The sequence below is a fragment of the Ruditapes philippinarum genome, unplaced genomic scaffold, assembly GCF_026571515.1.
Source record: "Ruditapes philippinarum isolate M1 unplaced genomic scaffold, ASM2657151v2 ctg3490_1_1_1_1, whole genome shotgun sequence".
In the NCBI taxonomy this organism is placed as follows: Eukaryota; Metazoa; Mollusca; class Bivalvia; order Venerida; family Veneridae; genus Ruditapes; species Ruditapes philippinarum.
In genome coordinates, this window is record NW_026853212.1 from 1,969 (window position 1) to 146,147 (window position 144,179).

Below are 144,179 nucleotides of genomic sequence, written 5' to 3' on the forward strand. Positions count from 1 at the left end.
TATTTATGTCGTGATATGCCAATGCACGACGATAACCGATAAATATAGATATCAAAGTTTTTTTTTAATCTTTTGTTACACAACTATATATCTACTTTACTTTATTATTATTCTTTTTTTTTTTAAATGTACATGTTTCATAGATATACATGACATATATTTACTTACTGTTTCATAATCAGTTAAATCCGCTCCCAAATCACAGTTTGTCAAGTTTAAGTTTAATAGGTCTCTATCGGGGATAAAATGTTCACTTATCTAGAACAGCGAAGATAAAAGTGAAATCAATTTCATTTAAAATTAAAGAACTTCTCTGTCCATTCATATTTTCAACGTTGCTTCCTTATCTACCGTATTGAATTGCAATGTAACATTGGTCACGTTGTTCCCTTGGCATGATGGGAAAATTGTCGCTTAAATAAGTCGTCTGCTTCTTTCCTTTTTAAATTTTATCCAGTCCCTTAAAATAAGAAGAAAAAAATACATAATAGTGATTGTTAATTAATTTTGTAGTTGAGGTACTCGCCGTCTGGGATGGTATCAAGCAATTTGTAAAAAAAATATTGTGATTGGTCACAAAAGTTAACAAAATTTTACACTGGTACTTTATATTAATATATTTTTATTAGGACACAATAAGACATAAATTAGATCAGAGATCTGTACTGTTTAAATAACTTATCAGTCATAAAAGAATTGCATTGTGGTCAACCTTTAAAGTGAACTCATTCCAAACTTCGGCAACAGCTAGGTTTTTCTACTTAAGTAAGGGATACCAAATGCGCCTGGTTGTCAAATTTATATATACAATGTATGCCATAATAAAAGCAAAGTAGTTTTATTCACTTTAGGCTCACTGTGATTCTACAATAAATTTATCACCATGTTTGTTAAAAGATATAGTATTTGACCTGACCTATTAAGAATGAAAAGATAAAATGTGTGAAAGGTTTGAAGATAACGCAGTGACACCCCGTATTACCGGCGCCAGTAATGACAGAATGAAAGCAGTGACACCCCGTATTACCGGCGTCAGTGATGACAGAATGTTGCAGTGACAACAATCTATACCTAACTGATCCTTAAGCTAGGTGGTAAATTTTGGTATATTGACAATCCCTAAATTAGGACATTTTCATTTACTATAGGTTTACTGCCTAGACTACACGTTGAGATACTGTGTTATTTTGTAACAAAACTATCTCATTGTGTTGTTTTGTAACAAAACTGTCTCATTGTATTATTTTATAACAAAATTATCCCAGAATCTAGCTTTGGAAAGTTTTTGTATAGGCTTTCAGAAAACGCATTTATAATATTTTACTGATTTTGATATCTGGTGATTAAGTTTTACCTGCTTTAGCAAACAGGCGTGATATTTAAACTGGTAAGGAAGCTGCCTACATGTATCTCAAATTATCTTTTGTCTCTGAAAAAGATATGAGGTCAAAAAAGAAGGAAAAACAAGTAATGCTATCTTTACAGTAATTTTATTTTGCAATGGATTTTTTTTTCCTGTGTGTTTGTAAAATACATGTTAGCAATAAATAAATTGCAATGAATAAATAACACAGTAACTAAAATTGTTCATAGATTGATAAACCGAACCCTTCATGTAGCAAGCAAGTATGATGTATCAAACACTATAAGAGGCCAAAATAAAGTAATATCCAAGTTCTACTAGAAAACTAATACACCGGTAATAAATTGGATAAATAAGTTGAAAAAACATTTTTATCTTTGAAAATTATTTCATTTGTTATTTGTGTGTTTGGTTTGGTTTTACAGCGCACCATCACAATTAATAATTTTAATTACAATTTGACATTGCACCTTAGATAAAATACAGGTTTAGTTTTTTTGACAAGCAATAATAACTCAATATGCGACCAAAAAGAAAAAGTGACCAAAAAACAAAAGTAACCGTTTAAAATAAACCAAATGGGAAAATCCTTTATTTTTGGCCTTAAATTTTTAATTTAAAGCTTTTTTATACATAGAAGAAACGCCAAAAAAATTTTTTCATGGTGTCCCTGTACAATTTTATTATGATATTTACTAAAACTGTTCGTAAGGAAAAATACCCCGACCATTCTTTTTGCTTAAAAGTATGAAAAAAGGGGGTTTTCTCTTGAAAAAAGGTAACTGGAAAAAGTTATGGTACCTTTTCCCCCTTACGAAAAATCATAAAAAGAAAAAAGGGTTTTTGAAGTTTCAAACCATTCCCTTCAGTAGTTTTGGAAATACCAACTTGCACGCAAAAAAGTAAATCAAAGTGTGACAGCGACGCCGACGCCTGGGTAAGTACAATAGCTCTCCTTATTCTTTGAATAGTCAAGTTAAAAACAAAACAAAGCCATGACTCTGTGAAGGAAGGTGACATAGTGACTGTCCACCTTTATAAGTGCTGAAATATCTTATTGCCAGAACAAACTGACACTTTAGTAGTGCCATCATTATTATGTACCCTATAGCTTGTCCAGGCATTCATTTCTATTTATATACATATGATATGATATGATAGATATATAAGGGTTTAAAGATATCTCTTGAAATGTGTTCACAGAATTCAATTTAACAGCAACTTTATTTTGTTTCCATAATTCTATGGCAGATTCTTGACAGAGTTGTAAGAAAAACATCTCTGTTATCTAACAAACGTGGATATTATACATAAACAGAATTAATAATATCTGTCATATGTTGCGGTTCGGACCGGAATATCCGTCCCGAGGGGACCCGCCCATTGGGCGGTAACGAGGCTTGCCGAGTTACCGCCCATGGGCGGGTTCCCGAGGGACGGATATTCCGATCCGAACCGCAAACATATGAAAGATATTTTTTCTTGCATATTCTGCCATATATTATTTCATATTTAAAATGGTTTACCTCAATATGATATATGTTCATGGAAATTAAAGTCATTTCATCCATAACTATTTTCTTACATTAGCGTATGAACTTACAACTTAAATAACAACGGAGAAATGACGTCATCCTAAGACATATTTCCCTTCTAAAACGACGTCATTTTAACGCGGTTCATTCATAAATGGCGCTAAAATGACGTTGTTGTTTGGCACGCGACTCATCTGGCACCCCCCATGCCAGATGAAATTTCCGGCATGGGTAAAACTCACGGAAACGCCAGTCTGCTATGCAAGAAAAATTGTTCTTGCATAGCAGACTGGCGTTTCCGTGAGTTTTACCCATGCCGGAAATTTCATCTGGCATGGGGGGTGCCAGATGAGTCGCGTGCCAAACAACAACGTCATTTTAGCGCGCTTTATGAATGAACCGCGTTAAAATGACGTCGTTTTAGAAAGAAAATATGTGCTAAGGATGACATCATTTCGCCGTTGTTATTGAAGTTGTAAGTTCATACGCTATTGTAAGAAAATAGTTATGGATGAAATGACTTTAATTTCCATGAACATATATCATATTGAGGTAAATTATTTCAAATATGAAATAATATGGCAGAATATGCAAGAAAAAATATCTGACATATGTTTTCGGTTCGGATCGGAATATCCGTCCCGAGGGGACCCGCCCATTGGGCGGTAACGAGGCTATTCTGCTATTTCAAGTAAGATTTTCCCCCATTTAGTGCAGGCACAATTGTCTCTAAAGATAATATTCAAATTAATTACTTTCCTTAAATTATTTTGGGATTTTTCTTGTTCAAAATTCAAACAATAATTGTGTTAACTACAAACATAAGATATAAAGCTTTATACACTTTAAATAAATAATACATACAGATTTGAATACAATTTGTATGAAATCCTTGTCTTTTATTTGAAGAGAGATTTAATGTAGTTAGATAGCACTAAACATGCTGTTCTTAAATAATGTGTAACAAATAATAGATAAACACTGAATTTTTTTCCAAAATTGTATAAATCACCTTATTTAATGGATATATCCTGGATACAATTTTAATGGGAAAAAATTCAAAACTTGTTCCATAACAAAAAATTGAACAGCTATAGTCAATAACATTGTAATAAACAATCAAATGATGATTTCACTAACGTGCCATTAAATAATTACACAATATGCATCCATCAATCTTTAAATTTACATATTCAAATAAGTTAATTGTTTTCATTTTCATGAAACAAACAAAAATAACTTTATACTATTTTCACTATGTAACACTTTAGAATGTACATGTATAACATTTGTCTACCATCATAGATTTTTAACTACCATATTAAATTTTAGACTATGATAAATAAGGCTTATTATAAAATGCAGGCCATTATGTCGTCTGTTGAATGCCATATTAGTTTTACAACGTTTTTATTATTATACTGCATGTTTGTAACGTCGCTTTTCATTGGATAATTATGATGTTTATATAAAGTATTTACCTGACTGCTGTGCTGACAATTTATGAAGTAATTTCTTCCTTTTCTCAACTAAAGTACAATTGCTGTATAATAAATTCATTTTAAATATTCTTGACCAGATATATGGCTATATATAAACTGTTGCTTGCATTATAACCCTTCCTTAGTGGTTTTAGTAATATGTGCAAACAACCATACATTTACGACCATATAACCTGCCGTATATAAACGGTTCTTTGCAGTATAACCCTCCCTTAGTGGCTCAGGGTTATATGTGCAAACAATCATTTATATAAGGCCATATAACCTGTCAAAATCTTTATCACAACAAATAGTGTTTCTACAGACTCAATTGGATAACTACGGTACATGTATTGTGTTTCCATATATAGTGTTTCCGTACAGTTTACATTGCATAGACATTGCACAAGATATGTTTGGAAAATGTTAATGCTAAAATAATGCCCTCCAGAAGCACTTTTGTGATGTCATTACAAAATATATCTCCTGATTCAAGTACACAAAAAAGGAGTTTATTCATAGGTAAAATTTGGACACTTATAAATGTTGAAAAACACAATTGTAGGAATTTTTTTATACCTTTATAGAGACAGTGAAAAAGACTTTTAAGGAATATATAGCAATAATCTTCGGAACATTGTAACTTCCAAAAAACTCTTAAAATCTATACTTTCTAAAAAATCATACAGTATTTTTTTTTTAGAAAATGCCTTAACACCCTGAAAATATACTATCTATCTTCCAAAAACAAGCACAGAATTTTTTTATAATGCATAATGACAAGAAAAACATAACTGTGTACATGTACATGGCCACAAAGTGTCAAAAATCAAACATAAAGACAATGCCATTGTATCTGAGTATATCTATCAATATATGAAAGGCATCAATGCAAGAACGGTTTAGTTATAATAAATTTTACAAACTTGATATGATATAATAGTACAAACACACTGAAAAACAGTGTATAGATCTAACACTGTAACATGTCTATCGTAAATCAATGTACAGATCTAATACAGTAACCTGTCTATTGTAAATCAATATATAACATGTCTATTGTAAATCAATGTATAGATCTAATACAGTAATATGTCTATTGTAAATCAATGTATAGATCTAACATGGTTATATGTCTATTGTAAAACAATGTACAGATCTAATACAGTAATATGTCTATTGTAAATCAATGTATAGATCTAACATGGTTATATGTCTATTGTAAAACAATGTACAGATCTAATACAGTAATATGTCTATTGTAAATCAATGTACAGATCTAATACATTAATATGTCTATTGTAAATCAATGTATAGATCTAATACGGTAATATGTCTATTGTAAATCAATGTACAGATCTAATACATTAATATGTCTATTGTAAATCAATGTACAGATCTAATACATTAATATATCTATTGTAAATCAATGTACAGATCTAATACAGTAATATATCTATTGTAAATCAATGTACAGATCTAATACATTAATATGTCTATTGTAAATCAATGTACAGATCTAATACATTAATATGTCTATTGTAAATCAATGTATAGATCTAATACGGTAACATATCAATCTATAGATCTAATACGGTAACATGTCTATTGTAAATCAATGTACAGATCTAAAACAGTAACATGTCTATTGTAAATCAATGTATAGATCTAACATGGTAACAGATCTATTGTAAATCAATGTACAAATCTAATACAGTCATATGTTTATTGTAAACCAATGTACAGATCCCTATGCTTTTATTTTTTATGCAAGATTTACAAACTTATCACACAAATCCACAAAGTGACAAATGAGACTGTGCAAGGGAGAGAACTGAATATATTATGGATTCCCTCCCATGTGAGTTCCTTAACCTGCCGGATTTGAAAATGACTGGCATTTGTCACCAATATGAAGCCAGGCCAGACTACTGTTAGAAACTAAAATTTTATATTTTGATATTGACCTCCCTTAAATTGTGATTGGACTGGTCCAAATTCAAAGCTGGGCAAATCCATTTTACAAATTCAGGAGGTTAAGGGTAAAAGATGTAAAATTCAAACAATAATCTCTTTATCTTAAAGGCACATCATGCCTCAGAAGGTAATAAATTTATACTTTTTATAAGAAAGGGCAAATTTTATAATGTTTAGATAATAGTTTTAGAGAATTTCAGATGCTTGTAACATGAAGAAAGTAACAGTAAAAGGGAAGTTATTTGTCATAAAAGTAGAAAAATGTAAGCAAAGTACAAAATGTAGTATTTTGACTTCTATACAAAATACTAGTTCACTATAACAGTTGTACGTATTGCAAAAAGGCAATGGAAGAAAAAGATGGTTCAGGTAGTTGGCCAATGAGTAACATTTTGGAATGGCACCATAAAAGTAAAGCAACATTTAAAAAGCTTTTAAGGAATAAAAATAGAAGCATTTCTGAGGCATAATGGGCCTTTAAAGCTGTACAAAATATTCCTTATGGAATACTATACTGTCAACATTACAAAACAATGCTATGCTAATGTACATACACTAATGCATGTAAATATTATTACAATTCAACACGTAGGCTCCAGATATTAATAAAGTGAAAGACTTAAAACATCATAATTATTATGATGTTTGTAAAAAAGAAAACACCATATGCCGTCAAATTGTTGGAAATAAAACAGTAACAAACATTTTATAAAAACAACAACAAAACAAACAAACAAAAAAACAACAAGGCAAATAAGTCTAAAAAAATCTTAAAAATAAGATTTGATTTCTACTAGATGGACGATTAAGCTTTCAAAAATGATTTCTCATTCTTTCAAACTTCAAACTTTTGAATAGTTTCACACATGAGAATAATAACAGTTTTTTTTATATATATTTATCTGAGGCAACAGATGTGCCAACAAAAACAACCAATTTGGCCAAGGGACATCTTAATCTACAGGCTGAAAAATACAGAAGATTTTTACAGCATTTTAACCGATGATGTGGATCGCCAATCTGTTAATATTAACCATAATGAATATAATAATTACTAGTATATCAAAAGAACAGCATTCAATTATTCATTAATATTTGATTATTCAATTATTCACAAATATTTGATTATTCAATTATTCATGAATATTTGATTATTCAATTATATATGAATATTTGATTATTCAATTATTCATGAATATTTGATTATTCAATTATATATGAATATTTGATTATTCAATTATTCATGAATATTTGATTAACATTGTGAGATAAAAATATAAGATATAAATATTTGCAAAGTCATTGATACCATATCCTATCAATCTGGCCAATATCCCTTCCCTGATGCCTGACCCCCACGCCATCATACCTGACAGTCACCCTTCATGCCTGACCCTAACCCCCAATGCCTTACCCCAAGCCCCCATGCCTGACATCAACACCTATCTCTACACCCTAATCAATGCATCACTTATTTTGATTTTGTCATTATGACCAAATTTAAATTTCAGTTATAAAAATTAAATAAAATAACAAAACTGATATATATAAAAAAGTTTATTTAGCAAAACCAAAAAGTTTAACCTTCAGAGATTTCAATCATTATATTCATTCAACATATACATGTGTAGTTATTTAGCTCTTGTTTAGAATATTAATACGTAACTATTGAAATTTCACTGACATTTAATACAAGTTAAAAAAGCTACGGTGACTTTTTATCAGTATTTTCAAATAGATATTTATTGTATAAAGTACTGACACAAAAATAAGTAACCAATCATGTTAACTTGGTTTATCTGCCCATACTGTAACCCGATTATTTATCAAATAACAAATATATTTATCACACTTTTAGTGAAAGTAAACAGTTGCCATTTTAAAATTTATCTGTCATGTGACCATAAGAAAGGTCACATGTTCACTAAAAATAGAGTAACATCTCTAGGTGTATGTCATGTTCTCAAATATGAGAAAAAATGAAAAATCCTCAAAAAATCATATGTCAGTCAATATAATATATATTTCCTAAAGTAGGGACATTGATTTACTGTATAGTAAACATATGATTATAGTTATACATGTATAAATGTATATAAATAATAAATATAATCTTCATGAAAAATAAAATTTCGAGATGAAAAATATGTTTTACAGTAATAAACAGGGACTATTACTACAACCCATACACCTATTGCAGTATTACATAAAGAAAGCTTTAAAAAAACAGGAAATAACAACTATGTGCCCATCAAAAGAAATTCAAGGTATCTAACTCCTGTTAAACTATTGGCCAATAATGTTCCAAGAGTTAACTGCCTTTAAAATAGAAAAAAAGAAGTTTGAGTCACTGATTACATAAACTTTAAGATATCTGGATACTAGTAAATGACTTAAAACTCTAGATATCATAATTCAGTAATTATCATAACAAGATATGTGTCTTTTGTATAATTAGTGAGTGTATAAATTGCAGGTGTATAGTATACTTCTTGTACTGCCATAATACTTGTTATAATTAAAAAAAAAAAACTTAATATATAATCTATCTTGGTATACTTAAATAACAAGAGCTGTCCGTAAAACAGTGCCATTGACTATTCTCAGTGCTTGATAGTAATAAAAGTAGAAGTAAATGATAGTAGTAAAAAGTTACCCAGAGTAATAGGCACTGTGTTCATCATTTTAGAAAATCACAACAAACAAGTGTGTGAAGTTTCAAGCCATTCCCTTATGTAGTTTTGGAGATTGCAACTTGTATGCAAAAAACTCAACCAAAATCTGGCTCAGACGCCTGGGTAAGCACAATAACTCTCCATGTTCTTTGAATAGTCAAGCTTTAAATTGTTGCAACACAAAGTTTTATTTTTGCAATATCTCAATTCTAAAAGTAGACTGATATAAATATATCAGTAAATATTACATATTCTTAATATACATGTATCTTCATAAACTGATTAAACAAAATCATTTGAATATTATTTTAGCATATATTATGACACATGCATTGTACTAGCAAGTACAAAAAGAGTAAATCATAAATCATATTTAACTTACTACACAGTGTAAGCATTCAATATTTCAATTACTACATTGTCTAGACATATAACCCTTAACCTGCTGAATTTCTAAAATGGACTTGCCTTATTGTGTGTTTTTGAGACTGTTCATTATCAATTTTAGGGATATCACAATGAAAATTTTAAAGTTTTTTTAAAGGTTAGGTGTCGATGGAATTTCTACACTTAGACTTGTCGTTGCGTCTATTTCTAGAACTGTTCATTATCAATTTTAGACGTCCCATCAACACAGTATAGGTCAGAAAGTGAGTTTCCTGCTTTACTGGTGGAGGTAGACACCAGGTGCCCCTCTGTGCATTATTTTTATGGCACAAACAGGGACCTAAGTAGTGAGTATAACCATCTTCAACAAGCTTGGTCAGGAAGAGTCCCTGTCAGGATTCGAATCCACAGTGGTGAGGTGTTTGTGATTTGAACTCAAATTTAAAGGGAGTGAACCAACAGTATAGAGCTTGGTCAGACTGCATGGATGCGCAGGCTGGCCTGGCTCTATACTGGTGGCAAAGGCTCATTATCAGTTTTTGGATCCAGCAGGCTGAGGGATAATGTACTAGTATTAATTTTTTCTCTAATAGCACTGTCTACTTATACTATAGTTCAAATTGATACACTATCTAGGCACTACTTGAACACAATCACCAGATCTTGGGTAAAGTCATCTTCATAAAGCCTGGTTCTTTACGACATTCCCAGTACCTGTTGTCATACGAGTAATAGTCTTTTCCTTTAATCTTCTCTTTCCTTAAAACATAACATAAGAAGTAGATAAATTTATCACATAAACTACAATATAATTTGATAGTGATAATACCAAATTTGGCTATATTTACTGTTACCAGACTGTACAAATCTCAAAAATTTTATCCCTCTAACCAACTAACCATGTGCACACATTACTTTTTGATTTCATGTATTTACACATATACCTATAAGTTTCTTACAGTCATTTATAATTGGCCAAATAAAACTCGATGGATTTTGTTTTGTTTGGTTTTACCGTGCACCAAAACAATCTAGGTATGAAATAGGAAAGATGACTTTGGCTAACCTTGAGTGTTACAAACTTGAAGTAATACAATAGATCAAAACCACCTCACCTACTGGAGCTAAGAGATGCATAAACTCCAGAATTTGGCTCTTATAATCAAGCAGGGATAAATGGTGGCTGAAATTCTGATGCCTAAATCCTTAAAGGCAACCCCTCAGCCACAAGGGGGGAACCTAGACATATTTTTCCATATTTTACACTTTGTATTGCTCTAGTGCAAATACTGAAATAATATTCTTAGTCCTTACCACGCACATCAAACTTACAAGCAAACTCATGAAAAGACAGGATCATACGTACTTGAACCATACAGGTTTGCATTCTTCCTTAGCCGCCTCCCTTTTCTTTCGACGGTCTCTCTGTAGGGTCTCCACCCTTGACTTTTCAAGCTCCGCCTCATTTATCTTGCCTTCTTCCAACAATCTCTGGTCCTGGTCTAAATCTCGAATCTGTCGGCGCGAGCATCGAAGCTTCATCCGGTAAAACCTCGTTCAGCTCCATTGCGAACCGTGAAAAACCATAGTACACTTCATAATCTTCTGGCATAGTACCTGTTCATTAATGGAATGTTTAAAATTAGAGTTAGCCCTTTTCAAAACAAAAGCTGGTGGAAATACAGGGTGCATGACTATTCTTAGTGTTTGATGGTAAAACAAAAGCCTGGATAATGTAGAATTTTCTAAATTTAAAAAGAGCTACAATTCTGTTGAAGTCCATGTCAGAGTTATGGGTCCTACATAATGACCTCCTATTATGCTCTCAAATAAGTGTGTGAAGCTTCAAACCATTCCCTTCAGGAGTTTTAGACATACCAACTTGCACAGATGAACTTAACAAAAGAGAGACTCGGATGCCTGAGTGAGTATAATGATTGGGCTAATGATACAGAGTCTTATATTGTTTGTAAAGTAGAAAAAACTATTAATGTAGTGCAAGGTTTTAATTATTAGACGCCTTTCTTGAATATAATTATTTTTTCAATATTAGGCACATTTTCACTTTAAATGTAAGGCTAATATGAAGTTCACCACAGCATTATGAATATAAAACAAGGCCGTTATGCAAAATGTACGGCCTTTATGAGAAATCTCTGCTATTATGAGATTGGAGAATTTTGATTGGCTCTCCAGCTCGACCATTATGACTCTGCTTTTAAAAAGTCGCCATTTTGAATTACTGCAAGAATCAAGAATCTCATTTGCAATACCTTACAACAACCGAATTTCATATAAGTAATTTTTTGTTCACCAAGAACTTAACAGTCTTCAGCCCAATAACAAGGCCATTATGAAAACACTTAATTATTAACATTATATTAATATGTTCGGTATAATAAAATAAATATCACATCACTGTGGGTGACGGAACAAAATGTTCCCCCTCCACAATATAAAATCAACCTTGGCTGACCCCCTCTCCTTGGTTGACATCACTTGTCTCGGGTAAACAATTTCATTGTATCACCTCCAGTAGGTTGTAATCAAACAATTTAATACATATAGACTCCAGCAATACTCCTAGAAAACAATTTGTTACAACATGCAGTAACTACATGTATAGCAATTAAATCACGTCTTAATTAACTGCTTACCTGGCCTCCATATACACCTGGCTGAGGGGGCGTGGCCACAATACAGGGCCTCATTCCATTTACCAAACAAATTATGGACCACTTTTCCTTCTGGGTTGAGAATGGTTCCATAAACCTCGTGCCTCTTGTCCGACTGGTAGTAGTGACTTGCCTGTAAAACAATATACAAACATCATATGAGCCGCGTCATGACAAAACCAACATAATGGGTTTGCGACCAGCATGGATCCAGACCAGCCTGCGCATCCGCGCAGTCTGATCAGGATCCATGCTGTTCGCTAAAAACCCTATAAAAAGTAGAGAAACTGATAGCGAACAGCATGGATCCTGATCAGACTGCGCGGATGCCCAAGCTGGTCTGGATCCATGCTGGTCGCAAACCCATTATGTTGGTTTTGTCATGACGTGGCTCATATATTTTTGAAAGCAATAATACAGTCAAAACTGTGAACAAAGGCCACCAAAGGGAGAGACAAAACATGGTCTTTATAGACAATAGGTCTTTATTTACAAGTTACTTTATTCCATTTTATTAATAAGGGTTATCAAAAAAATGGCCTTTATTTACAGGGTTATATCTATTCAGAGGTAGTCTTATAACAGAGATTTGACTGTATTTTGTTAAGAAATTTCCTGAAAAAGTTATCAGTTCCAGATTCAAAGCTGTGCAAATCCATTAAATCAATTCAGAGGGTTTATCAAATTTACATTACTTACCTTAGTGAATGTCAGCTTACAGACTATATTCCCATTTGTGATGGTCATTTCACCAAACTGGTCGACCCATCTTTGACCTCCGAGTATATTATGGACACAAGTGGTCACTTTATTCCAGCGATAATGGTCTTTGAACCTTAACAGGGATAAAATATTTTCAACATTAAAAATCATTATATACGAACATTATTTGTTGAACTACTCTATACTTTAAAGGAACTCCACTGATCTCCAAAAGCCTAAAAACTTAAAATTTGAGGTTTTTACATAGATCACCTGGGGCACTTAAGACAGAAATTTACGTAGAAGACAATTAAAAAAATATACTTAGAAATGAATTGAAAATTGTATTTTTTGAGCAATTATTAGCCAGATTTGAGTGAAAAAATATTGCAATGCTTTTCAATTAAGGTCAGTTTTCACAATTAAAATGATTATTTTGGAAAAACAGAGTAAGAGAATGATCTGGAGTTTTGCACAAAAAAAGTTTTTTGCCTAGACGAAAATCAAATGGAACATTAATCTCGAAAAATTATTTCCAGTCCTATCATGTCAAAATACCCCTTAAAGACTCCATAACCTTTTTTTGCAATGATTGGTTGGGTCTGAGAGGTAGCTATTATGCTAGTAGGCCTGAGGTACTATGTGCTAAGTTATACATGTATTGCATTTACTATAACTGTACAAAATGAAAATACACTGCATAAGAAACTACATTTCAGGTAGAATTCACTGAAAACTTAAAGCAGTCACCTTGTATAATGCATGATTTAACAGATGATCTAACATGATTGTCTTTTCATACTGAATGTATTAAATTAGTTCAAATATGAGACTAAATGAGCCACGTCACGACAAAACCAACATAATGGGTTTGCGACCAACGTGGATCCAGACCAGCCTGCGCATCAGTGCAGTCTGATCAGGATCCATGCTGTTTGCTTACAAATCATATAACATATAGAGAAACTGATAGCAAACAGCATGGATCCTGATCAGACTGAACGGATGCGCAGGCTGATCTGGATCCATGCTGGTCGCAAACCCATTATGCTGGTTTTGTCATGGCACGGCTCAAATATTTTTCCTAGAGTACATTGATATGTGCCATATATCACAACATGTGATATCAAAATAGCTGACATCAGCACGAGGTTTATGGAAACCATTCTCAACCCAGTAAAAAAAAATTCATTTACGTAAGGCATAATTTAAATGTATAGAGCTTACTTTGGCAAGAGAACATTAACAACTCCAAGAGGTTGTATTTCCATAGACTTCCCCCAAAACTTTGTCTTTATTTGTACATCTGAAATAAAACAAAATCAAGTATCACATTCACTTACAGCATCCCTTGCCTCCAATACAAGTCTGGTGAAAATTTTCTCAAGAAACTTTTGATTCTTACATGTGACATGAGACTGGACAAATGGAACTTCTGTGACTCAATTAAAAGCCAAAGAAATATCTCTGGTCTTCTTTCATCATTATATATTTAATACATATATATAAATAATTTTTTTGTCTAATCTTGGCATTCTTTCAACCTGATTGGCTATTGCTGATAACTTCTCTGCAGATGAACTTCTCTGCAGATGAACTACTACTAATCCTACATAATTTCTTAAAGGGACTCCACTGAGGTTTCAAAGCCTAAAAACATAACATTTGAATTTCTTACATTAATGAGCTGGGACACTTTAAACAGAAATATATGCAAAGATAGTTAAGAAATATAGTTTGAAATAAATTGAAAAACGTATCTTTATGCTTTTCTTAGCCCGATTTGAGTGAAAAGTTTTTAAACGCTTTTCATTCTGGGTCATTTTTTACGATTTTAATAATTTTTCTGGAAAAACGAATTGCACGAAATATCTGAAATTTTGCACCTAGATTAGTGGTCTAAACCTTTATCAATGGTACATTTATCTGGAAACGTTATTTTCAGTCCCATCATGTCAAAAAACCTCAGTGGAGTCCCTTTAATCAGCAGTAAGAGACAATATGACCATTAAACTTGTATATCTAAGATGTATTGGCACAGAGAAATTTTGACAGAGAAGGTGTGACTTACCACCTATAAAAAAGTTTGAGAGGACCTAACCAAGTTGATAAGTTAAGTGCTACCCTTAAAGTTACCCGGAAATTCAATTTGTTGTTTCCCTTATAAACCTCTTATAATTTAGTTGCAAAAAGTATAAGATATCTATTGTCATAAAAAACAGAACAAAACAAAGTTTTACCTTGCCATAATTTGAAATGTTTGGAATCACAGTAGCATGCTGATATGGGTGGATGATGGCTCACCTGTTTGTACAAAACAAAACAAAATTACAAAAATATATATTTTAGTAGTTTTGCAGAAATATTAGACATATACATTATGTCAGTCTCCCAACTTTTTATTGTACAGTCGAAACTGTCTTAAGCAGCCAGCCAAGGGATGCAGTCATTTTGGCTGCTTAAGACAGGTGGCTGCTGAATGGAGGATCCAGTTTTTATCCAAATAAATTATTCATTTCTTTGTAAAATAAATCTGATTTAAGTATAAATAAACCAGTCTGATTCATCATCATCATCATCATCATCATCAGTTTTTAACCATTTACAAACGTTTGCTTTTAATGGTTTAACATGTACACAATCCTTCCAACATATAAAGCTTTACATGAATGTAACACAGATAAACAAATGCACTCACAATTTATTATGTCAATAATTGAAACTATTTATCCCATAAAAATATCTTCCTGCACAATAATTTAAAATGCGTAATATTGTTTTCACAAAAAAAGTATGACAGTTTCTTTTTCTAACTTTTGATCAATAGAATATTGTGTACACGTCATCTAAGTGTCGGCACTTCCTTTGATGTTTCGGATTGAAACACCAGGGCTACAGGTTTGTAAACATCAAAGTTTCCTTTGAAGAGATCGCTTGTTACCTCTTAGAGGTCATCTGGTGTGTTAACTTAATGGCTGTGATTTAACAGTGACCTCATTATATTCATGCAATTTTATTTTCACACATGGAGCAAGTGTTTTTATGAATTTATTACTGAGGAATTTAGACAATCGGTGATGTAATTCATTTTCATTTCTTTGGTAAGTACCATGTACGCACAAAATTTATCTGAATCGGGATAAACTGAAATTTCTTTCTGACATTGACAATGCATTTTTTTCTTCTTTCTTTTTTTCTTAAAATCGGTAAATTGAAAAATAAAAAACTAGCATACAGTAACTCAAACGAACGAATTGCAAGTGCGTTTAGACGTTCCAAACGTTTGTAATTACGACACGGATGAGCAATTATGCAAACTTCTTGAAATGTTGTGGTTTGTGTTAATATCTAGCACCTGACAAGTAACTTTTGTTAATCCGTGACACGTGTCATCTTTGAAAATAAATGACAGAAGATTGCCTGGCCGTTTCACCTGGCTGACCGCAGAAGATTGCCTGGCCGTTTCACCTGGCTGACCGTTTAAGATGACCGACTTTAAGATTCGGGAAGCATTTTAGGTGACCGTTGACCCCGCGGACAGCAGGTGACCGTTGAACAGATGTATAAAATAGAGTGGTTTTCGTCGGGAGCGTCACAAAATGGCCGTTAAGGTCAGGTGACCGCCGATAAGAGGTGACCGTTAGTACAGTTTCAACTGTATATAACTTCATTGGGTACTAACCAATATAAACATATTCAAATAATTCCACCTCCAAGTTTCTGCAAATAACTGTAAGCCATGACATGTGTGGGATACCTTACCACCCTAAATATCATAAATGTACTTGTCCACCTTTCAATCTAGACTAAACCATTTATCATGAATAGGGAAAATTTCAAAATAAGTACTGACTGATTAGAGAACAGTACAGACCATGATCAATAGGCAAGGATGTCCCAGCTGATCTTGGTCTGCACTGGGCACATGGTTATATTCAATTGCCATCAGAAGTTTCAAGTGCACTCACATGTAATAAAGAGCCTTAAACAGACCTTGCTGTCAACTTCCCATGTTACATTTTTATCTAGTGTAACTAACACCTTATACTTTATTATATTATTAACAGAACAACCAATTTATATAACAATCCTTTGAGTTAAGAAACACACAATCTGGAAATATTTATGTCTAGTTGTAAACCAAATTCAAATCATACATGTATGACACATTGTTGTGTAAATTAATCTTTAGTGACCATTTTTAACATACGAAAGTATAACAAGATGGATGAACATTTATGTTTTAACAATTCCTGAAAACCCCTGTATTTACCAATATTTTATTTACAAGTTTCAGTTGAAAAGATTGTCAATGAACATATGATAATAATAATTCTTTTTTGGTTGGGTTTAACATCTCACAAACACAATAGAGTATAAGTCATATGGAGACTTTCCAGCCTTACTGGTGGAGGAAGACCTCCGGTGCCCCTTTGTGCATTATTTCAGGCACGAAAAGGCACCTGAGTAGAACCATCTACTTTCCGTTTCCTAACTGGATAGCTTCCTCACATGAAATAATCCAAAGTCCCTGGCAGGATTCAAACCTACAGCGGTAAGGGGCAAGTGGTTTCAACTCAACGATCCTAACCAAACAGCCCCGGACATATGATCATGCTATGTACTTGCACATTCTGTATCCTTAGAAAACAGTCTCAAAGAATTTAACAATAATGATAATGTAATTGATTAAAACACTGATAACCTTACCTGCTCTGCAACAAACCTCCATCCCCTGTCTTCTCGTACATTTTCGTATGTTTCACCAAGTAGAGGGTTAAATGGTTTGTGACCCACTCTGTAACAGGAGCTTGCATAGCTGCTCACAGCAAATGCTGCTATATAAATCTGAAAATCAAGATAACATAAATATATAGACTTTCTCAATCATACAATAGATCAGATAAATTTGTTTACTTTTTGTCACTTTTAGTACTTTATCACATTAAACCTGATAGATTTGCATAATGAATTTGTCAGGATTTAATTTAATTTTGGAACAGACCAATCAAAGTTTGTTTGTTTGTTTGATTGGGTTTTACGTCACATCAACAGTATAGGTCATTTGGTGATGTTCCTGCTTAACTGGTGGGGGAAGACCTCAGGTGACCTTCCGTGCATTATTTCAGGCAAGAACGGGCACCCAAGTAGAACCACCAACATCCATAAGCTAGCTGGATAGCTTCCTCACATGAAAGAATCCAAAGTCCCTGTCGGGATTCAAACCCACAACGGTGAGGGGCAAGTGGTTTGAAGTCAATGACCTTAACCACTCAGCCATGGACGCCCTGACCAATCAAAGCTTAAGGATTTCAACAAGAGTTGTCTGTAAGACAGTACACTCTACTATTGTCAGTGCTAGACACTAAGACAGTAATAAAAGGGGCATAACTCTGTAAAAAGGTAACTCAGAGTTATAGGACCTGTGCGCATCATGTTAGATAATCACAAAGAGGAAAATTTTACAGGGTGTGCTTTTGTGCAGTGGGCTTTTTTCCATTACCTGTGGAGTGACCTCATAAATAAAAGTTCAAATCCTTTTAATATGAAATGCAATAATAACTCTATTGGAACACTGAATATTTATCAAGTGTAAAATTTCATTTCATTTCCTTCTGTAACAATAACAATCACAAATTAAACAGATATCAATTACAGAATTTCCTGACTCCTGCAAATTAATGAGAAAATTTGTTTTTTAAATGAAAAATATCTTATTAGCTATAACGATGAAATTGCATATTCACAAGGCTTATATAAATCATCTAATTTTTCATATATAATACTAGTATTACAAAAGTCAATTACAATGTAATATCTTCCGCAATATAAAAATGTATCCAATCAACAGCTTCCGCTTTATAAAATTAATCTCCCTAGGTAGAATTCAAAATAATGTCTAGCATCTACACATATCGTTATTATAATATTACCTTTTAAAATATTGTGATCATCTTTTAAGATTACATTTTTTGAAGAAATTTACAAACTTTTTATTTTTCTATCTAAATCTTTTCTCTTTGTTTGAGTTTCAAGTGCTACTGAACATATAGTTATATTTATTTGGTCACCATAGGTAACATGGAGCACTGACATCTGAGTAGACATAAACTAAATGTGAAGCTTGTACAAACCATTCTTTCATAGGGATCATTGTACTCTGTGGCTTTATCTATCAGGTCACTGTATTCCAACTCCTCACACAGGCGCTGAAATATATACAAACAAGAAACATTAATTCCTATGAAGATGTTCTCAGTTCTTACATTTCCTAAACTTTATATTTGTTAATTAGCCAAGGAAATTTGTATGATCATAGGGGAACACTTAACACTCTTTCTACAAAGAAAGCTAAACACATAGATCTTACATTCTTTCCTACACAGAAAGCTAAGTACACAAACCTTACACTCTTTATACACATTAAGCTAAATACACAAACCTTACACTCTTCATAAACAGTAAGCTAAATACACAAACCTTACACTCTTCATAAACAGTAAGCTAAATACACAAACCTTACACTCTTTATACACATTAAGCTAAATACACAAACCTTACACTCTTCATAAACAGTAAGCTAGATACACAAACCTTACACTCTTCATAAACAATTAGCTTAATACACAAACCTAACACTCTTCATAAACAGTAAGCTAAATACACAAACCTTACACTCTTCATAAACAGTAAGCTAAATACACAAACCTTACACTCTTCATAAACAGTAAGCTAAATACACAAACCTTACACTCTTCATACACAGTAAGCTAAATACACAAACCTTACACTCTTCATAAACAGTAAGCTAAATACACAAACCTTACACTCTTCATACACAGTAAGCTAAATACACAAACCTTACACTCTTCATAAACAGTAAGCTAAATACACACACTTTACACTCTTCATACACAGTAAGCTAAATACACAAACATTATACTCTTTCTACACAGTAAGCCAAACACACATACCTGACACACTTTCTGCACATTAAGCTAAAAACACAAATCCTACACTCTTTCTGCACAATAAGCTGCACACATCAATCTTACACTATTCCTACATAGTAAGCTCAACACACAAACCTTACAACTATTTAACACACAGGCCTTACACTCCTTCTACACAGTAAGCTCAACACACAGACCTTGCACTCTTTATACACAGTAAGCTCAACACACAGACCTTGCACTCTTTATACACAGTAAGCTCAACACACAGACCTTGTACTCATTATACACAGTAAGCTCAACACACAGACCTAACACTCTTTCTGCACAGTAAGCTCAACACACAGACCTTACACTCTTTATACACAGTAAGCTCAACACACAGACCTTGCACTCTTTATACACAGTAAGCTCAACACACAGACCTTGTACTCTTTATACACAGTAAGCTCAACACACAGACCTAACACTCTTTCTGCACAGTAAGCTCAACACACAGACCTTACACTCTTTATACACAGTAAGCTCGACACACAGACCTTGCACTCTTTATACACAGTAAGCTCAACACACAGACCTTGCACTCTTTATACACAGTAAGCTCAACACACAGACCTTACACTCTTTCTTAAAAGTAAACAAAACATACATCTTTTACACTGGGTATTCATTTGGTAAGCACACTTCAACAAATAAAGACTCCATACCTGTAGCATACTTAAAGGTTCATTCAATGTAACAGGCATTGATATTTTGGTCAGATCTTTGCCAATATTCCTGAACAACAAATTCCACAATGACACATCCCCCTTGTCTGGTTTCGGAACTGGAAGTTTAGATCTACGACCAGTCTGAAACTTTGTCAGAATATTGTCTTCTGATGCTGAAAATAAATCATAACATATCAAAATTTTAAAAAAAACTTTAAATTCAAAGCTTGAAAGTTACATATGTTGCTTAGATGATAATTATATCTAAGATAATTATTGCCGAAAGAACTTTTAGATATACTTTAAATATACAATCAATTATGTGGCATAAGCTTATTAACAAACAGTTTGCAGGATTTTACCACTTTCTTTTTTATGCAAAATAACCAATATCCCCTCCATTGCTTTTATCTACTTATGGGCTTTAAAAATTGTGATTGCCAGGTCCCTGATGTGGAGATGTAAACCTTCTTCTGGTAAATCAAATCACTTACATGTATTTTATAGCATTAGCCAACACTGTTCTATAAATGAGCTGCGCCATCTCAAAACCAACGTAATGCGTTTGCGACCAGCATGGATCCAGACTAGCCTGCACATCTGTGCAGTCTGATCAGGATCCATGCTGTTTGCTTACCAACTCTATTACAAGTAGAGAAACTGATAGCGGACAGCATGGATCCTGATCAGACTGCGCGGATGCGCAGGCTGGTCTCGATCCATGCTGGTCGCAAACACATTATGTTGGTTTTGTCATGGCGCGGCTCAAATTGCAACAGCTTATGACTGAAGCTTGAAGCACCATTTCAGTGGGTTTGAAAATTAACACAGATTCTTTACACACTGAATATCATCAAGGTAGAAGCTTTCAGTAATCTTTGTCAACTATTTCAAAGCCTACTTTATCCAAAATGTGACAAATCATCTATCCGAGTAAGTCATAATGAAGTTTATGTTGAAATGTAATGTAAATCTTATAAGGAAATGACTAAAGCAATTACCACTATGTGCCATACTGACTTCTGTATCATTGTCATCACTAATGTCACTTGATATCTCTTCATCAGACCTCTGTTATTATAAAAAACACATCTTTGTTATAAATATTATGAATAAAATGTTGTGCTTTTCTTAACATAAACATGCTTAACCCGTCACTTGCTGGAACTGGGAGTTACTGGCCTTTGATACCAGAATAGAGCCAGCCCAGCCTGTACACCTATGCATACTGGCGTATGAAATTTTGTTATTTTTGTATATTTTTGTGATATTATTATCTTTTTTTTTTGTTTGAGGTTGTTTCAAGGGGTGATTGGTTCAATCTTCAGGCGAAGTAAAGTTTCTTCTTTGTGACAAAGGTAAAGACCTATCAGAGAACCCTGACTGCTGTGTGAAATCTATAAACAGGGGCCTTCAATTTCCAGCACTTCTCTAGATAAATTCATTTTAAGACACCAGACAACACATTTATACCAAATCATGTCTCAGAATACAATATTTATCATGTAAGTCTCACCTCTGATGAAGAATCACTAAGAGATTCTGCATTGTTCTCCTCCACTGCATCATAATATTCTGACATGGAACAACTTTCCGCAGAAAATGACTGCGTCAACTGTGGAACCTAAAATAGATTAAAACCCTTTAAATCATTATTAATCATCATATTGGGTTTTACATCACACCGACACATTATTAGGTCTTATGGCGACGTTCCAGCTTTATTGGTGGAGGAAGACCTCAGGTGCCCTTCCGTGCATTATTTCAGGCATGAACGGGCACCTGAGTAGAACCACCAATGTTCCGTAAGCTAGCTGGATAGCTTCCTCACATGAAAGTACCCGACGTCCCTATCAGCATTCTGAACCCACAGTGGTGAGGGGCAAGTGGTTTGGAGACAACTACCTTAACCACTCGGCCACCGACCCCCATAAACTTAAATGTCTGACTACACTGACAACAAATAAACCATTCACCCCACCCCCCCCCCAAAAGAAAGAAACTCTTTAATTATACATACGCTGTGTTCTATGGGGCTGGGTGGGGGGCTTGACAGATGTAAATCTGACAGTGACGATTCCCCGTGTATCTTTGCTAAACGTGCCTTTAATAATTTGTTCTGTTGACAAACCTAGGAAAAAAAACAACAAAATAATCATGTAATTTGAAAAAAGAAACAACATATATTAATAACTCAATTTTCTTAATGCTGGTGAAATTTATTATTACTAGTAATATAAATGAGCCGCGTCACGACAAAACCAACATAATGGGTTTGCGACCAGCATGGTTCCAGATCAGCCTGAGCATCTACTCAGTCTGGTCAGGATCAATGCTTTTGGCTATCAGTTTCACTACTTGTTATAGGGTTAGTTAGCGAACAGCATGGATCCTGATCAGAGTGCGTGGATGCGCAGGCTGGTCTTGATCCATGCTGGTCGCAAACCCATTATGTTGGTTTTGTCGTGACACCGCTCAAATTGTTAAAGGGACTGAAGTTTGTTTGACATGAGAAGACTTGAAATACATTTTCATGATTAGTTTACCATTGATGTTTGTCTGGACCAATTACAACTGATAATATAATGTAAGAGTCACATTTCAAGAAGTAAATGAACAAGCAAATTAGCTATTTGTTTGTAACCATGGCATTGAATTAAGTTGATATGATGATATTCAGAGAAAAGTTTATCATCGTTAATTAGTTATTGATCTCTGCAGATAATGATGAAACTAAAACTTTGCCGTTAAAACACTGCTCTGTCAATCTTTGTTCCAATCCTATATCAAAATTGAGCCGTGTCATGACAAAACCAACATAGTGCGTTTGCGACCAGCACGGATCCAGACCAGTCTCCGCATCCGGGCAGTCTGATCAGGATCCATGCTGTTTGCCTACCAACTCTATTACAAGTAGAGAAACTGATAGCAAACAGCAAGGATCCTGATCAGACTGCGCAGATGCGCAGGCTTAAGTCTGGATCCATGATGGTCGCAAACACACTATGTTGGTTTTGTCATGACACGGTTCAAATGCTTTCAGAGATATTTTTTGTTTTATTTCAAACAATAATTTTGTAAACTACAGTTTGCTGATATATAGATTTATATACTTTAATGAAGATATGTAGTAAGTGGTTCTACCTTACCACAATACATGGCCTAAAAATTAAATTGATAGCCTCATAACCAAGGAATTGTGCTATTAAGTTACTTGGGTCATGACCTTGTTTTTCGAGATTTTCAGCAAAGTGACAACAGAGTAATATAAATAAGCTCTAAGCTCTTAATTATCAAGTTAAAGGCCCACTATGCCCCAAAAATGCTTTTTATTTCTCAAACCATTTTTATTTTTTGTATCCTGTTAAGTATCAAAACAAGAGGGCCATGAGGGCCCTATTAGATATTAGAAGATGTTTCATGATAAATATCTAAGCTCTAGCTCTTTGGGGTTTATATAAGAATATTTTTTAAGTTTTTACTATATACATATAGGAAAACCAATGACCCCCCACCCACCCTGGAGGGGGCCAATTTTGACTGCAGGGCTTTTATTTAAACAAACATGGTAGACACCTATTAGAAGATATTTACATGCTTAGTATCTGAACTCTTGCTTTTTTGGTTTCTTTAAAAGAAGATTTTTAAGTTTTTACAATACACATATAAGGAAAATCAATGACCCCTGGGGCGGGGCCAATTTGAACAAACTTGGAAGATGAAATTAGAAGATGTTTCACGCTAAATATCTTAGCTCTAGCTCTTTGGGGATTTTAAAAGAAGATTTTTCAAGTATTTACTTTATACATATAGGGAAAAACAATGAGCCCCTGGGGCGGGGCCAATTTTTAACCCAGGGCTTTTATTTGAACAAACTTGGTAGACACCCACTAGAGGATGTTTCATGCTTTATATCTAAGCTCTAGCTATTTGGGGTTTTTAAAAGAAGATTTTTAAGTTTTTTCATCAGTGTCATATATCATATATCTCACTCCTTCTATAAACTACATACAGTTTCATCTTAAATATGATATGTATTAATGTGAAAACCTTTAGCAGTATTCTTACTATGCTGGACTTGCCATCCCTTGAATTTGTAACTGTGATTTGGGTGTTTTTAAAAATATTTTAGTATTTATGTATCAGTAACACTACCATTGCAAATAGAGGACATTAATATACACTCGAATGGAAACTTTTTCCAGACTTAAAAAAAATAAACTTTCAACTTTTGGAGAGATACATTCAGGAAATTTATCTGAAACAAGTTTATATACATTTATTTTCCCTATGATGACGAGTAACAAGGAAATGTTATAAAAATCTTATTCAAGTTATTTAAGTTCTCATTTACCAGTAAATATAATCCTACAATTTGAATATATATCTGTTTCAAAAAGTTTTCCAGGAATTTAAAGTGTATTAAATTATATATCTGTTGTAAATATTTTTCAAGATTATTGTTAATTTTTCTAAATTATTTCTACGAAATACTGTTAAATACAACATTCAAAGTAAGTTTAAAACTTTATTTTAAATACTTAATTTCTCATTTATACAGAATGAATTAAGTAAGAAAGTAGTTCAGGCAATATTTTAGAAAGTGTTTTTAATTTGTGTGTCTCCCTTTTATCAATCTTAAAAAAGAAAATATTTTTCAAAGGAATTATGTATTTTATTAAAAAGAAATATACATAATTATGTTTTACATTTTAATGCATTTTTCACAATATACTGTGGTGTTATATAAATCTAAATTTCCACATATCAGGTCATATGAAAAGAAATATTTCCTCTTCATTAAATTTAAGAAATTTATATCCAAAAGTCAATGTTTTAAACTTTATTTTATATACACAATTTGTCATTTGTATTAAATGAATTAGTTGAATATTTGAATAAGTGTTTAATTTTAGTGTCTCTCTTATATTGAAATTCTGAAAACAAATATTCACAATGACATAACCAAGAAGAAAAAATACCACAACCAAATAGAGAAAAATATGCAATATTTTTGACCAATTGATATCGACACTAACTTACTTATTTTATGTTTCATAATGTCCAGATTCAGACTTTCCTGTTCTAAACAGTTCTAGGACATAAAGGACAAATAAGTAACAAGTAGAAGTTTGTGATTAAATTAATTTGACTGCTGACTGAAACATTTTTCTTCTGTACTAATATATTACAGAATGTTTCAAGAACTTGACTACAGAGAATACTTATCATTAATGTTATCAGAGGTTTTACATGACATCGGTGTCAATGAAAGAACAGTGATGAGAAGGAGAAGAGGAACAATGCTGAGAGAGACTATGAGTAAAATCAGGTGTAGTTTAACTGGTCTAAATGTAACTCACTATTATCTAGGGAGTCAAAGTGAAGGTACAACTACTATAGGACTTGAGTCAGACCTTGATATACTAGTCAGTGATCATAATGGCAATATAATACAAGACTGGTCAGAGTGGGAACATGGCAAGTTAAACTACCTCATGATACAGGATGAGTACACTACACCCGGGTATTGTTTCTTACAGCTACTAAGACGTGAAGAACCTCTACCTGCAACTGTATCTCCTTGTAAACATTATATTACTGATAGAAGAGGAAGAATATTGTATAAAAACACAATGATAACTGATTGTCTTCAGGGTGCTCTGCAGCAGCATGGACCATCTATTGCTGAAAAAGGACAACCTGGAGAATGTGATACAGACTTTGTGTTTTCTTTACATTGTAAATCATGGCCTCAATCAGCATCAGGTTGGTTAGATAGACAGGGTATTGGCAGATGGCCAACACAAGAGATAAGAAGATATGCAGCCAGTACTGGTTGCTTTGTTGTTTCAACTGGAAGTAAGGTCAGTGAATATCCTGAGTTAGAATGGAGAATATCTACAACATTGGCAGAAAGGTTTCTTATGTTCAATCTAAATATAACACAAATAAGGTGCTATGTACTATTGAAAATGATTCTTAAGTCCTTCCTTAATCCTAAAGATGAAATCAACATATCAAGTTTCATGTGCAAAACAGTTCTATTACAGTGTATAGATAACACAGAGTCAGGAATATGGACAGATAACAATTTATATACATGTTTAACATACTGCTTATTGGAATTACACAGTTGTGTACAAAATGACTGTTGTTCACATTTCATTATACCAGAAAACAATTTGATGGCAGGACAATTTACAGCTGAGACAAAATATGAACTTTCAAAAAATATTTGTGATTTTATACAGAATGATAGACAACCTTTACTTAGTATTGATATTGATGATCTTGGTTATAGACTTCAAGTTAAACTGAACAGGGTACCACATGGAGTTTACTATTTTCCTTCTCCTCTTGAAATATATGGACAAGTTATGACATTAGGATATATAAACATTGCAAAAGTCATAAGTGCACAGCATAAGCTTATTTTAAAACATTTACACAATAAAAACTTTAGAACAATAAAGCAGTCTGTAGGGAAAGTAATGACCTTCAGTGATAATGGTAATAGATTAGAACATGCTGCATTCAAGCTTCTAGCACCTTTTCTTTTTACCACATATGGATCTATCCTAGCATCATCAAGCATTGGTGAAAATAATCAAGTGTCACCTCAAGCATTGGTTTGGTTATCAGCTTGTTTAAACTCAGATATCTCATCTAGCAGACTTAAATTGGCTTCAGTGTTCTACAGTACAGGAGATATGGAGAAAGCTGAACTAATTCTGAGACACACTGAACAACTATATTATTCTTATCCTGTATCACCTTACTGTAGCTGCTTGAGAAAACATCCACGGGCATTATCAGCAGAACTCAGGAGGGTATGTGGTGAACAAAGTGAGGACTGTATCAAACATATTACAGCATTTTGTGTCAGATTTATACACGGAGAGATCAACTGTGTTCCTCATGAACTACAATATGAAATGTTCAGATCTACACAAGATGACATGATACACAGACATGAAATTAAAGACTGTTGGATGGACTGGGCTGTAGTTGATTCTCTACCTTTCTTGTACTTCCTACAATACAAGATCTATCGTCATCTACAAAGACATCAAGATCAGAAACAAGCACTTTCTAAACTTATAAGAACCATAGAAACAGATAAAAACCTCAAACATAGAGAAACAGCTCTAAACATTTTAGGACAATGTATGGAACAAGAAAACAGACCCCAACAAGCATTAAAATGCTACATGATTTCTCTTCAACATAGGGCAAGAAACAATGCAGCAAACTACCATATATGTAAGCTCCTTTCCGGCTTAATGGTAAGCCAATAAAATTGGATCAAAAAAGGAAGTATGAAGACTTGAGTTTTCAATGATATGATTATCAAACTGATGCAAATGTCAAAATATAGGCCTGCCATTACAATTTTTATCACATGAGCCACGCCATGACAAAACCAACATAAAGGGTTTGCGACCAGTATGGATCCAGACCAGCCTGCGCATCCGCGCAGTCTGATCAGGATCCATGCTCTTCACTATCAGTTTCTCTACTTGTAATAGAGTTGGTAAGCTAACAGCATGGATCCTGATCAGACTGCGCGGATCCATGCTGGTCGCAAACGCACTATGTTGGTTCTGTCATTGCGTGGCTCATATCATTTTGAAATACCATTAAAGATGATAAATTGAAAGAATGATTCCAACTTCATTGACTTTGAATATGTGACTTTACATTTGAGACTTAAAAGCTTCAAGTGAAGGAGACAATATTGCTTATGAAAATAATTTTAAATCTTATTTTATAAGATGAAGTTTTTTCTAATCTATTTTTATACAGTAGTCAAAACAGTTATAGCTAGTCTTCTATTGTTGGCAATATTTATATTGTTGGCAGTTTTTATTAAAAGTATTGTTTTATACATGTACCTTGTATATAAGCCTTATTCTTATTTTATATATGTACCCTGTATACATCTGTAATATAGTCTAGTGCTTATTTTATACATGTACCCTGTATATAAAATGAGCCTGTTTAATGCAGTCATCAGCCACTATTGTCTCAGGTCAATAAGAATAATGTAAAGTCGAATGCAGAATGTACAAAACAATACAAGAGGGCTAAAATGGCCCTATATCACTCAACTGGTTTCTAGAAACAAGAGGGCCATGATGGCCCTAGATCATTCCCCTGACCCATCAACCACATCCAAGCAATGTCTTAGACAAGCATCCTGACCAAGTTTCATGATAATTGAGTCAAAATGTGACCTCTAGTGTGTTAAAAAGGTTTTTCCATATTTGGGCAGTGTGACCTCGCTTTTGACCCCAGGTGACCCATATTCAAATTTGACCTAGAAATCATCAAAACAAACTTGCAGACCAATTTCCAGGATATCTGGATAACACAAGATTTTCTTTTTTTTTACTCCTGTGACCTAGTTTTTTATCAGAGATACCCATATTCGAACTCCTCCAAGCAATAAACGCTTAGACAAGCATCCTGACCAAGTTTGATGAGAATTGAGTCAAAATGTTACCATTAGAGTAGACTAACAAGGTTTTTCCATCTTTGGGCAGTGTGACATAGTTTATGACCCAAGGTGATCCATAATCAAACTTGACCTAGAAATCATCAAAACGACGTTCCTGATCAATTTACAGGATATATGGATCAAAACTGCAGCCACTAGAGTGTTAAGAAGCTTTTTCTTTTTTTAGCTCCTGTGACCTAGTTTTTGACCAGAGATGACCCATCTTCGAACTTGACCTAGAAATCATCAAAACAACCTTCCTGACAAATTTCCAGAATATTTGGATCAAAACTGCAGTCACTAGTGTTAACAACCTTTTTCTATTTTAAGCTCCTGTGACCTAGTTCTTGACTGGAGATGACCAATCTTTGAACTTGACCTGTATTTTATTGACACAAACATTCTGGCAAAGTTTGATGATGATCCAATCAAAACTGTGACTGCTAGAGTGTTAACAACCCAATTGTTGACGACGAACGACGCACAGACAGAGGCTGGACATAGCCCCATCACTATATCTCACCTTGACCACTTCGTGGTCAGGTGAGCTAAAAACCTACTCATTGGCCAATAACCTGAAACATAATTTTCATGTGTTGTTTTTAAGCTTAGCACAGTTATAGTGAATTAGTATTTTGTACGGAAGTAAAAATACTGCTTTGTTTACATTTTGCCAATTTTTTGACAAACAATTTCACATTTAGTACTTTGTCTACTTTCTGCAGGTGACAAGTATCTATTTGTTTCTAAAGCATAATGTGTATTTAAAACAACATTATGTGTCATCCTAATTTTCTCTGTCCTGTATAGTTTAACAAGCAAATTCTTTGCATTTATATCCCCTGCCGAGTACTGGTTATTACTAATACAACAACTGAAGACATAAGGCTTTGTTTATATATTTATCATGGCGTAAACAGTAATATTCTTTGTTCATGATAAACATTCAGGGCAATAACAGAGCCATAACTCTGTGTTCAATAGTAATATCTGGATATGCCAATGGCATGTAAATTGCCTTTTTGTATGGATGGTTCCCATAAAGTTTTGTTGAAATCAATACAGCAGTTGCAAAGAAATAGCAATATTGCTATATATGCATACTATATAACAAATCAAGGGCCATTAACTCTGTAATGAAGGGTCTGGTCTGAACTAGGAAACAAATTATGCACATCTCCTTTTTGTATTAATGGTTCCCATAAAGTTTAATTGAATTCCAGCCAGTGTAGTTGCACACAAGTAGTGCAAAAACATTTATTGCTCTATATGCATACTGCATAACTAATCAAGGGTCATAACTCTGAGTTAAAGTGTCTGACCGGAATAAGCCGACGATATGAACATCTCCTCTTTATATATTGATGACTCCCATGAAGTTTTGTTGAATTCCAGCCAATAGTTGCAGAGAAGTAGCGCAGAATGATTATTGCTCTATATGCATACTGCATAATTAATCAAGGGCCATAACTCTGAGTTAGTGTCTGACCAGAACAAGGCAACAATATGCGCATCTCCTTTTGGAATTGATGTTCCCATAAAGTTTCGTTGAATTCCAGCCAGTAGTTGTAGAGAACTAGCACTAAAACGAAATTTGGATGGACTGACACCACCAAAACAATGTCCCCTTTAAGGTTCCATCGGCGGGATATAATAAAAGCAAGATATAAAAGGGACATCATCTTTCAAAAATTTCTTTTGGATTATCTGCCCTTTGGAATGGCGTCCTTTTATGACATGGATACAAAGTTTGAAGTGAATAGCTTTTATTATATATAGTTTCTGAGAACATGGACCTTAAAACAAAAGGTAAACCAAAGTGGATGTCAATGCCAACAAGAGGCTCATGACAATAGCTCCACCTTTTTACTTCGAAAAGTGGAGTTAAAACATTTAGATGAATAAAGGAATTGAACTATTTTTCATCTTTTCAAATTAAAGAAAATATATTTTTGTTTGTTTGTTTCATTTTACGGCTTTTCCCAACAGTATTTCAGTCATATAGGCGGGTAGTTTCCTAACCATCGTTCTTGGAGAGTTACAACAGTACTAGACTACTTTCCTTGGCGCTAAACTACCAAAGCATCTCCCTGGAAACGAACCCACGCCAGAGAGGTAAGTGGATTAGAAGTCATTGACTCTAACCCCTCGACCACGGAGGCGGTAAAGAAAATATATTATGATATACATGTATTATGACTTATTAGATGCAAGTTGAAAACGTAACTGTAGATGCTAAATTGTTTTTACAGTATTACCCTTTCATACAAATTTTACAATTAAAATGAGCGTATAAAAACAATGTGAAATGCTTTTTGTTGAAAAATGCACTTCTTTGAAAGATTTAAAATATCAGTGTTTATACCTCTGCCAGTGTCTGTTTTAATGAAGTTACTGCTGCACCAGAATGGGAAGACCCCAGTGCCGAGCCTGTTGCCACGGGAGTGTTGTCCATATCAACTGTCTGCTTCAGACGGTCACGCTCAGTTGCCATGGAGTGTAATAACATTCGTAATGTGTCATGCACTGGAAATAAATACATGTGAATATCTAAAGTTCTTGTAAAACTTGGCATTTAGATTTTAAATCCACGCTATTTAAAAATCAAATATTTCCACAATTTTTTTTATCACTGATTTCCTGCCAGGTCATTGCAGCTTACTAAAGTTGGTTATGGAATTACTTTAAAGGAGAAAAGTATTGTATCAACAAGTAGTTGTGAGATATTCTTACAAACATTTTTAAGTTCATAACTGATAGATGCCAATGCATCACAAAAGATCTCACCATGGCGGGTATTCAATCTCACTACATCCCACTTACAAGTGACAGTTAAACAGCATTCTAGACCTCTGAGCCAAAGAATCCATCCCCTGACAAAAATGTCAGAGGTTGTACTTATAGAAATGAAGGTAGATGTGCACTCAACCGTAACACCCCCACACCCCGCCTCTTGCAAAAGTCATCATTTATGATGACAGACAGACTTATTTTCAAGTCTGAAACCATTTCTGTTATAAATCAGAAAACCATTTTGGTTTTCAAATGAATTCAAGGAGCCAGATTTCTTTGACGATCACCTATCCTAAAATCATTTTTTGAATGTAACAAAAAGCTGTAAATGCCAAATGCATTAGAAAACATCGCGCTGTGGCTGGGATTTGAACTTAAAACATCCCGCTAATAATACTAGCAAATGTAATAATGCTCTAGCCTATTGAGCTAGAGGATTGATTCCTTGATGCAGTTGTACTCATAGTTATGAAGGTAGGTGTGCCCTGGAATTATATACATGTAACTTTTGTAAAGGGGCACTTTAGGACCATGCCAGTTGAAGTTCAGGAAACAATTTGCAAAAAATTAACTTGAAACAATTTTCTTACTCTGCTCTGCTTTGGACATAAAACTGTCTCGTAATTTGATCTCTTCAATTCTTGCAGCGTGCTGTGGTGACAACTGCATCGGGGCACTAGATGGGCGTGGACGATCTTCTACATGGAGGTTCGGGTTCGATGCGCTGGAGCGTAACTGATCCTTGGCGATCTTAAAACTTGGAGGTGTCGTACAGATTTGAGGGGTCGCTGGCTGAGAACTTATCTGAAACCGTGAACAAATAAAAATCTGATAATCAAATGTCTTCTATAACATATTTGAGCCGCGTCATGACAAAACCAACATAATGGGTTTGCGACCAGCATGGATCCAGACCAGCCAGCGCATCCGTTCAGTCTGATCAGGATCCATGCTGTCCGCTATCAGTTTCACTACTTGTTATAGGGTTTGTAAGCGAACAGCATGGATCCTGATCAGACTGCGCGGATGCAAACGCATTATGTTGGTTTTGTCGTGACGCGGCTCATATCAATTTTAATTTTGGCGGTCTAATATCTGGTTTTCATAGTAGAACAAAACACACACAAAGTTTTTCTTTTTATTTGGCATATTTATCTGGTCTTAGACTATTTTTTTCTTCAATATATTGAATATACATGTATAATATAAATAAAGCAAAAGCAAAGTACCTGTATATATAATATACTATAATATAGTTGATACATAATTATAATATAATTATGTATAGTGATGAATATATTTAAGCAGCACTAAGCCAATTCTGTTTTATAATTGTTTTTTCTATGCTTTATAATGCTTAAATGTAGTTATTAGCCTAAATTTTACACTTTATCAATTTAATAGCTAGATCTTGAAGACAGCTTGACACATATTTGAACTACTGTAGTGTCAGCCTTATTATTGTTTATAATCTAACTGGTACTGGCGTCATTAAGTAACACCATCAGAAACTAATAACAAAACGCAAAAACTACCATTAAAATGAATATACACCATATATGTGTGTTAAATATACACCATATGTTCCAGGAGCAAGAAATATATACAAGATTTTTTTTGGATAGCAGAAAATTCTTAAACCCTTCACCTGATTAAAACAAAAGGAATCAAGCCTTTGCCACCAGTATAGAGCCAGGCCAACCTGCACATCCTTGCAGTCTGACCAGGACCTGAACTGCTGGCTGATTAATCTTGATATCCCTAAAACTGATAATGGACAGTTCCAAAAATTAAAGTTGGACAAGTCCATTTGAGAAATAAAGCTGGTTTTAGGTTAAGAAATGTGTGATCATTGCTACTCTATTGTACAATCTATGATAATCAATAGACAAAATAAATACATGTAATAATTAAAAACAAAAAAATACTTAAACAATAATAAGGATATGACTATCTATAAGTATAAGGCTTCTAGATCTAAGAGGAGAAGATTGTGAGTCTAGTTTTGTGTTGTATGTAGACACAGGAAATATTCACTATAGAAATGAAAGTGGATGAAAAACATATATATCTAATGAAAATTCATAGACAGAGAACATAAAGATATAAAAACAAAATCAATCAATGTATTTAGATAGAAAATGTAAAGCTGTAAAACAAATTAGTTTATAGAAAGAAAATGTTATGCTGTAACAAAATAATAAGTTTTTAGAAAGAAAATGTAGAGCTATAAAATAAAAAAGTAAATTGAAAGAAAATATAAAGCTGTAAAATAAGTTGATAGAAAGAAAATGTAAAGAAAACAAATAAGTTTAAGCTGCAAAACAAGTAAGTATAAAGAAAGAAAATGTAAAGCTGAAAAACAAGTAATTTAATGGACAGAAAATAAAAAGCTGTAAAATAAGAAAGTTAATAGAAAGGAAATGTAGAGCTGTAAATCAAGTTATTTAATGGAAAGAAAATGAAAGGCTGTAAAATAAATTAATAACAAGTTAATAGAAATAAGGAAAATACTGAAAAGACAAACAAGTTTCAAAACAAAATGTAAAGCTGTAAAACCTTAAAAAAGAAAATATAGAGCTGTAAAACAAATTAGTTTCAAGAAAGAAAAATGTAAAGAATGGTGTAAATGAAACACCATGATGGCCCTGAAATCGCTCGCCTGTATATAGGCCCCTGGCCCAAGGTCAATTTTAAACCACTGGAGCTTTTAATTGAACAAACTTGGTAGACACTCATTAGAAGATGTTTTATGATAAATATCTAAGCTCTAGCTCTTTAGGGTTTTTTAAAGAAGATTTTTAAGTTTTTACTATATACATATAGGGAAAAACAATGACCCCCCCCCACCTGGGATGGACCAATTTTGACCAAAGGGCTTTTATTTGAACAAACTTGGTAGACACTCACTAGAAGATATTTCATGCTTAGTATCTCAACTCCAGCTCTTTGGGTTTTTTATAAGAATTTTTTTAAAGTTTTTACTATACACATATAAGGAAAATCAATGACCCCTGGGGTGGGGCCAATTTTAACCAAAGGGCCCTTATTTGATCAAACTTGGTAGACACCCATAAGAAGATGCTTCATGCTAAATATCTAAGCTCTAGCTCTTTGGGGTTTTTAAAAGAAGATTTTTAAAGTTTTTACTATATACATAAAGGGAAAAACAATGACCCCCTGGAGCAGGGCCAATTTTACCCCAGGGCTTTTATTTGAAAAAATTTGGTAGACACTCACTAGAAGATGTTTCATGATTTGTATCTAAGCTCTAGCTATTTTGGTTTTTAAAAAATGTTTTTTTAAGTTTTTCCCCACCCCCTGGGGTGGGGCCAATTTTTACCCAAGGGCTTTTATTTGAACAAACTTGGTAGACACTGACTAGATGATGTTCCATGTCAAATATTTAAGCTCTAGCTTTTTCGGTTTTCTAAAAGAAGATATTTTAAGTTTTTTCTTTTGGTTGCCATGTCAACCAGAGTTCTGCTTGGAATTAAATTCTTTGAACAGTTTTTAAAGTTGACTACCAAAGGAACATTCCTGTGAAGTTTGGATGAAATTGGCTTAGGGGTTTATGAGGAGATGTTGTTACAAGTAAAAGTTTACGGATGGATGCCGGACGAAAAGCCATCACAAAAGTTGACAGGTGAGCTAAAAAGTTTATAGAAGGAAAATGAAATGTAAAGCTTAAACAATTGCAGAATGAGAATTTAAAGCTTTAAAACAAAAACAAAATTGTCAAATAGAAAATAAATAAATGAACATAGAAATAAGTTATACTAGACACCTCTAATGTGTAACAGATATTGTATGTTTGATAAATGAAACACAAAACTACCAATCTACAAATCTACAAATGATAGGTATTTGATATTATACCAAGAAACTACTCTTTTTTTATAAGTCTTTGAACATCAGTATTTATTTTCACTTACCTGTTTCATTCAAGCTGTATTTTCCTAGCATATTTATTTATTACAACTGCTAACTATATTTTGCATATTTTTTTTTAAATTTCTAAATTGGAATGATATAAAAAATTTACTCCAAGCCTATGAGCAGTTTTCTCATTTTTGATAAAAAAAAACAAACTTACACCCCTGTTGAATGATCATGAAGAAAGTAACAATCAGCTACAATTTGTCTTTTTGAATGCTGGCAATTTAAATGTCTTGTCTATCCTAGTAGTAAACAGCCATGCCAGTCTGCACGACAATGCACTTTGAGCCTTAAATTTATTGTTTTGACAATGAAATCCTTCCTATAAGCAACAGACAATTTCAATCCTACATATTCAGCAGGAAAGCATTTACCTGTTTTTGAGATATTTCTTTGCAAGACTATACCCTTCATTTAAATGTGCTTCTTTGCAAGAATTTAACTGATCTTTAAAAATATTTCTTTGCAAACATTAACCTGTTCTTTATGGTAATTCTTTGCAAGCATTTACCTGTCCTTTATGGTGTTCTTTGCAAGCATTTACCTGTCACAAGTTTCTTTTCAAGCATTTACTGATTCTTTATGGTGTTTCTTTTCAAGCATTTACAGATTCTTTATGGTGTTCCTTTGCAAGCATTTACCAATTCTTTATGGTGTTTCTTTTCAAGCATTTGCCCATTCTTTATGGTGTTTCTTTGCAAGCATTTACCTGTCACAAGTTTCTTTGCAAGCATTTACCCATTCTTTATGGTGTTTCTTTTCAAGCATTTACTGATTCTTTATGAAGTTTCTTTGCAAGCATTTAAATCCATTTTATGGTGTTTTTTTGCATGCATTTACCTGTCACAAGTTTCTTCATTCTTTAATAATGTTTCTTTGCAAGCATTAACCCATTCTTTATGGGGTTTCTTTGCAAGCATTTACCTGTTCTTTATGGTGTTTATTTGCAAGCATTTACTCATTATTTATGGTGTTTCTTTTCAAGCATTTACTGATTCTTTATGGTGTTTCTTTGCAAGCATTAATCCATCCTTTATGGTGTTTCTTTGCAAGCATTAACCTGTTCTTTATGGTGTTTCTATGCAAGCATTTACCCATTCTTTATGGTGTTTCTTTGCAAGCATTTACCTGTTCTTTATGGTGTTTCTTTGCAAGCATTTACCTGTTCTTTATGTTGTTTCTTTGCAAGTATTTACCAATTCTTTATGGTGTTATTTTGCAAGCATTTCCCTCTTTTTTACATGTCGTGTGATTCAAACATTTACCTGTTCTTTATGGTGTTCTTTGCAAGTTTTTTACCTGTAATGATGTTTCTTTTGTTTCTTTGAAAGTGTGTATTTATTTTTTATGGTGTTTCTGTTAAACTGTTTACCTTTTTCTTTCAAGTAAATCTGATCACAGTCCTGTATTCCATACTCATATTTACTTTATCGTTTTATTTTTAGACTTATCTTTGATATCTAACATTCAACTGCTTTTGAGTCAGATATACTTTAAGACCTGCACTCAGACCCCACATTTACCTGTTTATTACCACTAGCAATGGTTTCAGATTCCTGCAGACTGGCATTCCTTTTATGATCTCTCCTCTTCATCACTCTACCTCCAAAACTCCGGTTTTTCTTTTTGTCATTTGTATCGCTATCATTGAGCTAGAAACATTCAGAACAGGAGAAATATCACAACAAATGTCAAAGGTCATAACACAAAATTTGAAAACCAGTCCAAAATCTAACATTGGCATTATGACCAATTGCTTTCCAAGGATATAGATAGGGTTTAAATAATTATCATATTTTTTCGCATGCATTTAGATGAAGATACATATGATAGTTTTAAACCCATTCAAATATGTAAATTTTTACTTAAATAAATCTAGACCAGTCCAATCACAAAATAAATTTGATTGGCTGCTATTTTTGGTAAATTTTGAATCAACCAATGGTAAAGCACATAAAACTAGACCAGTCAAAATACAAATGTAAAATTTAATATTATTGGCTGCTATTTTTAGAAGTGTGTTTTTCTAGACTGGTTTTAAAACTCTGATCATAAAACCTGAGAGCCTCATGGTAGTAACAAAGATGAACATTTGTTAAAATCAACATCTCAAATGTAAACAAACATGAATAAAAACCACTCCTAAAAGTCAAGGGTATGAGAACATCAAAAAACAAAAATTACGGTCCCAAAAAAATAAATTATGGTTCAAAAAGATTTATTTTGGTTTAAAAAGAGAAGCTTCAGAGCATGCATGCATTAAGTTTTCAAACTTTGACAATGATTAACTAACAATGTTGAGTTTTTGTTGGTGTTTTTTTTTCCAGGAAAACTGACAATTCAAGTATCATCTCTTTAAGACTTTATATAGTATTCACACTCCAAAGAAATGTTGAAATTTTGAAAAGCAAGAAATGATGAAAGGATTGTGCCTTGAATACATTATGCCCTGATTTAATATCATTAATTTAAGTCCATTTCAAATTAGACAAAAAAAAATATCACAATTTAAGTAGGGCATTAGCCAAAATTTTTAAATTTTAAATATTTTAAATTTGTTTAGAAATCAGAATATAATTTAATGTGTACATTACCAGGCACAGTAAAATTTAGTTTAAAGAATTATGGTTTATTCACTTGAATACTTGCTTCTTTCAAGGTCATTACAATCTATTTGAATAACTGTTTTCATTATTTTCTTCAGAACAGTTCAATTAACAAAAAAACTTTGTAACTATCAATACCACCAGAAGAAATTTCTAATTCTAACTTGGCAATATTTAACTAGCATTTCTATATAAGCATGCAATAATACACAAGCCATGTAACTGGGTTAAGGTTTATTACTAGACTATTATTCATTCATAGCTGAGAATATTCTTGCTGAAGATATTTATATATTTACAGCTGAAGATTAAAAAAGCTGAAGATATTTCTGCTGGAATATCTGATATTTAGAGTTGAGGATATTCATAGCTGATGATATTCTAGCAGGAATATCTGATATATGAGCTTGAACATCTGATATTCATAGCTGGGCTATCTGATATTCATAGCTGGGATATCATATTCTGATATTCATAACTGCAGATAATCTGATATTCATAACTGCAGATCTGATATTCACAGCTCTAAATACTGCAGATATCTGTGTATTTTCTAGCTGATGGCATTTTAACTGAACTTGTCTATGATATATGATAATGAAGATAATGCAGCGTAATTAGTTGTTGTACATTTAAATATACTAAATTCCAGCACCATGTGCATAAACGTATTGTAACTGTAATGAAATGTATGATTATTTTGTTCTTGTTCATAGTTATTTTTCACAATAATCTGACCACAAGGCAATAAACAACAATTAGTCAATTAATGTATTTAATAAGATTTATTGAAAGTTTGGTGTAATGGACAATTTAAAATCAAAGGCAAAGACAATTTTAAGATACTACTGCATGAAATTCTTAAAGAAAAATAAAATGACAAGAATTATAAAAATTTCTATTTCAAAGACCTTTTACTTTCATGGCCAGTTAATCTCACTTAATTCTCAGCCTATGTCAATTTATACATAATTATTCAAGTTTTCCTAAACAAGAGGGCCATGATGGCCCTGAAGTCGCTCACCTGTATATAGACCCCCAGAGCGGGGCCAGTTTTGACCCCAGTGCTTTTATTTGAACAAACTTGGTAGACACCCATTAGAAGACGTTTCATGCTTAGTATCTAAACTCTAGCTATTTGGGTTTTTTCAAAGAAGATTTTTAAAGTTTTTGCTTTACACATATAAGGAAAATCAATGAACCCCCGGGCGGGGCAAATTTTGACCCCAGGGCTCTTATTTGAACAAACTTGGTAGACATCCATTAGAAGATGTTTCATGCTACATATCTTAGCTCTAGCTCTTTGGGTTCTTTAAAAGAAGATTTTTAAAGTTTTTTCTATATGCATATAGGGAAAATCAATGACCCCCTGGGGCGGGGCCAATTTTGACCCCAGGGCTTTTATTTGAACAAACTTGATAGTCACTCACTAGAAGATGTTTCATGCCAAATATCTAAGCTCTACCTCTCTGGTTTTTTTTAAAGAAGATATTTTAAGTTTATTCTATCGGTTGCCATGGCAACCAGTTCTGCATGGAATTAAATTCCTTGAACAATTTTTAAAGGTGACCACCAAAGGAACATTCCTGTGAAGTTTGGATGAAATTGGCTTAGTGGTTTATGAGGAGATTCATTTAAAGTTAAACTTTACGGCTGGACGGACGACGGATGGACACCGGACGAAAAGCGATCACAAAAGCTCACCCTGTCACTTTGTGACAGGTGAGCTAAAAACGCATCAACATTCCTTTACTGACAGAACTCTCACATTACAGAAACAATAAAAAACATATCTTCGAACTTTTCACTCAAAGTAAAAACAACTGGCTGAAACCATGTGTTCTCAAATCACATATGTACTACTTACATCAAATACTGCGTTTTCTGTATTGAAGGGTAACTCCCTGATTTCCTCCATGTCTTTATGTAGCTCGTACAACAAACTCTGTGCCTGGGCAAGTGCTGGAAATGTTAACATTAGTATAATTATAGCAATAAAGGCATATGTACGAAAGACCTGTGGAGACATTTCAACTTTGTGAATCCCGATTTCATCTTCATGATTTCACACTTTTAACTTCATGAATTTACATTTTCAACATATGGAATTCACAAATTCACAATCTCAGCTTCATGAATTCATGACTTCAACTTCATGAATTCGCAATTTCAACTTCATGAATTCACAATTTCAACTTCATGAATTCACAATTTCAACTACATGAATTCACAAAAAAAAAAAATTCAATTACACGATCTCAGCATCAGGAATTCACCGTTGCAACTTCATGAATGCACGATTTCAACTACACAATTTGAAATTAACAAATTCAAGATTTCAACTTCATGATTTAACGATTTCAACTTTATGAAATTGTGAATTAATGAAGTTGAAATCATGAATTTGTAAAGTTAAAATTATGAATTCATGAAGATGAAATTGGGAATTCATGAATTTGAAATGTCCCAACTTTAACAAGTTACTTCCAACACTTGAAAGCGATTTATATAAGTTGCGAGAACTTCTTTCACAATCACAAATGAGCGAAATTTTGTTAACACCAGAAACAATTCATACCTTTATTGCAATGTTCAAATCCCTGTGTGTCCAACAACCAGGTCGCTACCCGGTCTTGACCTTTCAAGCTAGGGTGTCGTGAAAGCTCTCTATGTAACGAACTATCACGAGCTTTCTCAGCGAGGCTCATATCTGTAACAATTAGAACAGTTTGCTTAAAATTTTCTTGCCATTTTTAAAGTTTAACATTTAACTCAGGTACAAAGAATTTCAATTATCAAATAAATCTTTTTATCACATAAACTATGCTGCAGGAGTGTAATAAAGCCATTTTATAAGAACAGTATTACACTAGTGTAATAACACATTGATTTGACATCAAATACAATATATACAAACATAGTAAAACATGCTAATGTTAGCATTACACTATAGGCGCGCTAATGAAAAATTATTCGTTTTAACTGTTAACCATTTTTATTTTGAATTTGTGATAAAAAGAATATTACAATCCTGAAGCTTTAACATTATAAATATTGAAAACGTTGAGTAATATTGAAGCAATATTATGCTCACCACAGGCTCGCATAATGTAAATTTTATTCAAATTATTCAAAAAATTTAGTATTAAACCTACACTCATTCAATATATATATAGTATTAAAATCATCTGAAGAATTTTAATAAAAAAGGTTGGACATACTTGCAGTCAAGGTGGATAAATTTTCCATAGCTTGCATAGGTGCAGAGATTTCAGTAAGTTTCGGAGATTCTTTCGTACCATACGCGATTTCATGTTGCCTGTATAAACGATGGTTCCGTAACCGTGTCAACCAATCCTCAAACACTTGCCTCTTTATCTGTTAAAAACACAACAACATTGTTGACTGTTAATTTTAAGAAATAGAATATATATTATAAATCTTATACAATATCTAAATTTTCATCAAAAGCAAATGCCAGTATCTGTACTTAAACAGAATAATGCTATATCAAATGAAATATTATTATGCAATTTATGTTGTTTCCATAATGTCACAATTGATTCTCTATTCACAAAAAAAGATATAACATAAATTGCCTGTTATTTAATACACATGAATATTGTACGTAAACAGAACAAAATGTTCAGGACCAGAATATTATGTTTGCTGTTATTTTAAGTCAGGCTCTATTCGCTTAGGAATGACTAATGTGGAATGTGCACAATTAACTCAAAAGGAAATATTTATTTCAAAAGGGATTTTGGATGTAATAATTTTGTAAACTACATGTAGCCAATATTATGAGATTACTACACATTGTTGAGTCCAATACTGAATTCTATTTCACAGCTGTCAAACCTATATTGGACTAGGCAATAGCCAAGTCCGATATAAATTATGCAGCTGTGTACGAGGCCAATAGAATCAATATTGTTCCAGCAATGTATAATGACCTCTTCAGTTCACATTTTTTGACATTTTGACTGAACTTTGTTACTTCAAGTACAATGGAATTGAACTAAATTTCGGACCATGAAAATGGAAATGAGGCTAGATGGAGTACCATTTGTATTTGATAGAGATATTTTAGACTCTGAAAATGAAAACGAGGCTATATGGGGGTGTGATATGCCTTTGATATGGATTCTTTGGACTCTGTAAATTGAAACGAGGCTAAACTGATACAATAAATCCTAATAGGATGTTTTTTTTCAATGGAACATCATGTGGTCCAAACGCTGAAAGTTCAGTGCTTATATTTCATAAGGTGTAAAATACATTGCTTTATACATTTTAAGGTGGATATAAATCATCATAACGAAATATAAATGCATATTTGTTTGTTTGTTTGTTTATTACGCCTTTTCCCAACAGTATTTCAGTCATACAGGCGGGTAGTTTCCTAACCATCGTTCCTGGAGAGTTACACCAGTACTAGAGTACCTTCCTCCGTGCTAAACTACCAAAGCAACTCTCGGGGATCGAACTCAAGCCAGAGAGGTAACTTGATTAGAAGTCATCGACTCTAACCCCTCGACCACGGAGGCGGTATAAATTCATATAACTGTACCTTTATATGATAGACAAGTTCCTCGGCATCAATATCGATTCTGTGTCTGTAACGTTTGAAGGCTAGCACAGAGAGTCCTATATCTATCACACCATGGTATTTCCCCTTCTGAATCTGAAATACAAGAAAACAACTGAAGAGGTTAATATCTAGAAAAGGGGTGATTACTCCGAAACAATGAAAACAGATAATAACATAACAATTAAAAGATACATCATGCTCAAATTTGATATTTGGATAGGATAATTGCTATACAGTCTTTTTTTTAAATATAAAATAAACATGTTTTGAGCACACACAAAGAAGATATGTTGCATTTGTTAAGTATAATATAACTATTGGTAAATTCAGTATTTATACTTTTTTGTCATTAAAGAAACTGGCAGTTTTTGTATCTCTGTACAAAATTGCTGTTTATATTAATCTATAAATATTTTTATGATAGTTGTCTTCCATTTGATGTAGGTTTGGACCAATAACTTGTTAGCAAATTTTAAGATCATTTCTCCCCCCCCCCCTTTTTTTTTCCAGAATAATCATTTTTATTTTGTAGACTGACTAAAAAATGGAAAATGTTGCAACTAAAATTAGGCTGATAATGGCACACAAAAAAAAATAATATTCAATTGAATTCTGAGTAAATTTCATCACCATTCTTTGTAGATTTTTTTTCCATTTTTAGTGTTTCACTCTATCTATGTCAAATTTCAAATTTCTATATTTTTAGGATTTTAAACTCATTGGAGTTCCTTTAAAGCCAAGCAGCACATGAATAAATTCCTGATAAAGTAAAATGAGCCGCGTCATGACAAAACCAACATAATGGGTTTGCGACCAGCATGGATCCAGACCAGCCTGCGCATCCGCGCAGTCTGATCAGGATCCATGCTGTTCGATTACATACTCTATAACAGATAGAACAAGCAAATTCGTTGAATTTATATCCCCCGCCGAGTACTGGTTATTATTAACACAACAACTGAAGACATAAGGCTATGCAACAGACCAGAACCATTTGATCAACTTTGGCAGGGGACCACCCTAGGATCATTCCTGTAAAGTTTGGTTGCTGTGCAGTCATTTGTTTCTGAGGAGATGTTGTTTAAAGAAATTGCTGACGACGCATGACGACGGACGGTGGGGGATCACAATAGCTCATCTAGATGTAAAAACATCTTAATCTCCAGACTTCATTATTCATAATTTAGTGATGTTGATCATTATTCCTGTAAAGTTGGTTGATTCTAACTCAAGCACTCAAGGATCAAATAACAACATAATGAAACAGTTTTTACTAAGTCAAGGGAAATAACTCTACAAATACTGGATAAATCCACAAGCGAAACCCCAGGAACAAACTAAATATGCTGAGCAACTTTCCAATAAGGTTAAATGACTCTATGTCAAATCCTTTTTGAGTTACATGCGACACATGTTGAAAATTGCAAACATTTTCTAAGTCAAGGGCAATAACTCTAAAAATACTAAATAAATCCAGACGAAAATACCCAGGTGCACAACTACACATGCTGATCAACATTCCTGTAAAGTATCATGACTTTAGGTCAAATACTTTTTGAGTTACATGTGACACAAGTTGAAAATTGCAAAATTTTACTAAGTCAAGGGCAATAACTCTAAAAATAGTAAAAATATCCGGACGAAAATACCCAGGTGCACAACTACACATACTGATCAACATTCCTGTAAAGTTTCATGACTCTAGGTCAAACACTTTTTGAGTTACATGCGACACAAGTTGAAAATTACAAAATTTTACTAAGTCAAGGGCAATAACTCTAAAAATGCTAAAAATATCCAGATGAAAATACCCAGGTACACAACTACACATACTGATCAACATTCCTGTAAAGTTTCATGACTCTAGGTCAAATACTTTTGAGTTACATGCGACACAAGTTGAAAATTACAAAATTTTACTAAGTCAAGGGCAATAACTCTAAAAATACTAAAAATATCCAGAAGAAAATACCCAGGTGCACAACTTCACATGCTGATGAACATTCCCATAAAGTTTCGTTGAATTCCAGCCATTAGTTGCAGAGAACTACTCCGGAAACGAAATTCGGACGTTTTACTAAGTCAAGGGCAATAACTCTAAAAATACTAAAAATATCCAGACGAAAATACCCAGGTGCACAACTTCACATGCTCATCAACATTCCCATAAAGTTTCGTTGAATTCCAGCCATTAGTTGCAGAGAACTACTCCGGAAACGAAATTCGGACGGACGGATGGACGGACGGACGGAAGGACGGACGGACAACGCCAAAACTATATCCCCCTCCCGATTCCATCGGCGGGGGATAAAAACTGATAGCGAACATCATGGATTCTGATCAGACTGCATGGATGCGCAGGCTGGTCTGGATCCATGCTGGTCGCAAACGCATTACGTTGGTTTTGTCATGACAGGGCTCAAATAATTCCAGGAAGACATTGTAAATGCTGAGTCAGCAGTGTGAAGTGTCCTTTGTTGAAATCGACAAACAGATACTGTTACCTGTAATGTTGTGAACATGGCCAAAAGAGTAAAACTAAACAATTTTAAATTGCCATGACATCACTTATTATTGGAAACACTTTTCCCTTGATGTAAACTGAACTTTTGGCACATTCATTTTACAAACTGACATCTATAGAACTTTGGTAAAACAATATTCTCAGTAACTTACATATATCAGGGAAACATGTTTATTTAGAATATATAACAATGCCTGATAATAACTTTGTCCAAAGTCATATAATTATATTTGCTTCTTTGGTTATTGTATTTTTGTCAGAGAAGAAAATTTATGTGTCACTTGATAATTAACCATTTAACAAGCACTGTATTCAGATACAAGAATAAACAGTTTTTACATATACTTACGTCACTGGGTGATTTCCCATAGTACAATATTCCCTTCTCCAACATGAAATATCTCTGAAATACATAAAATATAGTACAAATGTAAAAAACGTTTCCATGGTAATTATTTCAAGATCCTTTTGATGTAACTAGTAGAGGTTAAAGTAAATTCATAGGTTTGTTTTTATAATTTTCTTATGTTTTATATTTCTCATTATAAGTGTAGCACATTTTTCTTAATGTTATATATTATGAAGTTATTAACCCTTTCACTGCCATAGGGACCGCTTAAGCCGACCCTATTATTTTCGGCGTATTTGCCATATGGACGGCTTTAGCCATTTGTATAATAATAATAGTAATAATAATAAATTAATAATAATAATAATAAAAATAATAATAAATATAAAGAAAATTATACCATAGACAATAATTATTATAATACTAACAGATTTGGAAACATATATAATTATTATAATACTAATAACAAATAATAATAATTATATTAATTAATAATATAGTAATTTCTTAGAAAACCCTCTGGAAAATAGGTGAACAAAAAAACAATAACCCTCTGGCAGCGAAAGGGTTAATATAATTGTTAAGTACAATACTGAATTCGATTGGATGAGTAAACAGCTGTCAAAACTAAATTGGACGAGGCGCTAGCCAGATCTGATATAGGTTTTGCAGCTGTGTAAGAGTCCAATAGAATAGTATTGTTGTCTACCAAGTTTAATGACATTTTTATTTTCATACCACCATTTTATGACATTTTGACAGAACTTTCTTACTTCATTAACAACAAGGATTTGATATGGATTTTGGACTCTCAAAAAATGAAAACGAGCTAGATTAAGAGCTTTATGGATTTAATATGAACGTTTTAGACACTTGAAATGAAAACGAAGCTGATGGGGTGTGATATGGATTTGATATGAAAATTTTGGACTCTGAAAATGAAAATGAGGCTAAATTGATAAGATTGGATCCAATAATGATTTTAACTGAATATCACATGGTGGAAATGGTGAAAGTGCATTGGTTTTATCTTATTTGGTATGAAATAAATGTTTATATATCTATTTATCATCATTATCTTCAATGAGTTAAATAGGATCTTTGTCATACCACCTGATTTTACCATTTTTCTAACAACATTATAATCATGGGTGTAACATGGCGATTTGAATAATTATACAAATCCTTAAAGGCACATTATGTATCAAAATACATCAATATTTACTTCTTTTAACCAAGAGCTGTTGGCAGGACAGCATGCCTAACTCATAATTCTCAGGGTTTGACAGTAAGAATTTTCTAAGTTCAATAAAAAAAGGCCATAATTCTGTCAAAATCTATGTTAGAGTCATGGACCTTGGATAGAGACCTAATATTCTCACAAGTGTGTGGAGTTTCAACCAAGTTCTTCAGTACTTTTAGAGGTACCAACTTGCATGCAAAAACTGAAACAATTTGTGACAGTCACATGGCAACACCGACACCTAGTGAGTACAAAAGCTCTCCCTATTCTTTGAATAGTCAAGCTAAAATCGCAGAAAGTGGTAGAAAAGAGCCGCATCTTGACATTGTCAAGGTTTTACTGCATATTTTTTTCACAAAGCAGACTGTAATATTCTTTGACGTTTTTATAGTCTCATGTTTTGAGGATATTAATTAAATTTCTCATCAAGAAAGAATCATATTTCACTCTTGAGAAAGGTATTATGGTATTGATTGTTCCGTTTTTTCTTTAAAACATCGCATGTTGTCTTTGAGCTTATTTGTCACGTTATATATAATTAACAAAAAAATATCTTATCTTCCTTAAAGAATAAATAATATATAATTATAATGATACTGGTATTACTACGGCTCAGAAAAGTATAGGTAAAATAAATGAAAGTATTTATTGTATAATTATAAATGAAATATTGAGTAATGTTGATGAAATGAAATGCGTAGTTTGATTTTTTTCATCTTTTCACTGTAAAAATTTATTTTTACATTGCAGTGAAACAAATTTTTCATATTTGCACTTGTTTCTTGCCGGACTACTTTTTTTCTAAATTCAGCCAATACACAAAATTGAAAGGGAACAGAAAAATCAAGTTTTTTTCTATTAATACAGGATTCAGTTTCATCTTGTGGTATGAAAATTATCATATTTCACTCATGACTACTGCCACTCGTAGAACTAAACAGTGTATTTATAGAAAAACCTTGAAATCCTGGAAGACAAATACAAAATGTAGAGTTAAATTTTCAAAGGGAAGTAGCTTTGCAATTTCCTTGCACTCACTAACCTTATGCCAGCCCTTCATTGGCCACCTTTTCCTCTTTGATAGATAGCCTTCAAATTTCTCTGGGACTTTCTCAAACCTTTGTCCATCTCTCAATCCTTCCACAATCTCCCAGTCATTTCTCTGCGACCTTTGTGACCTCGATTTACGACCTTTTATACGACCTTTGCCAGGGGTCAACTTGTTTGTTTGTGCAGAGGAACTGTCAGTGCCACGGTTGCCATTGGTAACAACTCCCACAGCAGAAGAGTTGTCTTCACTTTCGCCATCCTGTCGAAAAGTATATAAAATAGTGAACCTTTGTTTTTAATTAATACAAAGTTTATTAAATTCTACATACTATAACTTAACAGTGTCAATGACCATTATTATAGTCAATCTTTTTTAAATAGATAGCCAATTCAACTCAACTCGACAACAAAAAAGAACATAATGTCACTTCAAGCATTAATTTGATGATGATCCTAATTATTAATCCATATGATCCCCTACTCCTAATTATTATGATCCCGAATTATTTATTTACTAATCAGTATCTAGAGAGGGTGTGTTTCATTAAATTCTATATACTATAGCTTCAGTCGTGCATAACAGAAATATGTATTTATATTACTGTTATATATCATACATATCATATATGATGATAAGTATATTCCCATAGTCCTTGGCAGAAGTGGAAAACAATTGTTTCTACAATTTCTACATCAAATCTTGAAAAAGGGCACCACTTTGACTGAGTGGCTTTGGCTGCTGATTAAAACACTCTCACAGCTTTTGGTTCAACTCCTGCCAGAGCTTTTGGTTTATTTAAAGTAAGAAAACAATCCAGCATTAGCTTAAAGATCATTGATTTTACTACGGTGTCTGCTTATGAAGGAACATATGCAAGAAGGGACAACTAAGTTATTCCTCTTCAATTACATCAAAGAAACAATTTAGTTTTTAAACTGTAAAATGTTTTAATCGAAACTAAAAATTTTTTTTTAATGCACAAAATGCAGTAAAAAATTTAATAACAATTTCCAAAAAAATCCAGGTAATATTTTTCTTTTTTAATTCTGAAACCCGGGTTAAAAATCTTCTTAACCCTTTAAAACGTAATATTTTAACGCCTTTTAACGCCTTTTCAGACCCCCCCCTTTATTTTTGTTAAAATGGTAAAAAAAATGCCATTTGGCCCCCAAAACTTTTTTTGTTTTGAAAAAAGTTGTTTAAAAAAGTATTCTTTTTGGCGGGCCCCCCCCAAAAATACATCGGGGGTTGCCAAAAATTATGCCCCCCCTTTCTGTTTGGGGGGGTTTTTAACAGCCCCCTAGGGGGGCGGAGCCCCTATCCCAAGAAAATTTTGGATTGGGGCAAAATACCCAGATTAAAATTCATAAGGTAACGTGAAAAGAAAAAGCATTTGATCTATCTCAATATGAGAAGTTGCAGATTTTAAAATCAATTTTATTGGAAAAATAACCAAAAAATTTTAGTGATTTTGGCAATTTTGAGATTTCCCCTCGGGCCAGGGTAAAAAAATTTAACCTGAATTTTTTGAAAAAGGGGCAAGGGTTTTATTCCCTTTGTCCAAGTTTATTATTAAACAGTTTTTTTAAAGTTTAAAAAGAAATTTTTTTAACAAACTTTTCAATAAAAGTTTTTTTTTTTTTTTTTACACAAATCTCATGAAAAATTTAATCATAAATTAAAATTTGATTTTACCTTTAAATCCCCTTAAACCAATTATGATATAATGAACAACATATTATCAAGTATTAAAAATTTGTTTGTTTTATTTTAATGTCTAAATTTACCACTTAAACATATCAAAAACATTTATAAAATCATTATGTTAACATGAGATATCAATTTACCAGTTAAGTATAACACTTAACATACTGTACAACAAGTGCACTAATTGTGTTCATTAGTAAAAAATGGACCTCTACTTTTTTTTTCAAAAAAAAAAAAGTCGAGCTAATAATCCACATGATTCACAGAAAATTCTATAAATAATTAAATATTCTTGTGAAAGTATCTTTATCGTTCACTTCATATTAAAATAAGTGGGGCAGTCTTTTTTTTTTATATCTTTAAAGCAGTTGTTATATTTTATGATAAACATTCTTCATTATGAATTATTGGTCATCGACCCTTATTATAGTCAATCTTTTTAAATACATACACATGTCGCCGACTTGACAACAAAAAATAGCATAATGTCACTTTAAGTATTTATAAGATGATGATCCCTAATTACTAATTATTATGATCCCTTATTCCTTAAATTATCATTTATTATCATCCTGAACTAATGCCCCATTATAACATATGGCAGCTTGACTCTTGTTTAGACTTAGATAACAGTTTTCATGCAAAAGTCTAATTAAAAAATATTAAGAAATATACTCAGAAATACATGTAAATTGAAAATCTGAGTGGATATTATCAGAAATGTATAATAAACAGTTATTTTGTCTAGACCTACATAGAATGAAACATTAATCTTGAAAAAAAAAATCCAGTCCCAGAGTCCTGTCATGTCAAAAAACCTCATTAAAAAGTAAAAATAGAAACTGTTGCTAAGTGATTTAGCTTGTTTAAAACAATTACAATCCGAAAAATTTGTTTAAAATCAGTGTCAAGATATACAACTTGTTGACACCATTACTCTGTAAGTTATGGGGTAAAAATGTGGTTCAAATAATTATAGTTCAACTTCAATCATATTTTCAATTAAACAAAACCTGCAAAAACATTTCATGAATTTTAAATCTGTTATTATACATTTCCTTTCAAAAACTCTTTGTTTTCTTTAAAGGCACATTATGCCTCAGAAATGTTATCATTTTTTTCTCTCAAAAACTTATTTTTTTTTTTTTATCTTGTTACAGTTTCCAAAAGATAAATTATTTTTGCTTCTGTTGCTATGTAATTATAGTGAATTAATCTTTTGTATGGAAGTCACAATACTACTTTGTCTACATTTTGCTACCTTAACATCAGATAACTGCATGTTCAGCAGTTTTTTTGTTAGTTGTTAACATTTACAGCTTTTTTAATCCTTTATTAAAACATTTAAAAAAACAAAAAAACTACATTTCTTTAAAAAATAAAAAAAAGGGTTTTTTTGGGGCATCATAACAAACCAATATGTTTTGAACCATTTGGATCCAGACAGCCTGGCTTTTTGCGCAGTCTTTTTCGGATCCATCTTCCTTACAAACCATATAACAAGTAGAAAAAGTGAAGAAACACCTGGTCCTGATCAGAATCCAAACTGGCGGATGCGCAAGACCGCAGATCCAGCTAGTTGGATTCATCAGGGCGCAACCCGCATGGGGGTTTTGTCGTGACAGGCTCAATTATTGTTTTCCGGGGTCAAATGTGCTTTTAAAATTATAATTTTCCCAAGTTTCCCTACATGTATTTTTTTAATACTGTAGAGGCACGAAAAGCTTTTTGGGTGTTTAAAAGGATGACCCCTTTTCTACTTACAAAACTAAAACAACATATGAAATCATACCAAAAAAGGGAATATTATAGGCAAATTGCATATTTACGCGTAATAATTTTCCGATACAAACACAAAATTTAAAAATACCTTTATCACACTCACCATACATTTTGCAAACTACGCTATAAAATTGATTTAGAAACGCCCAAAAACAATTTCTAACTAATAAGGTTATGTTTTATTTATGTTTAACCCCATAAATTGGATCTTATTTTGTCCCATTGACTTATCTAGGGTTTTTTATGAATTTTTTATCTAATATGGTGTCATTTGTTTTTTTACTCCCAATTGCCAAAAAACTGGAAAATTGATTGCGAGCCGGGTTAGGCTTTTTAATTTTGGGAAATGATGAAGACAGGGGCAAAAATTACCATCAGCAGGAAATTAAGTAAATGAGTAAGCATACTGGATAAAGGACATAATATATCGGCAGCCAAGAAAATAGGAAATGATGCTTAAAGCTGCATGCTTGCAGATGAGCCAAAATATTTCAAGAAAATCAAACTTGAGGAAAAATGGATAAACATTTTACGAAAAGTAAAAAAGATTCAAGTATAAAATCAATATATATGTTATAATGTGCTACTGATGATTGATTTTGTGGTATTTTATAATTCATCACCATAATTGACCTCTTTTGCATAATTTACATGCACTGTAAGCCTTAAGGGCCATTTAAAATGTGTGAATTGTTCACTTCACAATATTTTACTTTTATTAAATACATTTTCAAGATGTTCATGAAAATTAAGCATGAATCTGGAGTCATTCTGCTTTAATATAAATCTTACTTTATATGTCTATTTCTTAATATATTTATGAACATATACATTGTTTGAATATTTCTCTCACCCCTCAAAACCACTCAAAAGGTTTTTTATCTTCATAAGATAATATACCACTCAATTGTTCTACAATCATAATAATATTAAATACTTTCAACATTATCATTTATAGTGTTATGGACTTAAAGTATAGGTTAAAGTTTATACGGACTTATTTACAAAATTAAATTGGTCAGGCATGTGACTACTTAATTTTGAAAATATGTAGTAATAACTTTTAACCAGCTTAGCGTTTTGAATTATTTTTATAAACAGTTGATTTACTAGACTGATTAACAGTTTGCCGATTTACCAAAGTAATTAATATGTTACAATTCATTTGAAATAATGCATTGCAATGTTATTTTTCAAACACTTATAATAATTATTCACTTTAAATGAAAATCTGAAAGTAATAGCAGTCTCACTATTTTCAGGAAGTGTTGGGGGCCATGGCTGCAACTGACTGTTAATATTGTAACATAATTGTCATAACAATACTGAAAATTGTTCTTATTTCAATGATAACATCAGTAACTATGGTAACCAAAATACTAAAATCAGTCAAATTTTTACATCAAGCATGTAAAATGACAATATGATCATTTTTAAATTAAGAATTTTCAGAAATTGATTAACGTTTTTTTTCCTGCTTTTTTTCTTGCTTTTTTTTTAATTTATTGATCTGAAGGTATGTAGTTTTAAAGTCTATAAATTATTTATTTTTATTCATCAATTCATCAATTCAGTTCCCCAGATTCCTAAAATATTAATAAGAAATTTCCAAATTAATAAAATATTACAATAACTTTACTGTCATAATTATTTACCGAGTGTCAGTAAAAAATTTTTACATCAGTTATTGCATAAATTTCCTATATTTCCATTTTATTAAAAAAACATTAAATGACAAAACAAATCTCATCATTACATGGCCCTACAGAGAAAAAAAACAGTTTTTACTAAATTAAATATAAATTTTGATGATTTCTATTATATGAAATTTACATAGCATTGGAATGAATATGACTTCACTTGACATTGTATATTAGTCACAAGGGTTGCTTATAACTTGTGATATTGCGACTTAATAACTTGACACTGTATACAATAGAATAATACATTTTGTATTATACAATAAAGTGATTTTATAATTATGAGCAAGTAACTTTACTTTCATAGCTTTATTAAGTACTGGTTCAGGTTCCAGGAATGGCATGGATTCAAAGTGTTTCAATAAGCTTATAGCTTCCAACACATGAATCAAACTAATTTATTAATAAAAATTATTCTGAATATTAAACACACTTCGGAGGTTCAAAAGCCTAAGACCATAAAATTCGAGTTTCTTACATAGAACAGCTGGATCACACAATACAGAAAAATATGCAAAAGATAATTAAGAAATATACTCAGAAATGAATTGAAAATCATATTTTTGAGCTATTTCAGTGGAAAGCAATTTGCAACTTGGGGTCATTTTTCACAATTACAATGATTATTCTGGAAAACAGAGTGAGCGAATAATCTGTAATTTTGCATGCAAGTTATTAGTCTAGACCTACATCAAATGGAACATTAATCTCGGAAAATTATTTCCCGAGTTCCGTCATGTAAAAAAACCTCAGTGGAGTCCCTTTAATCTATTCGTTACAATTGTGATATAATCATACTCTATCTGACTACATTCTCTATACGACTAACACATAACATCCCTATCTTTTTCTATCTTTCCATTACATTTATTAATTCATATTTTTTTTTGGTTCAAAGGTAAAGCGACAAACCATGATTTATATGCTCTATAATAATGGAAAACATCCATTAACATCTAATTCATTCATTATAATGTATCAACAAGTGAATATTACCAACACAAAACTCACCAATGATTTGATGCAAAGATCACAATAAATGTTATCCGAAACTGACAGCAAATGTGGGTTTTTCCAAGTAATCCCCTTGTACAAACAAACAAGCTTCATGGTGCACTTATAATAAACAGTCCAGGGCTTTTTTTCACAGGTTGGGGAAGCAGCCCTGCCCTTAATTTTGGGAAAAAATTACACGGTATATTTGCAAAAGGGGAAGAAAAAACTTGACGTAAATTCAATTTTTTGGGAAAACTGCGTGAATTTAAAGAATTTTTCTTTGGGGAAGCAGCCCTATAACGGCCCCTGCTATAGAAGCAAAAAAAAAAAAAAAGGGTTTGTACCAAGATCATCCAGCACATCCATACTATCATGGTGTGCACCATTCACTATTCAGTCACTATATATACTAGTACTATACTTGTGACTTGTCTTACAAATTTTCTCTTAAAATGATTATTAGTTATTAATCATAGGCATTTCCATTTGAAGGGTATAAAGCTCTATTTAATGAAATATTCTTGTATAAAATTAATGAAAAGTACGAAACTTTGTAGTTTCCTAAATCTTATAGTCAATCTCGAGAGAGACTATAGCATAGAATGGCTCTGTTATTAAGCACACTTGAGTATTTTATGTTCACATAATAATATGTTCCAGAAGAAAATATCACGCTGCTGCTATTTTAAGTAAGGTTTAAAGCATTGAGAAATTATTGTGTGCATGTGCTATTCTCTCATAATGAAATATACAAACACATTTCTGTCATACAGATATTTGAGAAATAATTCAAATATTCTTTTACAAAATTAAAACAATAATTTCACTATACTCCACGTGTATATGTATTATTTCATAATTAACCCTTACCATTCTAAATATATAGAATGGACTTGCATATCTTTAAATCTGGACAAAAACCATACATCATTTTTAGGGGCAATTTCTCAATTTGTTCTGACTGAATAGCAAGCAGTGCAGAAAATAATGAATGGATGTGCCAGCTGATCTTGGTCTGCAATTGCTGGTTGCATGGTTAAAAACAGGCAATTGGTTAGTAATAGCTTTTTGATATTTCATTAATTTTTTATTACCTCTTTGAGACATTTTACAAATTATTATTGAATATACAAATATTTTATCACAACTTTTCAACCTTGTAATTTATATCCATTAAAAGATTTTCTTAGTCTATTTTGATTGATAGTACGAAACTGTGGAAAGTAATTGACTTATATAACATTATATGCCATTTTATAATTATACATTTTAGAAAGTTCCTCGTGTAATTGTTCACTACAATATTTTACTATATCAAAACACTCTTAAATTTCCACAAAAATTAGCATGAACCTGGAAAAATGCTACTTAAAATTAGCACCAAAATTAAACTTACAGAATCTGATTCTGAGTCACTATGTCTAAATTGGTACTGCTTTTTACTGCCCCCTGGTGAGCGTTTCAATACTGGTATTTTGTCTTGTCCACCAGTCTCTGCAGCTGACATTTTAACGTAATATATTTCACTTTTCCCTACTCTATGCTACATGTATTCATCATCCATCTTAAACCTGGAAATACAACAAGAAATTTGTATATAAAATAATCTCTATTGTACTGAACAGCCAAATTCTCATCTTTTATCTATACAAAATCTGTCTAAGTGATCTATACTACTTTTTCTCAAACAATATCTCAATATTCATTTTTTACCTATACAAAATTAAGAAAATCTGTATAAAGAAAATCTCAAACCTTATCTTCTACCTTATACAAAATGTGTTAATTGGTCTATAAGAAAATCTTTAAAGAAAATCTGAAAACTCATCTTTTACCTACACAAAATTTGTCAATTTGCCTACAAAGAATTTCTCAATTCTCCTGTTTTATCTATACAAAATTTGTTATTACTAGTCTATTCTACATGTACTTTTTTCCCCAAACAACAGAACATCCATCAGGTTTTTTTTTCTATGAGCTTTAATATTGGGTGAACATATCAAAACAACACATTAATTACTTGTTCTGATTCTAATATCATTGTCACTCGGTATATATCGATATAAACATTCTAGTTACAAAAAAATGACATACTATATTGACCCATTAAAAACAGCAATGTCAATATGACAATTAGATAATTAAAATACATATGTACATACATACATGTATATATATAGAGAGAGAGTTTGTGTGTAAGATGAACTTTTATTTCATCAAACAGTATTCTCACAAGTGGTGTTATGCTTTTTAGTGGGTTACTGATCTAATCTATATATTAATTTCTTTTCTTGTGAGCACTGAAGAAGTAGCCGTGTTTCCCCACTGTGATAATGTAACATGCCACAATTATTATAAACTACTATATAATTATACATGTATGTCAATAAAGATAAATATACATGTTAACTTACATATTATGATTAAAACACTTGTATGATTTAAATTACATTGCTAATATATTCAAATAATAAACACGATATAATACATGTATTCCTGTTAAACCAGTAAAACTTTACAGAAAATAATAATAATAATTTCCTCACTGCTGCCTCTGATGCCAATTCTGACGAATCCTGTTAGATCAATTTTCCACACACACCTCCCAACTTACGCTTATTGTCTATTATTAATCTTTAGAGTTTTTTTTTAAATGCTTACATTTATTGTAATATGAGCAAATAAAGTAATATGAGCTTGTCTAAAGCACGGATACATAAACCTCAAATATTACATATATGATACATGTATACATCAATGTTTTGGTATATTGTGCCCCTCACACATTCCCCACTTACCCCCCGCCCCTTATCAGTTTTACTCATCCCCCAAAAAAAATCAAGAAAAGGGCCCATTCCCTACTTGTGAAAAAAATCCCTCCACTGAGTAAATAGGCTACAAAATATGAATATGAATTATGATGTTAAAATCTTTTTATATTAAAGTTCAATCAAATGTTCAATATAACAGACACAAAATGTCATAAAATTGTTAAACACTTTTCAATACTTACATAATTTTACATATATACATTTATGTAAACTTACAATTTTTGCATCACTTTATATTAGTCCATCTGGAGGCAGTGCATAGAGCTTTCAATGTTATCACGAAATGACACAAGTATTTATTTCAATTTTACTCTAATTAATAAAGAATTTATTTACCTCCAAATTTAAAAGCTCTTTCATTCACCTAAATTTTTTTTTTTATACAATTGTGTTTTAATTTCCGATCTTTAGCAAGACATCCTATGGAGAATACCAGTATTTGAAAATCCATTTGAATGTTCCATTTTCATCACAGGAAAAAAAAATCATCTTCATAAAAGCATGATATATGATCAATAGAATAAAAGCTAATGTTTTATAGGCCTATACTTTAAACCATCCCTGCATGTCACATTGACTACAAGACATGGCAATACAATATCTTTATTGCTATAAATAGAAAAAAAAAAAAATTTAAAATATTCGCTAACTGTTGAATGACTACAAGACTAAAATTCCTCGATTACATGACACTATAATATCTTTATTGCTATAAATAGAGAAAAAAACGAATTTTAAAAATTCGCTACAAAGAGATTTGGTATTTTGGATAAAAATGGCTGCAGAAATTAGTTACTAGAATTATTACGTTCTTCATTTTTTGACATAAAGTAGTCATTCCATCACATTAAACAAGACTTCCTTATCTAACAGACGGAGGTAATAAGATATAAGCATGCAATTTGATCATTACATTATTAAATGCATGCTGAATTAAGCAAGGAAAGTTAAAACGCCATATGATGTCAGAATCGTGATGACAATAAACCAAATGATGTCATGAAAATTAATACTCATTGACCAAAATTTTCTTTCTTTCTATTAAAGATAAAATACATCATGTAGTTTGGACTTTTTAAATATGTATGTAACAGATAAAAAATACAAAGAAACTTGAAGGAATATTTTTCTTTTAAACATTCTGTTTTGATAGCTTTGCATCATAGGAACTTGATTTAATTTTAAATCAAGTTATGATTACGTAGTCACATCATCATGTATAACAGATTAATTTTTTTTTCTATTAATGGGCATGATAGTACTGTTCCTGTGTTAACATTAAACAAGAGGGCCATGATGGCCCTAGATCGCTCACCTGACTTATCAAACTCATCCAAACAATTACCTAGACAAGCATTCTGACCAAGTCTCATGACAGGTGAGTCAAAAATGTGACCACTACAGTGTTAACAAGGATTATCCATATTTGAGCAGTGCGACCTAGTTTTTTACCCGGGTGACACATATTCAAACTTGACCTAGAAATCATCAAAACAAACTTTCAGACCAATTTCCAGGCTACTTGGATCAAAACAGTAGCAACTAGAGTGTTAACAAGATTTTTCTATTTTTGCTCCGGTGACCTAGTTTTCACATGCGATTTCGAACTCATCCAAGCAATTACCTAGACAAGCATCCTGACCAAGTTTGATGATAATTGAGTCGAAAATGTGACCACTAGAATGTTAACAAGGTTTTTCCATATTTGGGCGTGGTGTGACCTAGTTTTTCATCCAAGATGACCCCATGTTCGATCTTGACTTAGAAATCATCAAAACAAACTTCAGACCAATTAACAGAATATTTGGATCACAACAGTAGCCACATGATTTTTCTATTTTTAGCTCCTGTGACCTAGTTTTTCATCCGAGATGACCCATGTTCGATTTATTCCCTGCAATGACATAGACAAGTTTCCTGACCAGTTTGATGACAATTGAGTCAAAATTGTGACCACTAGAGTGTTAACAAGGTTTTTCTATTTTTAGCTCCTGTGACCTAGTTTTTCATCCGAGATGACCCATATTCGAACTCATCCGAGCTATCACCTAGACAAGCATCTTGATCAAGTTTGATGATTATTGATGCAAAAATGTGACCGCTAGAGTGTTAACAAGGTTTTTCTATTTTTAGCTCCGGTGACCTACTTTTTCATCCGAGATGACCCATGTTCGAACTCATCCGAGCTATCACCTAGACAAACATCCTGACCAAGCTTGATGATGATTGAGGCAAAAATGTGACCTCTAGAGTGTTAACAAGGTTTTTCTATTTTTAGCTCTTGTGCCTAGTTTCTCATCCGAGATGACCCATGTTCGAACTCATCCGAGCTATCAACTAGATAAGCATCCTGACCAAGTTTGATGATGATTGAGGCAAAAATGCGACCGCTAGAGTGTTAACAACTAAATGTGAACGGACGACGGACAATCATCGATCCTAAAAGCTCACCCTGAGCATGCTCAGGTGAGCTAAAAACCATCAAAGTCCATTCATCATTCCTAATTGGTTGTTTACAAATGTATGACTATGGTTTTTAATTAGAACAGACAGCATTAAACTGTTGAATTTATGTAATAGATAAAATGCCCTTCATTGCACTTGAAGAAAGAATTTATTTTAAAAAGCTTTACTAACTTAACCTGTACAATTTATTAAATTTGTCAATTATCGTGTAAATGAAATGTTTATAAATAAAATATTGTTTCAACTTAAGAATTTATCTAAAATTTAGAATTTTAATGTGAAAATACAAAAATTAAGCAGCCTTGCCAATGTAAAAATAATTTGACCAAAAAAAAAACTTAATTTCTGGAACTAAGAATATTTTGGACTTGATCCCCAGTATAAACAAACTTGTACAGTACAGCTTCTAAAATATGCACAACAGGGTGACTAATCTATTGTAATTGGTAATGGAATCATAAATGTGAAGCTACCGCAGCAAGTTTATATCAGGGGTTTTGCTTGGAAAAAAACCCATATTTGTATAGTACCCGACAACTATTTTTAAGCACAATTATTTCTCTGAATAAAGGTTTCAGATTCTATTGTATGTAGTCAAAGGTACAAGACTTTACTGTTGATCATAGGCAGCTGACAAACATTGTTTATAATTAGTATTTTATACTCATATAGTATACATGTATCGTAACATTTAATTTATTAGACAATTATATCTCCCTTAGCAGTTGCAATACGTACTGTTTTAACTATGTTTCAATGAAACTGCTTTACAATATTTTGCTCTACTTTATGCAAGATTTCCTAAGATATTTTCTGATGAGAGTTACAGAACATTCACACCTGTTAAAAGAATCAAAAGCTTTTCTGTATATATTGCACAATGCACACTGTCTGCTCTATAAATTATGTTGTATTTACCTATATTACAATACATTTCAGAATAGGGGCATCCATGGCCGAGTGGTTAACATTGTTGACTTCAAACCACTTGCCCTCACTGCTGTAGGTTCGAATCCCATTAGGGACTTTGGTTTCTTTTATGTGAGGAACCTATCCTGAGTTAGAATACGAAACATCAGTGGTTCTACTCAGGTACCTGTCAGTGCCTGAAATATTGCACCTAGAGTCCTGAGAATCCTCAACCAGTAAAGCTGAAAATTCGCCATCTAACCTTTACTGTGTTGGTGCGATGTGAAACCCAACAATAGCGAAATTCATTCATTTATTATTACACACTCATTAACTTCCTGATCACCTATCATGAATAGAAAAAAATAATGAGCACCTTAAAGGAACTCCACTGAGGTCCAATAGCCTAAAATAATAAATTTTGAAATTCTTTCTTAAATCAGCTGGTACATTTAAATTTGAAACCAAGCAGTAGATAATATATAAATATACATGGTATTAAATTGATAATTGATTTTGTATGCGATTTTTGGCTGACTTGTGTGAAAAGCGTTTAAACGGTTTTCATTTATAGGGCCAATTTGCACAATAAAAATTGATTATTTCTGGGAAACAGAGTGAGCGAATGATCTGAAGTTTTGTACATGAGTTATTGGTCTAGACAGAAATCTAGCTATACAAAAATCTTGAAAAAAATATTTTCTATCCCTTCATGTCAATAAACCTCAGTGGAGTCCCTTTAAGGCTTTCATGAAAACTGAGAATATCTAGACGTTCCAACTACAAGAGAGGATTCTTGGAAGGAAACCAAATAATAATCTGTAGTCAAAGGTACAAGACTTTACTGTTGATCATAGGCAGCTGACAAACATTGTTTATAATTAGTATTTTATACTCATATAGTATACATGTATCGTAACATTTAATTTATTAGACAATTATATCTCCCTTAGCAGTTGCAATACATACTGTTTTAACTATGTTTCAATGAAACTGCTTTACAATATTTTGCTCTACTTAATGCAAGATTTCCTAAGGTATTTTCTGATGAGAGTTACACAACATTCACACCTGTTAAAAGAATCAAAAGCTTTTCTGTATATATTGCACAATGCACACTGTCTGCTCTATAACTTAAATGTTGTATTTACCTATATTACAATACATTATAAATAGGGGCATTCATGGTCGAGTGGTTAACATTGTTGACTTCAAACCACTTGCCCTTCACCACTGTAGGTTCAAATCCTATCAGGGACTTTGGATTCTTTCATGTAAGGTGGTTCTACTCAGGTACCTGTTAGTGCCTAAAATATATTGCACCTACATTGTAGAGTCCTGAGAATCCTCAACCAGTAAAGCTGAAAATTCGCCATCTAACCTTTACTGTGTTGGTGCGATGTGAAACCCAACAATAGCGAAATTCATTCATTTATTATTATACACTCATTAACTTCCTGATCACCTATCATGAATAGAAAAAAATAATGAGCACCTTAAAGGAACTCCACTGAGGTCCAATAGCCTAAAATAATAAATTTTGAAATTCTTTCTTAAATCAGCTGGTACATTTAAATTTGAAACCAAGCAGTAGATAATATATAAATATACACAGTATTAAATTGATAATTGATTTTGTATGCGATTTTTGGCCGACTTGTGTGAAAAGCGTTTAAACGGTTTTCATTTATAGGGCCAAATTGCACAATAAAAATTGATTATTTCTGGGAAACAGAGTGAGCGAATGTTCTGAAGTTTTGTACATGAGTTATTGGTCTAGACAGAAATCTAGCTAAACAAAAATCTTGAAAAAAATATTTTCTATCCCTTCACGTCAATAAACCTCAGTGGAGTCTCTTTAAGGCTTTCATGAAAACTGAGACAATCTAGATGTTACAACTAGAAGAGAGGATTCTTGGAAGGAAACCAAAAAATAATCTTGTAGTAATAATTAATGCAAAATAAATTCCTGTCATAAGGCAGGGAACAAAAAATTGAAAGGACTGTGCCAAAGGTTTATAATTATGCCTTGGGGATAAAAAATAAGCAGGGAAGTTCAGACAAATGACTTTTCATTTTTGTTGCATGTTTGACTAACCTTATATAACAAAACAACTCGGAATATTATGTTATATGATTAATACCAGACTGTTTTATAATAACTTGTTATCCGTTTTAATACACATTTAAATCTAGGCTACCACACAAGTGCAACAACATACATAATTTGTATAACATTCTAATTTTGATTTGAACACCATCATGATAAAAATCCAAAAAAATTGTGCAAAAAATTAAACATGAATAAAATTCTTAAAGGGGCACTGAGGTTTAAAAGCCTAAAACATAACATTTGAATTTCTTACATAAATGAGCTGGGGCACTTTAAACAGAAATACATGCAAAGATAGTTAAGAAATTATATATACTTTGAAATAAATTGAAAATCATATTTTTATGCTTCTCTTTGCCCGATTTGAGTGAAAAGTGTTTAAATGCTTGTCATTTTGGGTCATTTTTTACAATTTTAATAATAATTCTGGAAAAACTTTTTAATAATAATTTTGGAAAAACTAAGTGCGTGAATGATCTGAAATTTTGCACAAAGATTAGTGGTCTAAACATACATCAAATGGTACATTTATCTGGAAAAAATATTTTCAGTCCCATTCTGTCAAAAAACGTCAGTGGAGTCCCTTTAATCCCAATTCCCAAAATACAGCAAAACTGATTATTGAACTCAACCTTCAATCAGAATAATAAAACAATTGTTTGGGTTTCTAGACCTTAGAACTTCATGGCACATTATGCCTTAGAAACAAACTATTTTTTAAAAATTTTACTTCTTTTAAAAAGACAATATTTTATCATTTTTTAAATAATGGTTTTAGAGCATGTAAGATGCTTGTTACACAAAGAAAATAGCAGTGTGACCTGTCACAGTTTTCAAAAAGAAACTCATTACCCAATATCGATCTGTCTTTTGTTTCTGTTATTTTTTGGCAATTAGTGCAGTTATAATTATAGTGATTAAGTTTTCTGTACAGAAGTCATTAATTACTACTATGTTAACATTTACATCCAGTACTACATTATTCAGGTGAATATCATCCAACATGCTCTAAAACCATTATTTAGATGTTCAGGGCCAAAAAACCCTTCTTTGTTGAGGCCCAATATAGGCTACTTCCCCAACCACACTAGCCTCTTTTTTCCCCAGTTTGGTCCTCAAAATTCCCCAGTCTTTTGAAATTTCCCATAGAATTTAGAACAAAATTAAATGATGGTGTTAAATTAAGGTCTTTTACTGCCTTATTAGTATTTTTCAGTACTTTTTGCTTTTCTATTTTGAAGAACTAGTTAAAAGTTTGTATTAAAATTGAGACCCCTTTCCCCAAAGAATGCCAAAATAACGCATATCTTCCCCATGAAAAAGGCTGAGGCCCCTTCCCCAAAAATAGTGTTTTGGCCCTGATGTTATAAAACTCATTTTCGCCCATTTTTAAAGAAGAAAAACTATATTTATTTGTTTTTGAGGCATAATCATTATGAATAATGTGCCTTCAAAGTAATATTCTGTTCTACATCATTTCAATAATTAATATGCATTATGCTTCACAATAAATGTAATATATTTGAGAAGTTTCACTTCAGATTATGGCAAAAACTGAAGTGACTGTGGGATAATCAAAGTTGAAAGGGACATCACTGAGATTTTTTGACATGATGGGACTGGAAATTTTTTTTTTATGAGATTTATGTTCAATTTCATGTAGATTGAAACAAATAACTTGTTTGCAAAAATTTCAGATCATTAGCTCACTCTGTTTTTCAAAAATTATTCTTCTTGTGAAAAATGAGCATAAATTGAAGTGTTACAATGCTTATCACTCAAATTGGGCAAAGAATAACACATAAATACCATTTTCAATGTATTTCTGTAAGAGAATATTTCTACTTATCTTTTGCATATTTTTTTGTTTCAAGTGCCCATGCTGTCAGATCTATGTAAGAAATCCAAATTTCATGTTTTGAGTCTTTTAGACCTCAGTGGAGTTCCTTAAAATCAACTTTAAATAAATAGGACTGTTCTGGACCACACTTTGTGCAGACCTTATGTCACTGTTCCTGCTACGCCACCTTCTTTGTCGAGACAAAAAAAAATTGTAAAGAACAATGTTCCAGTGAGTCCACTCGAATTCGGTTCCAACTGTTCTGAACCATAATACGTACAGACCCATAGTTTAGATGTGTTTTAATTTTGCCTTGTGCTTTGAGTACTTTTAGGATGTTAATTATGATGTGAAATTGTGTTTTTTTTAGAAGAAACTTAAAGGCTATTTTAGCACCAAAACTTTTTTTATTTCTATTTCTCAAAAGCATTTTACTTTTGGTGTACTTAACTGATTTGCCAGTTGCCCGAACCAACGTTTTCACTGGTTGCTTTTTGGCAATTAGTACAGTAATAGTGATTTAGTATTTTGTATGGAAGTCAAAATATTACTTTGTTTACATTTTGTCACCTTCGTGACAAATAATTTCACATTCAGGCCTCTTTCTTATGGTGGTATGCATGTACCCTACATGTAACATGCTCTTAAATCATTCTTTCAACATCACAAAACTGAATTCAATTTTGATATGTAATAAAAAAAATATGAAACAGCCATATTTTGGATGTAAATAAAAGATTGGTAATGTATAGTAGTGTTTGGAAAAATTCTGGAAATTCCTACTTTGGCTTACAGAAGATTTAGAGGTGATATCATACAAGGATGGAAATTATTAAACAGGAAGGAAGATATAGATTATAATGTATTTTTTGAAAAAGCACAACTTGATAATCATCACATCAGAGGTAATTCTATGAGGTTGAAAATAAAATCATGTAAAAAGGAAATAAGAAAACATTTCTTCTCATTAAAAGTAGTACCAGAATGGAATAGATTACCAGATACTGTGGTATGTTTACCAACGCTGAATTCGTTAAAAAACAGACTCGATAAAGTTATGAGAAACAAATTATATACTGTCGTACCGGAAAATAATTATTGGGTGTCAGACCTTGAGGGGGTTACAAGAGATTTCTGATCTCGAAACCCTACGCTGGATAAAGTAAAGTAAAAGTAAGTAATGTTAAGTGTATCATGCAGACAAGACAGTGCAGATGTGCCGGGTCCCTTTGGTTGTGAATAATTTGTAAAATATGACAGAGAGCTCACATAGAGGTGATGCTCTATTGATATGAGATCTATATTTTAAGTAAGTGATGAAAATGATATGAATAACTGTAAGACAAATTTTGGAATAAATATATATATCAAGAAACCGGAAGCTTGCTCAATTGACACGAAAATTATATGGGACGAATCCTATGTAAACTTAGGATTGGTCATTTTATCTAAACTATAGTAAAAGATTAAGTTACATAGATTATCACTAATTATAAAACATATCTGATAATAAAATCATATGATATATAGATAAGCTTCAAGAAAGGAAAAATTAAAAAAATTACAATAATAAATATTTTACCAGCTCTAGTGACGTCCAGGCGCTCTATTTTAACACAGATTCAAGCGTTCGAATGTTACGGTTGATGACCACTATTATTGGGGGATACTAATCGACGGTCTCCGCAAAATCGACGGTCTTTGACGGTCTCCAAAGACCGTCGAAGACCGTCTATTGTAGGAGACCGTCGATTAGTAGGTTAACACACAAATCGACGGTCTTGCGATGAATTGATAAGAATGATTTAGAAATAATTAATAATAGGTCAATAAACATTTTTCTTTTACGACGATACTTTATTTATGTCAATATTTAAGGATTTTAATGGGGAAAGAAATGATTAGATAAAAAAGGGAAAAATACAAAAAAATATGGGGAAATAAGATATTGTTATGCAACAAATTAGATAAACAAATTAACAATGAAATATATTGAAATATAAAAATGTTATTGAATTTATTAATAAATATCAAGGTCTTATATTTTTATTTTGATCTATATAATTATTGTTAGTAGTAGTTAGTAGTAGTTAGTAGTAGTAGTAGTAGTAGTATAAATATAAATTTGTGAGTTTATGCATATTTGCATATATTCTAAAGACCGTCGAAGACCGTCAATGGGGAGAGACCGTCGATTTGTAGTTTATAGACGCGTTCTCATGGTATAGTTTTATGTCTACAAAGGCCGTCGATTGTAGTAGACGGTTGATTAGCAGGTTACTATACAAATCGACGGTCTCGTGATTATACATTAATTTGATGGATATTACATAGTTATTAATTAATTTAGCCGGTCAATAAGCAAATTCTCTAAGATAATGATTTATTGATTTCAGTATTTTTTTATAATTTGTAAAATAACAAATACGATTTAAAAATGAATAAGATAAAACATAATTAACATGCCATTATTTTATTTTATTATTATTATTATTTTAAGACAATGAAATATATTGGAATATAAAAATGCTATTAAATTTATTAGAAAATATCAATGTCTAATATTTTTATTTATATCATAAGTAATAGTAGTAATTAGTAGCAGTAGTATTATTTCGATGTTTTAGCTTAAAAAATACATACATAAATTTGTGAGTTTATGCACATTTGTATATATTCTAAAGAACGTCGAAGACCGTCAATGGGGAGAGACCGTTGATTTGTAGTTTATAGACCGTTGATTGTAGGAGACCGTCGATTAGTAGGTTACTATACGAATCGACGGTCTCGTGTTAATCAATGTTGCCAGCCAATAAGCATTTTTTCTAAGACGATAGTTTTTTTGTGTCAAACTTTTTTGATGATTTGTAAAAAAAGAAAGTAAGATATTCCTAAAAAAGGATATAATACAATTAATATGACTTTTTGATGACTTTCAATTAATCGATAGATCATTGTTATTTTTCCAGATTTCCCCTTTTGTATTTATGAGTGGTTTTTATTTGTATTTTTTTAATATCAACTTCATCGATAATATTATCATTTGTATAAGTAATAATAGTATAGTCAGAATAATTTAAACAGAAAAAATATTAATTGTAAGTGTGCACACAATTGTCTAAGACCGTCGAAGACCGTCAACAGGGAGAGACCGTCAATTATAGTCTACAGTAGTTTGATAAATATTGACGGCCTCGTGGAGGCCGTCGATTAGTAGGTTACTACACAAATCGACGGTCTCGTGATTATACATGAATTTAATGGATATTATATAGTTATTAATTAATTTAGCCGGTCAATAAGCAAAACTATTTTTTTTCTCTCTTTTTTTTCTTTTCATTTTTTTTTTTTTTTTTTTTTTTTATTTTCTTGTTTAAGGTCTCAGATTTTATGTTACATGAACTCCCTCTATATTATTATTAGTAGTAGTAGTATAATCTCGATATTTTTAATTTAAAAATCTATAAAAATGTGTTAGTTTACGCACAATTGTAAATATTCTAAAGACCCTTGAAGACCGTCAATTGAGAGAGACCGTCGATAAGTAGTATTATAAATATAGACGGTCTCGTGGTATGGTTATGTGGATGTCTTCAAAGACCGTTGATTGTAGGAGACCGTCGATTAGTATGTAATTATACGAATCGACGGTCTCGTGTTATTAATTTATGTAGCCAGCCAATAAGCATTTTCTCTAAGACGATAGTTTATTTGTTTCAATTTTTTTGGTGATTTGTAAAAAAAAGCAAATACGATATTCCTTTAAAAAAGGATATAATATAATTAATATGATTTTTTAAATGACTGTCAATTAATTGATAGATCATTGTTATTTTTCCAGATTTCCCCTTTTTGTATTTATGAGTGGTTTTGATTTGTATTTTTTTTAATATTAACTTCATCGATAATATTATCATTTGTATAAGTAATAATAGTATAGTCAGAATAATTTAAACAGAAAAAATGTTAATTTGTAAGTTTGCACACAATTGTCTAAAACCGTCGAAGACCGTCAACAGGGAGACCGTCGATTATAGTCTACAGTAGTTTGATAAATATCGACGGTCTCGTGGAGACCGTCGATTAGTAGGTTACTACACAAATCGACGGTCTCGTGATTATACACGAATTTAATGGATATTATATAGTTATTAATTAAGTTAGCCGATCAATAAGCAAAACATTGTTTTTTCTCTCTTTATTCTTTTCCTTTTTTTTCTTGTTTAAGGTCAAAGATTTTACGTTACATGAACTCTCTCTATATTATTATTATAAGTAGTAGTATAATCCCGATATTTTTAATTTAAAAATCTATAAAAATGTGTTAGTTTACGCACAATTGTATATATTCTAAAGACTGTCAAAGACCGTCAATGGAGAGAGACCGTGGATTAGTAGTTTCATAAATATCGACGGTCTCGTGGTATGGTTATGTCTCCAAAGACCGTTGATTGTAGGAGACCGTCGATTAGTAGGTTACTATACGAATCGACGGTCTCGTGTTATTAATTTATGTTATTAAGTATCAAAATATTAATACCGTCGTTAAAATTGCCTATGCATGGTGAATTGATTTTTCCACATATTAAACAAGCAAGACTGCTCTATGTAGTCTTAATAGTAAATACCACACATTGACTTGATTGCAGTAACAAACTTTGTACTAATGTTTTCATTCAATAACTTTCTCCATAATAAAACCCAATGCCACGTTACTTTAGTAATTATTCTAGAATATTATTTCAAATTAACAAATATTTATATTATAGTGTTGAGGATAAACTGTTTTAAACATAATTAAATACACATGTTTACATAGCAGACATATCATCAGGAAAAAAATCTACACATAAACAGATGTCATGTGCATTGGCCTTTTAAGGCTTCAAAATTCAACACCTACTTGATATCATGCGCTTACAGTCGGGGATGGGGGGGGGGGGGAGGCGGTAGCCAGACCTAGTTCTGTTTGACATATGACATTAAAAGAGGGAAATTGACCAACAACAAAAAGAACATTTAAAATGAACTATGGTTCAGTTTATAAGTAAATAACAGGATATGTTTTCAGTGGATAGAAAGATGTTTGATGATACCGAAAACGGTTTTAAACGTAAAAAGTTTTGTTATATAGTTTAACTGATAAGAACCAATTCTGTCTTTTGAGAAGACAGATTTATTAAACATTGTTTCACACTTTAAGACAACTTCTTTTCTTTTTCAAATCAACCAAAAATTAACAAGGTTTTATTACAGAAATTAAGGTCGTTACCCTTTATATAATTTAATGAAGTCTCCTCCTCGCATTTACAAATATAATACACAAAATCCATGTCCAATACGACCCAAATACAAACCACTTTATTTTAAATTTACATAATATACATTTAACATGTTTCAGGCAATAACACGTGAAAGGAAAGCAGCATAGATATTTAGTATGGGTAACATCTTGATCATAAATAGTCTAATTAATTATATGTATTTTTGTTTTAGTGTTTATGTATTCGAGGTGGAAAGCAGATTGTATTTATTTAAAAGTGGTAAAAATAATCGTTTGAATCAGGGTCTTTCAAATAGAATTCTATTTGAAAGACCCTGTTTGAATCAATCTGTTGGAGCGGATTGTTAATTTGTAATAAGGGCAAATAATCGAAAACTGATAAGAGATTTGTAACTTGAATATATTGTAGCCATCTATTTATTACACTAATTGTCGCAATCTCTGTGGGCGGAGTATTAGTTAATTATCGAGATTAGCCAATCAATTAGCATGTGTGCGTTACCAAATTATATTACCCGTAACATTTTATTGGTCATTTGAAAGCTTTTTAGTAATATAGCAATATTTTAATTAATCTATTGCAAGACTGCTAGTCCTGCTTAAATTAATATTTACATTTAACGATCATTAAATTTTTTCCTGGCTTAGAAAGGGCAGAGTTTAATTTATGGCTTAAGTTTATGTCACATGAAATAAGTAACGTTGAATGTTTACTTTAAAAAATATATAAATATTCACAATTCAGCTGAAATTCGTATTGCCACTTTGAGGACTAATGTTTGAAATATTCATGCTATGTATATGATTGAGGAAATAGCAGAGGTAACATATGTTACCAACTGCCCGACAAACATATGCATGGCGATTGGCAGGCACGCTGGTATGGCACAAAACCGTGTTAGCTTTTGCACACTATACTTCAGAAATGAAAAAAAATACTTCTTTAGAAAGGTCAAACATTAGTTTATCGTTTAAATAGTAGTTCTAGAGCATGCACAATGTTTGTAATCTGAAGAAAATAGCGCTAAATGTAAAATGTTATAAAAGTAGCAAAATGTAAAAAAGTTATATTTTGAATTCCATACAAAATACGAAATACTAATTACGACACTATATAAATTCACTTACTGCCAAAAAGGAGCCGATGAAGACGACAGGTCAGGTAATTGGCGAAAGAGTAACATATTGGAAACTATAAAAGTACGGCAAAAATGTCATGATTCTGGAAAATATAAATGAAAACATTTCTGGTGCATAATGGGCTTTTAAGCTTGTTTATTTTCAGCATTGATAATCAAATTACATTTGAATCAAATGTGTCACAAGAATGATTACTTTCATCTTCATTTATAACATTCAACAATTATATCATTAAACCAAATAAACATTAAATTGAATATGTACTGTATATTTGTGTATATGTATATTACGAAAATCAAAATGTTCTTCTTCTTATTATTTTTATATGTAATATTGTAAAAATGTGATATTCATGTATATGTTTATTACAATTCTTAAATAACTAATCTTTTGAAGTATTTAACTAATCCGGAGAGACAACATATGGATCATGTGTTATTTATAAAATACTTTTTTGTGCAAATTGTCTAATAAACATAAGACCTTTCAGGAAATACATGTAGTATTGATATTTTTCCATGCAATATTTGATCTGTATACATAATTCTTTGCTATTAACATTATTCCATAATTGATTGCATAAATGTCTACAATGTTCATGTTGTATTTTCACTTATGTACTTTGCCAGAGAAAGGATCGATCCTTTGATCCACTGATTTACGTGACTTGGTCAGTTAGAACATTAGACAAAATACGGTTCCAATGTTTCGATGTTATGCCACTAATGTTACTTATATATTTTGTATAAATAAACTTTTGATGCTTTTAATGGATTTACTGAATAGTATTATTCAATGTATAGGTGTATTATGGTATTTTAAAAATTTAAAAAATATCTGCATTCATGTATTAATGACGCATTTTGCAAAGATCGTGTTATTTTTTTGTTGACTTCGATGAACATCTTAGTGTTTGAAATTATTTTTTGTCCGATAGTATTTTTAAATGAATCATAACACATTTACTTTGGTAAATCGGCCAACTGTTAATCAGTCTAGTAAATCGACTGTTCATAAAAATTATCTAAAACACTCAGCCGGTTAAAATTCATAAGTACGTGTTTACAAAATTAAATTGGTCGCGCGGCTATGTCGCTCCTGAACATTCAATTTTGTAAATACGTACTTATAAACTTTAACCTATACATAAACTGACAAAATATCATCATATCTAAAAATTCAAATAGAGATTATATGTAGAAAAATTATATGATTATGTTAGGATCCTTAGATTTTGAAATTGAGTAGCGAAACAAAAACAGAAAATTATGTTAGTGACAATGAAATCTTAAATCATTCTTCGGGTTTTATGTGCGAAATTCAGATTTTTTGTTTGTTTGTTTGATTTGGTTCCTTAATCTAGCTGGATAGCTTCCTCACGTGAAAGAATCCGAAGTCCCTGTCGAGATTCGAACCCACAGCGGTGAGAGGCAAGTGGTAATTCATTTTTTATAATATATAAATTTGTTCATGAATTGTTAAGACTGATTGAGAAAATTGCATGCCATTGCACAACGTTGCATTATATGTCATTATGTATTGTTTACATACGTGTATTTGATATGATTCACGACAAAACTTAACGTTATTCTTTTTAAAATAACCTTCACATACATCAGACATGATGTTATTGGTATTAGTTTCGTAGTAAGCAGATCTATTTGAATATTTATTCTTAATTTTTATTTGAACTTTTATAGAAATATTCAGGTATGATAGTTTCACCCATTTATTTACTCATTAAATTTACATTTTTTACGGCTGCGTTTTTATTGACGCTAAAAATTATAAACGAAAAAATGTCATATGTTCTCGATATTCTGGGACCTTATAATATTTAATGTGATTATGAACAGATAGACCGGTAATGAAAATAAGTGGATTTGTTTTAACCTTTTTCCCTTTTCAAAGCATTGTGTTATAGCCAGGATAAATGTTACCTGCAACAGAACTTATTATTTCCATTTGTAGATAATTATTGACTTTTGTTTATAAACTAACTTACTCGATCTATCATTATATTTGATACCTGAAAAAATATACCGATTTATAGCTTTAGATTGACAGCAAATTAAAATACTTTCAATTCATGCACCATTGTCTTAGAAAGGAAAATGGTGGACTTCGCAGGCATCTTGGCGTGAAACTGATAACGATCGCTGATTAGCTTAATTATCTCTGTGACCCCTGCCAGCTTGATTGACAGGCGGCGTAATGTTTATTTTCTTCACATTAGCTGGTTTTATTTTACATTGCATTTAAGTGCATTTTTGTTGTTGTTTATATTTGCATTTTGTATATTACCAAAACCATTATTTTTGCCTTTTTTATTTGTTAATTTAACAGGTTTTATTATTTTAAACTCGTTTTTTTGCATTCATTAAAAAGTAGGCCATTTTATTAACAGCTATTTTAGTTTTAAAATTTTATTCCAGACAGATTTTTAAAACCAAAATTGTGCTATTAAGAAATCGATTCTCATAAATTTCTGAAATATTTTTTTTTGTAACTTGTCTAACTTTTCTGGTGCAAAGTTGCCAAATTTATTATAAAATATTCTCTCTTTTTTCATTATTCCATAAATTGATTTCATAATTGACGAAATGTAATAACTGAACGCTCTCAACAAATTATATTTCCACGGAGAAAAACAAAAAACATTTTTATGTTAACGATTATTTTATTTTTAGAAAAAAATGCTTATTGACCACATTTTACCTATTTCGCAATTCCAATTATGTAATAAATCTCGTATAATAACCTAATAATCGACGGTTCTACCGTCGACGGTCTTTTGTTGTGAATATTTTTACATATCTTAAGTCAAAAATGTATTTATTTCATTAAGACAATTAACTGATCATTGTTGAATTACAACTGAACAAACACAACATCTAAATTCTATAAATATATTAATAACCATTGAAAATTTCAATTTTTTTTATTATTACTCTATTTTTTTCATCAAAAATATCCGTTAATCACTCTAAACTATTGACATAAATCACTGAAAAGTGTTATTGCCTATTGGTCATTCTGTCTAATTTCGTATATAATCTGGAGACCGTCGATTTGTGTTATAACTGACTAATCGACGGTCTCGTACAATTGACGGCCTTCGACGGTCTTTGGAGACCGGGGACCGTCGAAGACCGGAGACCGGAGACCGTCGATTAGTATCCTCCACTATTATTTTACTTGTTACGAGAAAATATAGTGACATATTGTAAAGGACTAAATGCTAAAAAGTAATAAAATACTTCATTTTATCTAGTATTAAATGATCTATTTAATTATAATAATATAATAATTATATCATAGGTCTAATACATGAAGTAAAGAAACAATAAATACTTGTAATAAGTATTCTCAACATCACTAATTCCGCGTCACTGTAATGACATATTTTCATGTGACCAGTTTTAAAATTGGTCAGAATTGACATATTTTATTCAAACACATAAACATCAAAGATTTTGTGCAAAATATTTTAAATTTATTGATTTTTTAAGTAAAACAGAACAACAATGTACAAACTTCTGCAAAAAGCAACAATAGTCCGTTAAATTTGTATTGCGATGAGGACCCCTAAAAAGGACAATTAACGTGGGTTATGTTCTTCACTGTATTTTTGGAGGCCTTCAACGTGGCTTTCAATTGTCGTTTGCTTGACTGTATATCATAATTAAGGCTTTTAACGTATTTGTAGGTTTAAATTGCGATAAAAACACCTTAGAATGCCTAACACCGTGGGTCGTGTGACCCTCACTTTGTTCATGAGCCTAGCACAATGGCCTGTATTGCGATGAGTCAATCAACGTGAGTTGTTTTTTTTAATTTTATTTCTTGACGCTTTCAACGTGGGTTTAAATAGCGATACGAACCCACTTAAAGGTTTATTATTGTTGGTCGCATGGGCTTTACTGTGTTCCGTGAGGCTATCACCCTTGATTGTCTTTCCTGAGGCTTGCAAAGGGGTTATAATATATAAGAACCCCTTAAAAGTCTATCACCGTAATTTATGTGAGCTTTGCCGCGTTCTATAAGCCTATCAAAGTGGATTGCATTGCGATGAGGACCCCCAAAAAGGCAAACCACCGTGGGTTTTGCGATCTTGATTTTATTTTCTGAGGCTTTCAGCATGGATTAAATTTGCGATAAGAACCATGTACAAGGCCTGTCACCGTGGGTCTTGTAACTCTCACATTGTTCCGTGATCCTATCACCTGGGATTTTATTGCAATGAAGATCCCGAAAAAGGCTTATCACCATGGGTTGAGTGAGCTTGACTGTATTTCCTGAGTACCACAAAAGGCATATCACCGTGGGTCGTGTGAGTTTGACTGTATTTCCTGAGGCTTTTAAAGTGGGTTGAAATTGCGATAAGAACCCCAGCAAAAGCATGTCACCGTTTGTCGTGTGAGCTTTACTGTGTTCCGTGAGAATATCACCGTCAAGTGTATGGCGATGAGAACCACCAAAAAGCATCGTGGGTTATTTGTGCATGACTGTATTTCCTGAGCCTTTCAATGTTGGTTGAAATTGCGATAAGGGCCCCTAAAAGGCGTGTAACCGTGGGTCGCGTGAGCTTTCCTGTGTCCCGTAAACCGACACCGTAGATTTTATTGCGATGAGAACCCCCAAAAAGCCCTATCACTGTGGGTTGTGTGAGCTTAACTGTATTTCCTGAGGCCTAAACCATGGGTTGAAATTGCGATAAGAACCCCCTAAAATTCGTAACACCGTTGGTCGTATGAGCTTTAATTTAGTGTGTTCCGTTAGCATATGAATGTGGATTGTATTGCGATGAGAACCACCAAAAAGCCGTATCACCGTTCTTTATGTGAGCCTGACTCTATTTCCTAAGGCTTTCAACTTGTGTTGAAATAGAGATCAGGAGCCTTAAAAGGCCATTCAATGTGGCTCGTGTGAAGATTTATTGTGTTCCGTAAGCCTATCAACGCCGATTGTTTTGCAATAAGGACCCGGAAAAGGCATATCGCCGTTGGTTGTGTTAACTTGACTGTTTATCCCCTTTAGATTGCGATAAGAACCCCATAAAAGGCCTATCACCGTGGGTCTTGTGAGCTTTTCTGTGTTCCGTGAGTCTATCACCGTGGATTGTATTGCGATTACGACCCCCAAAAAATGCTCAATACCGGGGGTTGTGTGAGCTTGCCTGTATTTCCTGAGACTTTCAACTTTGGTTGAAATTCTGATAAGAACCCTCTCAAAGGCATATAACCGATAGTCGTTTGAGCTTTTCGTGAGTCTATCATCGTAGATTGTCTTGCGATGAGGTACCCCAAAAAGGCTTGTCACCGTGGGTTATGTGAGCTTAATTATATTTTCGGAGGCTGTTAAGTGGGTTATAATTGCGAGAAGAAGATATAAAACGTCTATCATATTGGGGTATTTGATCTTAACTTTGTTCCATGAGCCTATCACCTTGGATGGTATTGCGACGAGGAACCCCATTTTCTCGAGCCTCACGTTCAAACAAAATTTGACCAATTATGTTGCAAATTTTGTACATGTACAACTTTGGAGGGCCTTCTTTACACATTTTAAGGCCTAAATTCCTAACCCAAGCAATAAGCCAGGGAGATTTCCGCGTGGCTTGGTCGTTTTCTGGACCGACGGTTAGTTATTTCTGTATATAAAGTGTATAAATTTTCGGGAAAAAAACCCATCATTTTCTTGAGCCTACCGTTCAAAAACCATTTGACCAATTTCATTGCAAATCGATTGTGTATAACTTTGTATTATTAAGCAAGAACACTTGCTCCCTGCCGGTTCCTTCGGGGGCATCTTGTAATGTAGATTGTCTTTGCCGTGAAGGCACTTCCATCGGTCCGCTGATTTATATATACGATTTACAAAGCATTGCTTCTCCAGGTGATATTTCGTAGTATCACATCATAACGAATTACTAAGGACAGATCAAGCAACCATTCCGTGGTATTTTTGGATCGCTTGACCTGGTAATTTCTCTCTGCGACGTGCTTACCTTGAGAGGGATTGGAGAAGACGAAAAAAAGATTAAATTCAATCTTTTAATTACAACTTTTATATGAAATCAAGTTTCATTCTGAAAAGGGTGTTAGTTGAGTTTAAACATAATGCTTTTTATACATGTTTTATTATTAAATCACTGAAAATACTTATGGACATATTATTCCATATCTTCATGGCACTTTTATTAAGATAAATAAATAAATAAATAATATGAGGCAGGCAGAGAGACAGATAGGCTGAAAGATAGATTATTAAATTAGAAGTAAATAAGTAAGTAATAAAATAAAAAATAGTAAGTTAATTAATTAAAAATACGAAATGTAATTAATAAAAAAAGTAAAACAGTAATAAAGTAATAAATAAATAAGTTTATTAATTAAAAAAAGATTAATCAATAAATTGACACTGTCCATGGTGTCCACATAAATGGCAATATTTCATGATTTTGAATCTGTGCTTAGAGATAATAGACTTAATTGCACTTTATAGCACTCGAGTTGTCACGATCTGGTTTTGGCCGGCTTTACTTACTTTGTTTAGTAAGCTTTTTCTATTTGCAGCTCTAAAAGATAAGATTTAACATAGATACATGCCTATAGATGCACTATCAAAGAGGTCATTATATTTACGTTTGAAAGAGACAGATAACAGTTATAAGATTTGAACTCAATGTTTGGATGTGCATAAAGCGATGATGAGCAATCCAAGTAAGATTTTTATCATACTCTTTCAGACTTTCAAGTAGTATTTTTTGTGATGGTGGTGGGGTGGGAATCTCAGAATTTCGGCTCATCTTTGTCAATTTTAACGGCTGAGAACCATTTCCAACCGGTAGAATTTTTATTCTTAATAAATTGTCCATCGGATTAGCTTATTTATGCAGAAGATATTTATTATCCATTTTTAGTTTTCTCTCTAGAAATAAATCCAGGAATTTGTGTATGTTATTCTTAATAAAATAGAAGGAGTTAAGGTGCCACTCTAGCTTACGCAAAGTCATTGGTTCTACTAAATTAATGCAAGAAGGAGTAGCGGAGGTCTTCCTCTGTTGATAAAGCTCGAAAGCCATCGTTAAGCAACAACAACAAACTAATTAAGACACAAACAAGCAAACAAAAACAACAAAAGAAAAGTTAAACCTACTGCTTTCATGATCAGATGACGTCATAATATACGTAAAAACGGAATACTTTGATCAATGTATATAATATATTTTTATATGATCTGAAAATAACTGTAATCTCATTGGTTCAAACAGTAGTCAACAGAAACAAGAACTATCTTTAAAAAAAAGATTCTCGGCCGAAGTAAAACTGATTAACATGCAAAATTATGTTATTTTTAAGTTTTCAAAAAAGGAATGTTTCATTTACAAATTAACCTTAAAGTTAAAAAACTACATGTATACTCATTCCTGTACATTTTGTTTAAGAACTATCCTTTATATTTTATTTTGTAGTGGCAAAACTATCCCTTACATTTTATCTTAGAGCTATCCTTAAACTTTTATTTTAAAATGGTAAGACCTGTTTCTTACATTTTATTTTGAATGGAAAGAACTGTCCTTTACCTTTTAATTTAGAATGACCAATGAGATTCACCGACTTCAGTGACCAATGAAAATTCTTCTCATATTCAGTCCTTCCCTGTTAATTTTACAGGAAGTCATAACTGATAACAGACGGACTTAATCATATTCACTGGATGAAGTATCACATTCACTGGCTAAATGAATTTTCCCAAACAAAAAATACAATATATAATCAGTTTTTTTTTCCAAAACCATACAGCGAAGACTATTAACTGCTCTTGCGTAAATCATATTCCATATAGTCATTAATTGTATAATATTTAATTAAGTTTTATCAAACCATGAGTAAAAAATCAGGATTATTCGATCTTTTTTTTCTTTCTCAATGAACCCGAGGTTTGATGATAAAAATAGGTATATCATGATATACGTACGCATGTGTTATGTTGTTTTTTTTGTACGTTAGCTCATAACTAATAATGAAAAGCTTTTTCTTTTAATATTGCAGGTGCCCTCCTCTTTGTCACGTGGTTATGTCACGTGGTGATATCATTGGTTTATGGAAATATTGCACGTGAGCTTTTTAATTTTATACATGCATACTGCGTAAGGCCTGAAATGAAATATTGTTCGTTTCCTCTCCCGATATATCCCAAAACAAATCACAGTTCAATAGTACACCAGGATCGAAAATATTTTATTGCCAATAATATATATTAAGTTGATAAATAAACTTTGAAACTTTTCTTAACTATAAACAAATGCTAAACACTCACTATTTGTTTTGAATTCCATATTATTTTAGATAGGAAAAATATTTTACCTAGTACCTACCTATCCTATATCCAACTGGTATGGGTCGAGGGACGGGAAACAGAGATTATTTTAAGGCTGACAGAAATGTGAAAGACTGGAAAATAATGTTTTTTTTAAAGTAAAATGTAGATAAAAAGTGAATCTATTTATAACAGAAAAATAATGTTTTAAAATAACCCGTAAATATGCCGCGGGTTCTTTGCTTCAAGGGGCCTAACATCGCGTATATATATTGCAACTTCAGTTGTTGACCTAGGGATCAGTTGGGATTTTGACTTTTGTTTCATCAAACCCAAGTTAAGGCCGTGCACCGTGATAAGATAAAAGCAGGAACTAAACGCCATTCCTCGTTAATGTGGTTCTAGCGAGATTTGTTGACAATACGGAGCTTTTTCGAGATAACTGTTCCACTCGAAGAAGGTATAAACCAATAACTTGGTGCAAAATTTTGGATCTGACTCCGTTTTTCAAGAATATATATTCTAATTGTTAAATATAACCCAAATTGCAAAGCGTTGTGATACTGTTCTAACAAGCTGTTTATTTACATGTATTCAAATAGCAAAAACTTACAATTTTCAATATATTTCTGAGTTTATTTCTTAAATATCTTTCACGCACATTTATCACCCAAGCTGATCTACGTAAAAATTTCAAATTTGATGTTTTTATGTGTTTTTACCTCAATAGAATTTCCTTTAAATCCGGAAAGGAATAGACAGACATTTATAGCACAGAATAATTTAATATGTTTCTTGTCAGAAACCGGATTTTAATTACGATCTTGAATGCCAGTTCAATATTTAAAATGTTAACTAAAAGGTATACTTAAAAATGGCATAATATGAGAGATGTTTGTTTTTCTTTCACTGATAATATCTAAGGAAAGAACCTTACTTTGATCTCTTTATTATTTATTTGACGTTGATTTTGACAGGATTAAGCGCCCTTTTTTACAGTTGAGCCCAAATTATGGACATAGAAAAACTATATGGGATAACTTTGAAATCCAAACATGCCTTTTTGCACTTAAATGTTCTACAGTATCTAAAATGTTGTTTTACTATCTAGCACTGAGAATAGTATGGTTATTTTTCTATACGCAGCTGACTGTAATCGTAAATGTGGTCCCCATGGACAGTGTCAAGTTTACATCACTGGTGAGACGCATTGTAAATGTGACAAAGGTTGGCTGGGCAATCATTGTGGAACCGGTAACGAATATATCTTGTTACTTTTAATCTTCACATGTATCCTAATGTTTGTTTGATGTGGTTATACGTCATATCGACACAGTATATGTCAGATGGCGACGTTCCAGCTGTACTGGTGGAAGAAGACCTCAGTTGTTCTTCTGTGCATTATAACAGACATCGACGTTCTGTAAGCTAGCTGGATGGCTTCCTCTCATGAACAGCGGTGAGGGGCAAGTGGTTTAAAGACAACTACCTTAACCACAGACGCCCCACATATGTAGTTTAATAAAATGCACAGTCTGCATGTCAAAAATGCACAGTAAGTTACCATTCTAAAATAGAATTTTAAGACACTAATAATGATGTTACAATAAGGATAGTATATCATAAAATGCTTGTATGTAACATTCTATTACGAATACAATGTCTACTTGTATACATTGTTATATTATGATGAAACTGAAATATTTAATAATGTTTGTATGGTTAGCATGTTCTACAGAAAAGAGGAAAACAGAATCCATAAAGAACATAAAAAACAAAATTTATTGCCAGCGGCAAATTATTCCGTCCATGATATCAGTGCCTAAGTCGAACCCACACATCCGTGCCCGTCTTGGCATGATCTGCAATGCTCGCTATTTAGGCACTCAGACATAAGACATTTTGAAATGTTCCTTTGAAAATAAAGGGGCTCACAAGACTGGGAGTTGGACATGTCCATTTCAGATGATTAGAAAAAACAAGCAAACTAATGTGTGTACTTCAGTATAGCTTATCCTTAAGTTTGCCGTTGTTGAGATTTTCTTGCTTGTTTGTATACATCTTTCCATCAGCAGCTAAAGCTATAGCGTGACGTTAGTCTTTCGAAAAAAATCAGTTCATTCAAAATATTTCTTATATCCAAAAGTGGATGCATGCCACCCACGACCTTGTCTCAATGGCGGTATTTGTCACCAAACAACGGTTAGACCCCACTTCCGGTGCGAATGCATTGGCAACTACATTGGCCTAACCTGTCAAGGTAAAATAAATATTTGAGAAAATAATTCAATTTGTATAAAAAAACAACGATGTACGGTTGATTGTACATTTATACATGAGGAAAAGATAATTTTTTGACACTAAATGAGCATTGTACACTGCACCGTTTAAAAATGGCGGCAACATGACAATACGTGAACAACTATGAGGGTGTATTTTCAAGTTTGCAATTATTATTTGGTTTATTTGCCTTGAATTAAGTGTAAGAATGTGTTTGTTGTGTTTCTAAATGAAACAAACTTCTACGGCCAAAATACTTATATTGACGTTCATATACTATATGCTTATTATACATACCAGCAATATTTGTTAATATGTATGTCATGTAAAACATTCCTAAAAGATATTATTATACACCCATAGAGAAACTTCCATTAAACGTCAGTGGAACAAATGCTCCACAAACCGGAAACTCTGATGACGCATGCGTACCAAATCCTTGTCAACATCATGGAATATGTCACCATACTCATAAAAGTCCTTTCTTCAGATGCGAATGTGTCTATTCTACGACGGGAGATTTGTGTGAAGGTAATAAAATACGGATGTTGATATGTTTATTTAAAAGCAATGTCAGCGTAATGAGGTACTGTTAGTTATTATTGATATTGGATAAAGCTGTGTCAAAAACAATAAAAACGTTCGAATATTTCCAGAATCCTTGAATGGTTAAAGGAACACCACTGCGGCCCAAAAGCATTTAAAACATAACATTGTAATTTTACATAGAACTGGTGGGACACTTCAAAACAGAAAGATATGCAAAAGATTATTAAGAAATATACTCAGAATTAAAAGTGATCATTGCATTTTTGTTCTATCAATAGCCCAATGCATGAAAAGCGTTGCAACGCTTATTAATAAATGGTCATTTTTCATGATAAGAAAAATTACTCTGAAATAACGCAGTTAGCGAATGTTTTTCACAAAAATTATAGGTCAACACTTTTTACATCAAAGGGAACATAAATTTCGAAAATCTATTTCAATTTTTCAAGTAATGTAAAAAAACAACAACAAAAAAAACGAACAAACAAACTCAATGAAGTGATGGTTATTTTGAAAAAAATCAATATGCCAGTTGCTTTTAAGGCAATGTTGATGACATAAGTTTGGTATATTTTATCAAGAGGGAGGCGCACCAACACAGTATAAGTCACATGAAGCCGAAATAGTTAATATGCTTTTGGCTAACCTCAGGTGATACAAACTTCAAGGCAGCACCAGGAGTCAGAACCGCACATCTTCTGGAGCTCAAAGATACATAGACTGCAGTTTTTTCCAACCCATTTATCGCCTCTTACGATTACGGGAATAACCAGTGTAAACAGTGACTGCCATTTTTTGTATCAACCGTTTAAGGCAACCTCTTGTTTTCTCTATTTGATTTAAATAAATGTATAATTTTAGAAATCACCAATCCTTTCTAGATACAAAATATTAATTGCATCAAAAACATAAATAAAAAGAGTTTACTCGACGATTACTGAAAAAAATAGTATGTCATCAAAGTTATCTCTTTCAAAATTCCATTTTATTTAGTTCCGCCCATTGTTTTCTCGTTTAGGGCAGACGCATTTTTTTACTTGGGGACCATATGCCACTTTTCATGGAATGGCACTTACGTGTCACATTGAAGGTTCCATGATAACCGCCATATGAACACATCTGTGGATGTTTCAAAATTCAAATTTTACCAGTTCATGTTAAATGTTGAAAGCCGGTGCTAGGGGGTGTGAGCGGTAGTTTGAACTTGACAGTACCGTCCATGAACAGGCTCAATCAAACCGAGCCTGCAACATTTTCAATTTTGCCATGTTGGACTTTCTTCAGAGATTCTTATTTTCTCTATTTTATTAAGATTTTAGTTAAATCATCTGTTTGAAAGTAACAGTTAGGATTAACTTTATGAAAAATATATAAAAATAACTGTACATTTTAGATAAACCTTGTTCATCTTCCCCATGCCAAAACAACGGGACATGTCACAATACGAAACGGGGGTTTCACTGCGAATGTCACCATGGTTATCATGGCACCCTGTGTGAAAGTAATTATTTTCTAGTTTGGTATATTTTAACACACACGATGCATTGCTTTTATTTGTTGGTTTGTTTGGTTAAAATGTGCACCAACACAGTATAAGTCATATGGCGCCAAAACAGGAAAGAAAAGATGTCTATGGCTTACCTCAGGTGTCGGGTGTTACAAACGCTTGGCAACACCTAGGATCAAAACCACCTCACCTGCTGGAGCTTAGAGATACACAGACTCTATCTATTTGAATCCATTGTTTTTTCGCCTTAAACGGTGTCTGCAATTCTTATGTCTTAACCATTAAAGGCAACCACTTAGTCACAAGGTGTAGCATAGGTTCAAAACGACGAGATTTTGTTTTTAGCTACTTGATTTAAATTTATGATTTTAGAAATCATCACAAAATATCAATTACATTTAAAATTGACGGAACAGAAGAAAATAGAGCTTACATAACAATCAGAGACAAAACAGTAAATCAGGAAAAAAATGTTCACCCAATATTCCTGATTTCAATTAAAGTACTTATTAGATGGAGACACTCAAAATTAGAAATCTTCCGTCCTTGATTGATGCGAAACTATCAATTGAACCAAAGGATTATATAGAGATCAGAACAGAGCTTATAAGACGATCGGAGAGAAAACAAAGAATGTCAGGGATATAAACAGACACACAATATAGGTACAAACATACCAAGGGAAATGCCTGTTACCCTTAGACTGCCGTCGACTACCCACGTGATTAGTGTAGGCCAAGATCAGTTGATAATCTTGTATATGTCACGTGTTCGCCATTCAAATTTAGCACATTTTTAACGCATTCCCTAAAATGATAGGTTGTTTGGTTTAGATTAAAAGACGGACACAGTCATTTAAGATGAGCGTGCTTTTGGTTAAGTAAACTGAAGACCTCTATCGCAAGCTCTAAAGCATCGCAACATTTCGCATTTATTCGAAACGCGCGATCTGGTATATATTAAAGTAAACAATTCTCTTGAATGATTCACAAACCATGCAATGGGAAGTGACAACAAACAAGCATGCTGAAGAAAAAGGATCCGATACATAAGGATGTTTAAAGTTTCTTTAAATTTAACTAATAGTATCTTTCCGCCATGCTTCCGTTAAAAAATATGGCTTACCAACCAAATTGTCCAAACGTAAATAGATAATACCATCACATGCTTGCTTATACAGTTTTGTGGTGTTTAAACAAGAAACATATTTTTATAATGGCGAGTTTAGTAAAGTAAGTAATATAATTAACATTACTATATGCAGTCTACTTTGTATTGCATGATATTTTACATTAACATTTTATCTAAGGGGAAAAAACTTTTTAGATTTGTCTTGAATAGAGCTCGCACCATTTAAGGTCAGAGAAAAAAGGTAATATAGATAAGTATACATTTATTGATTTTGCGTAATTGTAATTGTTGCAGATTTTGGAGTAAAGACGTCAACTTCCAAAGCCATTATCTATTCTAACTTAACATCAGCACATTTTACAACACCGTCTCCCTTGACACAAACTGTGGCGAAGACATCCCAACTTGTTACATCACTTCCGATGGAATATACTCATTCAACTAAAAATAGCATTTCTTCTGGTAATACATGTTACAATATTCATCATTATAAAAGTTTTATAATTTTCATACAAGTAACACGTACTAAGCTAACTGTGAATAACGTTTTAATATTATAAGTAATTTCTAAAAATTACAATGTCATCGTATTATACATTAGTTTGTATTGCTGTTAGAGGAAGTTAATGTCATTCTTTCATGACGTCATTATCGATACTTATAAACGATTTTAATTTATTTCAGTACATCATACATGTGATAAGTTCAATTCTGTGTTTGGAGTCGCTGAAAAAGTCATTGCAATGAATCAGAATGCATCCGAATGTACGTCCGGTAGACATTCGTCTCCTGACGCGTACGTCCTTGCAAATTGTGACGTCAGTCATACGTCATTGTGGAAACAAGGAATAAAAGTAAGGAAACGCAGTTAATATAACCTATCTAAAATTTGCGACTTTACTCTGCGTGTTTTTTTTTTCGGTTATCATAGACCGACAATTTTCCGTAAAAGCAGTGACAGTTATGGCGAGTTCCTTCCCCTTTCACTACATTACAATGTGCTATCGGAAGCCCGGGAATCATGTAACAATAACAGAGCAAACTGTCAAAAATTTCATATAGAATTATTTATACAGTTCGTTTTACTTCTTCAAAGTAATGTATTACACTATTCGTAAAACAATGTTATGATATACATTTTGAAAATCTCGATACCCCAATTTTTAATCCGTTTAATGTTTCTCAAATTAGATAAAATGAGATTGTTCTTATTTGGAAATTTGATTCTAAAAAAAGCCTGTTTTAATTTTAAATTAATCGGATTAACGTTCAAGGTATATTTATTACCGGCTCGGACATGTAATGTAATGTATTTTGACAATGTTTTAGGTCATGAATGAATGTGACACCTTACCGTCCTACACCCCAATAGCCGTATTCAACAATGGCGTTTTTAAACCAGAGTCATATTTTTGTGGAATTTTCCTGGGATGCCTTCACAACGAAACTGGAATTAAGGTTAATATGAGACACACTTGCTTCATTATTTGCTTGTTTGTTTGTTTGTTTCGGTTTTACATCACATCGACAAATTATAGGTCATATGGCAATGTTCCCGCTTTACTGGTGAAGGAAGACCTCAGGTGCCCTTCCGTGCCTTTTTCATGTGATGAAGCTATCCAGCTAGCTTTCGGAACGTCGGTGGTTTTACTCAGTGCCCGTTCGTGCCTGAAATAATGTACGGAAGGGCACCCAAAGTCTTCGCTAGAGCGTCGCCATATGACCTATAATTTGTCGGTGTGACGTAAAACCCAATTAAACAAACAACCAAATAAACCGCAATTGCTTTCCGGACAAAACATAGTTAACAACTGCAGCCTTGAAAGTGCACAGTCCGTTATTAACATCACTGTAACTGCATAGCGGGAAGAAATTCATTGCCCTTTATGCTAGCAGATCTGAAAATGAACCACAACGTTACTACCAATAACATTACTAAATTTGCATAGCGGACAGAGGATGGTCCTAATTGCTCCTAATTCTAGCAGATCTGAAAAAGCATAATTAATTACTACAACTAACTGTAATATAACCGAAATTGCTCAGCGAACAGAAAATGATCCGTCAATGCCCTTAAATCTAGCAGATCTAAAATTACAAAGCGGACAGAACATTAATATCTTAAGAAGTGCTGCAACAGTTTTCTTTTCAAAAAAAATAATAATGTATACTTTCACGTCAAAACCCGAATCCAATCTCTATTGTAAATATGTTAAATTAAACCTACTTTCACAATTTTGTTTTCTATGAAATGTCCTGTATTGATGAGTTACGAATATTTGTTGTTTTACTGCAGAGAAGTCAATATATCTTTCACTCAAAAATTTACAGATGATAATGCAGCGATGTGACGCGAATCCATCTATTGTACATATCACCAGTGGCCAGTTTAACTCCAACCCGTTTTCTTATTTTACTATTATATAAGAAATAAAGAATAATCATTCATTAATAACTTTTTATTTTGTCGTTTTGATTTTGATGCACTAAGCATGGTGGTCATGGTATCATTGTTTGAGACAAAGAGACTTATTTAAACGTATTAAGCACTCTTTTGCTGGGTATGTACACATTTATGTTCTACGTAAAACCATACACATTTGTTACAACTTTGTATAATGTATATTTGGATCCGTCTATTCAAAGTGTAAGGGAATTTTAATCAAAATACCAAAAGTGAGCTTCCAACAATATAAATCCTAATCAAAATAGTACACACATTTGAAGGTTCTAGTATGCTGGTAAACGCTATAGTGCCTACCGTCCGGAATACTCAATAGGTAGAGTGATGGGCTGTGAATTCGCAGGTCACCTTCGTGGTGATTGATAATATAAATCTTTTCTACAGTCATTTGTACTTCTGCTCTGATAAGTACAGAAATTATCAGTTCCTTGCAAAAGTGAAAACAGCTAGTTCTGGTAATTTATAACCTGCTTGACAGCCTGTACAGGAACGGTAAGGTGGCTAAACTGAACGCAGGAAAAACTACAAAGACTTCCACCATCAACCTTGTCCTAGCGGCTCAACGTTAAAAGCTTAATATGGCTATCAATTTCCTATATATTTCATATGTTATAATGTGTTTGCTATCTTCAAATTAACAGATCCTTCAACTTTGACTCTTAACTCACCCATTGCCTTCCATTCTCTGCTTTCATTGTTAAACTTCAATTCTGGAACTGACAATCACATTTTCAAATCAAACTGAAAGATGACATCATTTAGATTTTTTGTGAAGGATGAACAAAAAGAAAAGTACGATGGTACCGCATTGAAATTTCAATTAACTTCCTTTCAATAAAAAAAATCTCCAAAATTTGCTTTTATTGTTTAACAAAGGTTGCTGAAAATTAGATTCTCAGTCAATCATTCTGCAATACATGCGTGACTATTGATATACCACCCGACATAAGAACTAATTTATTTACAAGTAAGCAAGTCAGCAGAAAGTGGGTCTTTTAGGTTTATGGCATTTAATTGCCGAATGTTAACATGTGTTCCAACTTCACACAAAATGATATGAAGAGCTTCATTATCTTACTAAGACCATTTTCAAGCATTAATACAGAGACTAAATAACTTGACGTTATGTCTCCAATGTGACTTGCTGTACATGTACGAATTCACTTTAGATTTATTACTTTCGACTGTAGTGTTACATATCCTTTAACTAAACGCTTTATTAAAGTGATAGCATTTTCGTTTTAAAACAGGAATTTCCTATGTCCTGAGAGTCACCTGCGTAGGTTGATTCTTTAGCAGTTTTGGAATGTTACTATTCAACCAGATCTTCGAAAGGAGCACCGCACTTGTTGCTGTTGTTTTGTAAGTTTGGGGGAATTTAACAACTGGACCACAAATTATGATGCATATTCTCTATCTTGTTCTTTTGTTGCATAGTTTTCTCCCGAATTCATGATCCTTTTAAATTTTATCCGAGTCTGAATTCTTCTCCCCAGTAAAGCTCGAAAGACGCCATATGACCTTTAAGTTAAGGTTGATAGTGTTTATGAGTAAACATTTACAAAATTACCTATGTTAGGAACGGTACAAATTTGTGTTTGAAATTAAATTTATAAACAGTCAATTTACCAGACTAATTAAAATTTAGCTGTTTTACTACACTAAACGTATTACGTTTCATTTGAAATTCTGTTATTCTATTGGACAACACATAATTTCAAACACTAAAGTGGAACGTAAAACCAAATTAAAAAAGAAAAAAGTAAAGAGAAGAATAATTTATAATTAGAAAAAAGAGTAATAATAAGAATCACGTAGCGAAAGACAACAAATCTGGAGAAAGTGTGATAAGTTGACAGAACAGGTCAATAGATTTATATAAGCTGTTAGAGATAACGAAGTTAATTTATGGTGGATGGCTTGCAGAGATAAAACAATGAACTTTTCAAGTAAGATTTATTTACAATTAATTAAGACCTATGGATAGGACAGAATATATCATTTCTGGATCCAACGATAAGGATGTAATAACAAACTCAACAAGCAAGGTTGCATGTTGTTCCTCAAAGCGTTTTGTACAGAAACGTATGTGTGCGGTTACTAACTTTTATGGTTTTAAAAGCTTAACCGGCCATACCTTTGTAAACAATGTAGGTAGTTGAATATTTTAGTATATAATTTCTAAACCTAGGAAGCTTCCGGGTGAAGCAAAACATAAATTGCTGCCCACATGCCGAAATTACACAATGGAGTTGTTACCGTCTTAAATAGGGTTATTGTGAAGTTGGGGTCTACTTGCCAGCCCACTGTATGTCCAACAATATACGCCCATGTGAAACAAGTACTCGCTGGTACCTTTAGATACTTAAATGGCCTGCTAGTATTTTGAACTTTTATACCTACACATCATGTACGGGACTTGTTGAAAGTGAAACGTTACACCGAGAAAATACCAAGCAGTGCTGTCTAATGTGCTCATATCATTGGTCTATGGAAATAATGACCGTAAGTTTTTATAAATTATATTGATGTCATTAAAGGTACTCCACTGAGTTTTATTTTTGAATAAAAGGGCTGGAGCATTTTTTTTCGGAATTGGTGTTCCATTTGATGTATGTCTTGACCAATAACGTGTGCAAAACTTTTCTCACTTTGTCTGTTAGAATAATCAATCTTACTGTGAAAAATGCTCCAAAATTGAAAAAGTGTTGCACTGCTTTTCACACAAATTGGGCAAAAATAGCACAACAAAAAACGATTTTCAATTTATTTCTTGGTATATTTTTCAATAATATCACTCATCTCTATCTTATTAAGTGTCCCAGGTGTTCTATGACAGAGAATCAAATTTTTATGTTTTTTAGGCTTTTGAACCTAAGAGGAGTTCCTTTAAAATATCTGAAACATGGCAAGATACTCGGCTGAAATAATGTTCTCTTCATAATCTCTTTAAAAGTAAACACTGATATGATCTAATCCAATTACTGAATCTGAAAACCAATTTCTTTCTAATGATACATATTTTTATTGTTGTTGTTGCTGTTTCTGCTGCTGCAATATAGCACATATTTATAACCATTTTTATACCCCCCTTTTATTATCTTGTTTTCATTTATCAAATCAACTTAGATATAATGAGCAACAGACCATAACTTATAATGAATGCTGAAATATGACTCTTGTTTTGTTCTGTTCCGTTGTCAAGGTGACCGGCCAATGTCAAGGTCATTGTCATAGTTGATGATCTCGGTGTTGCCCCATAGTCACGTGCTTCAATCACGAGGTTGTATAAATCACCAGAATCAAGTTCATACATAGTGTACAGGACGCCATTTTCTGAATCTATTCCAAAAGCGCCCTCTTTATTTCCGCCTGTTAATAAAACGTTTGAATTTTATAAAGATTAGTGTGACATATTTTAACATGTTCAATATCTACTAAACACACAAACAAATACAGGGATAAGCATGAAAATGTTTTTAAAAGATATTTACGACGACAATAGAACCTTTCATTATGATCGTTTGATATTTCGGGACCTGATAATGACATGAAATAACGTGACAAATTAAGTTAACCAATTTACAACAGTTTATTTAATCAAAATATCAAAACAACAACAACAACGACGACGATGATAATAATAATAGTGATAATTATAATAATAACGACGATAACAAAAAACACGACAATGGCGACAGCAAGTTACGTCAACAATAATGATCATGATGAAATAGATTGGAGAAAAAAGAATTTTACGAAAAATGGTAAGACGTAAAAAGAATATTTCTTCGCAAGAGATGAGTAGGAGAAAAAAAGTGAATTTTAAGTGTTCCAATATGTATGCATACGTGTATTTGTACAATACCTGTTATTTTGTAGGTCACAAGTCCGTTACTGGCCGAATCAGCATCGATCGCCTTAATGTCAGCAACAACATATCCTATATAAGGTCAAAGGTATTAAATGTTTATGTTTCACATATATAGATATACAATTAAAGTTTACAAATAATTCTACTCTTGTTACGTCATTACGTTTTATTGATACCCTGGTATTGAAACAATTTATCATCTTGTTGATGAAACAAAGATAGCATTACAACATACAATATTTAAGGATCAAACGCAATACTTCACGTGTTTAACACTCATACAGATATTTAGTTTTCGTCTTCAATTTGCATGACCAATTTGCATATTCCAACGGAACTTGACATTTCACCATTTTTCTAGAAAGAGGGGTTATAAGTAAAAATTTTGTCTATTTTCACTAGTGTTTGCGTGTGTTTTTGCTAAACATGTAACTTAATATTTAAATCTAAGAATAGTTCCGTATTTGTAAAATTCCAAGTGAAGGAAAGGGGAATTGGGTCCTGTCCCCTTAAACCCCTACTGGGGCCACGCATGAGTAAACTTACAGGCAAAGAAGGATAGGAATTACAATTGAAAAAAATCAAGACATTGTCATTGATTGTGATAGCTATCGAGTTCAGCTTGGGTATATAAATCTATGTGTAAATACCTGGTTTAGTTCTTTGTCGGATGACTTGGTAATGACTAAACACCGGACTGTTGTCGTTTTCGTCTTCAATTTGCATGACCAATGTCGTCTGTATGTTACTTGTGCCATCAGTAACCCTACAAAGTAATAAATAATTGTAAAAAGAAAGAATATATATGGCAGTTTATATGGAATGGAATAGACTTATGATAACTATATTAGCAGTCATATCTATATCATTTAGACCATACATGGGCCCGAATATCTTCAGCTATCTACATGTATAAAACAAAAACATAGTCATTCAGACCTGGCTTATATCGACGACAGGAAATTCTTCATTTTTCCAATTATATTCAAACAACTACAAAAGCATGTTGTTAAATGTTTGATTTAGTGATACATGTACAGTTTGTTTTGGTAAACGCAATACAAAAACATATTTCCAACTAACAACCGTCATATCTAGGCGAATTGCATGCTTATGAAAATTTCATAAATAATAGTTTAAGTAATAATTTTAGTTTAACAACTGTGAAAAAATGTCAGACAAGTGAAATATTGACAATTAGGACACGCAATATAATAATATACAATACTTTAATAAAGGTTATATTAATAATTTTTATCTATGCAAATTTGTTTTATATGAAGACAATAATAATCGTTTGAATATTCTAAAACGAGTCCTTTTCCACTGGGTTGCCATCGGACCTTCTCGGCTTTTCATAAACCCCTTTAAAAGTTGCGATAAAATTTAGCTATTATATGAATTATATATGAATTTTTTTTTATAATTAACACTGAAATGGCTCCTCATATCATGAAAATATCGCAAGTACCTGCAGCGCTTTGATTTATTTTAAAAGTTATTTACCGTATAGAGATAGAGTATTCGCTGATAGCGTCTGGGCCGTCAAAGTCAAACGTAGATAGGGTAGTTATCACGCCGGTCTTAGAGTCGATGCTAAATCTCTGTGGGCTTGCCGGAATCTGTGACGTCAGTGAGTAAACTAATATATCGCCGTCGGCATCAACGGCAACGGCTCTGTAGACCGAGGAACCTGCCGGCAGTGTTTCCGACACGGGAACGGTGCGGCCGGATGAGCCAGGTGTTGTAAACACAGGTACAGCTATAAAACAGATTTATCTAAATGTAAATAATTATCATTTTCAGATTATGATGATTTTGATATGGTCTTACGTAGCAGCTTCCGTATAAAAATACATTTTACTTTCTTTTCGTAGATCTGCAAGAGATAAAAACAATGTAGCAAATTGTTTGTAGACCTTTAAAATATAAATTCTTTGAAACTTTTAATAAAATCGTGAAATCTTGGAGCTTAAATCGTTAATTCACGAACCTGAAATCGTGAAATTCCAAACGTGAATTCACCAAATTGAATTCGTGAAGTTGAAATCGTGAATTTATGAAGTTAGAATAGTGAATAAGTGAATTCCGTATATTGAAAACTTGTATTCACGAAGTTAAAATTGTGATATTACGAAATTCATGAAAATCAAATGTGCACATCGTTCTTTGGTACAATGCACACTCACTGTTATTTCCTGTTACACGTTCAGACAGGAAAAAGCTTAACATGTTTCAGTTCTTTTAAAATGATAATTCGTAAAGCAAGTTAATTCTAATTATTTGTTGCATACTTTGTCTAAAGATAGGTCCTCATATATCACATTTGCTAGCAAGACAAACACAAAAACAAAACATGACTAATTCTTTTTCGCATCATAAATGTATTAATGAATTTCTTAAGAAAACTGAAAACAACCAATACCAAATGTGAAGAAACAATTTAAACAGTGGTTTTCGATATGACACTAAACTGTATGTCAATATGTCAGTGCAATATAAAACATACCACACTGTTTGGGACTGAGTGAAACATATAATATTTATTGAAGGGCATATCAAAGTTGAACGGACCTTGGACATAATTTTAAGTTGTAGTATATACAAATGGGATGTAGTATAAAGGTTCACATCAAATAAGCACATTTTAGAAGTTATGAAAGTTAAAATACATCTAAATATAAGAATGACAATAAATATATTAATTGATAAATTAATAAATATAAAAAGAAATAAAAAGAAAGAAAGAAAGAAAATAAGAAAAGAAGGAAGGATGGAAGGATGGAAGGATGGAAGGAATGAAAGTGAAGGAAAAAAGAAAGAAAGAAAGAAAGAAAGAAAAGGAAGGATGGATGGATGGATGAATTGAATGAATGAATAATTAAATTGAATTTAATGAATTGAATGAATGAATGAATGAATGAATGAATGAATGAATGAATGAATGAATGAAAGAAAGAAAGAAAGAATGAATGAATGAATGAAAAAATGGAATAGATAAATAAGTAAATAAATAACAACAAACCTGCCTCAGAGTGAATACATATTATTGTTACAATGAAGAAAATTAATTCCAAACTTATCTTATTTAAAAACATTTTAGAAACAGCCATAATTTTAATGAAGCTGCTAGATTACAAATGCGCGTGTCTTAGACGATTGATCAATGACATAGTAATAAATATTGTTGGTAAATAATTGACTATATATACTGAAATGTTCTGCATGGATATATTTTATTTGAAACTAATAAATAATAAGATTTTATTGCTTAATAATGAAGGGTGATTAGATCCAATACGGTTACAAATTTCCCCCACCTCTTCCATTAATGATCGTCATAAAAATGTAGTTATTACTTTTTCAATTACACGTTTGTAAATAAACAATATTAGCATTATTTAAACAATTTTTGAATGTTGTTTTTTTTTTGTATGAAACCGAATGACTGCATTTATTCTATCTTGCTTGGGGATGTCAAAATTTGCATTTTACATAACTTTGTCTATTTCTATGGCATTGGAAAACTATAATTTGCTGAATTATATTACAGTTTATAGTAACTAAAAATGTGCTGTCATTGCTATTTGACATGTTTCTCTCCGGTTATTGAAACTAAATATACAATATTGAAACTATATATATTATGCAATATGCCTTATGTTTAATTGTAATTTATTAACGGCAGTGCAATATGTTTAGTGTACTGTCGAATAATCTTTATTTGTTTTACCCCTTAATGACGTTAATTTTCAAAAAGATATTCACTACATGCCATCTACCGACGTATATCTATCATACGTATGAAATTGATGTTTTGATGTATTTCAAGGAAAACTAACATTGAGAAAAATGTGCTAAAATTTTAAGAAAAGTAAAATTATTCACAATTCAAGAAATAAGTTACACGTTATATGCAATTAATGACTGATTAAGCAGTATTTTTCAATTTATTATAATGCGTGACTAACGCAGAAAGGGTTATTTTTGCATATTCTGACCTAATTTTGGTTATCGTACAGAATGGGTAAATTACTTTCTTTGTTCATTTAACAACATTTTAATTTTATTATATTTTAAATATTTTCATGAAAATTAGCATGAATCTCGAGTAAGCAATTTCGAACCGCTAAAAACAACAACAACAACAACAACAACAACAACAAACAAAACACCGACTACAACAAAAACAACATTGAAATTAAGAAATAACGAAAACAAAAACAACAATAAACAAACAACAAACAAACAAATCAAACAAACAAACAAACAAAGCAATGATCAGAAGCTTTGAACCCCAACTTCCCAACATTACGATATCTTCTCTTTCGTTGTTGGGAAAAGAAAAATAAATGTTTACAGTATATTCAAAAAGCTGAGTGTGAAATTTTTTTGGGAAAAACAATCATGATATTTATTCATCAAAATGTCATTTTTTTTCCATAGATTCTACATTATTATTTGCTAAAGTACATTTTGTACATACAAAGACATATTAAACTATATTGATGCTACAATTCGTCTGTACATGTACTAACCGAACATTTTAGTTAATTACAGTTTTTCAGTAATATTGAAACGCATGAGGTTGACTAATTACAGACTAAATGAGGTGTAAACATCACAGGAGTGCAATAAAAACACTTTACGGTGAAAATAAACGGTTAAAATAGTATGAAGTCACGCAAACCTTACTGACTGGTCGTTTGTGATTCCCTACTCAATAAAATAATGGTTGATTTTGGTACACATTACAAATGTTGTGTTTCAATTAGGGGGTTTTGATACTTTTTAAAATTATTTTTCACTCATTATTAATCATTTAAAGAATATCCTTATAATAATAATAATAATGACAATAAGAATAATAATGATAATTATAATAAGAATTATGATGATGATGATGAAGATGATTGTTGATGATGATGATGATGATGATGAAGGTGATGAAGATGATGATGATTGTTGATGATGATTGTTGTTGATGATGATGATGATGAAGATGAAGGTGATGATGATGATGATGATGATGATGATGATGATGATGATGATGATGATGATGATGATGATGATGATGATGATGATGATGATGATAATGATAATGATGATGCACAAAAACTGATCCTCTGTTTGGTTTGTGTAACTATTGTTGTAATTATATAAACCAATTCAAGACATATCTGTTAAAAAAAGCCTGCTTATCAAGAACAATAAGAAAAATGTATATTTTTAAAGCCTGCGTCCTTTTCTCGTACGTTAAGAGGAATCCTGTGATGCGTGTGTGTGGTCGCATGGTCACTTTCTTTCAGCATGTCCTTGATGCATGTACGAGTATATGGTCGTATGGTCACTTTCCTTACAGCATTTCCTTGATGCATGTATATGGTCGCATGGTCGACAATCTCTTCTTTTTTTTTCAAAAAAATTTCGGTACGAATCAGCCTGGTGCAAAATCTTAATGGTCTTAAAAATACTTTATTTAAAAGCCTTAGAAGGGCGTTGTTACTTCTGTTTACGAATTGTAGATGCCTAAAAAGGTCGTTTTCACTTTCAAGGACTTTTTCTCCAAGATTCAACTATTTTTATACTCGTAATTAGGAGATATTATCCTAATTAAAACTTGACAATTATTAAAAAGAAGTTTTGAAAGCCTACCCGGGAGAAATAAAAAAATAATTAGGACTTTGTAGCATCTTATTAGTTTTTAATAAAAATAGCAAATAAGAATTTTATTTCTCGTTATAAGTTTTTTTTAAATTCTTATAAGGACATGCAAAGTCCTAATTAGTTTTTAAGCATTAAAACACCAACACAGTAAGATCATAAAACGGATTTTACTTTAACTTTTAGAGGAAAACTTCTGGTGCCCCTACAAGTACAGCTGATACTGTCTTCCAATATGTTAACCGCTGGCACTGTTTTCTTATATGTAAACCACTATACCGCTAGTACTGTTTTTATATATGTATACCGCTAGACCGTCAGTACTGTGCCAGTACTGTTGTCTTATATGTAAACCACTATGACGCTTGTACTGCTTTCTAATATGTAAGCCACTTTACTACTGTTTTTATTTATGTAGTCCCACTATACTGTTTTCTTAAATGTAAACCACTATGACGCCAGGACTGCTTTCTTATAAGTAAATAAATATTCCGCTAGCATTGTTTTCTTGTATGTAAACCACTCAGCCGCTAATACTGTTTTTTGTTTGTAAACCACTTCACCGCTAATAATGTTTTCTCATATATTAACCATTTTACCGCTGAAACTGGTTTTTGTTTGTAAACCATTAAGTCGCCAATGGTGTTTTCTCATGTATAAACCATTTACCGCTGACACTGTTTTTTGTATGTAAACCACTCAGCCAGTAATACTGTTTTCTTATTTGCAAACCACTCAGCCCCTAATACTGTTCTTATTATATATAAACCATTCAACCGCTGATACTGTTTTCTTATACGTAAATCACTATTCAGTCAGTACTGTTTTTACATGTAAAACCACTATACTGCTAGAACTGTTTTCTTATATGTAAAACCACTATACTGGAAAAAACTGTTTACTTATATGTAAAACTACTTTTGCGCTAGAACTGTTTATTTACATGTAAAATTGCTATACCGCTAGAACTGTTTTCTTACATGTAAAACCACTAAACCGTAAGAATTGTTAACTTATATGTCAAACCACTTTACAGCTAAAACTGTTTTCTTACATGTTAAACCACTATACAACTAGAATTGTTTTCTTACATGTAAAACCACTATTCCGCAAGAACTGTTTACTTAAATGTAAAAACACTATACCGCTAGAACTGTTTTCTCACATGTAAAACCACTATACCGCAAGAACCGTTTTCTTACATGTAAAACCACTATACCGCTAGAACTGTTTTCTTACATGTAAAACCACTATACCGCTAGCACTGTTTTCTTACATGTAAAACCACTATACCGCTAGCACTGTTTTCTTATATCTAAACCACTTTATCTCTTTTATACTGTTATTTCATGTAAACCAATATACCAACGGTAATGTTTTCTTATATGTTAACACCTATATTACCGGTAATTATTTCTTGTTCGTAGACCAGAACTTCTTGCATATCTTTACCTCAAAACGGATTAGTAATTTTTTGTAATGGGGCCAAATGTATTTATGTACAATTTGCGAAAATATAGCATGTTCATCATTTTTTGGACTTCAGTTAGAGCACTATTGCTGTATGTGCAACTATGTGGTACAAGCACGAATTAAAAGAACTCCACCGAGTTTTCCTTTGACATAACGTGACTCGAAATATTTTTTCCGAGATTTGTATAGCATTTGATGTAGACTCGGTTCGAAATTTTTACGTCTCTCCCTCACCTTAGCCCGTTTTGACCGAATAATCATTTTATTGTAAAAAATGACCTAAATATAATGAAAATAGTTACAACGCCTTTCACTCAAATACGGCTAAAATCGCACAAAAAGATCGATTTTTAATTTAATTTCGGAGCATATTTCTTAATCTTCTGTTGCAGATTTCCATTAAAATTGCTTTACTTGATCTTTATTTCATGCTTTCCAGTGTTTTATTGTAATATATCAGATGATTATATTCTGATAAACCACTAGTGAAATTTATAAAATATAATTTTCACTGTAGCCGGACTATATCTGGATGCGGATGAAAAGAAAATCATAACTAAATGAAATAACAAGCAGAAATAATTGCCGTCATGCGTAAATTTTGCTTCTTTAGGAAAAGACAGTCGATGTCATCATACATCATGTAAAAATGTAACAAAATAAGAGAAAATTAACAGAACTATATTTCAAAGTTGATGATGTGACGTCATGATATGATGACGTCACATAGGAGAATACGTGACGTTACGCGGCAAAATCAGTAAAAATATACTTAAAATCCCTTAAAAAGCATGAAATAAAAAGAAAATTTATTTGTTTTACATATAAGATTGAAATATATTTCATTCGTGAACACCAGCTATTATATTTTCACTCGTGGCTACGCCACTCGTGAAAATATTGCATCTGGTGTTCACTCAGTGAAATTATATTTCAATCTTACATGCAAAACAAACAAATATCCTCTATATGTTAAAATTTCAAACTTTTTTTCAGGATTTTTTTTACTCCAGTTCCTTTAAATCGGAGGAAAATATAAAAAACAACAAATGATTTATACAAAAATATTTTATTACAGTTAATTCGTTTACAAAACAAAGTAAACAGTACAAAATCAAAACAAACTCATATATTCTTTTATTATACAAACAATTATATTATCAAACAACCTTGTTTTATACCTTATGTACACTCGTTTTACATCTGTTTATAATCTGTTTATTTGATGTATTTTTTTAGAAAATAAAAGAAATATGCAATGGTTATATATATCCTTATTCAGCTTTGCTTAGATCAATTTGTTTTTTTTAAGTGTAAAATTCTATAACTATATCTTACTTTGGATTCAACAAGTGGGATATCAGTCACGGACGGTTTATTTATACGAACAAATATATATCACTAACTTATTTCATTTAAGGTAGTCTTACTGTAATGTTTTCCCGCCAAAAAATTCTAACATCTTCCCAAGCGTAGCAAATCGGTCATTTCCGGAACGTTTTTTTTTTGAAATATTGGGTATAATTTCTTTACAATCACTTATCCTTTATCGCTTTGTACTAAATTCCGATAATAACGAGTAAAAAATTATTGAATATCAAAAATTGTGAAAAATAACGTCCCGGAAATAACTGATTCATTACGATAATTGGCCAATGTTAGATTTTTTGGCGGGAAGGCATGACAGTAAGACTATCTTAATGCAGTAATATTTATAATGACACTTCTTAAGTAATAGAAAGAGCACCGAAACACGAGGCTATCTGATTTGTACGAGGGGGCGTAGCCCCCGAGTATAAATCAGATTGCCGAGTGTTTTGGTGTTCTTTCTCTTTTGTATCATAGTCAAACATGACAACACGTTCCCTGTTGTCATAATATGAAACCCCCAAAAAAATTAACCAATGAACGAGCATTTGAATATGATAGTTCTGCCCCTTTCCCAATCTCTGCCGTCACAATATGTAAACCCCGGCAAAAATGAACCAATCCACGGGCATTATCTGGAGTGCGGGTAACTGATACCCGCACTCCAGTTACCGCACTGTGCATGTATATGTATACGATTTAACTCTGACACTTTTTCAACAGAAAGGTACCCAAACTATGATACAACTGATATTTTACTCGCTCTACGTCACAGGTGGATTGTTATAATTTCCATGTTTGTTTTAAAAACCATAAAACCTTTGCCTAAAGCTGTTTGGGCTATATAATCTTAGAACCATTTATATTGGGTTATATAATATAATAAATGTAAATGATTTCTGGTTATATTAATTGATTGCTCGTGTAGATTTCATTTTTCATATCGTTATTTCAATACAATGTTTTTTGTTGTTGATTTTTCGTCATTTATATATAGGTGGATTTCATTTTGCAGATCCTATGTAAGCTATAAAATTATAAAATCTATAAATATGTGTGCCCTTATATTTGCGTACATGTCTAAAATATCACCGGGGCTGGTAATAAAACACTAATTTAAAATATAAAATATGACCAGTGCGGCAGCACTAACTTATATCTCTTATTTTCATTAACAAATATGTTCAATTTATATTATATATATATATATACATGTACAAAATAAATCAGTTCAATAATTTCTTGAAAAGTAATGATTCATTGTCCATAAAACGTTGTATGTACATTACATACATATAATCTGTCTATATGATAAATAAAAAGCACTATTGCCCAGGCGATAAGTGTGTTACATCGGTTTGTTTCATAATCTAAGACTTCACGTTATTATATTATCCAGAGGTTGATTGTTTTATTTCATAACTCAACAATTAGACATTTTATATTATTACTGAGCATGTATTTAATTCGATTGAATTAAACAGTGACAATCCATCTTAAGTTTTGATTTTTGACATACAATTACGTTCCCAATATGGATTGCTCTCCAAATATGGAGGAAATAAATGTATGTATCTAGTTTATAAAGATGATGTTTTCCAAAGAACATTTTTAGCCGTTGGTCACAGTTTTACTATTTTATTTACAGTTTTACACTATAACGGAGCTGAACATTCTGTGTTTTCTGTGAATGGAAAAGCAATTTGTTCTGAAGCTGGAAATTTTACTATCCTATGAACCGCGCAGCAATTTGTTCCAAAATGGGGAATTTTATTATTCTATAAATAGAAAAGCAATTTGTTCAGAAGCTGAGAGTTTCACTATTCTGTGAATTGAAGTTAATAGCAATTTGTTCCGAAACGGAGAATATTTCATTATTCTATCATTATGACTGAAACAGCAATTTGTTCCGACTCTATGACTGAAATGGCAATTTGTTCCGAAACGGATACTATTTCATTATTCTATGACTGAAACACCAATTTGTTCCGACTCTATGAATGAGATGGCAATTTGTTCTGAAGATGAGAATTTCAGTATTGTATGATTGAATAGGAATTTGTTCCAAAGTTGGAAATGGTTGTAAAAGCAATTGTCTCCGAAATATGGAAAAGTTAATTCCATGTATGGAATAGTCAAATTAATTTGATCAAAACGCAAATTGTTATAAATTTATCAAAAATGTCTGTTTAATTATAATGCCGATAGAATTTCCAAGGAGGAAAAGTAATCCGCTTATATTAGCAAACATCTCAATATGTCTATTTCATTCAATACTGGAAATTATTCGTCCTCCATGTCGTCTTTTTCTGATGATTCTTTATTCAACTCATCAAGTCGTGTCCTGGTCCCTCCTGATTGAAAAAGATCAGTAAAAACAAGGTGATTAGATAAACATTTTCACATTTTCATATAAGATAAAAGCCCAGTTTAAAGCTGTATGTTTTAAATACTAAGATATGTTTGACAAAAGGCATAAAATGCTACTTATAGATATCATGGCATATCGTTGTTCAGTGTTTTATTACTAGTTACAGGAATAAAAATAGCCAATTTCAGTATATAAGTATAAAATAAATCGTTACAAAAAATTTGCACTATTCCTAATGGTAAAGAAAGAAGCGCTGTAGTTAGTTTAGTTTATACAAATTTATTTAAGTTCGATTGTGTCGCAAGATTTAAGCTTATTAAAACTCTCCCGAAACTGTTCCCGAAACCAACCATTATTAACCAATGATTGTATAGTTTAGTTTCTTGCACAAAGAAACAACGACTTGCCCCTGACAGGGTTTAAAGCCACGCTAATCGTCAATGCTGTGTTTATTGTCTCTATTTATACGTGATTTATATTTACAGATTCTGTTTCTTATAGCACAGTTCATAATTTTATTCTAAAAACAATATTTCATTCGTTAAGACAAAATTTAAGTAATGGGAGCCAACCATAACACTGGAAGAGGAAATCTTCTAACGTGTTCCATAGATGCCTGCGAGAGTTACCTCCGTTTATACTATGCTGCTGATCTGTGTAGATCTAAATATAACAAAGAGTATTAAAGGCCCATTAAGTCCAAATAAATGATTATAGAAAATATCAGGAAAATACTTGTAACCTTACATGGATTAATCAGAATGAATAATTGAAGAAATTCAGCAGTGATTTGCTGTGTTTCGAACCACACCGTTTATATTATAGTCATTTGGTGAATTTACAGCCTTACTGATGTAGGGAAAATCTGAGTAGAACCACCGAGCCCAAAGTTCATGATGAGATTTGAACCTACATCAAATGATATACATATATGAAACAGCATGCATCAATGTATCTCGAGCTTTTTTTCGCATTACAAAGAATATATTTTCTTCTGTAAAATTGTTTAGTTTCAAGTTATCAAGTCTTTCACGTAAGCTGTTTTCGTATCACTTTAAATGAACTTATCAATCTTATATGATAAAGGTGATAAATTGTCTGCCTATTTGTGTGTCAGTCTGTCTTCCTAATTAAATTAATAAAAGAAATCAATTTGTTATGTGTACCAATAAAATGTATATATCTTGCAATTTAATTGAAATGCGGGTCCTACAAATAGAAATACACACCTGAGATCGGAAATATACATTAGCTTCCGTAAGTGCCCGGATCAACTGAACTGTGTTCTGGAAATGAACATTATCTGAAAAAATAAATCATACATGAATATCCTTTCCACGATAAATCTTAAATGGACTTGTCCATCTTTCAATTTTGACATAACCATTAATCATTTTAGGGAAAGAAAATACAATTTATGTTCTGACTAATGTCTGCACTAGTAGTACGGATGAAATCGGTTTTCGCGATCAGACCAATAATTAACTTAATAGATAAAATAAGTTTTATGGCCCAAATGACAGCCGAGTTATTTTTTTATAATCTATCAAATCTAATTTTGAACAAACTGTAAAGAAAAGGAAAAGAGTTTTGTCAGTTATAATTATCAACCTCAAAACCTTTATGTTGAAATGTCTGCAATTGATTATTTGAAATTGAAAAAGAAAAATAATTTTGGAGCAGTACCTCTAGACGCTTGCAGAAATCATGATCACAAAATAGAGAAATATTTTTTTTTTACATTCATTATCATACTTAAATCGGTGTGAAAAAGGCAAGAGTTTAGCATTCAAGCGCTGTAGAGAAATATATTTGAGCTTGCAATGGTTTTCATTTACTTTAAGCTAATTATACTAGAAGTGTCAATTCTTTCTTTGAATGAAAAATAAATGAAAATAAAATAATAAAATGAGTTATATTAAGTTACATTAAGTTTTATTATATACTGATAAATGAAATATTGAGAAGTATTAATAAAATAAAATGCATATTTTCATTTTCCGTATTTTCACTGCAGTGAAACATATTTTCTGTATTTTCACTGATATCTTACCAGACTACTTTCTCCTAACTTCAGCCAATATACAAAATTTAAGTGAAAGTCTTTCAAATTGTCATGTCAAAAAAGATACAAATGTATACAATTAACATATTTTTTTAAGTTTTTTTCATAAATACAGGATTTATTTTCCGCCACGCATGAAATATTTATTTTCATACCACTCGATGAAAATAAATCCTATATTATTAATTTATAAATGTATAATAAATCCTATAATAAAATAAAGAAAGAACTTAAATATCCTCTTTATATTAAGAGACAGAGATAATATTTATAAATAATTATTAATCCTATCAATATTTTTATGTGTAATTTCTTCATTTTATCATCATTTTGACAAATGACAACTTATGAATTAACGCTAGTATAAGAACATAATTATATAAAGGTTTCTTACCATCCCCCGTACCATGTACAATCATAAACTTTGATTTCCTAAACTGTTCCGCAAATTTGGAAATGTTTGTCGCCTGAAAATAGATATACATGTATTTAGATATTTATCTCTAATAACAGTGTCTATATATTTTGTTGGTAAAGGGCTTTAAAATGAAAATCAACATATTAAGCTGCACATCTCAAAAAGTGATTATCTGAAATTAAAAAATGTAATATCGGCAATGTTTTAACCATTAAAGTAAAAAAAAAAGCATCACTAAAATAATTTGAAGTCTTAAACATATTATACCTAAATACTTTTGGATTATTGGCTGATGTATAATTCCGGTTTAAAACATAGCACATTAACTCGACTCCACTCTGAGTACATGATCTGAAAAATGTTCGAGTCCGTATTCTTGAACTAAGCAGAACTAGAGTCATTACATTATAAAAAAAATATCGCCATAACCCTAGTAAGGTTCGAACCCCTTATCCCTTGGTGTTAAGTTAAACACATAAACCACTAGGGTATAGCTGTCCCTTAAATTGATGATGGTGTTTGACATACATATGAGCCGCGTCACGACAAAACCAACATAATGCGTTTGCGACCGCGCAGTCTGATCAGGATACATGCTGTTCGTTATCAGTTTCTCTACTTGTAATAGGGTTTGTAAGCGAACAGCATGGATCATGATCAGACTGTGCGGATGCGCAGGCTGGTCTGGATCCATGCTGGTCGCAAACGCACTATGTTGGTTTTGTCATGACACGGCTCATATACCTCATATCCTTCCAGATTGTCGTCTGCGGATGGCATGCCCATGTATCTCTCCGTGTACACACTATCTGTAATATATAGACGATATTGAATGGCTGTAAGTTCGATACTGAATTTATTGAACGAGTTGAATGCGAGCCTGTGACGTGCATAATATAATTCTTTTTAACGAGTTCAATAATTTCAGTAATGAACCTACACGAATATCATATTTTATTTATCTCATAGCCCAAAATATATAATGACTGTTTAAAGTGAAAAAAGAATTATTTTTTTAAATGACGCGACTAGATAATATTCTGTACGCTAACATTTAGCGTTCTTTACTCTATGTTTGTAACGCGCAAATGACGTAACGTCAAAATATGTGCACGATTGTGCAACAAAACATTTTTACTGAGTCGCAAAAGCGGCACAGTATGTGATAAATGATAATACGTTGGTTTTCAAAGTTTTATTTTTCTGTTCGGTTTTACGTCGCACGCAATACCTCGAATTTCGAGCTTACTGGTGAAGAAATACCTCACTAAAGGCACGAACGGGCACCTGTGTCGAACCACCGAAAGCTGGATAGTTTCCTCATGTGAAATAATGCAAAAGCCCTGGCGAGATTCGAACTATCAGCGGTGAGGAATAAGTGGTACGAAGTAAACAACATTAACCACTCGGCGTTATGTACAATACTAATTTACAATACCGGAATATATTTGGATAAACGCCTGGAGAAACAATATGGCAGCGAGTCTAATGCGATTGTTAAAGTTGTGTAAGCGTCCAAATATACCCCCGTATTGTACTTAATGTTTAATGACCTGTCTATGTCTATATCCAAATTATATAGATTTGACTGACGCTGCAAGGCGCTTGCAACGTTCTTACTGGAATTCATAGAGGCCCAACCCATCGAAAACAACGTACAGTAATACAAGACATTATACGAACATGATTTATGATGACACATATACCATTTACAAAGTTTATTTTAATTAATACGAACATGATTAGTCATGACATATCTTATACTAATTATAAAGTTTATCTAAATTAAGAAATAAGACTTTTAATGATTGGATAATACGAAACTAACCGTAATATCTATAGTCGGTGACAGGGGCCACGGAAATCCCACAATCAAAGACACCCGTGCCACGTGCTAAGGCCAAACCAGTTAGAAATCCACCATAAGACTGAAACCAGGTTAATATGCAATATTTAAATGATACACATTTTATGATAAATCTCTTTTAGTAGCCAATAAAAATATTTATTATATACCTATAAAGGAAATACATGTATTGTCAAAATAATGTTGAAATAAAAATTTATTAAACACTTGTAAGAATAAATATTATTCAAAATATTTTATTTAATGTGAATTTGAAACACCAAGATACAGCATTTTCTTGTAGAACGCATCAAAAAATGGTAGCGTTGGTTTCTATGACAACTGTTACTTGTCGATGTGATGTGATAAACATAGAATATGTAGAATTATATCACAATAAATAACTTACCCAACCCCATATAGCATGTTTATCACTGACATACTTCAATTTGTTAAAATATCTGAAAACAAAAATGTTAAATTCCGGTGCATAACTCTGATACAATCACTTATAACGTGTACTAGGATTACGTGTACAAGGATTAGGTTACAATGTTAACACTAAACCGGCTGTGTTAGCCCTACTTTGAATGATTTTGGAGCAACGATCCATTCAAAGTTTCAGGACTTTTATTATTAAAATACAGAAAATAGGGTACCCGCAGTTTAGAGTCGGTTCAGACTGCACAAAAGGCGGCCAATCTCTTCCGGTTCAAACAAGTAAATTGGCATCGTTCATTAAAAATCTAAATTTTGCGAATACATGCATTACAAAATCATAGTTATGTTATTACATAAAATGTATCAACCCCACATTTTTTAATTTTGTATTCTCGTTCAATTATTCAAACACTATTTTTAAAAAACATGTTATCAATATAATGATATTATTATAATTAGGTTGCCTTTCAGATTTAGAAAATAGCCATACAACTTGATTTACCTTGCAGCAACAATAGTGTCGTCCACCTCTGTTGTCCCTAAATGTCTATAATTAGCATGTCTCCAAGAATCGCCACGCCCACCTGTACCACGTGGGTCAACATTGGCAATTATGATGCTGTGTGAGCTGGCTAAATATTCGTCCCAATCCAGTGTGAATCTCTTAGTTACCTTTTGAGAACTTGGGCCGCCATATCTGCAATTGGTATTTGGAACCACTTACAATATATTTATATATATACAATATATTTATATATAATTGAGCCGTGTCATGACGAAACCAACATAATGGGTTTGCGACCAGCATGGATCCAGACCAGCCTGCGCATCCGCGCAGTCTGATCAGGATCCATGCTGTTCGCTATCCGTTTCTCTACTTGTAATAGGGTGTGTAAGCGAACAGCATGGATCCTGATCAGACTGCGCGGATGCGCAGGCTGGTCTGGATCCATGCTGGTCGCAAACCCATTATGTTGGTTTTGTCATGACACGGCTCATATATATAAATTAATATATTCTTAAGATCTGTTGTAACACTCTTATATTGATAAACTATTTAGGGTTCCACGGGTATTGTTTTCAAAATAGCTTGTTCAAAATGACTTAAATATATATATTTTTAAAAAATATATATACTAATATGGTTTAATTATAGTGTATGGAAGACAAAATACTACATTGTTCACATTTTGCTACCTTTATGACAAATCATATAACCTTCAGCGCTACGTTCTTTAATTATTCAACAGGTCATATAACACATGTTTAACATTTCAAAAGAATTTTTAAAAAAGTATGGATTCCTTAGGGATAGTGAGCCTTAATATTTGAAAATCTCACGCTCTTACACATCTGTGAGCAAGTTGAATTTGATTTCTTCATCTTCTTTCAGTTCTACCGGCAGCTTCAACTTCGCCCACATCACTAAATTTGAAAGATATATAAAGTATAAGTTTAAAAAGAGCTATATATGAAATAATATGATATATAAACAGATACAAATTCTACAATAATTAATAACATTAATTTGCTTATTTTTTTAAAAAAAATTAAGACCTATTGATGATACTTAAGGTAGACACTTCATTTATATTTAAAAACAGAGAGCATACGGCCTATAGGTAACATCAAGAAACGTCTGTTTTCATTTTTATTGACTTATACGTCGCAGAAGAGGTCATTCTTTACAGCTTTACTTGTGGAGAAAGACCTCAGGTGCCCCTCCGTGCAATATTTAAAACAATGAATAAAAATAAATAAATAAATAAATAAATAAATAAATAAATAAATAAAAAACTGATAAACCATGTAATATTTACATTTACTTACTTTCTTTATCATTTAAGGGCACCTGCATAATTTTGGTTCTTGGAAGCGCAATTTTCTTCAACTCGTCGGCTTTGTCCTTATTGTCTTCAAATGTAATTACTTCAATAAAAAATAATTTTAATTTTATTAGTTATCGATGGAAAAAAATCATTTTTTTTTAATTTACAATTAACATATTACCCCCTCGTCCATTTGAAGTTATGTTTGGGGACTGTCCCAGAACTTTTCAGGCCAATGATCTAAAGTCAAAATAATTTAAAGTATTTTACGGTATAGATTTTGGTACGAATGTGTAGATTGACCTTGCTTTATATCTGTAGGTATAGTCATTTCCATATTAACCGCTTATATGCTAAAGATTGAATATTGTATTGATTATGTGTCTATTTGATACGCAAAAGCTTATTCTACAAAGTTTTAATTTAATTTGAGGTATTTCTTTAGGAATAAATAATTTTGTTATTGTAAAGAGGTGGTTGCTCTACAGAAGTTGTACTGTAAATATGTAGATTCCCAGAATCATGCCAAAACAACTGACGTAAAATGAATATAAACGTTGTTTGATCGTTGCCTTGTACTAACTAACCATTGCGGTTTTATTGGAACATGCCGGAAAATACAATACTTGGATGTTTCAACACAATCACATCTAAATTTTCATATCATTTAACATGTAAACTATTCATTTCATTCAATTGTAAATTTACATTTTATTTATATACTGGGATCTTTTAGACCGTAATACTTTCATGTGTAAAATTCGTGTGTGCATCGGGGCCTATTATCAAATTATTTCAATTATCACATGTTATACTATTACTCTAAAAGTCCAACATTGTTGAAAAACAGTAACTTGTCAAAAGAAGTTATAAATACTTTAACGCAAACAGGATCCTGACTTTTTTTATCATCTTCCAAAACATTTGTACCAATTCGACCCGGACATTATTTTGAAAAAGGAATTACCTGTATTGGAAGTCAAGGATCTCAGTGTATACGTTGGTATACCTGGACCAAGGCACTGCAGCATAAACCTATCCCCTACATCCGGGAAACTCGCGCTTATCCAATCACAGTCTTTGGAGATTGAGCACGTGATACAGACTGGTTTTTGAAAATCAGATCCGGGTTCTGTGCTAGTTCTAGAGAATGTAAGACAGATAAAAAAATTTGCTAGATGTATTTCAATTAAGCGTTTACAATTGTTCAGCAGCGAAAGTTTACAGAGCATTTATTGAAGAATTGGCAAGAATTAGCAGCAATTATTTCTACCAATGCAGTCAGAATCAGGCCAGGGTCAGCCATTACGCAAGTGTCTAATCATGATGTGCACTTTTCCCTTTTCTGTCAGTAAATCTTTTCAAAATTTCCCCTAAAAGCGATGAATAGATTTGTCCAGATTGAAAAATGGGAAGGTCCATTTAATAAAAGCATGATAAAGGTAAATCATAGACAATAGAATTTTTTTTTAATTTCAAATACTCTATTTTTACACGGGATCATATTTGTTTACGAAACAATAGATTATGGAAATTTCTTGTATTCCTTTTCTTTAAAGCCGCATTCCTCCAGATTAGCAAAAGTAGTTCAAGAAAATCAAACTTGAGAAAAATGTACAAAGATTTGAAGAAATGTAAAATGATTCAAAATTCAAGTAATGTGCCGAAACCTATGATTCTGATTGGCCAGAGAAATATAAGAACAATGAAGTAAAGTACGGAGCATATTTTTACAGCTGCCACACCTGCTGTTGTGAAGTGTAAAAATCTAGTAAAAGGGGTGAAGTTATTTGAATAACATAGTAAAATAAGAGCATACATTATCATAATCATAAACGTTTTTACGCTGAAATAACGTAACATTTATAGATCTTTATGATTAATCTCGATACTTAAAACTTCAATCGTTTATTTTTCATACAATTTTCTTGAATTTTCGGAATTGTTGCGCTAATATTCTCCCTTTAGCAGCCTATGTATATATCTATCAGATTATCTATACACGATAGTTATAAGCCTAATTTCTACATTTGAGCCGTGTCATGACAAAACCAACATAATGGGTTTGCGACCAGCATGGATCAAGACCAGCCTGCGCATCCGCGCAGTCTGATCAGGATCCATGACGTTCGCTATCAGTTTCTCTACTTGTAATAGGGTTTGTAAGCGAACAGCATGGATCCTGATCAGACTGCGCGGATGCGCAGGCTGGTCTGGATCCATGTTGGTCGCAAACGCATTACGTTGGTTTTGTCGTGACGTGGCACATTTAATTTACCTGAAAAGATGTCTAGATGTGGGATCACCTGTTTTGTATGCTAGATAATATCTGAAATAACAAGAGATAAACGTTTTGTTTCAAGTCTACAATAAAATCTTTGAAACATTTTGATTACCCTATGCTAGAATGAAAGAATGTGCATACAGATTACAAAGATAGCGTGCACTGGCATATATTCCAAAATTGTTCAATCAATCGTATGTGTGCACATTTCACCTTATGTTTTCCAAGTTAAATTCAAGTGAAATTTCATGACTCAGCATTAATTCATATCACTTGAATGAAGTTGAAATCGTGAATTCGTGAAGTTGAAATCGTGAATTCATGAAGTTGAAATCGTGAATTCGTGAAGTTGAAATCGTGAATTCATGAATTTGAAATCGTGAATTCACGAAGTTAAAATCGTGAATTCACGAAGTTAAAATCGTGAATTCACGAAGTTGAATTCGTGAAGTTGAAATCGTGAATTCATGAAGTCAAACTTGTAAATTCATGAATTTGAAAAAGTGAAGTCGTGAAGTTACAATCGTTAATTTATGAAGCTGAAATCGTGCATTTGTGAATTCCGTATGTTTTAAACGTGAATTCACGAAGTTACACTTGTAAACTGACGAAGATAAAATCGGGAATTCATGAAATTGAAATGTACCCAACATACGTTTGCCTCAGGTATAACATAAATGGGTTCGTTTATATAAGATTAAGAAAAGGATTAAAAATTTCTTTCCGAGATATTTGTGTACCATTTGATATATGTCTGAACGTAAGACTTGTGTGCAAATTTTCAGACAATTTCCTCATCTCATTTTTGCAGAAGCAGAATAATAATTTCTTTTGTGCAAAATGAACACAAAAAAGACAATAATTGCAACGTTTTACTCTCAAATTGGGCTTAGAATCGCACAAAAATCGCTAATTCGTAATTCAAGTGCTGCACTTGATCTATGTAAGAATTTTGAAGAAAAAAAATTGTTGTTTTTGTTGTTGTTATTGTTGTTGTTGTTTTTTCTTTTCTTTTAGGTGTTTTAACCTCAGTTGAGCTTTTTTAAAATATCATAGTGGAAAAATGTATTGTAGTTAAAGTGTAAAAAAACTATATATCTGTTGCAAAAATTATTGTTTGAATTTTAAAAAAAATAATACTTCAAAAAATGAGTGCATGAAATAAATATGGTAGTAGATCGCCCTTAAAGGGAATGTTGGTAAGTGTCAATTATAACACATAATATAAACACTTAGTACCAAATCAACATTTTTTTTCCAAGAAATATTTCATAAAAATATGAACATAATACATTTCTACCGCTTTCATAAATATCTGATTTTCTTTCCAAGAAATATATTATATCAATATGCAAATAATACATTTCTATTGTATTTGTCGATATTTTAAATATTTGTGAAAAATGTATCCATTGCAGACCAATCCACTTTAATTGACGTAATATAACAAATATTTTATTACTTACATTTGCTTTGCAGTTTCATCGTATCTACTTATCGATATGACGTCAAACAAACCGGTTGTTATGACAGTTGTTCTACCATAAGTACCTGCTGCAATCTGCAAAAAAAAAATAAAATAAATAATAATACATATGATAATAATGATATTGATAATATTAAAAATGATAATAATAATAATAATAATAATAATGATGATGATGATGATGATAATAATAATAATTATAATAACCAGTATTATAACAGTACCACGTTAACCACTCGGCCATGCCTAAACTTGTGTATAATTTTTCAAATGTATGAAATAATGATGAAATTTCAAAAACAGCTGTTATTCGCAAATTATCATTATCAGCAACTTTTTGTTAGACAAGAGGGCCATGATGGCCCTGAGGTCGCTCACCTGTATAATGGCCCCCCAGAGCGGGGCCAGTTTAAACCCCAGGGCTTTTATTTGAACAAACTTGGAAGACACCCATTAGAAGATGTTTCATGATGTTAAGTTTTTACTACACACATACAATGAAAAATAATGATTTTCTCCCCCCTTTCCTCACCCCCCCCCCCGATGGCAGGGCCAATTTTAACCCCAGGGCTTTTATTTGAACAAACTGGGTAGACACCCATAAGAAAATGTTTCATGCTAAACATCTAAGCTCTAGCTCATTGGGTTTTTTAAAAGAAGATTTTTAAGTTTTTACTGTACACTTATAGTTAAAAACAATGACACCCCTGGGGTGGGGCCAGTTTTGACCCAAGGGTTTTTATCTGAACAAACTTTGTAGACACTTACTAGAAGATATGTCATGCTTAATATCTGAACTATGCTATTTGGTTTTTTTTCAAAGAAGATTTTTGAAGTTTTAGCTATATACATATAAGGAAAATCAATGACCCCTTGGGGCCGGGCCAATTTTGACCCAAGAGCTTTTATTTGGACAAACTTGGTAGACACCCATTAGAACATATTTCATGCTAAATATCTTAGCTCTAGCTCTTTGGGTTCTTTAATAGAAGATTTTTAAGTTTTTACTATATGCATATAGGGAAAATCATGACCCCCTGGGACGGGGCCAATTTTGACCCCAGGGCTTTTATTTGAACAAACTTGGTAGACACTCATTAGAAGATGTTTCACGCAAAAAATCTTAGCTCTAGCTCTTTGGGTTCTTTAAAAGAAGATTTTTTTAGTTTTTACTATATGCATATAGGGAAAATCAATGACCCCCTGGGGCGGGGCCAATTTTGACCCCAGGGCTTTAATTTGAACAAACTTGGTAGACACCCATTAGAACATGTTTCATGCAAAAAATCTTAGCTCTAGCTCTTTGGGTTCTTTAAAAGAAGATTTTTTAAGTTTTTACTATATGCATATAGGGAAAATTAATGACCCCCTGGGGCGGGGCCAATTTTGACCCCAGGGCTTTTATTTGAACAAACTTGGTAGACACCCATTAGAACATGTTTCATGCTAAATATCTTAGCTTTAGCTCTTTGGGTTCTTTAAAAGAAGATTTTTTAAGATTTTACTATATGCATATAGGGAAAATCAATGACCCCTGGGACGGAGCCAATTTTTTGACCCCAGGGCTTTTATTTGAACAAACTTGGTAGACACTCATTAGAAGATGTTTCATGCTAAAAATCTTAGCTCTAGCTCTTTGGGTTCTTTAAAAGAAGTTTTTTAAGTTTTTACTTTATGCATATAGGGAAAATCAATGACCTCCTGGGACGGGGCCAATTTTGACCCCAGGGTTTTTATTTGAACAAACTTGGTAGACACCCATTAGAACATGTTTTATGCTAAATATCTTAGCTTTAGCTCTTTGGGTTCTTTAAAAGAAGATTTTTTAAGTTTTTACTATATGCATATAGGGAAAATCAAAGACCCCCTGGGGCGGGGCCAATTTTGACCCCAGGGCTTTTATTTGAACAAAGTTGGTAGACACCCATTAGTACATGTTTCATGCTAAATATCTTAGCTCTAGCTCTTTGGGTTCTTTAAAAGAAGATTTTTTAAGTTTTTACTATATGCATATAGGGAAAATCAAAGACCCCCTGGGGCGGGGCCAATTTTGACCCCAGGGCTTTTATTTGAACAAATTTGGTAGATGTTTCATGCCAAATATCTAAGCTCTAGCTCTTTGAGTTTTTTAAAAGAAGATATTTAAAGTTTTTTCTTTCGGTTGCCATGGCAACCAGAGTTCTGCATGGAATTAAATTCTTTGAACAATTTTCAAAGGTGACCACCAAAGGAACATTCCTGTGAAGTTTGAATGAAATTAGCTTGGTGGTTTATGAGAAGATGTCATTTAAAGTAAAAGTTTACGGACGGACGGACGACGGACGGACGCCGGACAAAAAGCGATCACAAAAGCTCACCCTGTCACTTTGTGACAGGTGAGCTAAAAAGGGGAGTTTCACGATCAGGAACTGAATGGAGATTCTGTTAAATAAAAGTCAAGTCTATCTTGATAAATCTCACTACACATACCAATGGAATGTACTTAATGAGGCGTTAATAAGAAAACAATAAAATGTTTAAACAGACACAGTTGCTAATAGGTCGCTCCTTTTAAGCTGTTTAAATCGTTTACCTTATTTTTTTTATGCATCTAACTTATTGGATAATAGCCAAAACAGCCAAACATAAAAAAATCAAGATAAACAGTCTTTTTAAATGTCATTTAAAATTGTCCCATTTATACTATACAAACATATTGTGATATATTTTCACTCTATAGAAATGGTTTTATAAACCAACCAAGAGCTACATAAATAATGTTATAAACCAGATATATCACTGGGTTTATCTATTGAATTTCTTACAAGCAGGCATTTTTTTATTCATTTGTTTAAATAATCAATTGATAAAACCCGAATACCAAGTAAAAAAGGTTGAAAAGATAGAAGCCTTAAACTACTGCTTTAAATGTAATGTATTGAATTTCTATTGCGGGTGTAATATGATACATGATATTTCATAAATCGACTTTTACTAGTTTTAAAATACAAACCATTGATAGGCAAAACAAATCATTGAAGATACGGGAATTGACTTGTAAGATCAGGAACTTAAGAAAACATTCGTTTTCAATATCCTAATGAGAAGTATTAATCATTGGTAAGTACATTTACTCAATATTTATGTTTAAATGTTAATAAAGTTTACTATGTACATTTATATATTATTCTAGAATGATTTAACATGAATAACATTTAGACACATTTTCTGTGCCCCACCAACAACTGAAACTTGATTATTGTTTTATTTTGTTGGGTTTGGTGTGTATACAGCAATGTGGCTACCCTTTAAAAGTCACAGAAGCCCTTAAAATGGTCGAGCTGAAACAATCAGCTTTTGCTACTGGGCTAAAACTGACCTTTTAAAATCTTGATACCCCCAATATTGATAAATGGAAGCTAGACAAGTCCATTTGAGAAATTCAGCAGGTTACCGGTATGGTATAACATTTCTTTCAAGGGAATTGGTATCCTCAGTTTAAAAACCTTTTCACAAAGTAAAAGCACAATGATGACCTTAAAAAAAATGTTAGAACAGTCATTTTGTTCAATTAAAAAAATAACACACATTTTTATGTCCACAAAATAAAATGAATTTACAGCAAGAATTAGACAGAACGTTATTTTCTTTCAAGTTTCTGTATTTGTTAAGAACATAAGGCCACTGCCAAACACTTCTAGAATCTACTATTTTCTATTCTAGGTTACATTATGGCTGTGCCTGGTAAAAAGGCATCTCAGGAACTGTCATCTACACTATCTCGAGGTGGTGCTGAAGATTTTGACATTTTCTGTGAAATATGTGACCAAGATGACATCAGACTACCTGCCTTTGGTTACTGTGTGGATTGTGAGGAACATTTATGTCAAACTTGCTTTAACATTCACAGAAAACCAAGACCACTACGCCATCACCAACTTCTAGATAAAGATCACATGCCACATAAACAAAACCTCAGTAAGTCAATAAAATCTACTTCGGGTAAAACAAATGGTGATTTATCCAAGCCTTGTACCAAACATACCAAAGAAGTGACCAAGTTCTACTGTCATGACCATAATACACTTATATGCAGCCTTTGTGTGACCCTTGAACACCCAACAACATCCTGCAATGTGGACTTCATACCTGATATATCAGGACAGATTTTAAACAGTATGGAGTTCAAAGAAACTCTAAAAGATATTGACAAATTTACAGACAAATGTTGCCAGATCACAAAAGATATGAAACAAAGAGTTGCTAAATCAACAACTTCTCTGAAAGATACTATAGTAGAAATAGAAAACTTCAGGACAGAGATAAACAAGAGATTAGATGAACTAGAAAAGGAGGTTAAGGATGCTGCTACAACAATTCAACATGACAACAACAACAAGTTGAATACAACAGAAACAGCATGTGATGACATCAACAAATCACTCCAAGCATCAGCTGATACTCTAAAACATCTCAACACCAACAGGAAAACCGACCAACTGTTTACTGAATTGAAAATAGCTCAGCAACTGATATTACACAATGAAAATGTAGCAAAACAACTACCAACAACCAATAATGTTGATGAATATACTTTTGAATCAAATCATGCAATCAAAAAACTCCTTCAGAATGAGAAATCATTTGGAACATTGATTAAAAAGGAACTAAAGCAACCAGCTCCACCAATAAATAAAGCTGCAGTACAAATGAAAATGTTTACCCTTATGAACATAAATGTTAAAACATCATCAGATGAAATTAATAGCGATATAACTGGTATAACTGCCTCTCCTCATAACCAATTATTTGTAGCAGATAACGGTAATTGCTCAATTAAAATGATAGACATAAAAAGTGAAGAAATCAAACAGCTACAGCTTGAATCACATCCCTGGGATATCACCATGGTGACCAGAGATACACTTGCTGTTACATTACTAAACATTAACGCAATAAAGTTAATTTTCTTCTCCTCAAACTCTCTCTCATTGAAAAGAAAACTGAAAGTAGATGGAGAATGCCGAGGAATAAGCCATCATCAGGGGAAACTTGCAGTTGCATTTAGTACACATTCTGCTAAACTCCAAATCATGGACTTGAAAGGTAATATAAAAATTACAGTTGCGAAAGATTCCAATGGTGAAAGTATTTTCCATGACCCTTGGTATGTCACCACAAACAGCCATTCAATCTATGTAACTGATAGCGGCAAAAATAAAGATGTTAAATGGTTTAATTGGCAGGGAGAGATGATAGGAAGGAGGGTAGACATTAAAGCTCCAAGGGGTATTTCGCTGTTAGATGACGGGTCCCTCTTTGTGAGTGATTACTGGACTAATTGTATATATAGAGTAAGTGGTGACTGTAAAGACAGGACAACTATACTGGAGAACGTAGAGCATCCTCGAGCTGTATTTTGGTGTACTGAAACCAGGACACTATGTGTAAGTACAAGTAAAAATATAAAGCTGTATAAAATGGTGTAGAACCAAGAAATGACATTTGATGCATTCAAGGATATACAGAAGGCTCATATTGAGCACATCAGATCAACCAGCTTTCAAGATCACTAGCAGTAAAATTAATGGTATACGATATTGTTTTATTTTTGTTGATCTATGTATATATGCACACAAGTAAAATGTATGTATATATGCACACAATTATTTTTTTTACAAAATTAAACCAGGGTTGGAGAGGGGGACTTTTTTCCATTGATGATTTATGATACAGTTTTCTTTTGTTTTGTCTTGTCAGATTATAAATTTCTCTTTTTCAAAAGAAAATAAAATATTTAAAACAATAAAGACATATTATATGCAGTTTAAAATAAACTTTTTAAAGGTTTAAAGTAAAATGAGTGAAATTTAGGTAGTATCATAACTTAAAATAAATGTATTTCTGACACAAGATGTGAAATCCACTTAAGGTTTTTGGCACATATGTTCAAAATTATTATTGAAGATAGAACAATGATAAATAACAAATTTGACCGGATTTCCGAAACCACCCTCTTTTTAGCTCACCTGACCTAAAAGTGGTCAAGGTGAGGTATAGTGATGGGGCTATGTCCGGCGTCCGGCGTCGTGCGTAGTGCGTTGTTCGTCATCAACAATTGGGTTGTTAACAGTCTAGCAGTCACAGTTTTGATTGGATCATTGTCAAACTTTGTCAGAATGTTTGTCTCAATGAAATACAGATCGAGTTTGAAGATGGGTTATCTCGAGTCAAAAACTAGGTCACAGGAGCTAAAAATAGACAAGAGGACCATGATGGCCCTGGATCGCTCACCTGACACAACCGCATCCAAGCAATGTCTTAAACAAGCATCATGGCCAAGTTTGATGACAACTGAGTCAAACATGTGACCTCTAGTGTGTTATAAAGATTTTTCCATATTTGGGCAATGTGACCTTATTTTTGACCGGACACGACCCATATTCAAACTTGACCTAGAAATCATCAAAACAACCTTCCTGACCAATTTCCAGGAAATTTGGATCAAAACTGCAGCCACTAGAGTGTTAAAAAGATTTTTCTATTTTTAGCTCCTGTGACCTAGTTTTTGACCGGACATGACCAATCTTAGCACTTGACCCAGAAATCATCGAAACAACCTTCCTGACAAATTTCCAGAATATTTTAATCAAAACTGCAGCCACTAGAGTGTTAACAAGCTTTTTCTATTTTTAGCTCCTGTGACCTAGTTTTTGACCTGAGATGACCCATCTTCGAACTTGACCCAGAAATCATCAAAACAACCTTCCTGACAAATGTCCAGAATATTTGAATCAATACTGCAACCACTAGAGTGTTTACAAGCTTTTTCTATTTTTAGCTCCTGTGACCTAGTTTTTGACCTGAGATAACCCATCTTCGAACTTGACCTAGAAATCATCAAAACAACCTTCCTGACAAATTTCCAGGATATTTGGATGAAAACTGCAGCCACTAGAGTGTTAACAAACTTTTTCTATTTTTAGCTCCTCTGACCTAGTTTTTGACCGGACATGACCAATCTTAGCACTTGACCCAGAAATCATCGAAACAACCTTCCTGACAAATTTCCAGAATATTTGAATCAAAACTGCAGCCACTAGAGTGTTAACAAGCTTTTTCTATTTTTAGCTCCTGTGACCTAGTTTTTGACCTGAGATGACCCATCTTCGAACTTGACCCAGAAATCATCAAAACAACCTTCCTGACAAATTTCCAGAATATTTGAATCAATACTGCAGCCACTAGAGTGTTTACAAGCTTTTTCTATTTTTAGCTCCTGTGACCTAGTTTTTGACCTGAGATAACCCATCTTCGAACTTGACCTAGAAATCATCAAAACAACCTTCCTGACAAATTTCCAGAATATTTGGATGAAAACTGCAGCCACTAGAGTGTTAACAAGCTTTTTCTATTTTTAGCTCCTCTGACCTAGTTTTTGACCCGAGATAACCCATCTTCGAACTCGATCTGTATTTTATTGAGACAAACATTCTGACAAAGTTTGATGATGATCCAATCAAAACTGTGACTGCTAGACTGTTAACAACCCAATTGTTAGAGTGTTAACAAGCTTTTTCTATTTTTAGCTCCTGTGACCTAGGTTTTGATCGGAGATGACCCATCTTTGAACTTGACCTAGGTATCATTAAAACAACCTTCCTGACAAATTTCCAGAATATTTGTATGAAAACTGCAGCCTCTAGAGTGTTAACAAGCTTTTCTATTTTTAGCTCCTGTGACCTAGTTTTTGACCCGAGATAACCCATCTTCGAACTCGATCTGTATTTCATTGAGACAAACATTCTGACAAAGTTTGATGATGATCCAATCAAAACTGTGACTGCTAGACTGTTAACAACCCAATTGTTGACGACGAACGACTCACAACGCACGACGCACGTCGACGGACGCCGGACATAGCCCCATCACTATACCTTCGTGGTCAGGTGAGCTAATAAAAAGAAAAATAATAGGATTTTTGACGAGAAAACTGGCTTAAACTTATATACTTTTAATAAAGTGTATTTTTCGTAGTCGAGCATAAAGCTATATTTTCAAGTAATAACTAGAATTTTTTGGCTTACATTAACGGTTACAGAAGCGTCTATCTTTACTATGTGCCTGTAATAACCAGCATCTCCCTCACGCTGTGGTAATATCAGGAAATAATGACCTCCGTCAGCCGTAAATGTTGGATATGCGTACTGTTAAACAATAAATTATAATGTTAAAGTTGTGGGGCATACAAAAGCAACAACAACAACAATAGAAATAACCCAGCAAGAACGCAAAATATATCCTATATTTGCTATATTGAATGTATACAGTTAAAATATGTAGCCACTGTATTATCCTTTATCTCGTGACTTGTCCCGATTTAATACGGATCCTATTTAAACCCGAAATTCAAGGCCACGTTTCCATTTCATTAATAATGTTTATTGCTATGTGACCCCTCGTCGGCCGAAGTCAGACTAAAACAGACCTACTTAACATTTGTACTTTATATCCGGATTATGTATTTGAATACGTTAAAGGGAATCGACCGATTTTTCACATGGCAGGATTTGAAAATGCTTTTTTTTTTAGATCAGTAGGTCAGGGACACAACTTGTGTGCATAATTTTAAAATAAAATAAAAGAAAATAAATAAAAATGAAAAGCCGACCAAAAATGGCACATAAATTCGATATTCAAACCAATTTTGTGTATATTTCTTGCACATTTTTTTTCCTTTGCTAAAAGCCCAAGCTTAGTTAGCATAGAACTTAATTTTATGTTTTTAGACTTTTAGACCACAGTGGTGTTCAATTAAGAGATGATAAAGTTGAGGAGACTGAACAAAATAATAAAGCTGTGTACATGTAGATACGAAAACAGCCGAAAACAAAACAAAACAAAACAAAAACAACATGTATGTCAAAACAGTAGTGGTATTATTACATGATGTATTGGATACATTAAACTGAGATATTTATAAAAATTTGGTAATTGAAGGTTTGCAAGTAAATTATGTTACAGATATATTTGTTATCAACTCTTATCAAACAAATACACTCATAAATAAAGTATGATCTAGTACAATATTAGATAATTTAATTTATTCGAGAATAATAATGTTCAAGATTCATACCAAATCAACCCAGCCTCCTGACGGTGCTGTAAATCTGAAATTCTGAAATAAATAAAAAGTTTGTTATAGACTATGTTTTATATGTTTTTAGTAATTTTATGCTGCGTGCCTGCATCATATGAGGTAAAATTATTTTAACAAATCAAACATGGGAAAACATGTACTGTAACCCCCCCCCATTAAGATCAAGCAAGGGACGGCTCTAAAATGGTCTTAATTGCAGGATGGTCTGATTAGTGAGTACTAAGATTTTAAGAACAGAGAGAAGGTTCAAGATTCAAGTAATAATTTACACGTTGCTGATGCTGAAGAAATTATCATGGTATTTCAACTGCTTGACTTACGCAGTAAGAGATATTTTTGCATATTTTGACATGTTTTTGGTAATTTACACGGATTGTTAGTGCAGTTCACAACGCGTAGATTATTGTCTTTTTTCGTTGCATAGTATTTTACTTTTTAATACATTTTCTTTTTTTCATAGAAATGAATCTAGCAAAGCAATAGTGTCCATTAAAATGACTCTATAATTTCAAATTAATTTGTTAAAACTTAATTCAATTCTTTTTCTAACAAAAATCAACAATTTGTTTAACTTCCACGAATAACGGTATTTTGATGGAATATCTGTAAAAACCGGTTTGATTGCATGGCTAAAAATGTAAAAATAGCTTTCTCCGAAAATCTGAATTATTTAAAGAAGGCGAAACGTACACGGTGGTCATCAGATCTACAAGGAAGAAATAAGTAGATCCGAGCTTTGGTCAGATTGGACTCGGGCTTACCTCAATACAGGATCCATATCGAGCACTGCATATAGTTATTATTGACATATTTTGTGGTCTATTTAACCATATTATCTGAACGTGCTCATCATTCTGCCACGTGACTCTCGTGAAATAATGATCGCTGAAAATAAAATAAATTCAAACATATATTTGCAGAAGCGTATTGTTATTGGCACGAGACTGCAGCTATCATTTTCTAAATGTTGAGAAAATCGCTCTCAAAGATATACAATTTTATAACTTGTTTATTTCTGGGCTATCTAAACAACAGCATATTGTTTTACGACATATGCTGAAATTCGAAAATGTGTTTTTTCCTTTTGATTAATTTGTTACCATGGTTTTGGATGTTTGCGTGTTTTGTTGATTTTTGGTGGTTTTTTTTGGAAACAGAACAAGTGTGTTATTCTTGTAATATTTGTTAACATCATTCTAATTCGTTTTAGACAGAATCAGTCACGTGACATATGAAAGAATTTTGATTGGTCAGAATTACATCTCTCAATGAATAAGAGCTCTAAGTTCTAGAGAAATGTATTGTTAGATGTTATTCAGGCAGTGGAGATAGAATAAAATGCTATTTAAGACATTCGGCGATGACGTCATTAATAACATTTATGTCATGTCCATTCATGACTTGTCCAATGATTTCACAGTGGGCAGATTGCCGATATTTACAAGATCTGTACACAAAACTACGAAAACATGTACAATGTACTGTAACCTTGACTTCAAATGGAACAATACAACATACAATTTACTGACAAAGAACAGAACAATGAAAATATGTAAAATGTACTGTAAACTCTACACCTATTGGAAACACATGATCAACTGTACATACTATAATAAAAATATTAAAGTTGAAATTAAAGATTTCAATTTCAGGTTTCAAAGGGATACTTACATATCTCGGAGAGCTTCGGGCGCATCTATATTTATAGTTGCGTTAGTATGTGTGTTGAATATATGTAACGAAAATGTTGGGTTTGTTGTGCCAGCCTGAAAAGATGAGCACGAAATTTTACCCAAGTATTGTATACTGTGAATTCACATAATTTCGTGGGCATAAAATTTGGAACTTTTTTGTGTTTTTTCTTCATTCGTTGACTTCTGTTCTTGCAAAATAGTAAGATGCAAATTATACGAGTATAATTCAAAATCAATCTTAATCTTACAGCCAACGAAATAAAACTAGATCTTAATTTGTAGGTAGACCTATCTATGGAAACCACGATCCAATATAAATGATTTTACAGAACATTGTCTGGATAATTGTACTGCAAAAACATCTATATCTTGTCATGCTCAGTAATGTAAATATTATTCTTGCATAAAATCTGCGCAAGCAGGAATATATGAACGGAGACGAAGATAAAATCTCGTAAATTTTACTTACCTTAGGATATAATAATTTCTTATTTTCAACATACTGGTTCTTTAAATCGCCGTAATATGTAAGATCAAACAGGCCTATTTCTGAGTCATTAAATGAAGCAAAAGCAAAATAATGACCCGAAGGTGACCACCAAATTGCATTGTCTGTGAATAAAATTTCCTCTGAAATAGAAAGAAAAGTTATGTCATATATAGAAAAGAACATTCAACCCCCATTGTTCATTACTTAATTTTGAAGCATTTACAAAAGTAAGCGCTTTATCTGTAATAATAATAGTGTTTTGTATACATGGTATACATAACCCTTCTGAATATACAAACCAATGCTACTTGATTTTGATCTTATTAAAGGACAAAAAAAAAAAGATATGTGAAGTGAAAAAACAAAAACAAAAACGGTTTTTAAAGGGACTCCACTGAAGATTTTTGAGACGATAGGACTGGAAATAGTTTTTCCGGGAATTGTGAACCATTTGTAATTGACTAATAACTTGTGTGAAGATTTTCAGATCATTCCCTCATCCCGTTTTGCGCAATAATCATTAAATTGTGCAAACTGACCTGAAGATGAAAGCGTTGCAACGCTTTTCACCCAAATTGGGCTAAGAATCGCACAAAAAAATCGATATTCAATTTAATTCCGAGTACGTTTTCATTATCCTTTACAGATTTTTCCGTTTATAAATTTTATTTTTTTTGTCCTTTACATTTAACGCATTAATTGTTTTGAAGAAATCACAGTTTTATTGATATTTACCCTCAAATACCCAGTCTGGAACACCATTAAAAATTTCATCCGGTTTGCCAGTGGTTGTTACACGGAATTCACCTTCTTCGCCATATATATTACGTCTATAATATACGTCATTATCCTGAACAAACACCTGAAACAAAGCAACTTTATCATAGCAACAGTACCATGGTAATTGTATCAGAGTAACTATATAATGGTAACTGTACTATAGCCACGGTATCATAGCAACTATATCATTGTAATTGTATCATAGATACGGTATCATAGCAACAGTAGCTGTGATATCCGATCAACTACATTTGTTAATCATTGTCACGGTACCATAGTAACGGTATCATAGCAACTGTAACTACGGTATCCTAGCAACTATATCATTGTAACTGTACCATAGATACGGTATCATAGCAACAGTAGCTGCGGTATCCGAACAACTACATTTGTATATCATTGTCACGGTACCATACTAACGGTATCATAGCAACTGTAACTACGGTATCCAAGCAACTACATTTGTATATCATTGTCACGGTACCATACTAACGGTATCATAGCAACTGTAACTACGGTATCCAAGCAACAATATCATTGTAACGGTACCATAGATACGGTATCATAGCAACAGTAGCTGCGGTATCCGAACAACTACATTTGTATATCATTGTCACGGTACTATACTAACGGTATCATAGCAACTGTAACTACGGTATCCAAGCAACAATATCATTGTAACGGTACCATAGATACGGTATCATAGCAACAGTAGCTGCGGTATCCGAACAACTACATTTGTATATCATTTTCACGGTACTAAACTAACGGTATCATAGCAACTGTAACTACGGTATCCAAGCAACAATATCATTGTAACGGTACCATAGATACGGTATCATAGCAACAGTAGCTGCGGTATCCGAACAACTACATTTGTATATCATTGTCACGGTACCATACTAACGGTATCATAGCAACTGTAACTACGGTATCCAAGCAACTACATTTGTATATCATTGCCACGGTACCATACTAACGGTATCATAGCAACTGTAACTACGGTATCCAAGCAACAATATCATCGTAACGGTACCATAGATACGGTATCATAGCAACAGTAGCTGCGGTATCCGAACAACTACATTTGTATATCATTGTCACGGTACCATACTAACGGTATCATAGCAACTGTAACTACGGTATCCAAGCAACAATATCATTGTAACGGTACCATTGATACGGTATCATAGCAACAGTAGCTGCGGTATCCGAACAACTACATTTGTATATCATTTTCACGGTACTATACTAACGGTATCATAGCAACTGTAACTACGGTATCCAAGCAACAATATCATTGTAACGGTACCATAGATACGGTATCATAGCAACAGTAGCTACGGTATCCGAGCAACTACATTTGTATATCATTGTCACGGTACCATACTAACGGTATCATAGCAACTGTAACTACGGTATCCAAGCAACAATATCATTGTAACGGTACCATAGATACGGTATCATAGCAACAGTAGCTGCGGTATCCGAACAACTACATTTGTATATCATTGTCACGGTACCATAGTAACGGTATCATAGCAACTGAAGCTACGACATCATAGCAATTATATTATTGTAACTGTACCATAGATACGGTATCATAGCAACAGTAGCTGCGGTATCATAGCAACTATATCATTGTAACTGTACCATAGATACGGTATCATAGCAACAGTAGCTGCGTATCCGAACAACTTCATTTGTATATCATTGCAACGGTAGCATAGTAACGGTATCATACCAACTTTAACTACGGTATCATAGCAACAATATCATTGTAACTGTACCATAGATACGGTATCATAGCAACAGTAGATGTGGTATACGAGAAACTACATTTGTATATCATTGTCACGATACCATAGTAACGGTATCATAGCAACTGTAACTACGATATCATAGCAACTATATCATTGTAACTGCACCATAGATACGGTATCATAGCAACAGTAGCTACAGTATCCTAGCAACTACATTTGTATAATCATTGTCACGGTACCTAGTAACGGTATCATAGCAACTGCAACTACGGTATCCAAACAACAATAGCATTTTAACTGTATCATAGCTACGGTAGCATAGCAACAATTAAATAACAATCTATCAAATCGGTTGATCTTGTTACTATTCCACCATTGTACAGCAACTGCTTCATATGAATTGCAGTTTTGAAAGACGGTAGCTATAATAGAAACGTTATTATCCTTGACAACACACGGGACATATATTCATAGTTAAAGGAACAAATGAACTCTATCATAGCTATTGAAACATTGCATCAAAATCTGATTAACTGAACTCTGTATTTAACACTTAAACACAGCAAACGTAAAATGAGATCTGTAAACAGCAATGAAGCATCAGACCGTCATCTAGAAAATTTTATTTTCCGCTGTTTGTAACTTATATTAATGGTGCCAGAGTAACACACTTTCATCACGGCAGTATATCGTAAATAATAGATGAACACCAGACGGTTCCTAACATATAGAAGCTCTTCGCCGGGAACCATGCATTTAAAGCAATGCTGTATTTCAGACAAAAGTGCATCATAAAGGTGTGGTTTTCTATGGGTGAATCAACTTGTATGGAGGGATAAAGCCGTATTGTGTCAATATAATTGAGCCGCGTCACGACAAAACCAACATAGTGGGTTTGCAACCAGCATGGATCCAGACCAGCCTGCGCATCCGCACAGTCTGATCAGGATCCATGCTGTTCGCTTACAAACCCTATTACAAAAGAGAAACTGATAGCGAACAGCATGGATCCTGACAGACTGCGCGGATGTGCAGGCTGGTCTGGATCCATGATGGTCGCAAACCCACTATGTTGGTTTTGTCGTGACGCGGCTCATATATTGTTCTGTTGTTAAGTTTAGAAAGAATCCTTGTAGAAGAAATAAAAGTACAAACGATATAATAGTAAAAAAAAAACAACAACAAATATTTCCAGAATTTTATCTTACAGAGTGCACCTGTGAAATAATAGCTATTAAAATATGTATCTTTACATAAAATGTTGATACATAGGCTAGCAAATACAGAGGTATTTTAAAAGTATTCATCTGATTTATCAACATGAGAAAGGGGTATATATAGAGATGTCCGTGAAGTACGCGGGCTAACGGGCTAGCAGTCTAGCGGGCTAACAGTATGAACGGAGCGGGCTAGCAGTCTAGCGGGCTAACAGTGTGAACTGGGCGGGCTAGCAGCCTAGCGGATTAACAGTGTGAACTGGGCGGGCTAGCAGTCTAGCGGGCTAGCAGTGTGAACTAGGCGGGCTGGCGGGCCAGCGGGCTAAAATCTAAAGCTTTATTGATTGAACATAAAAACGTTATGATACATTACCTGGCAGTGTGAAGTGGGCGGGCTAACAGTGTAGCGGGCTAGCAGTGTGAACTGGGCGGGCTGGCGGGCCAGCGGGCTAAAATCTAAAACTTTATTTATGAACATAAAAATGTTATGATACATTACCTGGCATTGTGAAGGGGGCGGGCTAGCAGTGTAGCGGGCTAGCAGTGTGAACTGGGCGGGCTGGCGGGCCAGCGGGCTAAAATCTAAAACTTTATTGATTGAACATAAAAACGTTATGATACATTACCTGGCAGTGTGAAGTGGGCGGGCTAGCAGTGTAGCGGGCTAGCAGTGTGAACTGGGCGGGCTGGCGGGCCAGCGGGCTAAAATCTAAAACTTTATTGATTGAACATAAAAACGTTATGATACATTACCTGGCAGTGTGAAGTGGGCGGGCTAACAGTGTAGCGGGATAGCAGTGTGAACTGGGCGGGCTGGCGGGCCAGCGGGCTAAAATCTAAAACTTTATTGATTCAACATTAAAACCTTATGATACATTTCCTAGCAGTGTGAATTGGACGGTCTGACAGTGTAGCGGGCTAGTAGTGTGAACTGGGCGGGCTGGCGGGCCAACGGGCTAGCGGGCTAAAATCTAAAACTTTATTGATTGAACATAAAATGTTATAATACATTACCTGGCAGTGTGAAGTGGGCGGGCTAGCAGTGTAGCGGGATAGCAGTGTGAACTGGGCGGGCTGGCGGGCCAGCGGGCTAAAATCTAAAACTTTATTAATGAACATAAAAATGTTATGATACATTACCTGGCAGTGTGAAGTGGGCGGGCTAATAGTGTAGCGGGATAGCAGTGTGAACTGGGCGGGCTGGCGGGCCAGCGGGCTAAAATCTTAAACTTTATTAATGAACATAAAAATGTTATGATACATTACCTGGCAGTGTGAAGTGGGCGGGCTAACAGTGTAGCGGGCTAGCAGTGTGAACTGGGCGGGCTGGCGGGACAGAGGGCTAAAATCTAAAACTTTATTGATTGAACATAAAAACGTTATGATACAATACCTGGCAGTGTGAAGTGGGCGGGCTAGCAGTGTAGCGGGCTAGCAGTGTGAACTGGGCGGGCTGGCGGGCCAGCGGGCTAAAATCTAAAACTTATTAATGAACATAAAAATGTAATGATACATTACCTGGCAGTGTGAAGTGGGCGGGCTAGCAGTGTAGCGGGCTAGCAGTGTGAACTGGGCGGGCTGGCGGGCCAGCGGGCTAAAATCTTAAACTTTATTAATGAACATAAAAATGTTATGATACATTACCTGGCAGTGTGAAGTGGGCGGGCTAACAGTGTAGCGGGCTAGCAGTGTGAACTGGGCGGGCTGGCGGGCCAGCGGGCTAAAATCTAAAACTTTATTGATTGAACATAAAAACGTTATGATACAATACCTGGCAGTGTGAAGTGGGCGGGCTAGCAGTGTAGCGGGCTAGCAGTGTGAACTGGGCGGGCTGGCGGGCCAGCGGGCTAAAATCTAAAACTTTATTAATGAACATAAAAATGTTATGATACATTACCTGGCAGTGTGAAGTGGGCGGGCTAACAGTGTAGCGGGCTAGCAGTGTGAACTGGGCGGGCTGGCGGGCCAGCGGGCTAAAATCTAAAACTTTATTGATTGAACATAAAAACGTTATGATACATTACCTGGCAGTGTGAAGTGGGCGGGCTAGCAGTGTAGCGGGCTAGCAGTGTGAACTGGGCGGGCTGGCGGGCCAGCGGGCTAAAATCTAAAACTTTTTTGATTGAACATAAAAACGTTATGATACATTACCTGGCAGTGTGAAGTTGGCGGGTTAGCAGTGTAGCGGGCTAGCAGTGTGAACTGGGCGGGCTGGCGGGCCAGCGGGCTAAAATCTAAAACTTTATTTGATTGAACATAAAAATGTTATGATAAATTACCTGGCAGTGTGAAGTGGGCGGGCTAACAGTGTCGCGGGCTAGCAGTGTGAACTGGGCGGGCTGGCGGACCAGCGGGCTAAAATCTAAAACTTTATTGATTCAACATTAAAACCTTATGATACATTTCCTAGCAGTGTGAATTGTACGGGCTGACAGTGTAGCGGGCTAGCAGTGTGAACTGGGCGGGCTGGCGGGCCAGCGGGCTAAAATCTAAAACTTTATTGATTGAACATAAAAATGTTATGATACATTACCTGGCAGTGTGAAGTGGGCGGGCTTACAGTGTAGCGGGCTAGCAGTGTGAACTGGGCGGGCTGGCGGGCCAGCGGGTTAAAATCTAAAACTTTATTGATTGAACATAAAAATGTTATGATATATTACCTAGCAGTGTGAAGTGGGCGGGCTAGCAGTGTAGCGGGCTAGCAGTGTGAACTGGGCGGGCTGGCGGGCCAGCGGGCTAAAATCTAAAACTTTATTGATTCAACATTAAAACCTTATGATACATTTCCTAGCAGTGTGAATTGTACGGGCTGACAGTGTAGCGGGCTAGCAGTGTGAACTGGGCGGGCTGGCGGGCTGGCGGGCCAGCGGGCCAGCGGGCTAAAATCTAAAACTTTATTGATTGAACATAAAAATGTTATGATACATTACCTGGCAGTGTGAAGTGGGCGGGCTAACAGTGTAGCGGGCTAGCAGTGTGAACTGGGCGGGCTGGCGGGCCAGCGGGCTAAACTTTAATATTTCTTAGAAGTGTGACAATATGAAAACCTCATGATATATTTCTAAGAAGTGTGAAGTGGGAGGGCTGGCGTGTTCATGATTCATTAACTGAAGTCGGCGTTTTTTCATCATGGCAAAGAAACAGGCACAGTTATGGACATACAAAAGGATTAAAACCAAAACCTTTGTACTCGAGCCAACTTGTGGCGAACTGGTTAATATACCGGACTCTCAGTCCAGGGGCAGAGATTTTTCTGGGGTCACTCCTGTCAAATATTTCGTATTCAATTTAAACCATGGTCTCAACCAACCAGGGATGGTTATGGAACTGGCATCTTTTGTTTTAATAGCAAAATCTAGACATTTTTAAAACTCCTTATCCCGGCAGGCTGAAACAAACTACGGACATTAACACTTAATTTAAGTGCTTTGACCGAGTATACTCAGCCTTTGCGAACATCGAAGATCCACATCAGTCGGTGCGCATTCGCGCCGTCTGCCAAGAATCTACACTGTTTACTGCCCAACCACCGAGTATGATTCTAGTGTCCAAGCACCGAACATTGTGGAACCTGATCAACCGGCTATTGTTGGCGCCTATTGATATAACTCAAAAACGAGAACGGTGACCCCAAATTTTTCTTTGCTTAAAATGTTTCTGTTATCATATTTTAACAACATGCCAAGTTTAAAAAAATTCTATTGAACAGTTTTAATTTTGCCTATATGCTTATATGAAAACTCCCGAAAACGTCATTAAGGGTTAAAAATAAAATATCAACTATAAGAGTTTTTGTCGTCTTTTTATTAATAAAAACTTTCTGCGCCGATGGCAACAGTTGCTTCTCTGTGATCAAAATTCTGATTTCATTTTTTCAATACGGGCGTTGACAAGAAAATACAAGAAAATGCGAATATATTTTCAATTTGAAATGGACAATTTGCAATATGTTTGACAAAATTTATTCAACAATTGTCATTCATTTTTATATTTTTGAAAATTATTTAACGTTTTATCATGTATTGATTTTCATGTTTGTTCATTCGTTTGAACTAATGTATTATGCACATCCACGATACATAAACTTTGTTGGCTTGTGTATGTATTCAGAAATATTTTTATGTGGCATGTTGTCAGTAAGAATGCATAAGCTCGTGAAAAATTTCGAAATTTTCGAAAGGTTTATTAACCACAAATACTGTTCCTTGACATTTCTTAATATTTTTTGAAAAATAACTTTTACATAATATTTGAGATTGTTATAAGTATAGGTTATTGTTTATTTTTTTAATTTTATGGAACTTATTGCAAGCCACGCGAAGCGCAGCATAAGTTCTATCAAATTGAAAATATAATCGCATTTTCTTGTATTTTCTTGTCAACGCCCGCCCGCCGTATTGAAAAAATGAAATCAGAATTTTGATCACAGAGAAGCAACTGTTGCCATCGGCGCAGAAAGTTTTTATTAATAAAAAGACGACAAAAACTCTTATAGTTGATATTTTATTTTTAACCCTTAATGACGTTTTCGGGAGTTTTCATATAAGCATATAGGCAAAATTAAAACTGTTCAATAGAATTTTTTTAAACTTGGCATGTTGTTAAAATATGATAACAGAAACATTTTAAGCAAAGAAAAATTTGGGGTCACCGTTCTCGTTTTTGAGTTATATCAATAGGCGCCAACAATAGCCGGTTGATCAGGTTCCACAATGTTCGGTGCTTGGACACTAGAATCATACTCGGTGGTTGGGCAGTAAACAGTGTAGATTCTTGGCAGACGGCGCGAATGCGCACCGACTGATGTGGATCTTCGATGTTCGCAAAGGCTGAGTATACTCGGTCAAAGCACTTAAATTAAGTGTTAATGTCCGTAGTTTGTTTCAGCCTGCCGGATAAGGAGTTTTAAAAATGTCTAGATTTTGCTATTAAAACAAAAGATGCCAGTTCCATAACCATCCCTGGTTGGTTGAGACCATGGTTTAAATTGAATACGAAATATTTGACAGGAGTGACCCCAGAAAAATCTCTGCCCCTGGACTGAGAGTCCGGTATATTAACCAGTTCGCCACAAGTTGGCTCGAGTACAAAGGTTTTGGTTTTAAATCCTTTTGTATGTCCATAACTGTGCCTGTTTCTTTGCCATGATGAAAAAAACGCCGACTTCAGTTAATGAATCATGAACACGCCAGCCCTCCCACTTCACACTTCTTAGAAATGTATCATGAGGTTTTCATATTGTCACACTTCTAAGAAATATTAAAGTTTAGCCCGCTGGCCCGCCAGACCGCCCAGTTCACACTGCTAGCCCGCTACACTGTTAGCCCGCCCACTTCACACTGCCAGGGTAATGTATCATAACATTTTTATGTTCAATCAATAAAGTTTTAGATTTTAGCCCGCTGGCCCGCTGGCCCGCCAGCCCGCCCAGTTCACACTGCTAACCCGCTACACTGTCAGCCCGTACAATTCACACTGCTAGGAAATGTATCATAAGGTTTTAATGTTGAATCAATAAAGTTTTAGATTTTAGCCCGCTGGCCCGCCAGCCCGCCCAGTTCACACTGCTAGCCCGCTACACTGCTAGCCCGCCAACTTCACACTGCTAGGTAATATATCATAACATTTTTTATGTTCAATCAATAAAGTTTTAGATTTTAACCCGCTGGCCCGCCAGCCCGCCCAGTTCACACTGCTAGCCCGCTACACTGTAAGCCCGCCACTTCACACTGCCAGGTAATGTATCATAACATTTTTATGTTCAATCAATAAAGTTTTTAGATTTTAGCCCGCTGGCCCGCCAGCCCGCCCAGTTCACACTGCTAGCCCGCTACACTGTCAGCCCGTACAATTCACACTGCTAGGAAATGTATCATAGGTTTTAATGTTGAATCAATAAAGTTTTAGATTTTAGCCCGCTGGCCCGCCAGCCCGCCCAGTTCACACTGCTAGCCCGCTACACTGCTAGCCCGCCCACTTCACACTGCCACGGTAATGTATCATAACATTTTTATGTTCAATCAAATAAAGTTTTAGATTTTAGCCCGCTGGGCCGCCAGCCCGCCCAGTTCACACTGCTAGCCCGCTACACTGCTAACCCGCCAAACTTCACACTGCCAGGTAATGTATCATAACGTTTTTATGTTCAATCAATAAAGTTTTAGATTTTAGCCCGCTGGCCCGCCAGCCCGCCCAGTTCACACTGCTAGCCCGCTACACTGCTAGCCCGCCCACTTCACACTGCCAGGTAATGTATCATAACGTTTTTATGTTCAATCAATAAAGTTTTAGATTTTAGCCCGCTGGCCCGCCAGCCCGCCCAGTTCACACTGCTAGCCCGCTACACTGCTAGCCCGCCCACTTCACACTGCCAGGTAATGTATCATAACGTTTTTATGTTCAATCAATAAAGTTTTAGATTTTAGCCCGCTGGCCCGCCAGCCCGCCCAGTTCACACTGCTAGCCCGCTACACTGCTAGCCCGCCCACTTCACACTGCCAGGTAATGTATCATAACATTTTTATGTTCAATCAATAAAGTTTTAGATTTTACCCCGCTAGCCCGCTGGCCCGCCAGCCCGCCCAGTTCACACTGCTAGCCCGCTACACTGTCAGCCCGTCCAATTCACACTGCTAGGAAATGTATCATAAGGTTTTAATGTTGAATCAATAAAGTTTTTAGATTTTACCCCGCTGGCCCGCCAGCCGCCCAGTTCACACTGCTAGCCCGCTACACTGTTAGCCCGCCCACTTCACACTGCCAGGTAATGTATCATAACATTTTTTATGTTCAATCAATAAAGTTTTAGATTTTAGCCCGCTGGCCCGCCAGCCCGCCCAGTTCACACTGCTAGCCCGCTACACTGCTAGCCCGCATACTTCACACTGCCAGGTAATGTATCATAACGTTTTTATGTTCAATCAATAAAGTTTTAGATTTTAGCCCGCTGGCCCGCCAGCCCGCCCAGTTCACACTGCTAGCCCGCTACACTGTTAGCCCGCCCACTTCACACTGCCAGTTAATGTATCATAACGTTTTTATGTTCAATCAATAAAGTTTTAGATTTTAGCCCGCTGGCCCGCCAGCCCGCCCAGTTCACACTGCTAGCCCGCTACACTGCTAGCCCGCCCACTTCACACTGCCAGGTAATGTATCATAACGTTTTTATGTTCAATCAATAAAGTTTTAGATTTTAGCCCGCTGGCCCGCCAGCCCGCCCAGTTTCACACTGCTAGCCCGCTACACTGTAAGCCCGCCCACTTCACACTGCCAGGTAATGTATCATAACATTTTTATGATCATTAATAAAGTTTTAGATTTTAGCCCGCTGGCCCGCCAGCCCGCCCAGTTCACACTGCTAGCCCGCTACACTGTTAGCCCGCCCACTTCACACTGCCAGGTAATGTATCATAACATTTTTATGTTCATTAATAAAGTTTTAGATTTTAGCCCGCTGGCCCGCCAGCCCGCCCAGTTCACACTGCTAGCCGCTACACTGCTAGCCCGCCCACTTCACACTGCCAGGTAATGTATCATAACATTTTTATGTTCAATCAATAAAGTTTTAGATTTTAGCCCGCTAGCCCGCTGGCCCGCCAGCCCGCCCAGTTCACACTGCTAGCCCGCTACACTGTCAGCCCGTCCAATTCACACTGCTAGGTAATGTATCATAAGGTTTTAATGTTGAATCAATAAAGTTTTAGATTTTACCCCGCTGGCCCGCCAGCCCGCCCAGTTCACACTGCTAGCCCGCTACACTGTTAGCCCGCCCACTTCACACTGCCAGGTAATGTATCATAACATTTTTATGTTCATTAATAAAGTTTTAGATTTTAGCCCGCTGGCCCGCCAGCCCGCCCAGTTCACACTGCTAGCCCGCTACACTGCTAGCCCGCCCACTTCACACTGCCAGGTAATGTATCATAACATTTTTATGTTCAATCAATAAAGTTTTAGATTTTTACCCCGCTAGCCCGCTGGCCCGCCAGCCCGCCCAGTTCACACTGCTAGCCCGCTACACTGTCAGCCCGTCCAATTCACACTGCTAGGAAATGTATCATAAGGTTTTAATGTTGAATCAATAAAGTTTTAGATTTTACCCCCGCTGGCCCGCCAGCCCGCCCAGTTCACACTGCTAGCCCGCTACACTGTTAGCCCGCCCACTTCACACTGCCAGGTAATGTATCATAACATTTTTTATGTTCAATCAATAAAGTTTTAGATTTTAGCCCGCGTGGCCCGCCAGCCCGCCCAGTTCACACTGCTAGCCCGCTACACTGCTAGCCCGCATACTTCACACTGCCAGGTAATGTATCATAACGTTTTTATGTTCAATCAATAAAGTTTTAGATTTTAGCCCGCTGGCCCGCCAGCCCGCCCAGTTCACACTGCTAGCCCGCTACACTGTTAGCCCGCCCACTTCACACTGCCAGTTAATGTATCATAACGTTTTTATGTTCAATCAATAAAGTTTTAGATTTTAGCCCGCTGGCCCGCCAGCCCGCCCAGTTCACACTGCTAGCCCGCTACACTGCTAGCCCGCCCACTTCACACTGCCAGGTAATGTATCATAACGTTTTTATGTTCAATCAATAAAGTTTTAGATTTTTAGCCCGCTGGCCCGCCAGCCCGCCCAGTTCACACTGCTAGCCCGCTACACTGTAAAGCCCGCCCACTTCACACTGCCAGGTAATGTATCATAACATTTTTATGATCATTAATAAAGTTTTTAGATTTTAGCCCGCTGGCCCGCCAGCCCGCCCAGTTCACACTGCTAGCCCGCTACACTGTTAGCCCGCCCACTTCACACTGCCAGGTAATGTATCATAACATTTTTTATGTTCATTAATAAAGTTTTAGATTTTAGCCCGCTGGCCCGCCAGCCCGCCCAGTTCACACTGCTAGCCCGCTACACTGCTAGCCCGCCCACTTCACACTGCCAGGTAATGTATCATAACATTTTTATGTTCAATCAATAAAGTTTTTAGATTTTAGCCCGCTAGCCCGCTGGCCCGCCAGCCCGCCCAGTTCACACTGCTAGCCCGCTACACTGTCAGCCCGTCCAATTCACACTGCTAGGTAATGTATCATAAGGTTTTAATGTTGAATCAATAAAGTTTTAGATTTTACCCCGCTGGCCCGCCAGCCCGCCCAGTTCACACTGCTAGCCCGCTACACTGTTAGCCCGCCCACTTCACACTGCCAGGTAATGTATCATAACATTTTTATGTTCATTAATAAAGTTTTAGATTTTAGCCCGCTGGCCCGCCAGCCCGCCCAGTTCACACTGCTAGCCCGCTACACTGCTAGCCCGCCCACTTCACACTGCCAGGTAATGTATCATAACGTTTTTATGTTCAATCAATAAAGTTTTAGATTTTAGCCCGCTGGCCCGCCAGCCCGCCCAGTTCACACTGCTAGCCCGCTAGACTGCTAGCCCGCCCAGTTCACACTGTTAACCCGCTAGGCTGCTAGCCCGCCCAGTTCACACTGTTAGCCCGCTAGACTGCTAGCCCGTTAGCCCGCGTACTTCACGGACATATATGCTCTTATATAGAGCATATACAAGTTTTTTTTCTCTAAATGCTGGATTTATTTACATCGTGTGGTATAAAAATAAATATTTAACGGGTAGCGGGAGCCTTTAGTAAAATATTATCATCTTCATGCCGCGATGAAAATAAATCCCATATTTTAAAAAAAAAAAACCTTTTCTGTTAATTATATACATTTTTCTCCATTTTCATGACCTAACGATTTGAAATATTTCCCCTTTAATTTTGTGTATTAGCTGAATTAAGCAGAAAGTAGTTCTGCAAGAAATCACAGAAAAATGCATTTCACTGTACATTGAAAAATATTTGTTTACAGTGTAAATACGGATAATGAAAATTTGGATTTCATTTCATCAATATTTCTAATTCTTTCATTTATGAGTACATGTATTTTAACAGATAGATATCCGAGCATCTATATATCCCCCTTCCCATGTAAAGGGAGTAAAACCTCTATCAAAAAGAATGTACATGCTCTATAAAAAGTATAATTATATAAAAAAATTGAGTAGATCATAAAGTAATACTTCCGAACAAATTTTCATATAATGAAATACTAGTTATCTCGTTTTCTTAATCATTTTTGTACCTTCAATATAAACATTATAAAATTTATTTTTGTTTTCGTTAAAATATTAGCAAAATGCTCATAAGCACCTACCACACCGTCCACTGTGGGCGACCAGGATACATACTGGAATGTCTGGCCTCTTGGTCCTTGCAAATTTGTAGCTTCTCTGTTTATAAGCATAAAAAGTCATAATTATAATTATAAGAGCAAATTCTCATATTTTTAAGAACTCATATAATAAAGAAAAACGATAATTTATAGTTGTGATGATGCCCTTAGCATAATACTGCAGCTATGTAGAACATTTTCCATCCGCGCAGTCTGATCAGGATCCATGCTGTTTGCTATCAAATTCTCTACTTGCTATAGGGTTTGTAAGCGAACAGCATGGATCCTGATCAGACTGCGCGGATGCGCAGGCTGGTCTGGATCCATGCTGGTCGCAAACGCACTATGTTGGTTTTGTCATGAAGCGGCCTATTTTGTCTTAAATAATATAAGTTGTAAAAGTTTAATATTTTTGGTACATTTATATTGCCATTGCTATAATGAACACGAACTATATTAAAGCATTTAGGGATCGTTCTGGGTCACAATATACTGTTAAACCTCCGCAAAACGGCACTCTGAAGAAAAAAATAATCTCAACAATATTTCACCATAAAAGTGGAGGTTTCAACTATACTCGTATTTAACCTCTGTATATAGAGTAAGACCTCTCAGAAACAGCCTAAATATTTGTCTATCAAAGGGCGTTGGTAAGCAGAAGTTATAGTTTAAGTGCAAATCTGTTATCTATACCAGGAATAAGAAATTTTGTTTACTTTTATTCCGTTTTCATCTTTGCTTACTTTTCATTCTTTAAGAAATGTTTCGTACACGTACATGAAGAATTTGTTTGTTTTTATTAAAACAGCATGCCTCCAGAGTGAAAAAAAAGCAATTTATTAATGCATTGCAAATGATACTTAAAATCCAAGTAAATTTTCCAAATAAAGGTTAAAATATACGAATATAACCCCTTCTGCGTTAGTCCCGCAGTAGATATATGGCGATATAATACTGCAAAATCATTCATTAATATCGCATAACATGTAAATCATTATTTAAATCTTTACAATTTTAACTTTTCTTTTAATCTTTCTTGAGTAAATTTTCTAAAGTTTTCTTGAGTAAATTTTTCTAAAGTTTGATTTTCTTGAAAAATTTTGGCTAAGCTTGAGACATGCAGCTTTGATATCTCTAAAGCGGGAGATAATTTATAAAAAATTGATAATTACATCGATGATAATAAAATCGATAAATAAATCAAATTCATACTGGGAGTTTATCAAGTTATCACAGATTTTATCTGCATTGAAATAGAAAGAAGCAGATAGGAAATTGTTTATTGTTATTTCTTATCAGTAGATGTACATAAAGTCATGACGTAATGTAAGATTAAAAAAGCTTTACCTATATATACTTACTTGGTTTGTAAATTCACAACTTTGTATTTTTTACTAGAGGAATGTCTATATATCTGTGAAGTAAAAGAAACAGCAACGTTATATATACATGCTTCATTACATATAGTCATATACGATATGTCTTATTAATGGCAATCGTGATAAAGATATGTTATATGACCCGGCGACTCCGGTTATATAACCAACCATTGTGTTGTTCACGGTCACATTACTTATTGAAATTGTCTATATCAAATTTAAAATATTTCGCAATTGCTTTCTTTGATATATTCATAAATTCGCAGCAGTCGTATGTATTATTAGTTATAATTATGTACGTTTGTAACGATGCTTTTCATTGGATAATCAACTTTGTACACGGCTGCTGTGAAGTTATGAAGTACTTTTTAATAATAATAACGTCACGATTATCCAATGAAAAGCGACGTTACAAACCTGCAGTATTATAATGTTTATTGTATAAACGTCACATTATCCATTGTTTAAGCGACGTTACAAAAGTGCAGTACATGTATTTGTATTATAAATTATGGTGGCTGATTTGGTACGATTTAGTGCGTCTAGTTGGCGCTACCGACAACACGACAAAGCGCCAAACGACGCGTTGTCGAACTTTCGTCTTGTCGTCAGCGACAACACGTCAAAGTGCAAAACGGCGCGTTGTCACACTGTCGTCTTGTCTCTAGCGAAGCACGCCAAACGGCGCGTTGGCGTGCGGCGCGTTGTCATGATGCGCCCTGTCGCTTGGCTTATAACTAGCCTTCGATTTGAATCGAGCGACAATGTGACATCGCGACAACACGCCACACGACAACGCGCCATTTGGCGTGCATTGTTAGCGACAGGAAGGCAAGACGAAAGTCCGACAACGCGCCGTTTGGCGCTTTGTCGTGTTGTCACTAGCGCCAACCAGACGCACAAAAGCGTATCAAATCAGCCACCATAATAAAAATATACTATAAACAAGTACTGTATACAACACAAATGCCAAATGAAAACAGACCTTACAAATATGTATAAAGTTTTATAAATAATTCTCATGCCACATGTTTAAGTACACTGTAGAAACTACACTGTAAGAGTTGTAACTATGACACACTATGTTATTTTATTTTCTCTTTATATCATATTTTTTTTGTATGTGTGCATGTGCAACACAATATGTGTATAAAGGGTTTACCTTTTTGATTTCATAAGGCAGCAATGCAAAATATTCTCCAGGCGATATAGTATAACTGGAAGTTTCCAACTCTTTCTAGTAGGAAAAAATAAAATAAAACAAAACAATATAATCAATCTCAGACATTTTGCGCAAAAAAGCACCTTTGCCGACATTGTCTACACAACCGTCTCTAGTACTGTAAAATACAGAATGACTAATTCCATCATTATAAAGAGACCAGCTTCATAATATTTCTGGGATGCAATTCACATTAAATTTTAGATTCTGTTCATCACATAGTACCGCTTATTATATCATATTGCAAATATCTAAGTAAAATCTACGACGCCAAAATGGCTTAATTGCCGTTACAAATGTGGAGTAAACCATCATAATATTTGGCAACTTACTAATGTTGAGTTATCCATAATAATATGGATAATAATACTAAAAATGAAGTGCTACCAATAATAATACTGGGCAACTTAAAAAAAAGAGGAGTTATCAATAATAATACTGGGCAACGTCAAATGTGGAGTTATCCATAATAATATGGGGCTACTTACAAATGTGGAGTTGTCCATAATAATTCGGACTATTTACAAATGTGGAGTTATCCATAATAAAACTGGCTACACGTACTTACAAAGTGGAGTTATCCATAAAGATATTGGGCAACTTACAAATGTGGAGTTATGGATTATAATATTGGGCCACTTATTAACGTATAATTATCCATAATAAAACTGGCTACTTACAAAACTTAATGTTCAGTTACAAAGTGTACTTACAAAGTGTAGTTATCCATAATAATATGGGGCAACTTACACATTTGGAATTATCCATAGTAATATTGGCTACTTACAAAATTTAATGTTCAGTTACAATGTATCCATAATAATATGGCGTTACTTACAAATATGGAGTTATCAATAACAATATTAAGCAATTAACAAATGTTTAATTATCCTAAATTATATGGGGCTACTTACAAATGTGGACTTCATGTGAGGAAGCTATCCAGCTATCTTACGGAACGTCGGTGGTTCTACTCAGACGCCCGTTCGTGCCTGAAATAATGCACGGCAGGGCACCTGAGGTCTTCCTCCACCAGTAAAGCTGGAACGTCGCCATAAGACCTATACTGTATCGGTGCGACGTAAAACCCAATCAAACAAACAAAACAAATGTGGAGTTATCAATAATAATATGGGGCTACTTACAAATGTGGAGTTATCCATAATAATATTGGAGGAGTTAGTTGAGCAATTATATCGTAAAACAGCACCATCATCATTCTTGTAATAAAAGGCGTCAACATCTGTAATTAATGAATATTCATTAATAATAATTAATATTCATTAATACATGGTAGCTATTAGGCTAAAATTAATAATACGATGGTAATTTATTCAAATTTACATATCAGTGGCAATAAATGAATATTTATTTTAATTAATCTATGGAAATAATTAATACATTTTGATTTATGTAAATTATTCAATTTTCATGAATTCATTGCTGTCCATAGTTTTTAATTAATATTCATTAATGTACAGTCATAAATTAATATTCATTAATCCATGAAAATTAATTAATATTCATTTTTTTTCTGTAAACGACGGAATCTGATACATGTATAAGAAATATAGATCAAATATATTTTATGTATAGTATTTCAATATAGCATATTCATTTTTTTTGCTATAAATTCAGGATTTTTTTTCGTGATATGGAAATAAATATTTCATGAGTGGCCGTTGCCAGGAGTAAAATATGATAATTTTCATACCACAAGATGAAAATAAATCCTGTATTTATAGCAAAAGTTTGATTTTTTTCTGTTTATTATATACCGGTATTTTTTACTTTTTTGATCTTAGAAGTTTTAAGTTGATCTAAGAATTTGAAAATGATCTTAGAATTTGAAAGACTTCCTCTAAAATTTAGTGAATTGACTGAATGTAGAAGAAAGTAGACCAACAAGACACCAGTGAAAATACGGAAAATATGTTTACTGTTGTAAAATATTTTTTGCAGCAAAATATATGGAAAGACGAAAATACGCATTTTATTTCAATATTTCTCAAATTTTATTGAAAAGTATATAATAAATGAGCCGTGTCATGACAAAACCAACATAATGGGTTTGCGACCAGCATGGATCCAGACCAGCCTGCGCATCCGCGCAGTCTGATCAGGATCCATGCTGTTCGCTATCAGTTTCTCTACTTGTAATAGAATTGGTAAGCGAACAGCATGGATCCTGATCAGACTGCGCGGATGCGCAGGCTGGTCTGAATCCATGCTGGTCGCAAACCAATTATGTTGGTTTTGTCATGGCGCGGCTCAAATACCTTTTATCCAAGTATAATAGAAGGATCTAGGGGAGTATTTTCTACTCATGAAATCTTCAAATGTAAACTTTGCTTTCGTGCTTTCATCATCTTCACCTGAAACAGAATGGTAAATTTCAAATAAAAAGTAGTCCGTAATAACGATATTCAAAATTCGCAATTCATGCGCATTTTCGTTGTTTTTTTTAGTTTATTCTTCATTCATTTTAACTGTAATTATTCAACGCTTATCGATGTAAGTTATGCCAAAAACTGCTGATAAACATAAAAACATCTTTGAGCAATCTTCCAGAATATAGAGATATAAATGTTGAAGTTTTTATCAATACTTATATGCCAAAAGTATAATGTAATAATAATAATAATAATAATTATAATAATAATAATAATAATAATAATAATAATAATAATGATAATAATAATGATGATAATAATAATAAATAATAATAATAATAATAATAATAATAAAATAAATAAATAAATCATAATAATAATAATAATAATAATGATAATAATAATGATAATAATAATAATGATAATAATAATGATAATAATAATAATTATAATTATAATAATACATTGTAATATTTATAATAATAATTATCAATATAAAAATTATATAAATATGAATAAATAATGATAATCGATTAAACATAATAATGTATTAAACACGTTGTAACGGTTTATTTAATTGCTTCAAATATGAGTTGTGAACATAGTTGTGAACTATATAGTGAACTGGGTCACAAACATTATTGAAATTGTGAAGTGTGTGATTGTAATGATAACATTATCACAACAGAAAATCACTTACTTCAACTTTACTGCCTACAAATAAATAATATAAACAGATAAAGAGCCCCTGTTCCAGAGAAAGAGAAGAGTAGAGGTGGTCTAGTGGTTAAGATCTCTGCCTCTCAACCCAGGGATCATGGGATTGAGCCCTAATAGGGATTCTTCATATGACACCAGCACTGGTTGGTTCCAGGAAGCTGACTCGAAAGTGATTAATATAAGTTGCAAAAACATGTTTCCCAACCGAGCTTAAATAAATATGTTTATACCAAACTAGAAGAAGTCAATGTATCGGCGGTTATTTTTGTTTTCTGCTGAGAACCTTTAATTATGTAAATGAAAAAGTTTATTACTTTTTGAGTTTGAGTTAAATGTCCAATAAGCTGTAAAAATGCTATATTCGTTATTCGTTATTATTCAAAAGGTTATTTTCGGTGCCCTACAATTTTTCCAAAACATTATTCATTGGCCAAAGAGCTGAAGCACCTTTTGCTTCTTTTGCGTTTGGAAATTAGTATATTAAAGGCAATCCCTTCGCCACAAGGAGCGAAGGAGGAAGTAAAAAGTAAAAGTATATTCTCAATTGAAAGGGATTATTCCTTAAGTTATATCATCATTAAGTAAATAAATGTGTGACACAGATAGTTGTAAAACCAAGCAGATATCTTTTAAGTATGTTTAAAGATGAATATAAACGAAACACGGATTTAACCATATCATATCCAGAATCGGGGTTTCAAGTTACACCGCCATTTCGTGGTCATAAAGTGCATTTTCCCAACTTTACTTGTTGAATAATTATAATCGTAAAATGGAGTAGAAATCAATTAAGAATAAACAATAATGATGAAAATAAAACGTAGTAGGTTTACTATGATAATACTAAATTTAACACGGAGTAGACTGACCTTAATGATTATGATAAATTTAACACGGAGTAGACCTACAATGACGATATTAATTAATTTTTAACACGGATTAGACT

At 33.4% G+C, this 144,179-nt stretch overlaps 4 protein-coding genes across 4 annotated transcripts in view; 1 reads left to right on the top strand and 3 right to left on the bottom strand.

Moving 5' to 3' along the window:
• Positions 1-9,324: 9,324 nt before the first annotated feature.
• LOC132736118 (oxysterol-binding protein-related protein 6-like) lies at positions 9,325-66,039 on the bottom strand. The gene is given in 24 exon segments (XM_060723199.1): positions 9,325-10,177; positions 10,785-10,915; positions 10,917-11,035; positions 12,076-12,226; positions 12,793-12,928; positions 14,023-14,101; positions 15,036-15,099; positions 17,506-17,643; positions 18,930-19,004; positions 20,456-20,631; positions 21,460-21,529; positions 21,975-22,082; positions 22,479-22,589; positions 31,327-31,487; positions 32,345-32,558; positions 37,217-37,345; positions 40,167-40,261; positions 40,878-41,009; positions 41,521-41,677; positions 42,873-42,986; positions 45,767-45,820; positions 48,052-48,318; positions 55,642-55,816; positions 65,987-66,039. Coding segments are annotated over 23 exon segments (2,898 nt in total). The 5' UTR covers positions 55,753-55,816; positions 65,987-66,039; the 3' UTR covers positions 9,325-10,071.
• An 11,425-nt stretch (positions 66,040-77,464) lies between these two features.
• LOC132736114 (neurogenic locus notch homolog protein 2-like) lies at positions 77,465-87,071 on the top strand. The gene is made up of 10 exons (XM_060723195.1): positions 77,465-77,553; positions 78,886-78,951; positions 80,300-80,407; positions 81,300-81,413; positions 81,797-81,964; positions 83,376-83,483; positions 84,915-85,082; positions 85,305-85,474; positions 85,950-86,078; positions 86,952-87,071. Exons 1-10 carry the CDS (start codon positions 77,538-77,540, stop codon positions 87,045-87,047), a joined length of 1,143 nt encoding a protein of 380 aa, XP_060579178.1. The 5' UTR covers positions 77,465-77,537; the 3' UTR covers positions 87,048-87,071.
• A 3,047-nt stretch (positions 87,072-90,118) lies between these two features.
• LOC132736115 (protein dachsous-like) lies at positions 90,119-94,077 on the bottom strand. Its single transcript, XM_060723196.1, has 5 exons — positions 93,984-94,077; positions 92,465-92,720; positions 91,609-91,724; positions 90,953-91,027; positions 90,119-90,456 (listed from the first exon to the last, which is right to left on the bottom strand). Exons 1-5 carry the CDS (start codon positions 94,069-94,071, stop codon positions 90,200-90,202), a joined length of 792 nt encoding a protein of 263 aa, XP_060579179.1. The 5' UTR covers positions 94,072-94,077; the 3' UTR covers positions 90,119-90,199.
• A 5,966-nt stretch (positions 94,078-100,043) lies between these two features.
• Positions 100,044-144,179, bottom strand: part of LOC132736117 (dipeptidyl peptidase 4-like) — a 44,524-nt gene continuing 388 nt past the window's right edge. The window contains exons 2-25 of the mRNA XM_060723198.1: positions 142,400-142,495; positions 141,266-141,363; positions 140,061-140,135; positions 138,881-138,933; positions 137,502-137,577; positions 124,262-124,388; positions 123,506-123,666; positions 123,014-123,108; positions 122,104-122,227; positions 121,319-121,360; positions 120,270-120,389; positions 112,184-112,278; positions 110,712-110,762; positions 109,401-109,576; positions 108,435-108,533; positions 107,954-108,029; positions 107,107-107,301; positions 106,573-106,624; positions 106,146-106,245; positions 105,062-105,126; positions 104,294-104,366; positions 103,064-103,137; positions 102,407-102,497; positions 100,044-101,817 (exon numbers count right to left, since the gene is read on the bottom strand). Coding sequence (XP_060579181.1) covers positions 101,747-101,817; positions 102,407-102,497; positions 103,064-103,137; positions 104,294-104,366; positions 105,062-105,126; positions 106,146-106,245; positions 106,573-106,624; positions 107,107-107,301; positions 107,954-108,029; positions 108,435-108,533; positions 109,401-109,576; positions 110,712-110,762; positions 112,184-112,278; positions 120,270-120,389; positions 121,319-121,360; positions 122,104-122,227; positions 123,014-123,108; positions 123,506-123,666; positions 124,262-124,388; positions 137,502-137,577; positions 138,881-138,933; positions 140,061-140,135; positions 141,266-141,363; positions 142,400-142,448 — 2,238 coding nt within the window. The 5' untranslated portion in view covers positions 142,449-142,495 and the 3' untranslated portion in view covers positions 100,044-101,746. The remainder of the gene's footprint in view (positions 101,818-102,406; positions 102,498-103,063; positions 103,138-104,293; positions 104,367-105,061; positions 105,127-106,145; positions 106,246-106,572; positions 106,625-107,106; positions 107,302-107,953; positions 108,030-108,434; positions 108,534-109,400; positions 109,577-110,711; positions 110,763-112,183; positions 112,279-120,269; positions 120,390-121,318; positions 121,361-122,103; positions 122,228-123,013; positions 123,109-123,505; positions 123,667-124,261; positions 124,389-137,501; positions 137,578-138,880; positions 138,934-140,060; positions 140,136-141,265; positions 141,364-142,399; positions 142,496-144,179) is intronic.

What these genes read in the sequence shown, in the direction of transcription:
- LOC132736114 (XM_060723195.1), top strand. An exon ending in GGGCAATCATTGTGGAACCG is followed by an intron (nt 80,408 to 81,299) that starts GTAACGAATATA and finishes TATATCCAAAAG; the next exon opens with TGGATGCATGCCACCCACGA. An exon ending in GACGGGAGATTTGTGTGAAG is followed by an intron (nt 81,965 to 83,375) that starts GTAATAAAATAC and finishes TGTACATTTTAG; the next exon opens with ATAAACCTTGTTCATCTTCC.
- LOC132736115 (XM_060723196.1), bottom strand. Translation starts at nt 94,071, where the DNA reads ATGGCTGTTTCTAAAATGTTTTTAAATAAGATAAGTTTGGAATTAATT. An exon ending in ATGTATTCACTCTGAGGCAG is followed by an intron (nt 92,721 to 93,983) that starts GTTTGTTGTTAT and finishes TCTGTTTTATAG; the next exon opens with CTGTACCTGTGTTTACAACA. An exon ending in CCGACAAAGAACTAAACCAG is followed by an intron (nt 91,028 to 91,608) that starts GTATTTACACAT and finishes GACCTTATATAG; the next exon opens with GATATGTTGTTGCTGACATT.